Source organism: Aplidium turbinatum, chromosome 2 (genome assembly GCF_918807975.1).
Source record: "Aplidium turbinatum chromosome 2, kaAplTurb1.1, whole genome shotgun sequence".
Classification (NCBI taxonomy): domain Eukaryota; kingdom Metazoa; phylum Chordata; class Ascidiacea; order Aplousobranchia; family Polyclinidae; genus Aplidium; species Aplidium turbinatum.
In genome coordinates this window covers 31,717,649-31,855,085 of record NC_137473.1, presented here as the reverse complement: position 1 = coordinate 31,855,085, position 137,437 = coordinate 31,717,649, and the positions used below count along the sequence as shown (strand labels likewise).

Below are 137,437 nucleotides of genomic sequence, written 5' to 3'. Positions count from 1 at the left end.
AAAGCATCATTCTTACTATCGTGACGTCACACGCGTGCCAACCCCCCCTCCCCTGGCTACGCCACTGGCTGCATCAACCAGTAACCTAATATAAATAATTATAAACCTGTACCGGACACCGATTTTCTAAGTGTACAAACCTGTAGCCTATCACATATTTGAAGCTGGATTACAAACAATTAGCTTTCGTCTATGTCACTTTTAATGTATAGGCTACAGTTACGAAAGAACGTTCAAGTTTAGTTCAGTTGTTTTTATTTCTGACCATCACAGCAAAAAACAATACACGTCAACATAGCAAAGGTCGAGAAAAAGGTCAAAGCGACAAAACGCGAACGTTAAAACGTGCTTGAGACCGAAATGAGTTATTAAGTTGAAAGAAATTTGGCACGGTCGCACTCGCAGCACCTTCAGAAAAATTTAGGATAGAAAGGAAAATAAAAATAAAATGTTACAAAAAATAAAAACAGCCAATAATTTTATAGCTTGAGGTGATATTTTCAAGAATTGTATAAATAAACATTTGCTGTGAAGATCGGCTATGGTGCGTTATCAAGAGTGCTGATGGTCGTGAGTGGAACACATCTTAATGCGTTTAGATCATAGCAAAGAAGAGCAAGGCAGGCAAAGAAAACCCCACAAAGAAATCCTACCACGGGCAAAGCCATTTGAAGCGCAACGCACCAGGCCTTGCGCGACTCACAAAACAGTTGCAACTTGTCGACACGACACAATGACAAAAACAAACAAATAAAATTTTGGGTAAAAAATATTATGTTAGTTTTAGGTAAAAAGTATTATTGCTTAGTAGTACAGCACGGCCACATATTAACCTAATTCTTTTTTTGCCGGTGACGTTTATAACAGCCCATAGGCGATAAGAAAACAGCAGTGGCTCCACATAATTGGCAAGCTATAGGCCTAAGCCTAATGTATCTACTTTTCTCTTAATGCAGTCACATTCTAGAACAGGTTGCAAAGGTTCAATCATTTGACGAAAATTAAGCAAGTACTAGAAATAATCGAACAGGTCTACTCTTCAAAACCTTAACACAAATGAAAAAAATGATATCTACGCCAAATTATACAGGCTCTTTAAAACCATCTCCCCCCCCCCAAAAAAAAACATGTCTTATCTTTGTTTATACAGGGTGATCAAGCCAAGTGTAGACAAATATTTGTTGAAATAACAGTACATGCAAGCAGGAAAAAAAAATGCACATATAAAGAAAAATACAAAGAAAAGTATAAATAAACAAAGTGTACTCTTATTTTTCAATATGTCCTCCCTTTGCCTTCACCAAACGCCTTAGTCCGTTGTGCACTTGACTGCATGAGGCACGTATGGTGTCTGATGATATTTTTTCCCAACAAGTGCGCAATTTTTCCTTTGATTTCTAAGTTTTAGCCTATGATTCCGTGGGATATCTTCTTTATTCTTTGCATAAATACGGTCATTTTGATGATTATGCACAGCCTGGACAGTGAATAACTTCGTCTTTTCAAAGAACTGGTGGCTGCGTGCCATCACCAAGTTTGTCCAAAAGAACCCTTCCTCTCTCCAATCTTTTGGTTTTTACAGCTTGTGAGAGTAACTGAACTTTGGTTTTCTTGTATGGTGATAGTTGCAGATCATGTTTTAGGACATTTTGCATGGTTCCATAACTCACTCCAGCCTCTGATGCCAGTTTTCGAATGCTTCTCTGAGGATTTCTTCTCATTTTTTCCCTGGTGTTTTGGATTAATTTTGGAGTTCTTATACTGCGTTTTGGGGTGCTTCGTACCTTGGGAAGAGTCGAGCATGTCTCTTTCAAGTGTTTTAGAGCCTTATAAACCACACACCTGCTAACACGAGCCTTCAAACTTTTGCATATTTCACTGGGGGTCTTCCCTGCTATGAACAATTCTTGAATAGTTGCATTTATTGTGCTCATTACAAACATAAAAGTAGAACTCGGTTAATCCGGATTCGATTTGACCGGCGATTCCATCCGGATTAGGCGAAGATCCGGATTAACCGATGACGGTTTTTATGAAGCCTGACGTTACCTAGATAGAAGGGTATCGGTAAAAATCACCGAAATTGCACGCATTAGTGTGGTCGTCTGTCAATTCCGAGACGCGCGATCACCATATTAGCGATAGAATTCTTTTGAAATGCTGTAGCCTATGCATGTAAAACGGTTGTATTTGTAGACTCTGCGTCTAACGCAAGAACACACTGGCAAAAGTTACATTTTCAGACATGCGTGTCGGAATAATCTGTAGTCACTCAAAACTTTTGAAAACAGTTACGGAAAACGAGTTTCTTTGGAAAACTTACAAAAAATCAAACAAAGTCTTCTATTGGAAAAACAACACCGACATACCGCCGAAAATTCCACCGACATCTTTTCAAGTTACAGTACGAGTTTGGGCATTTGCGCACGAATTTTGCGTTAGGAGGGATTACTGTTCATGAAAAGAAGAAATCCGCAATAATTTATTGCGTCACATTAACGGAACAATAGATAAGAAATTTCTCGCAATAAGCCACGTTACGTTTTAGCATAAAATGGCAAAACTGTCTGGAAAATCCGGATAAAGCGATAGAGAAAGCGCAACTTTTGTCCGGAATAGGCGAAGATCCGGATTAAATAATCCGGATAATCTGAAGCTGTTTCTTAAGAAAAAGATTACAAATCATTTGTACTTCCAATTTCATCCGGATTAGGCGAAGATCCGGATTAACCGAATCCGGATTAACCGAGTTCTACTGTAATTCTAAAATTTTTATCCTGAAATGAAAACGGTTTATTTAGTCAATATTTATTATAGCTATATGCCTACACAAAGGAAATGTCAATTTTCCATTTCAGTAAGGTATATTTTGAACAATCAAAATCTGTCTTCACTTGGCTTGATCACCCTGTAAATCCTCTAAATAAGGTACCGGTACTAAGAACCCCAACAGGGCTCCAGGTCAACAAAATTGTGTGGATTGTGGTCAATAAGATTGACTACAACTACAATCCAATGAATTGGATAACTTACAATAAATTGTGTGGCATATATAGGTTACAATATTACACAACGGGTTCTTGTCAGGGCTGAATGAGTTAAAAAGAGTTTGTTGCTTGAAGAGAGAAGTTGACATAGGAATAAAAGAGAGAAATATTTTACTTAAAAATGAAGTCCATTCTACGAGATTTTGAAGTTGCAAAATGGTTAATTATTTTCTCATTGAAGTCTTTTGTCTCCGTAATCATTCTGTTTTCAATTGAAACCATTGCAAGGGCAGCCAATCTTTGTGTAGTCATGGTACTACGCAAGAATGTTTTGATTCGTTTTAATGTAGAAAAACAACGCTCGGCTTCAGCTGTTGTCATCGGAATTGTGATCAAGATTTTAATTAGTTTTGTAAGTTCTGGAAAAGTAGCCAATAAGTTATTATCTATCAAAAGTGCAAACAATCCTACCAAATTATCTGTCTTGCATAAATCTTCCCTAATATACAGAACTTGTAACTCTGCTTTTAATATAGGTTTGTCCAGCATGGGATACGCCTCTACACATTTTTGCAAAGAACTTTCAGGAAACTGTAGCTGTGTGCGTTATTTAGTCTCAACAGCTTACTCGCTTCCAAATGCCCTGTAAACTGGAATCTTTCAGAGCATTGCATCAAAATAACATCACACACTTCTTTAGCTTCATTAACTCTGCTGACAAGTCTTCTTTTATTTGGGTTAGAAATTGTTAAAGGCATGGGTCCATCTCTGACCTTTTGTATAACTGAATAGAATGCCTGTAGAGAACTATGTGCACTTACAGAATCAATTGACTGTGATTGAAACTGTGAGGACAATATTTCAACATGAGGCATTACTTTTGAGAAAAAGTCTAACCAAAACAAAAATTCGTCATCATTTAACATTCTTCTTATTCCAGCAGCTGCATGGCCAGTACTATTAGAATGAGACATCTCCAAATTACTGCAACATTCAAGGAGTGCTTCCTTTGACTCATACACTGCATTCACGGTTCTACTTTTGAAATTCCATCGTGTGTTCGATGGCCTAGGGATTCTTCGATTGCTTACTTCTTCTAAAGCTGTCATTCTTTGTGGTGAATTTGAAAAATATGCTGGTATTCCTGATAAACTGTTAAAAAAAACTCTGACACTACTGTTTTGTGATGTTGCTTTCTGCAACATTAAATTCAACTGATGAGCATAACAGTGAATGAAGTGGGCATTTGGATATTTTTCTTTAATTTTTACCTGGACACCATTGCGTATACCACTTAGAGCAGCTGCTCCATCATATGTTTGGGCTATCAGTTTGTATTTATCATTGCCAATTAATTCATTTATCTCCTTCAAAAGCACTGAAGAAAGTGACTCAGCAGTCAAACTAACTGGATTAAAAAATCCCCAGAACCTTTCTACAGGCACACCATTCTTCTTGTATCTTAACACAATCACCATTTGTGACTTGTCAAAAACATCAGTGGTTTCATCACACATTATTGCTAAGTAGTCTGAATTACAGATTTCATTTTTAATTATTACCTTGCATATGGACAAAATTGACTCCAAAATATCATTCTGAATTGACTTTGATGTGCCTTTGAAGACAGTTGAAGAGTTAAAATGAGCCTCAAAGCTTGAATCAAATTGACATGCAAAATGAATTAAGCCTCGAAATACACCAGGGTTTTTAGATGATGTGGATGTTTCATCATGTCCTCTTAGAGGAAGTTCAAATTTTCCACAGAATTTTAACACAGTCAATAATTTTTGATAGCACCAACCTATTTTTAGACACTTGCTCATTGTGCTTAGCAACTGCTAGCTTGTAGCCTGAATCAATTTCACACAATATGTTCACTTTTCCTAACATAGACAAGTCGACCATATTGTTCATATGCGTAGCTGAAGACTTGTGTATATTAATTTTTCTAGGAAGTTTCTTCAAATTTGTTATTCCATTCTTGGTCCAGACAGCCTCACCACCAAACAGGATGCACGGAAAGCAATACAATGCATTTTCATCACTACAACCACATATCCATTTATACTGATCATAAACCTTGGCATCAAATTTTCTTACATAAACTTTTCCTCTACTTTTACCCTCTTGCGTAATTGATAAAATTGGTGTTGGTCTTCCTCTGGTTTTAACATCAGTTTTCTCTTGTAGTGTAAGTTGAAAAAATTTCAGTTGTTTCAAACTGGTTACTGAATTAGCCATGATTTTAAAAACTCCTGAGTACACCTAAAAAATTGTTTCCCAACCCCAAGTAAACTTAAATGAGGTAAGAATGTTACCATAGAGTAGGGATACATTGAACAAACATTGAAAATTTTAACTTGGTTACCAGGGATGTTTTTGTTTGTCGTATCCAGGCTTACACCCGGTGGTTGAAGATTTAGATTAAGTGGATGGGAAGGCAAGGAAGCCAATCTTCGTGTCCACCTTCAGGCATGCCTTTAAGTGTCCTGCCACAGACACAGCTGCATGCTCTTGAGCGGTGTCGAACCGGCGCCCTCTCGATTGCCGTTCTAGTGTTCTCACCACTCGGCTATGCAGCCGACGTTACCAGGGATAAGAATAGGCTACAATCAGCAATCAACTTTGTAAAACTCTTACACTTTAAATAGAACTAAACTACATCATGTGTATAGAACTCAATACAATAATGTGAGTATGCAACTTTGTGCTAATTTAAAGCTAAGTAGACTAGAACTTCACACATCTAATTATTAAAAAAAAAGTTTTTCAGTGGTGTCCTTTTACTAGGCTATACTATATAACCCCTTTAGCTCTACATACGATGCCTTAAAATGGCTACAGTTAACATCTAAATCATGCCTACCGATAAGTCTTATTTGAAAATATCACAGCCTAATAATTCTTTTCAAAAAATAAGGCAGTGGCTATTTGACCGGCTCCGGTCTTTGAATCTGAAACACTATTTGACCGGTCATGACGTCACTAGATAAGCACTTTTTTCTTTCAAAGCAAAAGACGATAAGCGCCTTAAGTTTTAAATTCAACACGTATTTTTCAACTGAATCCGTGGCGCATACGTAACGTCTCGGGCTGCATTTCTAGAGGGAATGAGTTCGATTCTATCTGGAAGCGTTCTTTTTTTTTTTTTTTTAACTAAATTTTTGAAAGTGGAAAGTTGTCTTGAAGGGTTGGTTGAGATGATGATTTGAAACTTGACTGATTGTTGTGCGACAATGAGACTGGATTTAATTTTTAACTTCGGACTTCAGCGAAACGTAGTCTTACAGCCTATTAGAAGGTGTGATTTTTTCAGAGAATTTGTGCTAAGAAATGAAAGGAACTTGTTAAAAATAAAGACTAGAAAAAACTTTTTTAATTCGTTTTGAAACTTTTTTATTCACTTGTTGATTCATTCATATCAGTTTGTATCTTTTTGTAGGGTTTTCTTGTGGGGTTTTCTTTGCCTGCCTTGCTCTTCTTTGCAATGAGCTAAACGCATCAAGACGTGTTCCCCTTATGACCATCAGCACTCTTGATAACGCACCATGGCCGATCTTCATAGCAACTGTCCATACAAATCTTAAATATATCAGCTAAAGCTATGTGGGCTAATAAAGCTATAGCCTAAATATATGTTGTTTTCGTAACATTTTCTTTTTTTTATTTTCCCTTTATATCTTAAATTTTTCTGAAGGTGTTGCGACCGTGCCAAATTTCTTTCAACTCAATAACTTACTTCGGTCTCAAGCACGTTTTAACGTTCGCGTTTTGTCGCTTCTACCTTTTTCTCGACCTTTGCTATGCTGACGTGTATTGTTTTGATATGATGGTCAGAAATAAAAACAACTGAACTGAACTAAAAAAAAAAAAAAAGAACGCCTCCGGATAGTATCGAACTCATTCCTCTAGAATGGCAGCCCGAGACGTTACGTATGCGCCACGGACTCAGTTGAAGAAAACGTGTTGAATTTAAAACTTAACGCGCTTATTGTCTTTTGCTTTGAAAGAAAAAAGTGCTTATGTAGTGACGTCATGACCGGTCAAATAGTGTTTCAGATTCAAAGACCGGAGCCGGTCAAATAGCCACTGCCAAAAAATAATTACAGTAATTGGCTTTACTTCTCATCAAAACCAGTCTGTCTCAGTGACTTCTCAAAACACAGATCAAGTAAAGTAACCAACGATCCATTTACCTAATCACCGATAGCTTCCACACGCTTACCCTAAAGATTTACGAAAACCAAAGTTGGAATCCCTGACGAGGGTCTGTTCTATTTGCAGTCCCCACTGCGCTCGTTCAGTGATGCTAGAAAACTTTTTTCTGAAAAACCTACGTCATTAAAAAAGAACAAGCGACACCGGACCATAGACATCTTATTATAACTAGACCGCGCATCGTCACTTCTCTCGTTTACGATTTTTGAAGAAAGCAGGTTCAGACGTCAGCCATTATTAGTGTAGGGGAGACTGGGGTTTGTTGGAACATGGGGTTTGTTAGAACATTGCTTTTTTTTGCACCCCGAAAATATTTTACAGGAATTTTTTTTTATTTTACGACTGGAAACACTGAAATGCTGCTGCTGTGATTTTCTTTGGCCAAACCTTCCAGGAGTTCTCACTGGAAAAGTGTTTGTTTGTTTTTGATGTCTAAAAGTAAATTTGGGTACCGCCTAAAAAGTTTGCCTACCTGAAGGAAAAAGGAAGATAATAAAAAAAAGTTTTTGTTTGTGTTACCTACAAAGGTAGAGCTGTTGCAAAGTACAAAAAAAGTTTGCTTAATTGTGACCAGATTTGCAAATTTATCTTATTTATTTCAGTTTAGCTTATGGGGTTTGTTAGAACATCTCTCATGGGGTTAGTTAGAACATGTTCTAATAACCTCAATTAAGTGAAATTTGTGTTTGTGCATAACTTGTCTTTTTCAATGACCAATGATTTTAATAATACATATCTAACAACTTATTTATTACAATATTATACTTTTTAGTTGTCAACAATTATAGAAAATTTCTTTCTTAAATTGATAATCAGTATGCGTACTTATAAGCGAAAAACACAATGTGCTACAATGCCAAGAGATGTTATGGAAAGGGCGATGATGGAAGCATTAATCCAAAAAAGACTATGTCGAACTGTTGCAAAACAGTATATGATATTCCTCGTGTGACATTAAGGAGGTATTGCTTAAAGCATCGACTGAAATTACCATCTGCAAATAGTAATCCGGATGAAGTAAATTTACCTCATTATGGATGTTTCAATAACAGAAATGTTTTTACTGCTGTTCAAGAAGCTGAGTTAATGAATTATATTTTGAAAGCATCAGCTTTATATTATGGCTTGTGAACTAAAGAAGTTAAAAAGCTGGCATATGATTATGCCAAGGAGCTTGGCCTGAAGTTTCCAGGCTCTTGGGAGCAAGGCAAGTCAGCTGGATGTGACTGGTTGCAAGGATTTATGAAGAGGCATCCAAATCTATTGTTGCAAACACCAGAAAGTACATCATTTAAGCCGTGCAACCAGCTTTAATGTACAAAATGTGACAACATTTTTTAATAACCTCTCCTCTGTAATAGACAGGGATTCTTTCACACCTTACAAAATATGGAACCTGGATGAAACAGGTTGCACTACTGTGCAAAAGCCCTGTAAGGTTGTGGCTCCATCTGGTGTAAAACAAGTAGGCGCTATTGTTTCTGCAGAATGAGGAAAGCTTGTCACATTGTGTTGTGCAATAAGTGCAATTGGAAATTCAATTCCACCTATGTTTATCTTTCCAAGAGTAAACTATCTGACATTCAAGAAGGAGAATTTGTTCTTGTCAAAATCAACACTTCGAAGCGTTTACAGCACTTTGTTGGGAAAATTATTGATGTTTTTGATGATAGTGATGTGACTATTCGATTCTTACGATGCTGTGGGCAATCCAAAATGCTTGATGAATGTCCTGCATTTGTTCCAAAAATAGTGACAATTCTGATTTCACTCATCACCTTTGTGACATTGTCTTTAAGTTACCGAAACCTTCCAATCTAAAAGGCACTAAGCGTCGCCAAGAAAAATTTGTGTTTTCTGTGGAATTAGCTAGATATAATCTCCAATAAATTTGTTAAATTCAGTGTTGTTTGTGGTTGTGTACTAATGCTTGTGATATCATTTTCTTAGACCATCATCATAAACAAGCAATATTTTTTTTTTTATTTCAAACAGTTTGGACTAAAAAAAATTGTTTGTTTGCAAAAGCCATGGTAATCCATCATTTTACATGGTAATCCACTATTCTACCTTAAGTGAAAACATAATAAACCTTTCCACGTTTTTTATTCAAAATACAATAATATACTGCTTTTTGTGAAATATTTGTAAAGAAAAAGCAATGTTCCAACAAACCCTGTGTGATGTTCCAACAAACCCCAGCACCGGGGTTTGTTGGAACATTTGACTGCTGTTGGTAAAATTAAATTTATGAGAAATGTTTTAATGTGTGGTGAATTTTTCTTTATTACAGTGTTAGACAACAGGTTAATCAAGGTTATTGAGAAAATTTTCCTTTGAATTGCAAAGGGTTCTTTTGTTACGTGGACTTTTCTAGAAAATGTTCCAACAAACCCCAGTCTCCCCTACCTATTCCGCGCGTTTGCCAATGCTTTTGTAGGGACCCGTAATGAATTTTCATTGTTTTGAATTCAATTCAATTTATTTTTCCTTGTCAGAATGCAAAACAAATGATATTGTGAAAAAGAAATACAGGAACAAAACCAACAAAAGGAAAAGGTGGCAAAACTATTATGGTTTAAGACGTGCATGAACGGATTTAATATTGCGGTATATGAATCGATAAATATACAGTAGTTAAGCACGGCCACCAAACCTGATACTTTAAAACAAGTAGAAGTAGATGAATTAATTAGTTAAGAATCAGTCGCCTCCTCGTTCCTGAAACAACTGGAGCGCCAATTCTTAAAGCAATGAGAACACGACTGAACACAACTTAACTTTCTACAAAATGTAATTCTCCTATAATATTTGCGTTTCTTAAAAAACTCAGTTGTTGTGAACAAATAATTGACAAAACAAATAGTTTTCTATGCAACAACACAACCGCAGCTTTTACCAGGATTCTGTTCAATAGAGATTGATGGCTTTCGATTTTCTCCGTTGTAGCAAAACGTTGCATTATGACGTAAATTCGTGTGATTTCATCAACAATAACTTTTAAAGAAATAGCTTCAGTTTCAAGTTGCTGTGAAATAACAACTAATAAATATCTCCGCAATTCACCTAGTATGACGAAATCTTTATATGATTTCACCTTTGCTGTTCTACAATCGCAAACATATTGTTAGAATTTGTTAATTTATGCTGCCAAAATGTGCGCAAAGATAACGTTATGTGCAAGGTGCCGCTTTGAACTGAGTTCACACACTTTACCTGTTCAACCCAGCTTCTTATCATTTAAAGATAGAAGTGGACTTTTTAAACCTTCTTTCAGTGTTGTATATATTTGTGAAGAAACTGAATTATGCATTAAACGGTTACTAACTACCACAGCTGGGAGATTACCTCTTCATCCAGGCATTGTGGAAGCTATTGCGGTAGCTGTGCTTGGAAATATAAACCATTCCAAGATATTTACTAATCTCACGGATCTTGTGTTTGAATGCACCGTTACCGATAATCACATTTTTACGCTAGTCAAAACTGTGTCCAAATGTTATTTAAAAATTAGGTTTTACCACATTGGTAAGGAAACCTGCAAGCAAATACAAGGCAAATTGGTTCGTAAAACGCTTAACAAAACAGTACTTTTCAAACACCAATAAACTACTTCCTTTCGACATCACATCAGTATTGGTGAATATTTAATTTGTTTTGATTTTGTTGAGCTATAGGCCTACGTTATAGCCGCTATAATATAGCGTATCATTTGCTTAGGTTTGATGTAATACACTGTTTGTTGCTGTTTTTACAATAGGCTAATCATCAGCTCAGCTGTAACGCCAAATTGAATACGGTAAGAGTTCTGCTGAACTGCTGGAAATGATGCATTCAGTGTATCGTATACGTGCTCTCGCATCGCAGTGTTTTTGCTTTATATTATAGACTGTATGTATAATTCTGTGCAATTTAACACATGCTTTTATTCATTTCATAGATGAATAAAACCTCTATTACACCAAAGTTCTAAATTATAGTTAACAAGTTAGTTTTCTGCAGAAGCGCAACCAGCTCAGAAATGTTATCGTTAACAGCGCAGCTTTCACGCGAGTTTGAGACACTAACAATGGCCGCCGCCTTTTTTCAATTTCTTCAATCGAAATACGAGAAGCGCAGTCTAGTTATAATAAGATGTCTGTGCACCGGACCTGCAGAATTTGCAGGACCAGAGTTGCCAATTAATTTTTTTATTACAAAAAAAAATAATTTAAGAATTTTTTAATTCTTCAAGCAAAATAAATTAAAAAAACATGGCAAAACAACTATATGTATTATAATTCACATATGCATAAAAATGTTGGGGGGGCTGCAGTCCCGCAGTCCCTTATGACGAGCCGCCACTAGCTTTAGGCATATTTCGTTTATGGATTATCGTTATCGCTTAACTGAAAAATGAGTTATCGCGCCCAACACTGCGTCTGTCCTGTATACAAAGAACAATGGCACGGAAGGGCATCATGCTATGTTATAACGATGTAGGCTAATCTGCTGTAATACAGAATTTTGCGTCGTGAATATTATTTTGAGGCAGAAATGAAAGATTATAATTAGGCTAAAAGCGAATAGCTGAAATTATTATATCGTATTGCAAAATATGCAGTAGCTTAGGCTGCATGACCTTAAAAGGGCACCATTGCCCCCCTGCTCCTCCATCTACAAAAAAATTGAGGGCAAGCGGGGCATCCTCCCCCCTTGCCCCGCGCTTCCGGCGCCCCTGTATCGGCGCCAATTGTAGTTTTACGATAAACAGAGATTATTTACGATAAACAGAAGCCCTTTAATTGTCAGACGTAATGAAAGCCTTCGTATCCCTTTCGTTGGGTGTTTAGGGTGTTCAGCTTCACACCCTCACAACCGGCAGCGGATGTCGAAGCAGAGTACTCAGACTTACAAACGGCGTCCCCAGGGTTCAGTCCTGGTTCCTCTTCTGTTCAACATATAAACCCACGACTTGTCCGCCACCATCTCCAGGAAATATTCTAACTCCAGAAGAACCTCAGTCAAGACATGCAAATACAATCAGCATAGCCTACCTCCAGAAATGGAAGCTACAGCTCAGCAAGGCAAAAACAGTGTCGGCGGCCTTCCAACTTAACAACCGGGAGGCACAGCGTGAGATAAACATCAACATTGACGGGGAACGCCTGCCCTACTGTGCCGAACCTACTTATCTCGGCATAGCCCCGGACACGAATTTTTTTTCCACGAACTTTTTGTCTCATTTGCATATTTCTGTAAGTGTAGCCATTACTGGTTACCGCGCGGCGCGCGTAACTGTTTTTACCGATTTTCGCCCTCGCAGCAGCCGATTTTTGCCCTCCAGGTCCAAATCTAAACATTGAACGTGAAAAAAAACGTAGCCTGGAGACACACCTATAGTCTATAGTCAAGTTTAAAAAAGTTGAGAAAAGAAATTGATTCTGATGGTCACTAGCCTGAAAGTAAGATTTTCCGAATTGATTAAGAATTAACCCTAACCCATTAACCCTAACCTTACTTTTTCTGAAAAGCTTTTGTGCACTGCAAAATTATTGTAAAGAAAAAAACTGACTTCGATGGGCGTCGAACCGATGTTCTCACGAATACCAAGCAAAAGACGAGACCACTGAACCAAACGAGCCAACGAAAAATGTCGTATTCACACGATATAAATACAAACTCTATGCAAAGTAAAAAAAAGCTCGTGGGAAAAAATTTCGCGCCCCGGACAGGTTACTCACGTACCGCCGACACGTGGAGTCACTGCGCAAAAGCGTTTGGCGGGTTCCGGCTGGGGAGCTGGTGCCAAAACTCTTCGTACAGCTACCATAGCTCATGTTTATACTACCGCTGAGTCCTGCGCAGCAGTCTGGTGTCGTAGTTCTCACACACACCATATTAATGCCGTCATCAATGATGCGTTGCGTACTGTGACTGGATGCCTGCGTCCCACCCCGACGGACTGCCTGCCCATCCTGGCAAGAAACCAACCTGTTGAGCTACGTCGAAAAGAAGCCACGATTTCTCTCACTCGCCGCGCCCTAGACCCCGACCATCCCTTCCATGCAACATTCAAGCGACCACCACCTATAAAGAAGCGGCTGATATCAAAACGCCCCTTTGCGCCTGCTAAGATACTAAGATGCTTGCCCCTGCTAAGATACCAAAAAGATAATATGAAACCAAGGAACTTTCAGAAATAATTAATTAAACTACCATTCAATGTTTTATAGGCAGAGAAAACTTTTTCTCGAACCGTAGAAAATTTCATTATCAGATCACCGCTTCAATGCGTGATGGAAATCTACAGATAAATCTGCATCAGGCATTGCAGAGTGCAAAAAACAGTGTTGCAGAACGCGTTTTCGAATATTAAATTCTCATCAGTGCAACTACGTTTATGAACGCAATAACAACGTCTATTAATTTTCAGTGCTTATCTAAGTACTGTAAATTAGTATACTTCGGTAGATGTTCATTGTGATGGCTTTTTTGCTTAGAACATTAAGTTTGTTTTAACAAAAAAAAACCTTAAGCGAGTAATGTCGGTCTGGAATTGCATGCGGGAAGTGATTTTCTGATGTCTCTGGATTTATTAATATTCAATTGAACACTGAGAAGATGTCCTTATAATGTTTGTAATGTATTGTATTGAGTTTAAATTTAACCGTTGTTATTGCGTTCACAAACGTAGTTGCACTGATGAGAATTTAATATTCGAAAACGCGTTCTGCAACACTGTTTTTTGCACTCTGCAAAGCCTGATGCAGATTTATCTGTAGATTTCCATCACGCATTGAAGCGGTGATCTGATAATGAAATTTTCTACGGTTCGAGAAAAAGTTTTCTCTGCCTATAAAACATTGAATGGTAGTTTAATTAATTATACTAAAAACATGACACTAACAAACTTCCTTGACCAACAAATCGTAAAAAATATCAACAGGCTACTAAGTTACACGCTTGCAAACTTTCGTTGACATCGGCGAATCTGGCACTCATTTAATTGCGAAAATAAAAACGGCAACACCGCTGTGACGTCACCGTAAGCGGGAAAGATACATTCCTTCTCTGTGGTGACTTGGTAAAGTATAGTACGGCTACTTCAAAACGTGAATGTGTGGGGCTCTGTTGGTCTAAAGCATGTGCAGATTAAGAATTACCGAAATGAAAAAGTGAATTTATTATTACTATCAGGTTTCGATCAAATAGGTTGAGTTTATTTTTATCAAACAGCTTCTCAATTCAATTGAAATTGCAGTTTCATAAGGCTACAATTTTGATACTTTTTTATTGATCCTAATCTGGCTATAGCCATTTACAGTGTAACAACAGTATCTCACAAACAGTACCTTTAATTTATGGTTGAGGCAATGCCTACAAATTGCTGTTTATGTGTCAGTGACAAAGACCGTGTTCTTTCTTTTCACGCTTTCCCACAAAACAAAGTGTTGAGAAGAAAATGGTCAAAGTTTTCTTCAAGTGTTCAAAAGTGGGATGGGCCATATAAAACTAGTTGTGTATGTTCTCTTCACTTCACTGAAGATGATTTTGTTATGGTGGTGCGTTTGCCACAACTAGCACTCTAGGTGGTGCGTTTGCCACAAATGGGAGTCTATGCCCCAATTGCCCCAGCCCAATGAATGTGTATGTTGCCATGAAGTGCCACAGACGAATAAACTTTTAAAGAAAGACGCATCTAGTTGTGTTACAAATTTGACCGATTTTGAGGCACACTTACATCCTGCAGTTCTGAGGACTTTTTTTTGAGAAGCAGGAAGAACTGGAGAAAAAACAATAAACCGAAAGGAGAAAACGGAGACCTATCCAAAAAGAGTAAGGATGCTACATTAGGCTAAAAATACCCTAAGCGCTAAAGAATGCACACTAAAAGAAGTGATTTTATTTCCTTGCAGGTAGTGTCGGTTAGTTGCCTACATGCATGTGTTGGGAGTGGATACCATACTACAAGCAGTGCTGTATTCGAGGGTATACGGTGGTATACGCAGTATACTCTCTGCTTTTTCGAACAATTAATAGTACAGTAGGCCTATATCCTCTGGTTTTCCAAAGAGAGTGCCTATGCTATCCTTACTGATTCCTAATGTACCGGTATGATGTTCTGCAAGAATTATCCATATTATCCATTGAACTTCAGTATCGAAGTACAACTTTACCTAGAGCCGAACTTTTAATAAAAAGGACAATACGAATTATTGAGAGTTTCAAGGAAAATCCGGGAGAAAAAAAAAGTTAGCTTTAGCAGCGTAGGATAATTCATGTTATGGTAGAATAAAGATTAGTATTTTGCAAGTTGTGTATTATTTATCATTTTGGCAAATCTGACAGTATACCCCGTGCTTTTTTTACGAATACAGCACTGACTACAAGGTGATGCTCTCGGAAGCAACAATCGGATTGTGCTGCCGTCATGCATTGTTCGGGGAATCCGAAACAATTATCCAGATCCAGATTGCCGTTACACCGGATTTCAATGGCCAACTGAAGGCACATTATGAGAGAGAGAGAACTTTTATTTATTTTTAAATAGTGATGATGAATTAAATATGAATGATTATTCGTACGATTTCTTAATTTTTCACTTCAAGTATATTTTAGGTTTTGTAGGAACGTATTCAGTACAGTTTTATTAAACTGCAAAAACAATAAATCTTTGAAAAAAGCAACCGCTTGTACCAACTCCGACCAAGCTGTGATCCACCAATTACATCTTGGAAACGTTTGTTTCATCTGTCGCTAACGATGCCCACTTAGGATGACGTAATACCACCAAAGTCGTCCCAGAGCAGTGAAATATGGAGTTTCGCCTGTGGTGGCGCTGCGGAGCAGGCGTTTGATATAAATTACGCCCTAACCAGTCGAGCTACGTGGTTAAGATTAAAAAGTTCGCTAAGTATAATTCTGCGCTAGGAAATGCTTTAAAAAGTTACTATACTTGGATCCAACCTGTCAGGGGCACTTTAAGAACGCAGAAGAACTTGGGTTAAGTGCGGAACACTGGACAAACCACATGCGGATCACCGAGTGGCAAAACCACACCTCCACGCTCAGTGGTGCCGAAGTTAGTTGAGGATTGGGGAGATAAATCAACATTTTAGCAAATTTTAGACGGTTTTGAACATTGGGGGGATGCATATTTTTATGCACAATTTTAGTGGTAGCCTACCGGTATTAAGTTTATTAAACAATCACCGGACCTCGGTAAATAAGCTGCCATAACAGCATAATATACAGATAAGAAATCATGGAAATAAAAGTTCTACCAGTGCTCTTGTGAATGACTGCTGCAAGATTAAGAAACGAGCAAAGAAAAATTGGTACCTCCAGCGGGATTCGAACCAATGACCTTCCAATGAATAGGCTACTTAGTTTTTCCAAAAAAAAAACAGAAGTTATACTATTCTTTTTGTGCTCTTCTTCACTAGAATCACTACACTTAGTGCATTATAGGACAAATTCACTATAGTTAGGAGCAGTGGCGGCTCGTGCCATGGGGCTGCTGCCCCACCTGAAAGAAAGAGAAGAGGGAAAAGAGTTTTTCCTCTGTGTTTGTCCGACCCGGTTACTTTTTTCACTTAAGAATTGCGGATCGAAAATTAAAATAAGTTTCGTTTGGCAACACCGACTTTGGGCAAACTTCTTTGCAGCCCAAGATTTTGAATTCCAAGCTCTCTGATTGGCTAAAAATTATCCTTGCTTCCACTTTTTTTGGTATTTTACAGCAATTTTTGAATCTGTTGGGGCTGCATGAAAAACAGCCCCACCTAACCGAATAACTTTACAGACTTTTTAAAGTTAGTTTGTAGAAGTAGCCTATTAGCTGTAGAGTTAGGGTATTCAACAGGTTATAGGAAGTGCTAGTCCAGCCTACGGCATCTCAAAATCACTTGAACCTTGTATGCAACGGCTATAGGCTAGTCAAGACTAAGCTCAATAGGCCTAGACCTATTAGTAAAGTTTGTCTCCAAAGCAATAGCCTAGCTACTGCTAGTTTTTTTTTTAATTACAGCTTAGGAATACCGGTACATCAACTTTTCAACAAAGTTTGAATGCATTTTTTCAAAATTTGGGGTAAAAACGTGCTCAGAAGGCACCAAATTTAATGTGATTTTTCATTTTTTTCTGGGGGGAGAACCCCCGAGAGATCGTTGGCCTTCAGCGACGGGCTTCGCCCCCGGACTATTTATTGCAGCCCCACTGCTCACAAACAGCACCAGCCGCCACTGGTCAGGAGACTGAAAACAATCGAAGCTACAGAAGAACATCTGCAAATTTATGACGAAAAAAATAACTTTCAAACACATCACAAGAACTTGTTACAACCGAATATATTGCGCCTTACGGTAGTACGCATTGAAAACTCATTAGCAATGCCATTTATGCTGATGTCATTAAGAATATTTTGGTGAATGTTGCAAACAATGCTAGCATTCAACCTTTCCTGTCCCAAAGTATTTCTCGGCCAGGTTTTCAATCTACGAAGATTGGAAAACGACCTCCCACAAGCAGCAGAGCTTAACGGGCAAACTAAGAGGATCTTAATCAGCTGGAGTATTTGAGAAGAGGTTTTTCCGGCTCAAACAATGCCTGGTAAGCTCTTTTAGCATCGCAGGCTACAGAGATTTTGCTCCTGTTGCCTTTCTGAATGAATCAATTTGATAACTCATCGATTGTCTATTCAGCTCTGGATAATTTTTGACCATTTCAGGAACTAAGCCGGTCTTGAAAATTCGTGCAAGTTCTTTATACTTTGCCGGATCGGAATTCAGGCTACTTTCAAACCGTTTGGTCGGTTCAGAGATAACTCTGTCCATGACTCTGGATGGAGGGGGGCAAGGGGGGGCAAAGATGCCCTTCCGTGCCGTTGTTCTTTGTATACCGGTATGTAGCCTAGTTCTTGTATCATTACTCGATAATGAGCTATTGTGTGGGTCACAAATATAATTTATTGAAATTCTACCACTCCTTTGCTTCTTCAAAGACGGTTTTGTCACAACCATGTTTGATGTTTACCACCAGCTGTGAAAATCAAACGCCAATGATTCCAGGCACCTCTGAGGACCGTTTTGCATTGCATAGGAACAGTCCAAAGGTTGGGCCGGATGGCCGGGTATTGTTGATGGCTGATTTATGAGAAAAGAAAATTGATTGAGTGATTGGTTTATTTTGTTGTGCTATATCATAACAGCAAAATCATTGAATGATGCGGTACTACGACAGTTTATCGAACGACAGTTTATCGAACGACAGTTTATCGAAACGACAGTTTATCGAACGACAATTAATCGAACGACAGTTTATCGAACGACAGTTTATCGAACGACAGTTTATCGAACGACAGTTTATCGAAACGACAGTTTATCGAACGACAATTAATCGAACGACAGTTTATCGAAACGACAGTTTATCGAAACGACAATTTATCGAACGACAGTTTATCGAACGACAATTTATCGAACGACAGTTAATCGAAAACCTAACACCTAACCTAAAACCTAACCCCTAACCACTAACCCCTAACCACTAACCCCTAACCACTAACCCCTAACCACTAACCCCTAACCACTAACCCCTAACCACTAACCCCTAACCACTAACCCCTAACCACTAACCCCTAACCACTAACCCCTAACCACTAACCCCTAACCACTAACCCCTAACCACTAACCCCTAACCACTAACCCCTAACCACTAACCCATAACCACTAACCACTAACCTTAACCCCTAACCCTAACTCTCACCCCTAAACCCTAACGCTAACCCCTAGCCCAGAGCCCCTAACCCCTAATCATTATCCCCTAGCCCCTAACCTCTAACTCCTAGCTCCTAACCCCTAACCATTAACCCCTAGACCCTAACCCTTAACCCCTAAGTATTCCATTGCATATGTGCTTCGTCGTTCGATAAACTGTCGTTTCGATAAACAGTCGTTCGATGAACTGTCGTTTCGATAAACAGTCGTTTCGATGAACTGTCGTTTCAATGAATTGTCGTTCGATGAACTGTCTTTCGATAAACTGTCGTTCGATGAACTGTCGTTCGATAAATTGTCTTTCGATAAATTGTCGCGTCACGAAATGATGCAGCACGCTTCGAACACAGAAGCAAAGAAAATAACAAATGTAGCCTACACTGCATCGTTGAAGTAGGTAAATCACAACGGGAAGCTGCGAAGTGACCATGACGGTCTTCGAGTTAAGCAGCCACCCTCAGCCAAGTCGATGATAAACATTTAGTAAACATTAGTTAGTCTTGGTTTTAGTTAGAAAAAAGATCTGAGTGATAGAGAATTGTAGGAAAGTTAAGGAATGGTAGCCTATAAACGTTTTAGCATAGCAAAGAGTGTGAGAACCTGGAAGTAAAATTTTTTAGAAGGAAAAGAGTAAGTAACGCCGTTATGACATAGGGTCAAATTAGGAAAGGTGAATGCTGAACGCAGTTTTAGCGCCATGAGGAGAGTAAAAATGTGGCTTCGTACCACAATGACAGACAACAGTTTAAACAACCGAATGTTTGCGACTATTCACAAACAGGTGATGGACACCATTGACTTAGAAGCTGTTGCAAATGAGCTCATTCGAGCAACCGACGCGCGTAAAATGTAGTTTGGATTGGTTTGATCAGGGGTTTGATATTTGTCTATATACAATACACATACAGTATACAAATTATCCTGTGGACACATTTTATACTTTGCAGTAGATTGTGACGCTATGAACGTGAAATTTATCTTTCGTTTTTTCTTGTTCAAGCTATTTCAATATATTTATTCATTTATCTTCATCTGTCTCACATTTCGATTATATGGCTAATAGGGGAAAAACGATTAACGAACTGCCCAGCATTATCTCTATATCTTATCTTCAAACTTTAAAAAAGTGCCCTTTTTTTCATAATCTTGCCCCCCCCCCAGTCAAAAATCGTTCCGGCGCCCCTGATCGAGCCTCCACCCAATCTTTCAGGGACTCTTCTTTGCCGTGGTAGGCTACTTGCAAAGGCGCGATAAAGTTAGCAGCAAATTTTTATGGAAATGAAACTGCATTTCAAACTCCAAATCACGATACTTCTCTAGAGTAATTTTCAGGGTCTGGAACAGCTCTTCACAAGAGTCAATGTCAAGCTTTTCTCCTTGCAACGTGATACTAAATTGCTCCACGGCCTAAGTGCCAAAAGCTTCGAAATCAGCACAAGTCCCAAATATGTTTTTGCAGTTTTTTCATTACTGCAGTGCCATGGCCAGTAACCTGGTCCAACTCGTCCTTAATATAGACCTACCATACGTCCCGGTTTGGCCGGGACAGTCCCGGTTGAAACGTCTGTCCCGGTGTCCCGTCTCGGTTAGCAAAATGTCCCGGAATTTTACTTTAGTGAAATTTTCAAAATTAACTGCAACCTGATGCAAAATTATGAAATAATTCCGTCCCAAAAGGCATAACTTTGCTTTAACTCGAGGCTTATTTTAATATCTTAATTTTTTTAGCTTAGGCTATTAGGTTGAATAAAATATCGCGCATAGCTTGAGAAATCCTTTAGTTAGGGAATAATGAGTGATGTTCATTGCGTCATTATTCTATTGACTTCAATGAAGCCAATGGTTTCTGAATGCATCCCCCTATAAATGTTTGATTTGTGAGTTACGGTTAGTGTTATTTCTTTGTTCTCAGTGTTTGTTCTTTTTTTTTTCTTTTGAATGTCTGATTTGTGACTTAGTGTTGCTTAAATTAACATGTATTTTCCTTTAAATAAAGTAATAAAAAATTTTATTCAATTTAAGTAGAATACTTTATTATGCAATATTAAAGCTTATAAATATAAACATGGAATAAAAATTTGCCAAGCTCAGGCCTTCGGCCTTTCGTTCAGTTATTTCATTCATAGTTTTGAGTTTGTCCCGGATTATGCCCAAGAAATTATGGTAAGTCTACCTTAATACCTTTAATGAAAGTCCTTCATTGTCTAGCATCAAATCCAAGACAATTTAGAACTATGATCAAACATCAATAAAAGAAAAACAACAGCAATTCGAGATGCTTGCAAACAACTAAATCGAAGTAGGCTAAGTTACAACTTCATAGCAAGTAATTTTTTATAAATTACTGGGGGGATGCAGCCAAAATATTGGAGGGGATATATCCTCCCCATCCCCCCCTACTTCGGCACCACTGTTCACGCTCCGTGACTTCATATCCGACGCCGATCCCCGTCAACTGGAGATGTCCCACGCAAGGCTTGCGTGGGTCAGGCTTAACCGCCTGCAAACTGGTGTCAGCCGCTTTTGCTCGGACATGCACAGTTTGCACACGCGGCCTTGCTCCCCATCAGAATGCGAGTGTGCGCACCACAGAACAGACCGCAGACCATGTCATTCATCACTGCCTAACCCACCGGCCTCCACACGGTGCGCATGGACTAAGGGTCCTGGACGACGAGACCGCTGACTGGCTGATGACTTCCTGCCTTCCAATCTAGCCTGGAAGGACCTTCTCAGTGCTCATACGCTGACGACTGGGTGTTAATTTACTTTCTATCAGAAATGTTTGGCTCTTTTCTGTTCTACTTCTACCTGCAATTTTTGCTTGGTTGAAACGCTGTTCTTGTAACTTCTGATTGGTTCGGTGTTTCAATGCTTTTAAGTTTTACTGAAGTTTTTTTGTTTAAGCTACGGCCAAGGATCTCTAAAGAGATCAGAGATCCCTGGCTACGGCACCTACTAAAGAGAAAAATATTTTGTGGCACCCTGTGGCAGACCATATATCATCTAGCAGCAGGTCGTTGGAGCAAATGTTTAGCCCACTGGTTGGTTGTTTTTGAATCTTTATCCTGGGACTGGACAAAGCCTTCATAGGTTACTCCTCGTAGTTTAGTTTCGCATGCTTGTAGAGGCTTTTGGCGCAGGGCCGTTTACCGAGGTTGGCAGAGTGAAGTTTTGAGATTGTTGAAATGTTGTTGCCGGGAAATGATTCCATCCGCTATGGCATTCATAGTTTCACTGATTAACTTTCAACTCAAATGCAATGTGAAGAAAACTAGGCAAGTTTGTCTGTTTTTCATATAAAAGTAACTTGAATAAAGCATAACAGCCAGTTCCTTATCGTTAATTTCCCGTTTTTACAAAAATTCTGCTAATTCTACTAATTGCTAAAGAAGTTATTTAAACAAAATAAAATACGTGGTATTTGATACTAACAGTTTACGTGCGACTAAGTGTAAGCAAATCTTATGTATAAATGATCAACCAATTGAGAGATCGAGTAGCCTACAAAATATTAGTTTCCTGGGCCTGATTCTAAATGAAAGTCTTTCATGGAATGGATCAAAAGAAATTTTTATATAATTACTAAGGTTACACCCTGTCTTAATTTGTCAAATTTGATCTGATCATACCATTATTTAATTGAAAGCAACCTGAGGTATTGCATTACGACTTGGAAATATGGCAAAGAAGGACTTGTCCAAAAACTTCAAAAAATCTGTGACAAATTTCATCGTATTTTCCGTTCCAACAATGATAGTTGTAGCAAGACCCGGATATCAATTGAGAAATTGTTCAAACTGGAAATTGGTCTTTCCATGTTTAAATTTCACAACAATTTACTACTTCTCCAACCTTTTTAAATATGTCAAAAAAGTGCACAGCTTGCCTACACGAAATCATGATAATGATTCTCTAAACATTCCATATTTCTCAAAAACGCTTACTCAGAATTCAATAGAATTCACAGGTGCACAAACATACAACGAATTTCCTTCTTCAATTAGAAAGATTGATATAAAGTCATTTTTTGTCCACAAACTAAACAACATTTAAGGAAAACCGATACGCAATAGAAAGACCACGTAGAAAGGTTGTTTTGCAATCTTGTGAAGACTTCAGTTGAAATCTGAAATAATTCAAAAACAATGAGGCTTACCTAACAATAATGTCGACTGCTTTTATGCTCCATAACCAACACGACACCGTCACTAAAAGGGATGGGAACTTTACCAACAACATCAGGACATCATCATCTTATCTACCAGCTCATCCATTCTACCAGCTCATCCATTCCACCACCCACCAAGACAAGAAACAATACCTTAAACTGGACCTCGAACCTCAATCGTCGTAGGCTACTGTGTGAGGTGCAGTCTGACCATACAAAGAGCTCAACACTTTGCTCTCCTGAGCCACATCAAAACGGGCTTTTGCTTGGGGATGGATTTCTTTTATGTCCAGTTTTCTTTCTCCATCCTATTATTATAGGATGGAGAAAGAAAAGCCAAAATAAGGGGAGCAGCTGACTCGAAGACTATATGTCACTTCGCTGCTTCCTGTCGTCTGTTGTATCTCATTTGTGATCGCAGTGTACTGTATGTTATCGCAATGGGCGCAAATAAAAGCATGATTATTATTATAATAATAACAATATTTATATAGCGCCACATCCACAGTCAAACTATGCTCCTGGGCGCTGTACATGACAATGGTGATAATTAATACGGTACTTTCAGTCATAATGTTCATTGAAATAGAACGTTTTCAAGCGAGCTTTGAATTCATTTAAATTTTCAGCTTCTTTCACACAAATAGGCAAACAATTCCAGCAACTGGCAGCAACAACTGGGAAGGTACGATTTCCATATTGTGTCTTACATGAAGGGTTGCACAAGAGCAATTGATGCTCAGTGCCGGATTAACCAAGTGCGAGGCCTGTAGCAGATTGATTTGATGCACAGATAATACCGGTGAAGTAATTGAATATTTTATAGATTTGATCTACATTCTACAAAAACAAAAATAACAAAAGTCTAATGTAATGTTTGATTTGCAAGGAGAAATATAAAACTTCAACAATATCATTCAAAGGTCTTTTCGACGCATTTTGATTTCTGCAAATTTGGCAATTATTTCAGATGAGTTCAGTGACTTTAGAATGTCATTTTCAATATTCAAAAGAGTTACATAGTGTAGCCGCTCTTGCCCCATCGTGTTTCGCAGATAGTTTTTAATCAACTTCAATTTTAAAAATGATCTTTCTCCAGTACAATTAGTTACCATCATACATTGATAAATGCGCAACAAATTGTCAATGTTAGGAAATGTGGTGTCAATACTGTTTTCTTCAAAGTGAAATAGTTGAGTTCTGGAGAGGAGCAATCAATAGCAATGTGCTTTATGAATTCTGAAAACTGAGGTAGTTCATCTTTCAATCCGTCTTCCAAATCCTGGGAATATGCTTCTAAAGGTCTGTCAGCACTTTCTGGGATTTGCGCAGGTGTTGGGTCATGTAGATTTTGCAAAAAACTAAACCGTGTGTTCAATTGGGTGTATGTCTTGCGACGTTGCTCCAGCGCAGATTGTAGGCTGTCCAATACTGCAAGGAAACCTTCCACCCGGAATCTGTCTTTAGGTGATTGATTATTATCCATTGCATCCAGGGGGGTCTAGGTGGTACTTTTGGACCCAGGCCCGGAATATTTAGGGGGCCCAGATTTAAAAGATTCCCCGCGACTTCAAACATTATCAAGATCTTAATATATTCAGATCTAAAGGAATTGCCATCAGAGGTTAAAACAGCCACTTCAGTCGTCAGATGGTAAAGTACCGGGCCCCCTTCCGGGTATAGTGATTTCCCTAACCACGATTTTTTTTTCAAAAACACGAAATATTTTTCACCCACTCCTTAATTCTGAATATATATATATTTTGATGGTAATCACTTCTAGCTACGTGCAAATCATAGCCGTAGGAGATGGGTGGGCAGGGGGCGGTTGCTCCCCCGCTGAAAAAAAATGTCGCAAATTTGGGCAAAAATGTCCAGTTATTTGGGCAAATCAATCTTATCACAATGTTTCGACGCCTCACCAGTTTATACTTTACATAATTGTTGAAATTTATGAGATACATTAATATTTTCCAATGAATGTAAATCACGATACAATTTAGTAATTTTCACAAACGTTCTATTTCAATGAACATTATGACTGAAAGTACCGTATTAATTATCACCATTGTCATGTACAGCGCCCAGGAGCATAGTTTGACTGTGGATGTGGCGCTATATAAATATTGTTATTATTATAATAATAATCATGCTTTTATTTGCGCCCATTGCGATAACATACAGTACACTCAGGAAGAATGTAAATCACCTACTTTGAAAACTGTTGCCTGTGGTATTGCAATCTGGGCAGAATACGTTTCGATTCGACAACTGCAAAATAGAACTGTAAAAAGCACAGTTGAAACAGAGGTAAGCTTATTACTGATATTCACTAACATGTAGGGCTGTAGAGTGTAGGCTGCATTTCTTCATGGGAAAGATTTAAAAGCCTACTGGGTACTGGTAACTTTACGAGGTTTTTTCTCCATATCATACTAATGTAGTTGATTATAAAAATTAAAAATCATTTGGGCAAAAATATCTAGTTATTTGGACAAATCAATTTTTCCATAAATTTTCAACATTCTACCAGTTTAGTAACTTTATAGTGTTGCATTTTGTACAAAAAACATTTTGCTTTGAATGTAAAACAGAGTATCGACAACTTTAAAAACTTTTATATTTGGTATTAAAATTTGGTCAGAATAAGTTTCGATTCAGTATTTGCAGAAAAAAATGAAAAATAATGCTTCGACAAGCTGAGATAAGCTTATTACAGATATTCATTAGAATATCACACTAGCCTACATTCCTTCATTGGTAGAATTTTGAAACCTTGCTGGGTTCTGGTGAACTTATGAAGTTTTTATTTTTTCTCTATATCCCACTAATGTAGTTGTTTGTAAAAATATTTGGGCAAAAATATCCAATTATTGGATAAGTCAATTTTACCATGAGTTATGCTATGCTCGCAAAACTTGACTTAAATACTACAAAGATATCTTATCATTTTTAGATATGGTCAAACAAAATAAGCATTTGTTATAAACTTTAATGATCAACAGTTGTTGTGAGGCTACATATACACCACTTTTGTGAGCATTGATCCCGGCCACTAACTGTAGTTATGTAGGGCCTACAAAGTGAAAAAGTATAGGCTATTAAATGAAAACAACTTGTGAATTTTCCTGGATTTAATTTCATGTTTTTGTGAGCTTTGGTTTAACTGTTTTCTATATTGAATTTTTTTGTATAAACTGCTGTTTGTCTTTGCCAGTCCCAGGGTTGATATGCTCAGCTATTTACTATCTATGACACAGTATTAGAGCAACAACAATCAAACATAAATACACATGTTATGTTGTTTTGTCATCCAATTCATGCAGTTAATATATCAGGCAATGTAAACAGTGCTATTTTTGTGTCATGTTTTGGTAATGTGGTCTGTATTTTGTGGCAACGATTGAGTTTGAAATTATCTGGGAGTCATTTTTCTTCAGTGCTTGTAATTTGAGTAGGCCTAGCTGCTTCATTGTGAAGTAAGATTATCTTTGTAATGATCTTCTGAAAAAACATTGACTATGATTTTATTGTAATATAACATCAATATTTTTGGTATCAAAAGTAGTTTTGTTCAAAGGTGGAAGTTTGATGCACATAGCATGGTAAACTGTCCAATTCTTTTCAGGCTGTAGGATTTGAAGCAGCATGGATTAAGTAATGTTACTGGTTTGATAAGTAAGCGGATTGTCATTTTAATATTTTTCAATGCAAATTTACAAATATTGAGTCTTTGGACTATCTTTGAATTGAAAAGATTGAGCTACTTTTGGTCAGGCCTTTTATTGAAGTTGGGCTGGAGATTTTCATATAATCTTTTGACATGAATATTCAGCAATTATTGTTATCCAGTTATTGGTGAAGTCTCAGTTCAAATTTTTTTGAATCCAGTTAGGCTTAATATACTGTATATTTTTTGTGATACACAAGAATGTTTTAATTTGATGGTTTATTTAGCCTAATTGGGACACAGACAGGTCTATGAACGTAGATTAAAGTAAGTTCAGCCTTGTGTTTGCTGTTGTATAGACATGTTTTTTTTTTGCTTGTATTTCGTACACGGCCAAGTTGATGACTGTCAGAGATTGTGAATAATTTTGTATTTTTGAAAATATATACGCAGACAAAATTTGGGAAAATTATGTTCGCCCCCCCAAAATGTTTTACTCTCCTACGGCTACTCTACTTTACAAAGAATTAATTTCAGTCGAAAACTCCAACAATTTTAAACATATCGACGAAGATCGTGATTGAGAGCAAGGATTTTGCGGTTTATGGAGAAATCCCTAATGCGTAATTGCACAGTTGGGGAAATTCGTGGATACAACAAATCTTTGAGAATATATAAATGATATTCCTCTTAATTTTCTACATTGAACGGCATGTGTCATCCTCATTTTAACAGCACATCAATAAACGTTTGTACACAACCTTTATATTCATAACATTGTCGATAAAGGGGGCCCGAAAATAAATGGGTACCGGGCCCGAGAAATCCTGTCAACGGCCCTGATTGCATCTGGAACTAAATGGCCGCTGCTTACATCCTTATCGTGCCTTCGATTTCGGACAATTCTTCTTGTGCTTGTTGGTCGGTAATCCGGCACTTGAGTCAGCTTCTGCGCCTCTGACTCAAACTTAGCGAATTGTTCTCTGAAAGTCTGTAGAGATCCTGCCAAAGAGGCACACAAAGCTGAAGCAATGTTGAGATTTTGCTGGTTTGCTTGAAGAGAGGCTTGAGTTGCCTGGAAGCAATCGAGTAAGCTATTCCAAAAAACCACTAAGATTCCAGTTTCGAGCAACTCCATTTTCTCGAGCAGTCCATTTACCTGCTATCGACATTCTGCCTTTTGCTTTTGGTCATTCGCAAGTTTCTCCAGTGCCTCCTTTATGAAAGGAAACCGTTCTTTAATAACCTTAATGGCATCAGCTCTTGCGGACCATCGTGTTGCAGAGAGCCTCTTTAGCACTCCACTCTAACTAACCTTGAAATCGCACACAAGAAACGAAATTGAAATTAAAGAAATTAAATTCTTCCCTGTGACAACACAATGCGCGAAGTTGCCATTCTCTCGAATGTTCCCTCAAACAACTAGGACTAGCATCGTGGGCTAGTGGCATTCGAACAGGCAGTTGCCTCCAGTGGAAATTACTGTTTTTTTTTAAGTTTAGAATAATTCGGAAGGGACAAGACGTTGGGACTAGTAATTTAATCCTACAATTATAATGTTGTTCTTTGCCATTCCAGTTTGCAAGCCAAAAATTAATTGCCATGTTCGACATTTTTTTGCAAAAAAAAAGTTTTGCTTGCCAAGCGCGGGGCCTTGTGAAGCGCGGGGCCCGTAGCAGCTGCTACATCTGCTACTATAGTTAATCCGGCGCTGTTGATGCTGAGAACGCAAAGTTCTGGCAGGTTTATAATGAACAAGCAAACTGTCCAGATAGTTCGAAGCAAAACCATGGAAAACTTTATAAATTAATAGACATATTGTGAAGCGAATACGATACAATACTGGAACCCAACAGTGGCGTATATTCAGGGTGTTCAAAGTGTGCACTGAACACCCCAAGAAATCCAGAAAAAAAAGAAAATTTCCATCGGTTGTCGATGTTCTTTACTTTCATGATATTCTAACATCTTGCTGCATGCTGATTGCTTTCTTTTCAATTGCAAAACTCGTCCCCTTCTAATTTTAATACTCCAACGTTTGAGGTCATTGCCTTTAATTTTTTTCGATCATTACCTTTAAGCTGGGTGTGCACTGACAGCTTGGCGAGTGCTATTTAAAATAAACAATTAAGAAAAATGACGTCACAAGGCAGCGAAAACAGCAATGGTTTTAGGTCAGCCAGGCTGTGCACTCGCTGATCTGCACACCTTGGCGCGTCATTGGGGGAATCCCAAGCAATAGCAAGTTTTAGCTTGTTGGATTAGAGTTTGAGGTGATCAGAGTCGGAAACAAGATAAGATAAAATGTTTTTTATGCACCAAGTGCCAGTAAATTAGGACTAGCTTGTCTGAATCTGCAACAAAGCTTATGGCAACAGCCAATATCATTGATGCACCATTCTAAAACAACACATCTAATCGTTTTGTAATTAGAGTGTTGGTATGTTACTGGTATTGTACCTTATTGCTGAAACACCTTTATTATGTAGCAGGTGCCAGCTGACTCAAAGTCGCTTTCTGTGTCTCCTGGTTTGTCTCACATTAATTATTGCCTATGTTCGTTTCGTCTTGGGTGTGCCACCGGTACGGTATATAATATATATATTAAAATGTGAAGCCAATGAACAAAATGATACCGGTACTGATAATAAAAAAATTGGCTAGTGGCTAAAGCTTGTTTATTATCGAGTTGCTTTGCTATTGTTTTTTGTTTTAACTTTCAGCTGTTTGTTTTTAATTCGCTTGTAGGCTACATTTCTCAAGATGTTGCGACCGTGCCTAATGCTTGCATGAGTACCGGTAAATCATTTCCATCTCGAGCACGCTTTAACTTTCGCGTTTTTTCAGACTCCTGCTGTGTTATGGCAAGTACCTACGGTAATATTGTTCGTTTTGATGGTCGGAAATAAAAACTGAACTGAAGTATGTGACTTTAGAAATGCAACTTAATGTTTGATATTATTAAGTCTTTCATTCAATAGGCGCTGTCAAATAAATATCTCTTTTGTATTCTTCTCCATTCCGACAACATTATTTTTGTCAGTTCTGTTCATGTTCAGAATTTGTGCTGAAAATGCTCTCAGAACGCACCAAATTCAATGTTAATTTTAAATATTTTCTGGGGGAGGCCCCCCAGACTCCCCGCTGTTGCTTTGCCGTCACTGAACACCCTGTCAAAGTGGTCACGGTACGCCACTGGAACCCAATGCAGGGATTTTAGTATAGGAGTGATATGCTCACGTTTACGTGTTAAAGTAATTAGTCGAGCAGCAGCATTCTGAACTCTTTGAAGACGCAAAATAGTACAATGTGGAATGTTATTTAACAATGAATTTGAATAATCAAGCCTGGATGTCACAAGTGCATGAGTTAAAGTTTTACAAGCATCAACATTAATAAACTGTCTGATGGAACCAATATTTCTAAGATGAAAAAAGCAAGATTTAACAGTGGAACTGACAAAGTTTTCTAAACACAAATGTTGATTTAATATTACACCAAGCAATTTAATTGAGTTAGAAGAAGAAAGATTGATATTACTCAGGATAAGGGTCATGTCATTAAACTTTGAAATAGCCTACACCGTTTCGGAGAAAATACAATAAACTCACATTTTTCTTGATTCAGTTTCAACATATTATAAGACATCCAATTTGAGATATCAACCATACATTTTTGGAATTTTGACTTAATACAACACAATGAATCTTCATCAGTAACACGCAAATACAATTGTATATCATCAGCATATGAGTGGTATGAAAGCCCATGCCGCTTTATGATGTCAAACAGAGGTTTTATGTAGAGGCAAAACAGGACAGGGCCAAGAACAGAATCCTGAGCAACTCCAGAAGAAAGAAATGTTGCAGAAGACATTGAGTTTTCAATTGCTACAGATTGAGTTCGATCATAAAGATAAGAAGAGAACCAGTCAAGTGACATTCCTGTAATGCCAAAATCTGATTTGAGACGATTTAGAAGAATTTTGTGATCAATGATATCAAAAGCAGCTGAAAGATCAAGAGAAAGTAGAACAACGCTGTGATTACAGTCAAGTACGGTAGCAATATCATTATAGATTTTTAGTAAAGCTGTTTCTGTGGAGTGATGTTGACGATAAGCAGATTGATTGATATCAAATAAATTTTGCACGTTTAAGAAATCATTTAACTGTCTGCCAACTACTTTTTCCAATATTTTTGACACAAACGATAGATTGGACACAGGGCGATAGTTCTTGAACTCTTCTTTGTCTAGACTAGGCTTTTTTAAGTGTGGACGAACAATGGCGTGTTTAAGTTTTGGGGGAACAAGACCACTTGTCAAGGATTTGTTTACGATGGAGGTCAGAATAGACGGAAAAGATGATGAATGCATTTTGAGGAGCCATGAGGGTACTGGATCTAGTTTACAAGATGCAGATGATAATGCTTAAGAATTTCAGTCTTGTCTGTTTCAAGAAAACTAGAAAATGAAAAATCAATGTGAATATGGTTACAAGGATCTGCTGACTGAGTTCCTCCAGTTATTTGGTCAAGACATGGAAGAGTATTCCTAATTAAACTAATTTTGTTTGAAAAGTATTGGTTCAATGATTCAGCAATTTCTTGAGCAGACTTTCCAATTGGATGAACACTTCTGTTATCTTTGCCCATCAATGTTTTAGAAAATTTGAAGAATTGTTTTGGAGTTTTGCTTTCACTGATTTGCTTAAGATAGTAAGTTTTCTTGGCCTTAAGTACTAACATGTTCACATATTTGCATTGTTTTTTGTAAATATCTCGATGAATAGATAATTTAGTTTTTCTCCATTTGTGTTCAATCTTTTTTCGAATTTGTTTTTCTTTCTTGAGTTCCATAGTAAACCAGAGAGAATTTGTTCTGAGTGTGAGCAATTGGGAGCAGATGAGAGCATGATCATTAGAAATAGATTTAAGAGTTGAATTATACAATTTTACAAGTTCTTCACAAGAACAGTTCAATTTTAAAGATTGAAAAGCAAGACAGACATCACAAGCAAAATCTTTATCAATAATGTTCTTCCATTTGCGAAATTTTACTTGCTTCTTGGGACGAGGTGGTTTGTATAGATTTGTTTTTAATATTAATGCAAAATGGTCAGAAGAGAAAATACCCTGAACATTGGTCAGACATGGATCAATGACTAGTGGTTTATCCACAACAATGTTTGTATGACATCGCACTAACATGAAGTCTAGTGTGTGACCTTTTGCATGACTTGGATCATTGATCAATTGTTTCAAACCAAATGTAGATGAAATATTGTTAAATTGCACAACATCCACTGAACCAATATTATCAAGATGCAAATTTATATCTCCAGTAACAATAATATCATTATTACATAAAAACAATTGTTCCAAATAGTTAAACCACTCATTAAAAAATATGCTTGTTTTAAATCCATTCTTTATGGAGGGAGGAGGTCGATAAATTACACAAATTAATACTGGAATATTACCATGCTTTGAAATACATTCCATATGTTCAAACTGAGAAAACTGATAGCTAGCAAAAATTTTACTCTTGTCAAGTTTGGCAGAGACATTGTACAAGAAACCTACACCACCACCACGCTTTCCTTGAGATCTGGGAACATGCAAAATGTCATAACCTTTAGCAGTGATGTTACTTAACACATGACCATCAATTGAACTTCCTAACCAAGTTTCAGTCAGGGCACACACATCAATTTTGGAGTCAACAATAAAGTCAGTTAAGGAAAGTGATTTATTATTGATTGATCTTATATTTAAACATCCAATAATTAAGAGGGAGTGAAATTTACTAGAAGTGGGAAAACGTTGGACTGGAATTAGATTAGTTAAGTTCAAGTTACTTTGTTTTCGATGAAAAGTTATAGGCCTACCAGATGACTTTGTACATACAACTGAAATTGGTCTTCTGAAACACTTTCCTGCTTTCTTTCCTCTCCTGGTTGGCTTAATCCTGTTGATTTTCAATTTTAATAACTCATTCCAAGCTGTTTTCTCTAAACTGTACTTTCCACTTGATAGATTTTTTACTTGTAACAAACTGCATCCTGAATAAGTGTACTGCTGCTTTCTTGATTTTAATTTTCCAAGCTCAAGGTCTGCTGCAGCCATAAGATAGCGCAAAAACAGAAACCAAAAGTTAAGTCCAAGAAATCCATAGGATTTTTCAGAGCAGCTTCATAAACTTTAACATTTTAAACCACACTACATTTAAACCACACTTATTCAAATAGATTCTACCTAGAGCATGCCTATTTCCTTATTCAAATAGATGAGCAGTCTTCATAATAATTATCATTATTATGAAGACTGCTCATCCACATCAATATTGGAACTAGCAAATGCAATCCACAACACTTTTCATTAGGCTGTCATTTATTAGGCTACTAGGCCTACATGTGTGCTTCTCTTACTTTTTACTTTATTTTTTGCTGTTTGTTTTTTGGGCTTTGTGGCCGTGCTAAACTACAGACATATAGCCTACTAGGGGAAAGTAGGGCAAAATGGGATACTTAAGCCTAAACAGTCATAAAATTCTAGAGACTTAAGAAAAACGAACAATTTTTGTTTTAGCAGAAAGGTCGGGCATCATGCTATACAAATCAAACAAAAAAATATCAAAAATGATAATGCTCATTTAAGTATCAAATAAATTCCAGAGGTGCCTTTTTTCCCATTTTGCCCCATGGGCGGGGTAAAATGGGATGAGAAAAGTGAATCAGAAATTTCCACAGCAACAATGCATTGACAGTCTAGAAACAAGTTTATCGTTGATGATTAAACAATAAACATGCAAAATAGCAGAAATAACATTTGAACCACAATTATGATCAGTTTGTTCGTTTTCGATATTGTCATTTCCATTCTTATTCAATGCATAAATCACAAGTGTAAACAATAAGACTATTATCATTCTGAACTCCTGCACAAGAACAATGTGCCCATTGCTCACATGAACAACAAAAAAATCCACCCTTCATCAGACGTCGAATAGCTGTGCAGCTTTCTTGTATCCACATTCTTTATTCACAATGCACTCTATAGCGGCTTTCATTGTGCCTTCATCCCAATTTTGCCGCGTTGTTTTTCGAATATAAGTTCTTACCATTTTACTTTTGTACCAAAAACATTTGCTAGGATATTCCGGAATGATTATAAGCTATAATTTATGATCTATTAATAAACAAATAGTTTAATTCTGCTATGTCCTGTAGCATATAGCTTCCAAAAGTAGGCTAACAAAAACGAAGAAACCCATTTCACATGTAGTTTCATGCAATGATGCAACTATCCCATTATGCCCCATTGCACTACATAGAAAAAAACTGGCTGTGAAACACTTGCAGTGAAAGGAAATTCAAATATTTTCCTTCGTATGCTATCACTACTTCCTAAAGTATTATGAGAAAAAGCAACAACTGCAGCAAATAATTATTTAGTATAAAAAAATCACGGGAACATTTAGCCGTTTTTTTTAACGAATTACCTGTTTTTTCAATTCTGCTGCACAAAACACCTCTGTACACTAAAATTACAGAATTGAACTAAAAACTGATTCAATTCGAAGATGGCTACTTCCTACCAAAATTTCCGCTATGTTGCGTAAGTAGTTTTTTTTTAAAACGAGAACCTCGTTTTGCCCTACCACCTCATTTTGCCCTACTTTCCCCTACATGATTTACTATAGACCTATCCATCGCCTAGCAACGTTCAGCCAATCAGAGCAAAGGAGAGCAAGCTTTCTGAGCTGGCCAGCGATGTAGCATTAATTTTCAGGGCCGGATTTAGATGATGGGGAGCCCGGGGCACTTTTAGATCAGGGGGCCCCCGTGCAAAAAAATTTTTCGCGCCTACGACGCGAAAAACCACCTCTACGCCTACAGTAGCATTAATCCAGCACTGTACAGCATTTTGCAGAAACTTTAAAGGCTGAAAGGAAAAAAATAACACAAAATCCCACTTTTTCCACGTAGGGGCCCTTCAAAAATCAGGGGGCACGGGGCACCTGCACCCTCTGCCCTCCCCCCTAAATTCGGGCCTGTTGGTTTTATGCAGTTTCCGTCACATTTATGCTGTGATTTTTTAGAAGTATAATTTTCTTCTACGGTAGCCTACTTGCAGGTTTGACAGCAAATACCTATTTGAGATGTCTTAAAAAACTTAAAATCGGAAACCTGCTGCAAATAGTGCTTTCTAAGACACGATTTAAATGGATTGTTAGAGTCATGCAGTGTTATCTATGGTTTGAATAGTTGATCATATTTTTATAGAAGAATAGTGAAGGATAGTGTTCTGTGCTGCAACTGCTACGTTGTTTGTTTGATTTGTTACAATTTACTGGAGTGAAAAATTAAATTTATAGGCCAAATCTTTTAAATCAGCGTTTCTTAACCGGGGGTGCTACAGGGGCGGCTCGCTAGTGTGTGCTGCGGTGCTGCAGCACTCCCACAAAAGTTTTCACGAAAAGTTTCTCAAATATCTTAGCGTTTCTTCTGTCCAAAATGTAGTTTATGTTTTCTGTTCACAGAATTACTGACTGTGTAAATTATATTTGGCAACTTTGCGTGCTGTGAAATATTTTGCGCAAGGTTATAATAAAACAAACGCTCGATCGTGACGTCAACGAGCCGCGTGTTTTCTTGAGTTGCCTGTGCAAACGAATAGCAAACGCTTGTGCTGCGTTACTGACAGCACAATTCAGGGTTGCCAGGTTGGCATTTTTTATGTTGTTTGGCATGAAAAAATCCTGTTTGGCATTTTTTCAAAATTTGGCAGTTTTTTGCCGGAAAAATTTTGTTTGGCATTTTTTAATTTGGCCTTTTAAACGTTGTTCACGTGACTAACCACTTGTTTGGTTTTAAGCTTTGCAGCCGTTGTTTATGACTGACCAGTCAGGCCTGCCGCCTGTTACTGTAATGAATATTAATATTTTACTAATACTAACATTGTTTTATCATGTGAGTTACATTACCCTGTCGTGCTCAGATGCTGTGACAGCACAATAGCTTGAACGTGTTATTTACATTTGTTTGTTGATCGTCCCCTTCAAAATATTACCTTCAAATTATTTGCGAAAACTCTTATATATTTGCGAAACTTTTAATAAGCCAGTTTTATCTTAAACTTTTATCACAGTTTAGAGCTAAAAACACGCTCAGAATGCACCTAATCAAATGTGATTTTTCAAAATTTTCTGGGGGAGGCCCCCCAGACCCCCCGCTGTTGTATTCGCCTTTGGCGAACACGCAGCACCCCCGTTTCTAGAACTCACCAGCCGCCACTGGGTGCTGAAACCGACTGTAGGGGGTGCTAAATGCATGCACTTATAATATCAAAAAATGCCATTTTACTTTTCTGCATTTTTTCGTCTTTCTGCCAGTAGCATCAGTTGTCATATCAATGATTGCTGTTTCGAAATAGCCTACAGGATTTGCTGTTATTGTAGTCATCTCCCAGTCAAGTACGCAAATTGATCCTGAGTAGTTTGTGCCAACTTACCTGGTGGTTGCTTTGTTGATTGATTGATTGAATCTTTATCCTCGGACTGGGAAAACTTCTTGCAGAGCTTAATCCTGGCAGTTTCGCATACTTGTAGAGGCTTTGAATCACTGACGCAGGCCCGGTCACCAAGATTGACAGAGTGAAGTTTCCGATTGTTGAAGTCTTGTTGCTGGTGAATTATTCCATCCATTAGATGCCGCTGAATGGAGAGCAGTCCTTAACGTGCGTTGCTCAAACGCACACCCCGAGAGTCGAACCAGCGCCGCTGTTGATCTTGAAGTTTCTTCGTTCCAGAAGTGACGCGCTAACCAATTGAGCTATCGGGGCGTGTCACTTGTTGTATATATTGTTGCTCACCTCTCGCTTCTAGAAACCACTATGGCAAAATACGTTCCCACAAATCACTCATATCCAGAGTGGATAATAGCAACCCTTCTTGGCAGACATGAGTGATGATAATAGACGAAAGGAAGAGCTGATTGACATGCAGGTGAATCAGAGTTGTCGGACAAAATTTCGTCCTTCCGCTTGCTGATTGCTGGTGTGATCAGTTGACAGCATATCCTGCATCGGCACGAGCAGCATTGGAATTATCGTTCCATTTCCGACCACCTACCTGTGTGAAAAGGTGTTCTCCACCATGCTCCAAATCAAAACAATTGGCCGGTACCGCCTTCAACATGGGTTGCTCCACAATGTGAGAGTGGCTTTGACCAACACGAAGCCTCGAATAGAGAAATTGGTCACACATAAACAACAACAGAAATCACATTGATACATGTGTAACTAGTTAGTCTACCTAGCTGGGTAGCGTAAGTAACGTATGCTTAAGTTTGTTCATGTTCCTTCACTATTCTCCGGTTTTCCTATTTCTTTTATCACCAATGACGACAGTAGTTTTAAAGAATAAACAAAATGATCAATTTGTACATCGCTTTCCTTTCAATAGTGCAGGCCGAAATTTGACATGCTTTTTGATCACTGGCGGTATATTTTGTATTTTTTTGTCGCCTAACAAACTGTGCTGTTGTTTTAAGAGAGTTGATTCACTTACATATGGTTATATTAGCCTAAATTTCTTTTGGTGAATAAAAGTCAAATACCAAATCCTGAATCAACTTCGATAAAACGACTGCACGGTTTGTTAAACAACAAGAGACTTCATTACAAAATATATCGCCAGTGATCTGAAGGCATGTCAAAATTTCGCCCTTTACTGAACTTTTGGTCGGCACTGTAGTAGTCGTATGTCAACGATAGTTAGGGGGTGCTAGACTGTTCAGTGTTCAGGCCTGTTTACAGGGGTGCTAGAGTCAGAAAAGGTTGAGAAACGCTGTTTTAAATGAAACCCATTTCTTAACTTGCAAAGAGTCAAAAGTGGCTGATTTTCCAAAGACAATTTCAAACAATTTTCTTTGCATTCTTGAATTTAATAGCACTTGTGGCATTTTGCGTCAAAAATCAAACAGGGTTTGAAATTGCACGTGACTTAAACCAGTACAATATGCAAACAATTCATTAACCGTATCTGTTACTGCTTCCTTTCGGCGGCAAGAGTTACTGGCCGAGACCATCAGGTCTACGTCCTCTTATTGCTTTCTCCGTCGGCTTATATCAAACAACACCAGGAAAAAGTAGGAAAAACCATAGGGTCTACGCCAGTAACAGGTACGGTTAACAGGAGAATTTAAAATGGAACTTACACTTAAAAAATGACCCTTTTGCTATTGTAGCAAAAGAAGATATTGCGATTCATCTTGCATTTTTAGAGCACAAAGTTCTTCTTTCAAAGCTTGATTTTCAGTTACAGTACCAGCTTACATGATTCTACAATGAATAGCATAGCCTGTAAACTATGGTTGTTTATATTTAATGGTTGCATAAGATAAAAGTGAACTGAAACATAACCTTATACCGTAATACCAATAGCCTAGTACCGTAAGCTACCAGTAATTAATTCATACAAATCAAGAAATAAACCATAGCTTAACCCATTGCAAAATGACTAATTAAAATGTCATGGATAATTATGACCTAACGTAGGCTACTATTGTTTTGTGCTTCTGAAATACTTTTTGCTTTTTTTGTACGTGGTCACTGGTCATCTTGTTCACTGCATCATTGTCATGAGATATAGGCTATCTGGCAGAACTCTTTTTCGGCTCTTTCGAGTTGTTTGTACTTTCATTCCATCAGCTGGAATTGGGTCTGCATGACTGTCAGAAGGTTTTCTGTAGCGGACGTCGAGTGGTCTGAACATCCGCTCATACCTACAGTAGCTGTAGCTGCTACAGCAACATCCCGGGTACTAGCTACTAGCGTGTAGCCTATAGTGAGGATGATCTTAAGAACAATACCTTGCTCCTTTTTGCGAGCATAAGTTCATTGCAAAGAAATGAATGAACTTCCACGTCGGAACGTTGTAGCCAAATAATGCCTTGAATTCAAACAGAACGAATTAAACTAATTCAGAACATAAAAAACTACACTACAACCATAATTAAACTAACACCGTGACTTCCAAGAAAGGAATCCGTGGCAAACTGACTGAGAAAATAAGGCACCACACAACTGGCCGACAGAAACCATACTGAAAACTGAAACACTGACAAACTGACTGTGTTTCACGCTGAACGATTGATTTAGGCTAAAGGAGGCTTATAGCTTTAAGCAATCCAGCATGTGTCAAATGCACAACGCTACAACAACGTAAAACTACGTATGTAAATCAAACCCTGATAAGTAGTGCAAATTCCGAGGAAACGCCCTAATTTTCAGCCAGCCTTTCAAATTCCTACCAAGCACAAATTTCACAACGGCAATTAGACTAAAGCAAACACGAAAAAAGCCGCAGGCGCTACATTTTCCATCCACAAAATGCTAAAATTGGTAACACTTCATGTATTGATTGTATTTTAATACAGGGATGTGCAACCTTTATTACAGGAGGGCCAGATATAAATAACTGGTTGAAACCGCTGGCCGCACGTTTATTTAACATATGATTTCTAGTAGTTGCAGGCACAAAAAGTAATTATTTTGTTATTCATGTTATTCTTATGGCATTATTAGGGGTCATCTCCTTGCAGAAATAATAAGTTAAGATGCATAAATTTCTGAAGAAAACTGCTATTCAAATTTATTGTCACACCGTCTTTAAACGAGTTCAGTGAGAAATTTGCAGCTGGCTTCTTTTTCCGACAGCTTTTTCCAAATCTACTTTAATGAAAGTGCTCACAATTCGAAGTCCATTTTCCAAGTGTTTGTCTGTCAGAACCGATCGATAGGGAGATTTCATGACGCCCATTTTAGAAAAAAAAATTGTTCGCACAAATACGTTGAGCCAAAAAGAGACATTTTTGAAGCAATGGATTTTTTCAAATGTGGAAAGTCATCTTGGTTGAGATGTTTTCGGTGAAAATCGCCAAGATTCATTTCTGAATACTTTGCTTTCAAATCCGTTTTCTATTGAAGATCAATCAGTTCAAGTTGGATATCAGATGGTGCTTTGTCAATGTCTGTGTCGAAGAGAATATATCAAACAAATATTCATGAGATTTAAAGTTCTTGAAACGAGCCAAAAATTCATACAACAATTTTTCAAATTTAGTTTTCTTCTCAGGATGCATTCCATAGTCTCTCAAAGTTGGAAAGTGGAAGGTTTCCTATCTGTATGTGAGCTTTCCAAAGTCGTAATTTGTTCATAAAGACTTTTATGTGACCATACATTTTTACGTTCCAAATAATTAAACACAATGGATTAGCGGTGGCCGGTGGGAGATTTCTAAAATGGCTAACAGAAGGTGCGAAATCTATAATAATCCACTCCACAATAATCATTGTTACCAGACTAAACTAAATTATAAACACGTTTCGCGGGCCGCAGACAATTCAAAATTGGCACATCTTTGCGGGCCGCACAATTTTTCTTCCCGGGCCGCATTTGGCCCGCGGGCCGCACGCTGCACACCCCTGTTTTAATACATTGCAAAACCACTACCACAAATAAACATTAAAATCAGTCTAGTACCCTCCAGCAGACCTAATAGATTGTTTAGGCAATTGATGCAGCTTTGTAAGACAGTTTCTGTTTTGATAAGATCGCAAACAATTTCAGATTCTAGAATCTAGATAGTAAGCCTTGTTACGGCCAATCTCTATACAAATCAAACGTCATATAAAACCGTTCAGGTCTACTGAATCTTACGTCATGGAATTTTTCCTAAAAATGAGCCAAAATTGCACCATCGTTCGTAAGACTTGTGTCAAACCTGTTTAAACATGAAACATGGCATCACCACCTTTGAACACCTGTTTGAATTGCGTGACAATGTCTTTCACTATTACGTCACAGTACTGCGTACGTGAGTTTGAGATATTGATATCTATTCTGGTCATTCGTGAAATGGTTGCTTGAGAGTTAGTCGCACATTTAACTATTTTGCTTAGTGCTTGTCAGCTGGACGAAAATTTCCGTCTTTTATCCAAGTAATCTGTTCTGTAGTGACAAGTTTTAGTGGTGTACGGCGTTGCATCCCATTTTCGACAGCCAGGTGGCTAATTTTACAAAAATACAAATTTGAATATACGTTTCAAAGGAGTGTTTCTTTTTCGGTCATTACATGCAGACCGGGGATATAGTGAGCTTGATATAGTGATATAGTGATACTCACTATGTCCCCGATGCAGACAAACGGATTCGGGAATCTTATGTTACAATTTTCCCACGAAGAGATTATGGTTTACCGCTGTAACCATAAAAAATAAAAGACGTGACTTGTTAGCTGGTAGGCCAAGAAGCACTAGAAGCACATAAAGAATAAAAGACGTTACTCTGTCTAGTGTTTGGTGCAGAAGCAAAAGAAATTTAAAAACATTTCTTCTCAGTTGATACTGAAGAACTTCAAGCTAAAAATTAAAGGCGTTTCTTTGTCGGTTCTGAAGAAAAAACTACATTGACATTCATTGGCAAGAAAGAAGATTAAAGACAATCCATCTGTGCTTGAAGATTCAAGTCGAAGAATCCAAGCAAGTTTTGTGGAACTTTAGGACTTCATATACCCGTACAACTACGGTATTGTGCATTTAAATTCTTTTTGTATTTTTACGGTCTTTGCAGTTAAGTTTTTTATAACTTAATATTTTGTGTGTTTGTGTAACGTAATTTTTTTTTTAATTGTTAAATTAGCCTCAACATTTAATATGTCTACACTCGGTGGCGACAGGGACTCGGCCGCCGTCGACTCGACTGAGTTTAAGCCTGATGATGTTCTTTGCGGTCGGGCAAGCCATTCTGGGGAGGGACCCAGTAACGATGAGGCTAAGTCAGTTCGAGAGGCCCGGCATCTTAGAAGGGATATTTTGACTCAAATTGGGAAACTTTCTGTAGCCCTAGGTTCTTTGAGTGATAAGCAGGAACTGTTAATTTTTAGATCTAAGTTCTCTACTTTGGAAGAGGATTTACGGCATTTCCATGCTCTTTTGACTAAAATTTTTAACTCTGCAATCTTGGCAGAACTTCGTGATAGGGTAGATCCCGAATTTAACTCGTTAAAAAATAACTTCGAACAAAAAGAAAGTGAGTTCTCAGATATGTTGGATGCTGACATACATCCTGAGGATAGTGCCTCAAATGTAAGCACTAGGATGTCTAGGAGTTCGTCTCGGATAGTGGCACAAATTAACCTACAGCTAAGACGAGAGGAGCTCCAGATACAAGCTGAGGCCGAAGCGAGAGCTGCTGAGGCTGCCATACGAGCTGAGGCTGCCATGAGAGCTGAGGCCGAAGCGAGAGCTGCTGAGGCTGCCATACGAGCTGAGGCTGCCGCGAGAGCTGAGGCCATACGAGCTGAGGCTGCCGCGAGAATGAGGCCGCCGCGAGAGCTGAGGCCATACGAACTGAGGCTGCCGCAAAAGCTGAAGCGAGAGCTGCTGAGTTCGCACTCAAAGACGCACAGTTGAGGGCTGAACAACGCAAAGAAGTAATTTTAGCTGAATATCGTTCAGAGTTGGGCTCCCGGCGTAGCTCTAAGAAGGGGTCTTCTAGGCATTCCAGAAGTGAACATCAATCTCGGTTAAATTTAGATAACCTTTTCCAGACACCTGTTCAATCCGTAAGTGGCCCAGTCCAATCCACACGGTTTCCAGCTGTTTCAGGAGGTCTCGGGGCCGCGGCTAAGGGTCTTCCGAAGGCTGTAGAGCCAAGGCATGCGAATTACAACAGAACTCCTCCCCCAGAGCGTACAGGTCACGGGGCCGCCATTAGCAGTAATGCTTTGCCCCCTTCACATTTTTCTGCGCCGCTAGGTTTTAATCGCCCAGCTACACGTAATTTGGGTGGTTGTGAGAGGCGTGTCGCGTCTCCTGATTTTAACGTTTGTGAGGATCTTGATCGTGCTGTGCATGTGACTGAGCCCCCTCAGCCCCTTAAGGGATATAGCTTGTCTTCTCCCGCTAAATCGAGTTCTCAACAGCAGGATTGCTTTTTTGAATACCAAAATAGTAGGACGTTTTTCGATAAGGCGGCCTTGATTGGTTACGATAGTAATAATATGCCATTTATCTTCTTTAAAAATCGTGTTACGGCCTTAATGGCAGCTTCACCCTTTAAAGGAACTCGTTTGACTTTATTACAAGCAGCTTGTGTTAGGACAGCTGCGCAAACGATTGCTAATTTGGTTTCCGACACTCCTGGCTTGTCAGAGAAAGACAGGATAGAAATGTCGTTAGCTCGCTTGTCCCAGCGTTTTGGGGTTCGTGGAGGTCTTTTCGCCGAACCGGAAATTAGAAAGTATCGCTATGGTAGCAAATTGACTTCGATCTTTTCCAGTGATTTGAAAGAGTTTAAAGATGAATTGTCGCAGTGTCTGCTTTACGCGCAAGCTTATGGTCAGCGTGACAAATTGGAAGGACGTTTTGTTTTGGATTTAGCTAAGCGACTCCCGTTTGACGCTAAGCAGCGTTATCTTGACTTTTTAGGTGATCAGTATGGTGGCACTGATGAGCCTACTTTTCAGAGTTTGTTCGATTTTGTAGTTCGTGAGGAAACGCGCAAGTCGACTGATTTTAGCATTATGCTAATGGGCGATTCTGGTGAGTCGCAGCATTTTAAAAAGTTTGGCAAAGGAAAATTGCCTTCTTGTCCGGTTAGGCAGACGTCGGTAAAACCCCATCATAATGTGATTTCAGGGAGTTCGCAGTACTCGACTGCTGTTGGCGCACCGCGCGGTGGTGTGGCCAGACGTAGTGACATACCGGCATGTTTTTGTTGTTCGTCACGTGGTCAAGTTGACTATCATTTTTTGCCTAATTGTAAAGAATTTTTGCGCTTGACACCTAAAGATCGGAGAGATGTCATTGTGAAAGCTGGCAAATGCTTGAATTGTTTGCGCCAGCATATGGTTAGGGATTGCGTTCATGCAAACAACTGTCGTAAGTGTGGCCCTAACAACGATAGGAAACACTATTTTCTTCTGCGTGATTTTTATGTGACGTCACGTGATTCTCTGGATTCGATTGGCAAAGATGATGCTGGTGCCAGAGTTCCTGTGCGTAATGTTAAGATTGGAAATGTTAAAGCAGCCTTTAATCGCGTTACTGCTGCTCGTGTTTTGAATCCAATGACTGGCAAATCGAAGTTGGTGTATTGTCAGCATGATCCTGGTTCGCAGTTGACGTTTGTTTCGAGTGATTTGGCGTGTGAACTTGGCCTTAAACCGTATGATAAAGCGTCGTTTAAAATGGATACCCTGGCTGGTCAGAAACCTACTTGTGCTAACCTTGTTAAACTCAACATCCAGTCGTTAGAGACAGATGAACTGTTTTGTGATATAACTTCGGTGGTTAACCCAGCTTGGGCTGACGATGTTAAAACTTTACCGCATAAACAGGATTTATGTGGTTTCCGTCATTTTCATGACGTGAAGATGTTTCATTTGAATGATTGTAGTACTGTAGATGTACTGATTGGCAACGACAACGCTTATTTGATGTGGGCCAAAGAAGAGCGTGTTGGTGAAAATCGTAGTGAACCGCATGCTTTGCTCACTCCTCTCGGTTGGTTGGCTTGTGGGGGTAAGTCACCCTTAGTTGAAAGCGTTGCTAAAGTGTGCAGAGTGCAGACGTCTTCAGAGTCGGATGTCATCTCTGGCTTTCAGCGTAAAATTGAGTCTCGTGATATGGAAATAGCAGACCTGAATAAAGTCATTCAGGATTTGACTTTGCAAAATGAAACCTGTGAATTGTCTCGCAATGATATTTTGGCTAGAGAACTTGTCGAACCGAATATTGAGTTGAAAGATGGTCGATTTGAGATACCTGTACCGTTGAAGGAAGATATTGGTCTACCTAACAATTTTGTGTTGGCGTCAGATAGAGCTGCTGCTTTAAGGAAGAAGGCTTTAAAACAACCTGAACTTTGTGATTTCCTTACTGACACCATGAAGGATCTTAAATCTAATGGCTATATTGAGCGTGCTGGTGAAGCAGAAAATGTAAATGGATTTGAATGGTATTTACCATACTTTGTGACGTCACAATTAAAAAAGCGTATTGTTTACGATGGCAAGTCTGAATTTCGAGGAACTTGTGTTAATGATGTAATGTTTTCGGGTCCTGATTTGTTAAACCTTCTGGTAGATGTCTTGGCTACATTTCGGCTTAGTGGATTTGGTTTCGTGGCCGATATGACCAAGTACTTTTTTCACATTTTGGACTCTTCAATACGTAAGCCCAATTTTATTGAACTGCTTACGTACACAGGCAGTGCCGTTCGGATCGTGAACGAACGCCCTTTGGTACCTTTGAGTGACGACCCTAGGGATTTTACTGTCATCACCCCTGCCTCACTTTTGACCCCATACTTACACCCATACTGTGCTGTTGGGCAACCACATGATCGTGACCAACTAAGAAGGGATTATCGGTTCAATTTGTCACTTTCCCAGCAGTTTTGGAGTAAATGGATCGATTTTTACTTGCCAGGTCTTCAGGGCCGGAAAAAATGGCTAAAAATGGCCGAGAATTTGGAGCCTGGTCAACTTGTAGTGGTGGGTTCTCTCCAAGACATTGGTAAACGTGGGAAGTATCAACTTGGGAGGGTGCATGAGGTAGTTCCACAAATTAGGAAAGGGAAGCCTGTGGTTCGTAGAGCCAAAGTTGCCGTCTGCAACTATGATGAGAGTACGGGGAAAGTGAAAGTAGACTACGTGTTGAGGGATATTTCGTGCCTCGCCCCCGTAAAAAACACCTAAGTGTTAGGGTTTGAGCCTGGTTTTGTCTGCGGTGGCCGATACTTGTCTGAGCCCAGAACAGTCGGTTATTATCGCAACCATTGTACATAGCGTCATTTTAGCGTGTACCTATGGTACCAATTTCATGTATCGTCGTGTTTATTCTTATTGTTGTTCATTCTTTGCATGCCCTTTGTATTTGCGTATTAACTTAAACGTGAGTGATTCAAACAATTTGTGTATCGTGTGTTTTATTCATTGGCTCACGATTGTCCTTAAATTCCTTTTTAGTTATGCCATGTTAGACTGTCATAACTAGGGGCCGCTATGTTACGGCCAATCTCTATACAAATCAAACGTCATATAAAACCGTTCAGGTCTACTGAATCTTACGTCATGGAATTTTTCCTAAAAATGAGCCAAAATTGCACCATCGTTCGTAAGACTTGTGTCAAACCTGTTTAAACATGAAACATGGCATCACCACTTTTGAACACTTGTTTGAATTGCGTGACAATGTCTTTCACTATTACGTCACAGTACTGCGTACGTGAGTTTGAGATATTGATATCTATTCTGGTCATTCGTGAAATGGTTGCTTGAGAGTTAGTCGCACATTTAACTGTTTTGCTTAGTGCTTGTCAGCTGGACGAAAATTTCCGTCTTTTATCCAAGTAATCTGTTCTGTAGTGACAAGTTTTAGTGGTGTACGGCGTTGCATCCCATTTTCGACAGCCAGGTGGCTAATTTTACAGAAATACAAATTTGAATGGACGTTTCAAAGGAGTGTTTTTTTTTCGGTCATTACATGCAGACAAACGGATTCGGGAATCTTATGTTACAATTTTCCCACGAAGAGATTATGGTTTACCGCTGTGACCAAGCCTATAGTTACCACTTACCTTTGAACAAACGTATGAATAATGATTAATTCTTGACACGTTTAGCTCTGCATGAGGCCGACCACATGCTTTGATCCAACGTAAACAATCTTCCGATCTTGATATTTTGGCATTTCTCTGGATATCTGACGTCAGAATTGCAAGTGCCATAACTACATCGTTTATTTAACATCACGAAAACAGCCTAAACGTGACCGAAACTGCACAAAACCAATGTGACAAATTGGATAGCTAAGAAAGCTTGCTCTCCTTCGCTCTGATTGGCTGAACGTTGCTAGGCGATGGATCGGTCTCTCCACTTTTTCCTGTTCATTAACGTGCTAGTAGGCTTATATCGACTATTGTAGCTAGTTTGCTAGTAGTATATTTTTCGTCCCGGACGCGTTAATGACGAAAAATAAAATGAATAAATGAATGAAAGTAATCCAACCACACTCACAGGAGTTCAATTTTTTTTTTATCATGAAGCACTAAAGCAGTGCTTCTTAAACTTTTTTAGTTTTGTTCACCCCTAGCAACTATCTCCAGATTTCATTCACCCTTGTCTCATGGTATGATAAAACTATCTCGTCTATATATAACAGCACAAAACGACTTAGGTTGTTTCGATTTTTGTTAAGATCGACTCAAGCTAAGTTTTGCCATTGCAATCTACAATTTCTCGAGTCCAAAGATATAAAGCTACAAAACACAGTCACCAAATTTGTTTACTTATACACTCAATGCAAAACAACTTCACTATCACAATAAGCAAATAAAACAACAGTTCAGTAGTCGATTTACTGCAGAAAATTGTGTAGGCTACTAGTGACTAGGATGCTCCTGAACTTTCGCAAGTAGTTTTTCAAATCGCGGATGAATCAGTCCTTCTAATGCCACTCTCATCCATGAGTTCACACATTTCAGTGCATTTCTCTTTTTAGTTTTCAGTTAATTTTTTGAAATTTATAAAAGAATCAAACAATAAAAAATATTGAAATTTATAAAAAACAATTAGTTTTGATTAAAAATTGAAAAACTTAGAATGGATTTTGCTTTTGGAAATTCTCACCTGTTCACTGAGCAGGTGGAACACCCTGAATATTCGCCCTGCTCGCAAGCTATCATTCATTTCTAACGGTTCACCCTTATTCACCCCTTTTGGTTGGTTCACCCCTGCAAAAATTTTATTCACCCTGGGGTGAACCATTCACCTGTTTAAGAAACACTGCACTGAAGCATAAAACAGTTGTATGCATGATCGACGATTCGCAGTAATGCCCAACACATCGTTCATATCAAAACAAACTATATTTTTTTCACTTTTGCGGAAGTGATACTTTAAACTGTTATAGGAAAAATTAGATTAAAAAAATTCAAGGTAAAATTTAACAAAGTGTATGTACCACAGTTCGATTATCTCTATTCTGATGAAAAGCTCCAGAAGAGAGTCAGATGAAAGCCAGTGCTGCTTTAACCTTAAGCTTATGAACAAAGACTGTTTGAACTAGACCTTCTCTCGCTGGAAAAGCGGAGATTAATTTTTGATTTGACAGAAGTTTTTAAATTAGTACACAATGTTTCGGTATCACCATCTTCCAAATATTTCCTTTTTAACTCTAATTCAACCAGAGGTCATAATTTTAAATTGCATAAACAGTTTGCTCAACTGAATTGCCGTAAATTTTCCTTTGCCAATAGAGTAGTCGACACTTGCAATAATTTACCATATGCTGTAGTCAATAGTATGTCTATTGCGATATTTAAGCGACGTGTCGAAAACTATTTATGATTGTGTCGTATCTTTTCTGTTCCTTGTGATTTTTGTTTTCTCTTCAAAAATTTCTTATTTTAATTTATTTATGTTTTCTTATCAATTGTTATTTGCGAGTATGTTAATGTTTTTCTTTGTAGTACCATGTGTACTGGACCAGAATACAATACAATATACAACCAATAGCATACCTTCTCCTCGCCATAAGTTTGTAATATGTATTATTGTATACGTATTCGCGTAGTGCATGAAATTAGTTCAAATTATCAAAAACGTTAATGCTTTTTAAAACTCAGTGTCTGCCAGATTAAGTTTACGGATTAAGTTTACGGAACGTAAAACTTTATATCGACAGATGTGTGGCAACTCTGATACTTTCCTGCAATCCGCAGGGAAATTGAAGCTTTTCCTTTGAGGTTCATTAACTTTATTCCAACACGATCTCTATAATAACACGCCAAGACACGCGCGCTTCCAGAGTTCCAGTCGACAGCTGGAGGTGGATGGTTCGAGCGAGGTTTTTAGCTGTCACGCAAAGTTTTTGATTTTTGCGAATGCGTTGTTATTCAGAGAGCTAAATATGCTTAATAACAAACGTGCTCAGTGGTGACAGCCCTGAAACGATGTTCGAAAGAGCGCCGGTGTAACGGTCCAAGAGTTACTGCGGTCTGAAAGTTATCGTAATTTCTGGACCGCGTATACACGGTCTGAAAGCTACTGCCAGTCCAGAAGTTACTAAAACAGGGTTGTCAGATTTGATGCTTTCAGCAGATTTGTATAAATGATTTTAACATTGGAAACATGTTGAACTTGAAGACTTATCCCCCATTGCATCTTAACAACATGGTTTACAGCAGAAACATGATTGGAAATGAAGCGAAAATAAGATGAAAGTTAAAAGATGAGTTTTGTACCAGAATTTGTTAATGTATTGGAATGAAATTTTAATTTGTAACCTAACAATTTACGTAGGCTATCATTTTAACCTGATTTGTTTGTACTGTATTATCACTTGAAGTTGTGTCCGTGCCTTACGTGCGTTGGCAAATAAATGTGCATGGGTAGGTGATTGAGTAGATGACCACTAATTAGCCTATAGTCCTTTTCTGTCATCCTGATTGTGCTACCGAACCCTAATCCTTTTAAAATGTTTGCGGAAACTGAGATCAGCAACTTCGGCTTTTTTTAATTTTTTCTCTTGATCTTTTCAAGGTATGAACTGGCAGTATGAATTGTTATGATTGTGTCGTATCTTTTCTGTTCCTTGTGATTTTTGTTTTCTCTTCAAAAATTTCTTATTTTAATTTATTTATGTTTTCTTATCAATTGTTATTTGCGAGCACGGCGGCGGCTTTGTCATTTTATGACAAGACGAATCGCAGACCAGAAGGCTTACTCCCAACGAATTGCAGACGAAATACTGTTCTAGCGATCACGATGCCCCGGTCTTCAATGATTCGACGCTCTACCTCGACACCTTGGTCACGACCGACCCGAGCGGCCTCTTCGCAGCTTCGCTGAAAGAAAGACGATCGCCCGCTTCAGACCGGGCGCGAACAAATCATCGCTTGTCAGCAGGGCTGCGATTTTTTCTTGTCGAACAACCAAAAATTCTGCGTTTGTTTGTCGAATAGTGGTATGACGTCACAATAGTCAGGTTATAAGTGTTTGGCCGCGAATTACTGAATTACTGCGTGATAGAGAATTTTTCCTTTGGCATCTCTTTAGTCTCGCTTAGTACGTTAATGGTTATGCACATACCTGCATTAGACCTCCCCAATCCCCGGACTTTCTTTTGTTTTTTTCTATATTGTGACTTTTCTGCATGGGTTTTCAATGCTGATTTCAAAAATATGCATAACATTTTTTTTCGATTAACGTCTTGGAAGTTATTCGCCGTTGCTTAGCAACAACTTTTCATAAAAAGTACAAAAATTCCCTTTGAAACCCCTTAGGCTCCTTGCTCGGAAAGAGCTCTGATCAAGTGCAAGATGGTCACGGTCTGTCACAATTTCAATAGCATATCTCACCCAGCATAATGTAGTCTATGTATCTAAATCATGTGGCAAAAAATGGATTAAGTCAGCTGAACTTTACGATGTTTGTTTTGTTGTTGTTTGTCGTATCCAGGCTTACACCCGGTGGATGAAGATTTAGATTGAGTGAACGGGAAGGCAAGGAAGCCAATCTTCGTGACCACCTTCAGGCAACTTTACGATAACCTTCTGTAATGTATTTCAGGTTTCACTATTGATCAGTTAGCATTTTCTACTTGTATCTTGTATGATTATAAACGTATTGTACACACTTCTGTCTAATATTCCGTGTGTATTCATTTATCCATCATGGAGCTGAGGAAGAGTAAAATGAACAATGGTGGTTTGCTTGGTAATTTGCAGCCTTTAAAACGATTTAAGGAAGGACAATTTGGACCAACTACTGGAGATGTTCTTCAGAAATACATATATCATCTTCAATTAAATCCTCGTAACCACCAGAGTGGGAAGCTCGCAGCTTGGAACACAGCAGTATGTCTAGCAAAAGTATGGCAGCCTGCTTGCATTCCACTGATGACAAAACAAAATATCCAAAACAAAATTATTTGTTTGGTTGAGGATGAGGAATACAAGAAATACAAAAATGCCAAAAAGGAATCTGCTGCCTTAACCCTCTGTCTACCGAAAAAAAAATATAATGTTGGGGTCCATTGGACCTCAAACTCCAAAGGACTTGTTTTGGACAAAAAAAATCAGTTCCGATGATGAAATTAAAACTCAATGGGAAAGGACGTAACAGACTACAAAGATCATAACTTATAAACACTGTAGAAAAACGAAAAATACTCGAAATTTAACAAACAAGTCATACAGTAGCCCATGCACAAACCAAAATTGTTACGGAATTGGTCTATTCTTGAGCAATGGTGAAACTACTGAGATAATTAGCTAAAATTTTGTGAGTTTATATATTATCGCATTCATGATCAAATAATTTTCGAATGTTCTTGGCAAACGTTGAGTTTGCAAATAGTACAGAATTGTTTGCATGTTTGGTGTTTGTGTCTTTCGCAAAGATAGCATCTAGCCTTCTTTGATTTTGGCGCCTGATCTTCAACAGCTGTTTCTTTTATTTTGTTGCGAATTTAAATGTCTTGTTGATATTGAAGTCGAAGCTGGTAATCCAGCAAGCTCTTTTCCTAGTTGGATCTAAAAGTTTATTCTCTTTCATGCATGCATGCTTCAGTGTTGTGCTGCTATTTTGGCCTTGCAATTCATGCCATACCACAAAAGCATTGACAGCAGTGACATCGATCATATTGTAAAATAGAGCTATCAGCAATCTTCTCGTCATTCTTTTAGAAGTGTATTTCCTAACCATTGTGTCAATAGTGTCGACTCCCCTTTTAGTGCTGTTGTAATTCACGATTACTTCGAATGCAGCAGGCTTGGGGTCCATTGGACCCCACGGTACAAGATGCTATTATTGTTTTCTATGCTACTAACGTTTGTTTGAGATAAATAATTATTATATTGTCTTAAAGATCAAGCAAAGCTGTGAAAAGTCAAGGTATATCAATATCGCATCTGCTATATCTACTGAGCAATCGCAGAGGGAAATTTGTTTTGGGGTCCATTGGACCCCACGGTAAACAGAGGGTTAATTAAATTTCGAGAAACACTGACAACACGATTTATGATATCTGCTAAGAATGCCGAAAATCTTATTAACAAAAACAAAACATTGCTACCAGAAGATAAGGCAGAAGATATGCAGTTTCTTAAATTACTTGAAACAAACCAACCAGCATCTTTTGGACCCCTTGATAGAAAGAGGTTGAAACGCTTCACAAATTATGCATTGAAGAATCGAATAAAGTTATGATGTATGTTTGTTCCCAGTATGTTTAACAGCCTAATGATTTTTAAAGTAACATACCTATTAATTTTTGATAGGGATCCCTCTGTCAGCATGTAGTATCAGTTTTTTTTATCCAGTCATCTCTATTAAGTTTTAAAACAAAATTAGTACTTATAGTTTTGTTATGAGTAGTGGTAGCAGCAGTATGTATGAATTCTTCATCAGTATTAAATTCTGTCTCTGCTGATGACGAGGAGAGTAAATTAAGTTCTGAGGTAGATGGCTGAGAATCTGCATTTATCTCTAAAAAGAGTCTTGTTTATGCATCTGTATCAAAAATTAATAGGTATGTTACTTTAAAATTCATTAGGCTGTTAAGCATACTGGGAACAAACATACATCATGCTTTATTCGATTCTTCAATGCATAATTCTTGAAGTGTTTCAACCTCTTTCTATCAAGGGGTCCAAAAGATGCTGGTTGGTTTGTTTCAAGTAATTTAAGAAACTGAATATCTTCTGCCTTATCTTCTGATAGCAATATTTTGTTTTTGTTAATAAGATTTTCGGCATTCTTAGCAGATATCATAAATTGGGGTCCACGTCTTTTAGGCGCAGACAGTTAGGCGCCGGTCAAATAGACGCGCACACTGTGGCGTCTGTATATTTAGGTGCGGAGCACTGTGGCGCCCGTTTATTTAGGTGCTATTCCCAGTAAAGTCTGCAGATTGTATCAGCTTGGCAGGTAGGGCAATGCTTTTCACACAAAATGTTATATTGAACAGAAAAATATGTTGTTTTGTTAATGCGCATGGTGGATATGAGGTGCGAGACAACGCTCTACTACTCTTGATTTTAGCTCATCTCCACAGGACATTTGCTATTCATCCTGAACACAGGTTGCAGCCAGATGGACCTTTACTTAATCTGTTATCTTTCGCAATTACTTCTACTCGGATGGATTGGTCGTGTTGCGAGTACGTATGAGACAACGCTCTACTACATGAATACACTTCTATAGGGCATGTGAACCTTGGTTACAAGTTGCAAGCATAATGGTGCGACTTTGCTCGTTATTAAACCTAGTCAGGGTTTTGACAGAAAACTAAGTTACTCTTCACTCAAGCCTACCACCCACTTGAATATAGGCTACGGTATATTTTTTACTGATGTTTAGTGTAGTTATTATTTGACTTAACTAAAAGTAAACTCAGTAGTGTTCGGAAACTTGAATATAATTTATTGATAAAACTTTCGCCGACGCAAACCTGGACTAACAACAAATAATTGCGGAACACGCGCATTAAAATACAATATATTTTTCTGTTCAATATAACATTTTGTGGGAAAAGCATTGCCGGCATAAGCAGCTTTACTCACGGAAGCCATGACATATTTTTTTGTTCAATATAACATTTTGTGTGAAAAGCATTGCCCTACCTGCCAAGCTGATACAATCTGCAGAATTTACTAGGAATAGCACCTAAATAAACGGCCGCCACAGTGCTCCACACCTAAATATCCAGACGCCACAGTGTGCGCGTCCATTTAACCGGCGCCTAACTGTCTGCGCCTAAAAGACTTGCTCCCATAAATCGTGTTGTCAGTGTTTCTTGAAATTTAATTAAGGCAGCAGATTCCTTTTTGGCATGTTTGTATTTCTTGTATTCATCAACCAAACGAATAATTTTGTTTTGGATATTTTGTTTTGTCATCAGTGGAATGCAAGCAGGCTGCCATACTTTTGCTAGACATACTGCTGTATCCCAAGCTGCGAGCTTCCCATTCTGGTGGTTACGAGGATTTAATTGAAGATGATATATGTATTTCTGAAGAACATCTCCAGTAGTTGGTCCAAATTGTCCTTACTTAAAATGTTTTAAAGGCTGCAAATTACCAAGCAAACCACCATTGTTCATTTTACTCTTCCTCAGCTCCATGATGGATAAATGAATACACACGGAATATTAGATGGAAGTGTATACAATTGGTCACAGCTGACCAACAATACGTTTATAATCATACAAGATACAAGTAGAAAATGCTAACTGATCAATAGTGAAACCTGAAATGCATTACAGAAGGTTATCGTAAAGTTCAGCTGACTTAATCCATTTTTTGCCACATGATTTAGATACATAGACTACATTATGCTGGGTGAGATATGCTATTGAAATTGTGGCGGACCGTGACCATCTTGCACTTGATCAGAGCTCTTTCCAAGCAATGAAGCGTGTATTCTAACATCAAGTGCAATGGGTACCCAGATGTTAGCTACATTGAGATGATCGGTTCCTCGTTATACTGTATGACTCCAGGCATTTAACGTTTGTGGTGTCTAAGGAACACATCTCATTGCAGGAATGAAGCGACTGCGACAAAATCATTCATGCATGACTGTTCGTATCAATTTTTTAATAACTTTTTTTCTGTTGCTCTGAGATACTTTTTGATATATTTTTTGAACTCCTTACCCCCAAAAACCCCTTGACAGCAACTTTCACCATTTTTCTAGTATCATTTGGCAATAAATTAACAAAAATCAGTCATGCGTGACTGTGTAATCTGGGTACTTAAACGGTCATAACTCTGGTACCGATTGTCCAATTTTAATAATATTTTTTTAACTTCTTCAGCTGAAGAAGTGCTTTCAGATATTCTTGATATCAGCATACTAGGTTAAAAGTAAAGGGGTTTTAAAGGGGATTTTTGTAATTTTTATGAAAAGTTGTTGCTAAGTAACGGCGAATAGCTTCCAAGACGTTGATCAAAAAAATTTTTTCTGCATATTTTTGAAATTAGCATTGAAAACCCATGCAGAAAAGTCACAATATAGAAAAAAACAAAAGAAAGTCCGGGGATTGGGGAGGTCTAACCCGCATGCAAACACAGTTAGGAGCGAAACATGCAAGTTACCAAGAAACACAGCGAAGATAAAGCAAAAATGAACTGTAGATAAAAGAAAACGGAACAATACCACGATAATACAAAACAACGGCGTAATGCTACAGGCCTACAACATTTAAGGTGTGCTGAGATGGCAAACAAGCCTCTTCGTACAACATTGCAACAAACTACATGCAATCACGTAAAGTAACACAAGAACGAATTAATTAATAACATTGAAAAGGAAAGAATATTAGTAACAACACAAACATTAATGCCAGGGCATGCTTGCTGCTAGATCTTGATTTTGCTGCCTCTGTATGACTTTAGACAGGAGATCTCCGGTACTTTTTTTTGAAGATAGAAATGCCAACCATTTGGGAACAGGCAGTCAAGTGCTTTTCGCAACAATGGTTTCGCCAGTGAAATCGGTGGACCGCACATGCCAACCAATAGTTCATCTTGAATAGCTTTGTCAGACAGCGGCCTTAATCGCGAGTCGTGCAGTGCGTAGCTGGAGCAGAAAGACTTGACGATACATTCGTTGCAATAGCGCACCAGGTACTTCAAGCAGAAGTGCATGAGCTCACTTAAATCCTGGAAAAAATTTCCTTTGTGAGGACGTTGTACCACAAACTTTCAATTGAAGGAAACGGCTCTTCTGATGCTAGGTGCTGATGAAGCGTGTGTTACAGCGAAATGAGGCGTTCCTGGTTAACATCCGCACCCGCGGACTCTAGAAGATGGCAAAAACCAAAGAGTTCATCACTTGTAGGTGTTGAAGAGCGTGCTGCTGTTGCAAGCTTTAAGTTATATAACGGAAAGGAAATCTTAAATTTGTTTTCGTCATCATGCACTGGTTACATAAATCCATCATTGTTAAATCTTTCAAAGGATGGCATCTCGCCTGGTGCGAGACAAATTTCCTGCAGATGTCCAGACTTCTCAGCCAGCAAACTTCTTTATACATGTTATGCATTGTGATTCAACGTCTGCAGACGTTGAATCAATGTAAAAACGACGGGTTTTGCTAGCTGGGTTGTGTGCTTTTGCAAATGTGCAAAATCGCCCATTACGTAATCACAAAAACTCTTTTAGTGGAAGGAAGTCGAGTTGCAACCGTGTTTATCTGTCTACTATTCTTTATTCACATTGCAAAACATTTCTGCAATCTTGAAACAACAAGTGCATAAGTCAGACATAAATACAAACTTGCAAACACGTTGACAACTAAAAGTAGCTTACTTCGGTTATTTTATCTATAAAAGAAACCCGTTTTATCGAATAACACAAAACGTGTGTGGCGCAAAATGTTTGATGGCAGGCGTTAGAACTTCGATCAAAGCATTTTTCCGCAGTGTTCAAAATGTTCTGGAAGAGAACTCCTTTCTATAAAAATAGCGTTTTTTTTCATATCTGTATTTCTCAACATCTGGTCGAAAACTAGGTTGTTTTCTACATGTGAAAAACTTTCATAGCAAGTATCCAACAGTATTTTTACCAGAGTAATATTGTTAATTGGCTCAAACGGCGAAATACAAACTGGCATAGACGTTGACAACTCAACGTAGCCTAGGTTATTTCATCTATAAAAGAAACCCGTTGTGTCGAATAGCACGAAACGTGTGTTGCAAAATGTTTGATGCCAGGCGTTGGAACTTCGATCAAAGCATTCTCAGTGTTCAAAATGGCGGCGCTGACGCCTTGGGAGTTTCTCGTTTGAAGCGTTGCTTTAAGACCTTGCTTTGAAGTACCTGGCGCAAGAAAGTTTACGTAAATCAGCACTTTTATGATTGCATCACGTGATGCCCCCCCTCTCGATTGTTCCTCGACCTGACGACGTTTAGTCCTCTCTCAGTTTTTTTTCCTTTTTATTTTCCTTTTCTCGTTTTTTTTTTTCCGTAAGGCACGGCGTTTGTCGAATAATGATGGCGCGTGACGAGTGACCTGGTCACCAAAAAAGGCAAAAATCGCAGCCCTGCTTGTCAGGAAGGATTCTGACTTAGAGGCGTTCACTTGTAAGCCCGCGGACGGTAGCTTCGTGACTTCTGATCGCAGTTTCCGCAAACATTTTTCCGTAGTTTACGCTAACTGCAGTTTCCGCTAACCCTAACTCTAAGTCTATAACCATAGAGTAATCTTTGCTCTAACCCTAACCCTCACTGATCGCAGTTTTCGCAAACATTTTTCCGCAGTTTCCGCTAACCTTTCCCTAACTCTAACCATGGAGTAATCTAATTCTATGCTCTAACCCTAACCCTCACTGATCGCAGTTTCCGCAAACATTTTTCCGCAGTTTCGAAGTTTCCGTTAACTGCAGTTTCCTGTAACCTTTACCCTAACCATAGAGTAATCTATGCTCTAACCTTAACCCGCGCTGATCGCAGTTTCCGCAAATATTTTTCCGCAGTTTCCGCTAACCCTTTTCAGCGAGTTCGGCTTTGTGCTATTAAACTGCAATCAGCGACTTCGGCTTTTTTCAATTTTTTCTCTCGATTTTTTCAGGGTACGAACTGTTCAGGGTACGAACTAGGTTGCACTCGTAACTTTTGGACTGCTTCTGCGGCATTGCAGTCTGGAAGTTCCTGTCAGTCCAATAGTTACCAGGGGTACCCGGCGTTTTCGCAATCGTCAGAAAAGCGAATTTTTTTTTTAACTAAGTGCAATGAATTCATTGCTCTCAAACTAATGCAAGCTTTTCAATTAACATTTTTAACATTTTTTAAAACAAAATTAAATAAAATTTAAATGAAATATTTGGCAACCATGGTAACTTTTGGCCTGCAGTAACTCTTGAACTGCTACAACGGTTTCTGCTCAAGAGCATGCGGCTGTATCTTTGGCAAGGCATGCCTGAAAGTGGTCACAAAGATTGGCTTTTTTGTTTTCTCATCCACCTAATCTAAATCTTCAATCACTGGGCGTAAGCCTGGATACGCCAAAGAAAAAAGTCGGTATTCATTACGCCTAAGCGTATATATCTGGTCAGGCATCTTTAAAGTCGCAAACCTTGTACAGTTGAACTGATAGGCTGAGATTTTCTCAGCATAGGTACCGGTAAGCTAGGTTATATTGGTGATTGTAAAAGGCTCCTATTGTGGCAGCATAGAGGTTTTTCAGCACGCATAGAATAGATAGGCTAGGCTGCAGTTATGATTGTAAAAAAGGCTGCTATTGGCCTGGGGTAAATAGAATATTTTATAGACTAATAGTAATACGGCTAAGGTTATGCTTGAGACCTTACTTTTAAAGAAAAACCTCGTTGTTATCAATTCAACTGTACGAGGTTTGCGACATTTAAAGACATTCATAGTGACACTAATTTTCATCATTAATGTACTTTGGGATGTTTGGAATAAAATTTTATGAAGCTGACAATCAATTACTAATCGAAGTGTTAGTCTTGTAAACTTATGTTTTCTTTTTTAGTTGAAAGCTATTTGGTTAAAGTGTTGAATAGGTTCATAGCTCAAATTATACTTTTTCTTCATAATCAATTTATTTTTTTAGGTGTTTTTGATAATGGCTGTTTCAACTAATTCAAAAGCTCAGGGTGCAACAGTGTCAAATGCCGTATTCCTAAATAATGCCTTTGTTTCTTCTGTACAAACACAGCCAGCTAATGGAATGGTTCAAACAGTGTTAGCATCAGAAAGCACTTCTATAGACGTTAAACCTCAACTTCAGCAAGTGAGATTAGTCCAAGCTGTTGCTGGTAACAATGGCAATAGTTTGGGTGGGCAACATCAGATTGTACGTATCATCAAGCAAACCAGCGATGGGGTAAAGTATTTTTGAGTTTGCTATTGGTGTGGCATTGTTTTTACCTTTAAAGTTAAGTTTGCAGATGTCATTTGTATTATTTGTTCCTGTTTTTTTTTTTATAATAAAGTTCAGTTTATTTTTTCTGCTGGTGAACAGGGCTGTGATTTTTGCCTTTTTCAATGACGAGGTCACTCGACACGCGCCATCACTATTCGACAAACGCCGTGTCTTCCAAAAAAAAGAAAATAAAACAGTTCGAGGAACAATCCGAGGGGGGGGCATCACGTGATGCAATCATAAAAGTGCTGACTTACGTAAACTTTCTTGCGCCAGGTACTTCAAAGCAAGGTCTAAAAGCGACGCTTCACATGAGAAAATCCCAAGGCGTCAGCGCCGCCATTATCATCTCGACGCCTTTTGGAAGCTGGTTTTAAAAATTCACGAATAGATGTTTGACTTTGCTTCATGTTTAACTTTTCAATAATGAAATGACAACATCGAAATAACTTTTCAAATTTATACCCAACAACAAGTTTGTGAGGAACGATTTGTAAAAAGCGATTGTTTCAGTACGTCCTTAGTTTGTATCGATTATTTTATTGTTCATGATGTCATACGGTATTCATATTCCCTTACGCTGACCCGAAACTGAAGTTTGATTGTGACGTAACGAAAGTGAGACCATTCGGAAAAAAGATCAAACGTGGCTTATTCTCACCAGGAATTGCCATCGTGTTGCAGTTGCCGTAGCAACAACAGTGCAGTGAGTACCGCCTTTTTTTCAAAGCAGCGTTGTTGCGGAATTGGTTTGTTCTATCGGATACCTAGCGAGAGACATAGCGTAAAACAAGAAGTTACGCTGCAGTTGGTTGGATAATTCAGCGTTGAACAAAAACGAAAATAATTGTAACAAACACAAGTTTCATAAGTGTCATGAAAACAGGGTGGGCGAAACATATTTTGCCCACCCTCGTTTCACGGCAGGGTGGGTGCCGCCCACCCGGCCCACCCTGTTTCGACGCCTATGCCTCCATGTGACATTTTTCCATGTGTGGTACCTTAACACCAAAAATGGCACTACTACCAACCTTGCCAAAGTGCTTAATTGGCGTAAGTCAAGAGCGTCCATAACTGCAGACAGTGCACACCGTTTCGACCTTCCGGTCTCCTCAATACAGTAGGTACACTGGAATGGCCATGGAGATATCTCAATGTGACATTTTCCCAATTCCCATTTGTGGTACCTAAACACCAAAAATGGTACTACTGCCAACCTTGCCAAATATACCGGTAACCTCAACTATTTCTTTCCTTTATCACTTTTCTCATTGTAAACAAAACACTTTGCCAATTTTGATGTAATCCTCTTCTGTTATCTTGCCTTCCATTCAAAACTAAAGAGCCCAAACTCTAGAGCAGCGGTCTGCAATCTGCGGCTCTTTTATCTCTGCGCTCTGGCTCACGCGGATGCGCTATGCAATGAAGTTCAGGAGCAGAAATCACATTAACTGCATGAAATTAATCATTAAAAGGATATTTGTATGATGATATCTGACCATGAACCGATTAGTTGTGTTTCCCAGTCATCTTAAAAGTTGACAACTGTTGGAATGGTAACTACAAATCAGTTATACAGGGTGCGGCCGAATAACTCGAACAAAAGGCTTTCCTGTAAGCGTTAGGTTTTTGCTGTAAGCAATCAGTTAGATGGTGCGGCTCCGAGCAGGTTTTAGTTTAATGGAGACGAGACCAAATGGCTCTTTCAATGCTAAAGGTTGCCGACCCGTGCTCTAGAGATACTAAACTCATGGTCAGAAAGTGTTTTAAAAACTGCATTGTTTTTCATTTCGATGCTATTAAATACAAGCAATTACTCGTGATTAACTTAATGTGAAGCTTAGGGGCACCAGGGGTTGCTTGCACTCAATTCCGCTCGAGATAAAAGTAGTTTAGTTTGTGAACTGTTTTTTTTTGTGGAATGTTCGCCAAACATGAGTCTCAGTTTTATTATTTTTTCAATTGTGTACAATTTCTTTTCAGAATCCGGCTGCCAATGGATTGAATTTAAAAGCTTGTTATGCAAGCCCAATAAAAGGTCAGTATATTTTTCTTGCATTTTTTATCGTAAACAAATAAATGTTGTATAATTATACTGCATGAAATAAAACCCACCTCTACAACAGTACACACTACACAGGTAAGACTTTTGCAAAGAATGCATTGTTGGCCATTGGTTTTAAAAGTATCAAGAACTGGCTTTTTTCCCCTTTAGATCAATTATATATAAACAAAGCTCAGTGCTTATGGTATTTGATTGCTGTAAGTCTTAAAATTGTATTTGATTGCTGTAAGTTCAATAAAAATCTTTCTGTTGCAAACTTTTTAAAGTAATCAGCTTTTTTAAATTTCTACAGCAGTCACTTGGTGCCTGACTTTGTAAACAAGATACGGCAGCGCTGGTTCATCTTGTGGGGTGTATGCTTGAGTAACACATCTCAAGGACCGCTCTTCAATTAGTTGTGTTTACTGGATGGAATAATTCTCAGATAACAACACTTCGAGAACAAGTGGAAACTTTGCTGTGTCAAGCTTAATGGTTCAAAGCCTACTTGGTTACAAGAGTAGGTGCTCACTGCCTTTCTACAATCCCTCCTCTGTCTGCTTCAACCATACTTGCAATTGTTTCTTGTTGTTTTTTGATTTATTGAGTTAGCGAGTTGGGATAAAAACCTGATTTTGTATAAACTTATAATGGCATTAACAACGATAACTTAAATCCGAAATCCGTGGTACACATTGGCATTTCTCTAGCTTGCTATTTCGATAATGAAATGAAACTCAACACAAAGGCAAAATTGTGACCAGAAACAACGGCTCCCGGCACGCAGCAAAAAGCGACAATCAGTTGTGAAATTTCTTTGCAGCCAGGCAAGCCCATCACGCAGAACACAAAAAACAACGCAAATTCAATGTCAACAAATTTCATCACAATTTCAATTCTAAACAAGAGGGCAATTGACCTGCCGGAACATTGCGGCCCCTAATTATGGCACATAATTACAAACAAAAGTTGAAGTAGAAGGGTCGATTCCCGAAATGCATTACACAGAAAGTATGTACGGTACATCAAAGCTACACAGAAACGGTGACTATCCTTTATAGCAGTGCAAGGCACTGGGATACCCTGGCCACAATGGCCTGGCGAATACTTACACAATTAACCATTAATATCTACGGTACGTTAGTTTCATGAGACACACACAGTAGCAAACAAATCAAAGGCACTACACAGTAACTAACTAGCTACTTATGATGACGCAAATCACTGAGATCGCTGGCGATTACTTACACGATTAGTATTTACATCATTTTCATGAAACACGCAATAGCAAACAAATCAAATGCATTACACATTAACTAACTAGCTACTTATAATGAGGCCGATCACTGAGAGCGCTGTAGAGCATACGTTACTAGTACATGTTGTTGAGTTACGCATATTGGGGCCCTGCGGATGACACATAGAAATACGCAGGTTAAAAACAGATTTGCGTGGTAGGCTACATATCTACAATACACTACAAATTTAAATGAAAGGCAAGGGTGGTACAGATGCCTCCACGACACCCGCTAACAGACCAGGGCGGGGCCGGGTCCAGAACGCAGTCAAGCATTCCCCACAGGAGCAACGCACGATATATCCCTTAGGACCAGGTCCACTTTGACCTCACCCGATGCCTCATTCACCACTGAGACTGACGCACCTGACAATCGGTTTTCCTTTCATAATTTGGGGGATGATCTCATGGACTCTCCCCAGACGGTACCTCCCTCTCTTAGTTATATCTTCTGGAGAACCAACCACCACTAATTGGCCAGGCTGTAGGTTTTCCACCAAACTGGCCCACTTTTTTCTACCCTGCAGGGAAGGTAAATAGAAAGAGATCCATTTCTCCCAGAAACTATGAGATAGAGCCAGGTTATACCTATAGTCTCTCCGTAACTCATCTTGGTCATGAGGATTTCCTACTGATGAAAACGGGCTCAAGAATGGGTTAAGGAATGCGGCTGGGGTGATAACAGTAGAATCCTTAGGGTCATCACAGACAGGGACTAAAGGTCTTTCGTTGACTATTCTTGTGGCACTACCCGTAAATGTAAGAAGTTCAACAAAGTTGGGTTTCCGTGATGAGTTCCCAATAACGTGGGAAAAGGCAATTTTGAATTGCTTGACCATTGCTTCCCAGGCCCCTCCCGGGGCATACGGAGGAATGAACTCCCAGTTAATTCCCTTTTTTCGCAAAGAAGTTTGAATTTCAGAAGACTCCAAAATTTTTGGTAGTCTTTTAGCTGCCGCTTGAAATGTGGTCCCGTTATCTGAGTACATGTTACGTATAGATCCACGCAAGTCTACAAATCTGGTAAATGCTAAAACAAATTCACTGTAAGATAGTGACGTCACAAGTTCCACATGGATTGCTCTACTCGCAAGGCAGGTAAATAACAATCCTCATGCTTTCTTTTGGCTTCTTCCTTCCACAAACGTCATTGGACCAAAATAATCTACGCCACTGTTGAAGAAGGGTTTGTTATAGGCCGTGGTTTGTGGTAATGGTAGATCCGACATAAGCTGCCTGATAGGCTTTGCTTTCTCTAAGGCACATGAAGCGCAGTCATGCAAATAATGTTTCACCGAGGAATTACCATTTGCAATCCCAAAACGTTGACGAGTAGATAACAGTGTCTGTTGCACACCACAGTAATAGCTATCACAATGAGCGTCAAGGACAACTAGCCGTGTCAATGCGTGCCTCGAAGGCAAAATAAGAGGATGCTTCTCATCGACCGTTATTTCGGGAGACTTACTCAAACTTTCAATACGAAGTCTCCCTCGTGTGTCCACACAAGGACGATACTTTTTTAGAGAGCGCAACTCCTTCAGACACTGTTTATCAGCGCCAGCTTCGCTCGAAGCAAGACGTTTTGTTACCACATCGATCGACTTTGGCAGACCGTCACAACTTAACAAATCTCTATACACTACTTTATGTACGTAGGAAACAACCCTATTTAAAGCGTCCTCTAGATAAGATGCATTTAACTTTGGTTTTACATACCCGATACCCATGTTTCTTGCATTTGGATACAATGAACTCCGTGAAAGCTACAAGATAGGCGGCTCTCTTTTTCAACACGTACAAAGTAGGTGCGGTTTTGATCATCTTGCTAATGAAGCCAGTTGCATTTTCTTTCACCGTCATCTCCGGCGACAGTTCCATTTTACGAATAGCAGCATCTGCTCCATTCACCGTTGGGACCTCGCCTTCCTGCATGAGAAAAGATGGACCGCTCAACCACATCTCTCTGGAACCTGTTTTGGTGATGGCGTTCGGTCTGGTTCCAATGTCTGCCGAGTTATGTGTCGGACAGTAATGCCATTCGTTCACCTCTGACAAGAGTAAAATACGATTTAACCTACGAGTAACAAACTTGCATAATCGTAAATCAGGGTTTCTGATCCACTGAAGGACAGTATTCGAGTCACACCAGAAATGTTTTCTAAGATCAGGCAGGTGGAGTGCATTAGCTGCCTGGTTTAACAGCTCCGTAGTATTAAGCGCGGCTACAAGCTCCTTTCTGGCAATCGGCCATGCACTTTGATGCTTGAGGACAACCCTACTTTTGCCAAAAATGAAGGATACACAAGGGACTCCGTTACACAGCCTACGTATATACACAACGGACTCCGTTACACAGCCTACGTATATACACAACGGAGGAAAAGGAGTGATTGGAGGCATCACTGAATCCATGTAACTGACATACGATATCAACGTCTGCACAACACGGCTCGGTGTTTACAAAATACCATCTAGGTATGGAATATTCTTTTAGCAAATCTAATGAATGAAGCCACGATTTCCATTCTTTTATGTAGCTTTGTGGCACTTCGGTGTCCCAATCAAGACCTTCGATAGCTAAACGCTGCAGAATTAGCCTAGCTTTTAGAAAGAATGGAGCACCGAACCCTAGTGAATCGAAATTTTGGCCAAGTTGGCTTAACATTGAGCGACGTGTGTAGTGTGTACTTCTCTAAAAGTCGGAGAAAGCACTTAATGAAGAATGAATCTGACTCGGTTTGCCACACACAACCTAGAGTTTTTGCTACTGGTAAGTCTGTGTCGTCTTTTTTGTGGTCGACATCGCAAAAGGAAGAAGCTAACATTTCCTTTTTGAAGTTCGACAAAACATCCAACGCCCCTTTGTTGGCACTCCATTTCACCAAACTAAAGCCTTGGCTATCGAACAAGTCAATGGCTTCTTTAGCAATCTCACTGACCTCATCAAGGCTATTTCCAGAGAATATCATATCGTCCATATACATATTTTTTCGAATGGTACTCAGGGTCAGGTCACTGGCTCCAGTGGGGTTTTGTTCAATCATTTTTTGAATGGCTAAGCAGGCGACGTATGGACTGCTTTTAATTCCCCAAGGGTGTACGCAAAATCTAAACGGAATTACTTTGCCCTTTTCGATATCATTATTCTCAAACCATAGCAAACTGAACAAGTTGCGTTGTTCCATTGGCAATTGAATCTGGAAGAAGCCCTTGGTTAAGTCTGCCACTAGGCCAAACTTTCCCAATCTAAAGCGAGCCAGAACTTGTGTTAAAGGGTTTAATATGTCTGGGCCCGACAAAATTACATCATTAACACACCTACCCTTAAACTCAGATTTGCCGTCATATACCACTCGCTTTTTTGCTTGGGATGTCACAAAATATGGTAAGTACCACACACATGTCAATGAGTCGTCGTCTTTTACCGGCTCAATGTACTCACTGGACTGCATTTCAGTCATCGTGTCTACTAAGAATAATCGAACATCAGATTGCTTTAAAGCCTTTTGTCGTAAGCTCAGAACACGGTCAAGAGCCAAAGAGTGGTTATCCGGTAATTCAAAGTCGGGTTTTAACGGTACGGGCATTTCAAATCTCCCATCTTCAACTTTCATTTGCGTCTCAACAAATTTTTGTGCTATGACATCATTGCGGGACAGTTCTATCGTTTCATCTGTTAGGGTTAAATCCTTTATTACATGTTTTAAACGATCTAATTTGAATCTGATGTGCATCAAAACTGTCAAGACTAAGTGACTCTTCAGCGACGTTACCATTAATGGCAACACGACCTCCTTTAGAATCACCAGAGATCATAGAACCTCGACCTCCACTAGCCAGCCAGCCCAGTTGGGTTAAAATAGCATGGGGCTCTTCTGAGTCATGCCAACACGTTCTTCTATTACTCGCAGTAAGCATGGCCATTCCCGATTAGAATATCGACCAACATTTTGTTAGGTAACGAAATCAATTCAACATTATTGAAATGTGAAAACCTATTTAAGTCTTGATGCTGCCTGGGTTTTTTTTTTCGGTCATTTATCGGTCATTGACCGATTTTTTAGCAAAATGTCCGAAAAAAATATAGTCAATTCGGTCAAAATGTCCGAAAAATATGTAGTCAATTCGGGTGTTGCAAGGTTGAGTTTCGCTGATGAACGTTGAAGAAAGTTTTCTCAGATAAAACACGACAACGTTTCTCAGCGAAACTTAATGTTGTAGCTCATAGGCGCCTAACTATTTTTTTGGCCGTGGGGGCGAAAGCGTGTTTCATCAGCAGCAACGTAAATTCAGCAAAATGTCACGCAGATGGATGACATAATTATGTCGTCACACTAGGATTGCTTTTATTGCCACACTCGGAGTTATCGCTACGTTCGACCTACCGGTACCGTTAATTATTATAAACAAAACTCGACCACTTCGGTTAAGCAAACACATGCCATGCGTCTGCGTAAACTAGCTGTTGGTGGACTGCGACTCTTTAAGCTAAGCACAACATAAAGTTTAGCAACGAATTAGATTTATTACCATGAAATAAGAGACGAAAAGGTTTACTAAAAAGTAAAAGGTATACTGTAAATGGAATGACAATGTCTTGAAAATGAAATGCAAGTACTAACTTGATTATACACTTGAAAATGTACCTGTTGAAAGTAAAATCATTCACGTTTACATCAATTCAACAGCACGTCACCTTGAATAAATTTAGAAGTTGCTGACATCCGTAAACAGCTCTTGAAAAATAGTTACGGAGAGACGTTTGATTATAGCTCCCTTTTCACTACAATATCGTAACTTATGACTGACCTGCTTTCAACTTTATGGTTGACCTGTTTTCGTGTTGCAGATGAAACAAAAGATGCGCATATTCCTGCCTTTGATCAGGTTTCTATGGCAACGGTTGTGTGTGCGTTTGCAGTTTGCGCGAGTCCGCATGTGCGCAATGCGGTTTGTACCAGCCCTTGTTGCGTTGGTTGGTGTTTACGTCGTGCCGAGACTTCAAGTTCATTTTCACAGCGAGCGGTTCACTGCCGCGACAATTCACTGCAGAGGTTTCGACTTTCGAAAGCAACATCGAGTCTGTTTGCAAGCGCGTAAAGCTAAACGCACGCTCTGTCTACGTAGCAAATTATGTTGTTTTTGGGTGCATTCAACATCTGATGACATTGAATCGACACAAAATGGTAGATTTTTGCTATGTCGCAGGCAGCAAAATCAGTCATTTTTACATTGATTCAACGTCTGCAGACGTTAAATCAATGTAAAAATGACAGATTTTGTCTGGTGTGGAATTGTAGCATCCTACTCGTTCTAGTGATTATTTATCGCGAAGCTGTTGCGGTTTGCATTCAAAAAATGTTGTCCTGCTGCCGATCGCTAGTTCATCTATTGTTTTATGTATCAATACAGCATAAAAAGTTGGCGCCTATGTTGTAGTTAGTCAGGAAGTGCAAATTTTGGTTTGTATCAGCTACTTGAAAGGAAATATTTTCCTCAGAAAAAATGACCGAAATAAATAAAAAATGACAGAATTTTTTCAAGTCATTTCAGACAAATGACCGAAAAGTGTCAGCGAAAAAAAAAACCCAGGATGCTGCGGCAATGTTTCGACATGGTCACTCCAAGGTGCATTTACCACTGCTTCCACATCACCATACAGTTCGTCAGTAACTAAGAATTGGATATTAAATTTAACCAGATCAGAGTGTATTTCTTGTTCGCCTGCTAGAGTGTCCATGCGGAAAGAGACATTATCCGCGGCTTTTAGATACAATTCTTTAACCAATCGACTTGAAACAAATGTGAGCTGAGAGCCTGGGTCGTGTTGACAGTAAACCAGAGTGGTCTCTCCATTAGGTGGGTTTATGACCCGCGCAGCCGTGACACAGTTAAACACTGCCCTCTTATGAGCGATGCTTACACTACGGTTAGTGACGGCAGGTGCCGTTCTAAGACCATTCCCATTGCCCGATGTTCCTTGAGGATTCACATAGGCGTCGTGCAGTAGATAATAGTGCTTAAATCGGAAATGTTCGTCGCAGCGCCTACAATTACATGATTGGGTGCAGTTTTTTGCTTTGTGTCCTAGACGTAGGCAGTTTAGACAACGACCAGTCAAGGCGATGACATCCCGGCGTCAAGTTTAGGAACTCCGGACAATTGGGTAGTCTGTGGCGCTCTTGCTTATTCCTACTCTCACAATAGATACAAAGTATGTCCTTCCTCGTACCCTCAAAAGAGCGGCTACCAAACGTTTCTTCTCGGCTCCCAGAACTAGAGCCAGACCCGCGACTGCTACCTTGGGTGACATTTCTGACAGGCTGTGCTGAGGTTTGTCGAATACGCATAATGTGATTATCGCTCGCCGACCGTTTTGTATCTTTTCTAACAACGACTTCCTCCATTAAGCGTATGGCGAAGTCCGTAGAGCGACACGTCTCTTCGCAATTTACGAAATCCATTAGGCTTTGGAAGCTTGGTTCCTCGGTGCTACCATATTGCTCTTTCAGATAGTACAAAAAGTCTTTCTTCGCATATCCAGGTAATCGACCTGCCAAGTCTAGTACAAAACGTCCTTCTAGCTGATGACGCTGGTTATACGCTCTAGCGAAGAGGGTACACTGAGCCAGCTCGTCTTTGAATTCCTTTATTGAGGATGATGACATCCCAGATAATTTATTGCCATGCCGTATCCGCCGAATCTCCGGCTCCGCGAGAAATCCGCCTCTAACGCCAAAGCGCTGCGACAAGCGATCCAGCGACATATCGATCCTTTCCTTTTCACTCCAACCAGAAGTATCCGATGCTAAGTTTGAATTGGTTTGCGCGGCGCTACGTACGCAGGCTGCCTGTAGCAAAGTCAGCTGATTTCCCTCAAATGGGCAACTCTCCATTAGTGATTCGATACGGTTTATAAAAAATATAAATGGCATGTTGTTGCCGTCATAGTTGATCAATGCGGCCCTGTCATAGAAAGTGCGACAATTATGATATTTATAGAAACAGTTTTGTTGATCCTCAGCACCTCTGTTTGCGTTAAGCCCTAGCGGGGGTGTCATAACATGTCTAGTAGGGTGTTTCATTTTTTCACCATTTTTGAAATTCAAAATGCCTGGGGTCCCATCTGGTGGTATTTGGGAAAAAAAGTTTACACCCCAAATTTTTTTCAATTATGACGTCATATTGAGGTGGTCCACGAGGTTTGAAATTTTTGGGCCTCAAAATCTCGAAATTTGGCCGTATCTCCGGAACCACTCATCATAGATCGACAAAATTAGTATCAAAATGCGCAGAAGGGTCGGTTTCCTATACTCGATGTAGAGAATATTAAGGTCTATCTGCTTCAGAAAAAAAGTTACTTAAAAAAATCTGATTTTCGGTCTATTTTCTCTTGATGAACAGAGATCAGGTGATCAAGATAAAAGTTTTTCTGTATTTTTCCACTCTTGGAAGCTGTTATTGCGTAATAATAGTTGGTGTTAATGTTTCAGTACTGGGCTTGTCTAGTCTTGCTATCTGGTTAAGCAAAGCCCCATCTTGCATTGCTCCGGGACCCTTCTTGGCGCCGACCACAAAAGACATGACATGGGAAAGATATATTTCGTTGATGTGGAACATGCATTCAATGGTATGAATATCATGACCAATTTCATCATTAAAATAATTGACCAGTCGAGTATTCTCCGGAATTTTTTTCCTGTGTTGAGAGCAGTCGTATCAGCCATGACTGAATATACTTGGGATAGGTGAACTCTGCAAGCCTCCTGGATGACGGTGCCAAAAATCAGTTCTGCAGTAACCGACACACTTTTGGGAAAAATTTTAACAGCAAGCACACTTTCGTGCTTCATCCCATTATCATCAACAAGTTGACCCAAGAAGACGCATCGATCTATTTTATCGACAACGCGCCCATCATAACATAACTGAACGGCAGAAGCTGAGTTGAGAAGGTTCTCACTTTCCATCAGAGATTTTTCTCTCGTTTTTTGTCGTTGGCGGTATACTGTCGAAGGTGATGCAGCAGCAGCTACTTGATCTTTTCCAAGAACCGACCTCATAAGGTCTGACTGCTGGCGTACCGAAGTCATCCTACGATCAGCAAGTACACAACTTCTATCATTTATTGAAAAATAATGTACTTTCTTGTACACTTTTCTCCAAACAGTTGGTTTCAGAGGCTCGTATTCCTTATCATCTTCCCAATTCATTTCCCCATCAGAGTCGCTTTCGCTACTTTGTAGACATCTAACTACTTCATTTCTTTTTCTCTGTTTCAAACATAGCAGTGCCGATGCTTTGGCAGATTGTATGCCAGAAGTTCTAGGTTTCTCTGTTTGCTGAGCATTGGAAGACCAGCTTTGTTCCATATGCCAACTACATCTTTCAGCAGTTCATCTTTCAAATCTTGGAAACTGGACATATTCTTCAAAAACTTAGGATTCGTTTCGACTACTTTCTTCCTCAAGTAAAAATAGTGACTGACTATATCTGAATTAAGGAGAAGCACATTTCTCTCCAATTCCATGAAGTTTTGCATCGACCTACTAATACCTGACCTTAATGCCATAATGACACTTAATCTAAAGCAGGTGAGCAGCATACCTCTTCCTCAACGGTTACATTAATATTATAATAGTAATACCTTCAAATTACCATTTCATCTTTTGCAAAACCAACAAGGACTATTATAACGCAATAGCAGCTTCCAAGAATGGAAAAATGCAGAAAAACTTCTTATCTTGATCACCTGATCTCTGTTCATCAAGAGAAAATAGACCGAAAATCAGATTTTTTGAAATAAGTTTTTTTGTGAACCACATAGACCTTAATATCCTCTACATCAGGTATAGGAAACCAATCCTTCTGCGCATTTTGATACTAATTTTGTCGATCTATGATGTGTGGTTCCGGAGATACGGCCAAATTTCGAGATTTTGAGGCCCAAATTTTTCAAACCTCGTGGACCACCTCAATATGACGTCATAATTGAAAAAAATTTGGGGTGTAAACTTTTTTCCCCAGATACCACCAGATGGGACCCCAGGCATTTTGAATTTCAAATATGGTGAAAAAATGAAACACCCTAATGTCTAGTTTCACGGCCATCATCTTTAACTAGTGGTAAATTACATCTCTCACTTTAAGATCTTTCCTTACAGTTAAGGGGCATGTTTGTGACGGTTTTACAACCTTCTCTGTATAAAAATCACGCTGATAATCATAATGAGGTTCTCTTTCAGCGGCCCCATGGATCCCCCCGGGCGGTTTTGCCAAAAAATTATCTTTAGTCCACGTTCTAGACTTGTTTGTGAGGGCGTTGCCTGGAAAGAGCTTTCTTAGGGGAGTTTATCTATGTGGCGGTTCCATTAAATTCTCTTGTTTAGCCTTGCTCTGTTTAGGTTGGGCATCTATGCTAGCGGCCCCATGAGTGTCATGGGATCTCCCAGGCGGATTGACAATGTCAGCGTCTCACCTCTGGACCTTTTCTATCGCTGTAGGGATGTAGTCGGTGACTCCGAGACTACTGGCCGTAGGCCGTCGTTGCCCGCGCTCCGACCCTTGGTCCGATCCACATTGTGAAAACAACTCAAGCTTACTTTGCCTTGCTCTCAGTTCGGCTGCCTTGATCTGCATTTCAATTTCGGCTCTGGCTTCGGCTTCCTCTGCTTTGGCTTTGTTCACCCGCATCTGTTTTTCCCACCGCAACTTCTCCATTTCGAGCCGGAATTCAATCTCTTCTTCTTTTGAACGGCACGAGCGACTACTCGAGGCACTGGTGGTTGATTTTCCTTTTATTGTACCTAATTTTGTATCTACCTTGGAGATTTGCTTCTGTTTTACGTCTCAATTCCTCAATCTCTGACCTGACCTGTTCTGTAGCTTCAGATATCATAGTGCTATCCTTTAGTTTATTTGCAAGTTCTAACAGTTCTCCAAAGTTGCCCTCTAACTCCGCCATATCAACCAAGGCCCGCTCTAGCGACGCTTCATCCTGTACCATGGGGATACCTCTCCTAAATTCTCCAACTCCCTGCAGCACCTCTCTTTTTTTATGTCTGACGTCCCTGAGCACAGCTTCTGCACTGGAATCAGCATGGGTACGGCTGCCATGAACCCCCTGAGGATACAGGTCTGCCCAACGCCCGGGTGTTCCGCTGCACCACCCCCAGACGCAGCGCCCCTGTCCCACTGCCAACGGGAAACGCACGAGACACCGGATGGCCACCGTCACCTTCCATTTGTCAAGTTTAAGAAATTACACTACTGTATACTATAGCCTACACACAGTAATAGCGACACACGTAACGTAATGGACAGCGTAACCAACATTAATTAGGGACTTACCGCTCGCTGAGTTACGGTGACACAAGCCTCTTGACAAACAATACAGTATTTTAAACAAATTATCATACCTACACAATTAGGCTACAGTAGAGTTCCAGTTTACAGCACAATCAAAGTTTATTAAAGCCCTTTCGTTGCAGGCAAGTGCTGACCACCCCTTCTGAAGTCTTCCTTGATTGAAGTTTAAATTTGTTAGTCTTTAAGTTAGTTCTTGTTCTTTTAATTCTGTCAATTTTCGTTATTTAGATACTTTATAACTTCTTTACTTCAGTAGTCGAAAGGTAAACAGGTTTTTATTTTTGGTTACAAGAGTAGGTGCTCACTGCCTTCCTACAATCCCTCCTCTGTCTGCCTCAACCATACTTGCAATTGTTTCTTGTTGTTTTTTGATTTATTGAGTTAGCGAGTTGGGATAAAAACCTGATTTTGTATAAACTTATAATGGCATTAACAACAATAACTTAAATCCGAAATCCGTGGTACACATTGGCATTTCTCTGGCTTGCTATTTCGATAATGAAATGAAACTCAACACAAAGGCAAAATTGTGACCAGAAACAACGGCTCCCGGCACGCAGCAAAAAGCGACAATCAGTTGTGAAATCTCTTTGCAGCCAGGCAAGTCACATCACGCAGAACACAAAAAACAACGCAAATTCAATGTCAACAAATTTCATCACAATTTTCAATTCTAAACAAGAGGGCAATTGACCCGCCGGAACACTACTCTACAAGTACATACGTGAAACTGAGGATTAAACTGCCAAAGAGAAGAGGCTTTTACAGTATGAGAATGGACAGATATTTAAAATTAATCAATCGTTCTTAATGCAAAGCTTTAACTACAAGTTGATATTTGATTGATGCAGTAGAGATGACTTTCTTTCCAGTCCCTTACTCCCTTTATGATTTTGCATAAAATAACCCATTGTTTATCAAACAGTGGAATGGCCCGTTTCCGCTAGTTCGATTCGGCTATTTCCCTATTCGGCTACAGTCCGATTCGGCTAGTTCCCTATTCGGCTACAGTTTTGAATTGTATTTTGTATTTTATTCCACAATATCGTTTTTTTTGCATTCCGACAAAGAAAAATAAGTTGAAATGAAATTTAGCGCAAAATGTTTGAACTATTAAATTGAAATGTTTGCTCGCATAAAATCGACATGTATCCTACGTCACCGTCTGTATGCAAACTTAGAATATATTAGAATCCTCAACTATTACAAAATTCCAAATCCAACGACGCCTTCTGTTTATTTAGAGAATGTTGTATTTTATTCCACAATATCGTTTCTTTTATAGTTGAAATTATCGAAGCTTTAGATGGGTGGGGTTTAGACTTAACCACTAACCAGGGGCAACAAAAATGGTTATTGCAAGTGGTGTTTCAAAGATAAAACACTTCGCGAAAGAGATTTAGATCATTTAAACGGACTTAAAGAGTGCCGAAAGCGAAAAATAGCCTACGTTGCTCTTGCCCACAAAACAGCAGCTGAATGCACGGCTTTCTCATACGGTATGGAAATTTCAAAGTAGATGATAAAGTAACTTACGCTGCTGGAATAGTCACGTAACTATTCACTGCAATATTAAGTAAACCAGCTAAATTAGACGCGCTATTTTTAACGAGGTCTTCCAGCTGTGAGATCAATTATGATTCAACAGAACGCATTGTTTTGTTCGCAATGTGTGAGAATTAAATTGAAAACCGATAAAAGAAAAGGTGTTTAATGGTCTTGGTTGCAGATATTACTTGCATTAACAGCTTCTCTTACCGCTATTTTCACCTAGCTAACCTGACATCATTGTTTTATGCGACCGGTTAGGTTTGACATTGACTTCAACGATCATGGAATGTTACGTACCGGTAATAAGAACGATTATATCCTACACGCAAAAATAAAAAAATCGATTTCTTAAAACAGCTTTTTCTGTTTTGTCTCGTGAGCTTTGCATATTGCTCAACAAGTGCATAAAGTTTACAATTGACAAGAAATTATTAAATTTGAAAGTTAAGTTTGAATCACTGGAAATAAACGTATTCAAAACTTTTACTTTCGACGCCGTTTCAAACTCCGTAATCTATGTCGGCAATGATTTTGCGGCAGTAAAAATGCGTTCAATTTGAAAACTGCCAAGCTGGAGACAATAGCTTGTCCTGTGTATAGGTTGAACCTGTCTTTTTGAGGTGAAATTCACTTGCGAACATCTTGACTTATACTCGAGTATATATGGTATTCGATAAAAGACTGTAAAGACTTTCGATAAAAAACATAAGAGAAAACACTTCGCCGTTGTTAACGCTTTGAGGAAGGTAAGTAATTAGCAAAACGTTAATAAAACCGATAGCGGGTTTCCACTCTGCTTGAAATCATGATTTTTTACGTTTTATTTCGATAACTTCACTGTCTTGATCGTTGTTATTCACTCGCACGAAAAGGAAAGGAATCGGCTTGTTTTCCAACTGTTCTAATTATGAGCTTACAATATCAAAATTTTTAGGACTAGGCGTACTGCATGCGTAAATCTAATTGTTTCAAGCAGCGGTTTTAATAAATTCGCTTTGCCACCTAGGTGTTAATATAAACAAGACACTAAGCTTAATCAAAGACTACTTTAATTGAGTAAAATAGCGTTATGGTTATGACGTCATCACCTTTCTCGCCCCCTAAAGTTTTTTGAAAAGTTGGCGCCTATGATTGTGGAATAAAATACAAAATACAATTCAAAACTGTAGCCGAATAGGGAACTAGCCGAATCAGACTAGCCGAATCGGACTAGCCGAATCAGACTGTAGCCGAATAGGGAAATAGCCGAATCGGACTAGCCGAATAGTAGCAGACCCATCAAATAGTGCCTCACGACACCCTGTTTGGGCATCACACAAAGATTGGGTTTCTTAACTAAAAAATTCACATGAAAATCTTTTTTTTTACAAGAAATTATTTTTAATGGTTGCAACTATTTTATTAAATGTTGATAAAATTTACAGATAAACATAAGTTAGCAGATAGATTATTTATTTTTAGTCCTGTGTGTCCATATATAGCTTAGCCTATAACATAATTTGTCAATTATTATAAGTGCGTCAGGAGTTCAGCAACTTCTTTAATGGTTCTCACCCGAAAAAGTTTCAGAACCACTGTAATGACCAGTATACTCAATCATCTATTTAGCACTACAGACAAAGTGAAATCAATACAAACAAATCAACACTGTTTGCTGTTTTTTTCACTGACAAGAAGTGACAACATTTGTTTACTTCACAAATGTACATACCAACGACCTGTTTTAGCCTGATACAAAAGGTTCGCTCTGGTAGTAGCGGTTTGCACTAGCTTCGGAACACAGTTCCCCAGTCGTGTGCTCTGACAAATAAAAGCGAAACTCAATCTATAACATTTCTTTAATTTTACAAGGTATTTTTCAGAAATTGAAATTCTTCACTTTTTCAAGTATATACTACTTTAATAATTATGATGATAATTACAGGAGGTGCAACCACACCAGTTAACTTTTCTGTAAGTGCTTCAGCAAAAGTTTTCCATCCAAGAACAAAACTTAGAGTTGGTGACACAATCACAATTCCAAAGACCCGTTTAATGAATGATAAAGTTGCATCAGATCTATCTTCAGAACGACACATGCTACCGGTATACATTTCGTATATGTAAAAGTATCAAATCTTATGTTTCACTATGCAATATCTATACTAAAATTAACCTTCTTTAAAATTTCCGAATGTCCATGTATTGATTTTGTTATTGTCGATTTTGTTGATTACAACTTATTGAAACATTAATACTGCTGCAACACTGTGCAACCTAAAATGTCAAAAACATTTTCTTTTGAATTGTTTTTGTGAAATTTGCCTCAGATTGTTGTAGCTATAAAAGTGGAGTTTTATTATTAATGTATCGTGTCTATAAATTGTAATGTTTTTATAATTTCCTGCTATCAAAGTACTGTAGAATAAATTGTTTATATCATATAACATTCATTTTTGCTGCATATAACAATTTTAAATTAAGCATACAATAATAGCAAGCATAATTATGATAAGTTGTAGTAGCATAAGTTATTGTTATCAGTTACTGACGTTTTAAAGTGTAGTAAGTCTTGGTGTATTAATGATTAATTATGCAGTTTAACAATTATTTACATTTTTTTGGCTGCAAAAACTAAAATGAACAAATCTCATTAAAGCAAGTCGCATAACTTTATAATCTGTCATGTTTCAAAGCCAAGTTTCATGCAAGTTTAGAAAGTGCATGTGTTTGCTACACACAGTGAATGGTATCAATAGGTCTATAAAACTCTAGACGTACTGTAGTAAAGGAAATGCTCCAGAGTCCACTTTTAGTGTTTTACCTTTTGTTTTCTACAATAAAGGGCAACTTGAGTACATATCAAATAGCTCCCTTTTTTTCAGACGGGCTTGAATAATTTCAGGAATACTGATAATATCCCTGATGGTATTTTTAGTCCATTCCGTCATGGTCTTGTCATGTTTGAATTTCGTCAGTTTGAAGTTTTGTTGTCAGTTTAGAGCAGAGGTGATAAACCTGCGGCCCGCAAAACAATTTGACAATTGCTCATGCATTAAAGACAAAAGACATCTCAAAGCTGTTTTATGCCTTCACTGATACACCTTTTCTTTGCTATTTTCTTGCCCTAAATACTTTGCCTAAAAAAGTCGTTACAGGTCGAGGCTGTCAGATGAAAATCTTAGTATGCAGTTCTATTCGACCCAATATTGAACGCGTCGCTTAGTCAAGCAAAAAACTTTCCAAAAATCTCATTAATCAAAAAAATTCAATGCTTCAATGTTATTTTTTAATATTTTATGTTTCAGTGCTGCAATTGCTGCATTAGATAGCTTCAGCTGTATGATTCGCATGGGCTTTTGTTTGTTGTTTGAAAAAGAAATTTCATTAACTGATTTGTTGTTTCGGTGCATAATGGTCGAAACATTTAGTCAACTTGAGCAAAAAGGATAGAGCCTAAAAAAGAAGGAATTATATTCATATGAAAGCAAACGCTTCGAAAATTAAACTGTCTTCCTTATCGGTGCAAGTACTGTTGCTCTATCCTTTTTGCTCAAGTTGATTTGTTTTTATTTTTTACTGTTGTATGTTTCGATTCTGCATAAGATAGTTTCAACTGTGTGGGTTTTATTACTTTCATCTGCCGTTTGTTACTTTTCATGAATAATATCTTGAGTCGCTTCTAAAAGATTTCATAATGTAGGTTACGATTAAAAAGTTGTGTGGCCCGATAACTCATGTGTAATTGACAAAGTGGCCCGCGACCGCAAAAAGGTTCGTCACCCCTGGTTTATAGTTTACCCATTGTTCACTTTGCTCAAGCAAAGTTATTTTTTAACTTTTAAAAAAGTATACAAGAAAAATTCCAAATGTACTTTATAACTACAAATCAAGGCCTTGGAAGCTTCTCCTTCCAAAGTTATTGGCATTACGTGATCTTGAATATTTGGGTGCATTAATTCCATTCACTATTGAAGTTCAACTGCTGCATATTTGGTTTATTAATATCACTAAGTTATGTAAAAAAACTTTTGTTATGAAATTCTACATACGGTACTTGATGGTCCACAAATGTAAGAAAAGCTATTTAAAAGCAGGAGCGAGTAACGAAATTTAAACTTTACCATACCTAATAAAGGATCAGCAAAAATAACTGCAAACTGCATTACTCACTTAGTGTGAGATATTTTTTTTAAATTGAGCTTCTTTCCACCACTTGAGTATTTTCAAAGTTTTTTTTATGTATATATAGTTTGATTTTATCGATAATATAATCTGTGGGAAACTTGATTCACTGCTCAGAACAGTGATGATTTTCACTTCTCTTGTTTCATCTACAACTCCACATCTTGCTGATGTTTTGTTTCTATATTTTCTTTATTTTTGCTATATGTATGTTTAGTATATACAATACATTCCAAGCCTTCAAGCAGCCGGCGGCCATGGCCGCTAAGTAGTGCTTGAATGACCGCCTGTGCTACCTCCTCCGTCGGCCAAGTTTGGCCGCCGGTTTCTTCTAGCCAATTATTTAATTTCGCAATAGAATGATCGTGGATTAAATGTCGAAAATATGTAGTATCAAAGAGTGACGCAGAATTAGGTCAGCGCATCATAGTCACTACTGTTGTATTGAATATATCCAGCTGCGATCACCAGCGCTGTAAGCCTTGTTTGCAATTCCCGATGTTTATTTTAACGAAGTGTTAATCCGAAGTGCTAATTTACATCGGCAGGCAGTATTGTCGTTTTCAATGTTGTCGGACATTGAATCGTTGTTAAAAAGGAGAACTAGGTTAGTTGACATCCGTGGGTAAAACACCTGTCTTCATAGTTGAGAACGCTGTGAGTTAGTGACTTCACACCCTCAATGGTGACATCATATCGGAATAAATGGCCAGGTTTTATGAAAGGCGGTATGCAGTTGAAACAATTTACTGAGCTGCGAGCAGTTAAAACAATTTAGGGTCGTTAGATGGTCCCGCAATACCAGATTACAATCCCGATAAAGCATTTAATGCGTGGTACAACGATTCTATTGCAGGACGTCGCCCAGATTTCAACAACGCTAAGTGATCATTTTAACGTTGTTGCAAGTTTAATGCTATTTACTTGTGCTATCGTTATTGTATTTTGGCCTCCAAGCACGCAGATTTGGCCGCCGAGAAGGAGCTCTCGGTAGGCCACGATGGCTGCCGGAAAAAAACACGAGTTTTAAGGCCTGCATTCCTTGGTTGCGTTGATTATATCTTCAACCCTTTTTTGTTGCATCTTCTTCCAAAAACACGAGAAATAACCAATTCTCGCACCGCTATTGTCTTGCGGTATAAGGATCGTGACATTCAGACCACGGCACTGGGGTTACTTTGGGAATGGGGACGTCCAAAAAGAGCAGGTGAAAGATGAAGGCTTGCAAACCTGTGAGTGACAAAACGTGAATTTGGACAACGTCATGACTAGGGAAATTAAAAAAGCGTTTTTTGGATTGTTTTTTATTCGATTTCCCATCGCTTCATACGTTTTTCTAAGTAACAACTGTTTTTAACAAAATTTGAGGTAGGAAAGTGATGGTAGAGAAGTTGGATGACCATTGGTGTAGCTAGCAAAACATTGTAAGGAGGAGGGAAGTGAGTATTATACTATTATTGCACATGTTAGTGAGATGATGGATGGTTCAATGGTAGGCTTTAGTTTGTCTATACATTCCTTTCACTCAAAATACAACACAGTAGCCTACTTATCTAATGTTAATATTAGATTTCAGGCGTACTTGTTGGTTGTTAGAGTTTTATGTAATTTCAGGTAAACTTGAGATTGCTGTTCTGTTTATTTGCATCATAGCGAATCCTGGCAGTCTATGTATCGGGTGGAGGGGATATTCCCCCTTGACTATTCCCTTGTGTGTGACCCCGATATTTTTGGTTGAAACTATTCTGGAATAGTCACAATTTTTCAATGGCATTGATCAGTTGAATTTCCGAAGACAGGTAGAATGATGCAATGTAGGTTATATGTAACCTATGTCCATCAGCCAGTTTGCGATGGATTGTTTTTGATGAAACCGAAATACTAGAAGCTACGGAATGTCACAAATGCTTGAAACGTGGCAGGATTACTTCTGCTTAACCAGTGACTCAATTTATGAATTGAGTTATTTTATTGTTTCATGATGTCGAAATCACATAAAACTCCGATTGAATGTACTGTACCATGAGGTTTTCGTTAATGTTCAACTGCTTTCTAACAGAATTTGCGCAGGTTCCTGTTTCGAGAAGCCATTTATCAAACTCTTGAACGTAGTTTTTTGCTCGATGATGAAAGTTCTCTTTTCTCACACAAATAATACTCAAGTGCTGAATACATTTTCTTGTTTTGAAAAAAAAAATGCAGGGGTTTAGAGGATGCAATCAATGAATCAGTTGATTGTGTAGTTTTGCAAAGACCAACTCTGTTTAAATAAAACGAATACGTACATTATGCTGCTTAGAAACTAAGCTCACTGTTCAGGAAACTTTTGGAAACGTTAGTTTTCACCTCCAATGCTAAAAAGTTGTTTGTGATTTGAGCAATAGTTTTTGATACTTTTACTAAACTTCGAGCTTAACTCCTGCATTTTGAGATATACTGTAGTGTATACATTCCTTTTGTTCAGACTGACCATGGTTTTTCCAACCATTTTACTTGTGAGGTTTTATCATTTGTAAAACATCTACTGTGTTCAATCAAATTTCTTATAAATTCTTGTAATTTCTTAAAATAAACTTATAAATGAAGACGCATCACTCATCGACGGTGTGCCTGATCGAGCTGAATGCACGTTGTACCACTTGCCAATGTTATCATGTTGTATGCGAAAGGTGTTATATCGTTGACACTTCTTTTATCTCACATTGTGTCACTTTAGTTCATCCTTTCAGAAATACCCTTTAGTTACCTGCCAAATTTCAAGCGGCACTCGTTTATATACGGTTATTGTATCTTCCAGGTACTTTCAGCACCTACAAAGTTTGTTCATATGGATTCCATTGCTAGTCAAACTTCAAATTATGATAACCGAGTCATTGCCTCAGGCAACGTCATATCTCCTGCGCACATAACAACCGTTCATCCAAATACTCCTTTCACTCAGCAAGTATCCTCTCCAGGGGGTCCTTCTACTCTTTCTCCATCGTGGATCCACAGGTGACCACAGTCTAGTAAAGTATTTTTATCACAACTTTTGTGTTGATCATTCCCCGCTCAACTCAGAAATTAAACTGATTTGGCAGCTCTATCGGTTTTGCACATTAAATTAGTTGACATAGTAAATTCCATCAAACTTGCTCTATTAGATATTTGGCACATTTCGGTTTTTGATTCACCTATTTGCACAATTACTTCTGAAACCAGTGCTGTTTTTGTTTGATATGTATATATTCATTTTTTTTCTTAAATTATTCATTCAAATTATTGTTTCGTATTTTTATGGAGAGCCATTGTTTAGTTTAATGTTTATTTAAAAAAATAAAATTAAACTATTTAACATCGATCCATCGTCAACTTATTTTCTTGTGGTGCAGTGAACCAGTTCTTTTTTATAACAATATTTTGTCAGGTTGATTTATCATTGACGAAATCTGTTTTTTCGACATTCGAAAGCTGTTAGAATATCAGTTCTCTCGTAATGAGTTCCTTTATTTTATCAGTCCACTCCCTCACAAGCGACCTCCCGTGTTTGCGGATGCTACGCAAGGCCCAGAGACGTGAGTAGATAAATAGTGACACTTATTGGAAGGTCCCTCCAAGTGTCCTGTCACCTATAGGCGATTTGTAATGTAATGGATTTTACGGATACCCAGGTTCTTGTTGATGTATAGTTCATGTTTTAGAAAAAATCTCTTAAATTTTTAACATTTAGGAAATCACCATTCATTAACAAAACTTTCGTTAAAAGAGAATTGGTGAACGCACGAAGTTAACTTGAAGAGTTTGTGCATCACCACTTATTAACTTCTTGCGTGGCTGACTGGCTGTTGCTTTCGTGCCTGAAGGCCCTGCATCCATGTGTGTTTTAATGAGAGCAACCAAAAGACTGGACTATTAATCGTGTTTGCTTGTCACGTGCAAAAATTATTTGTCACTGCGAGTTCTTTTTCCGTGATTCACCTTTCCGCCAACTTGTGATTGCAGAAAACGGAGGCGCACCCCAACCACAGAGAAAGGAAGCAAAGGTTTGAGACACTTCGCCATGCTCGTGTGCGAGAAGGTGAAGCAAAAAGTAACGACAACGTACAATGAGGTAGCAGACGAATTGGTTCAAGAATACAGCAGTACACAGCGGCACTTGGCAGAGCAACAGGTGGTTTACGTTATTTATGAATGAAAAACCTTTAGTTTTTATCTTTTACATCAAGAACCAAGATTGTTAATTCTCCATTTACTTAACGTAAATTTTTGTAAAATTTCAGAAAATTTTGTGAAACGGCCACATATTGAAGATTTATGTGTTATTTAGCGCATGACAACTGTGATCAACTAGCTTGACATTTATTTTTTCTCAATTTGACCATTACGATAATTGATTCTAAAGTGGCCCAAGTCAAAACAGTGGTTTTGAGATGATCCAGTTTGGAGATTCATGCTGTGGTGGACGTTGTGGCTGAAGGTTTGCAATCTTTATTAATCTTCATTAGGGCATACAACCTTTATTAAAACAAAGATTGCAAACCTTTAGTGGCAATGTTTGTGTGGCATGGGTCTTTGAACTTCATGATCTCAAATCCACTTTTTTAACTTGGGCCACTTTAGAATCAGCTGTCCCAATTGTTTGCTGCACTTACATTAGAGATGGTGTGTAATCAACAACGCATCCCTTTCGACCTGCATTCCAACATACTGCACACTGCAGTACAGTCATATACCAAAGACATTCATTTACCTGATATTTTAAGATGGTTAACTTATCCGCCTGGTCTTTTGAGCCTTGTCAATGCCTATCATAACTAATATATCCGGTAACATGACTATTCTTGTGTTTTGTTGGTGTGTAATTTTATAATTATTCGAATACTCACATGTGCAAAAACACTCCGTTTTGGCACCAAATTAAGAAGACTGCATAATGCATATTCGACAACAAGCTTTAACTTTGGGCGAAGTTTTTTTCTGTTGTCATAATTATTTAGAGTTTAGTTGTTTTTGCTATTTCAATTAAACGCTTAGAGTTGTTATTGACAAGAGCATGCCTAAAATGTAGTTGGTTTGTTTATTATATGTCTTACTCTCACACTGTTGGTTCCAGCAACCTAGTGTGACGCACTGTAGCGGGCAGTTATCTTTGATCCGGTAAAAATGTGTCTCTACTTCTGCTTTTCATATCTCAATCAGTAATTTTAGCCATTAAAGTACCCAGTAAATTGCTTCAAAAGAAATATTTTTTTTTTCAATTTTTGCATAAAAAGCTTAACATTTTTACCTCATGTCTGTTCATACTAAACCGAAGTTGATTCGACAGAGCGTTGCTTCTTTGATTTTCACCATTTAATATATCGGCTGTGTGACCGAAGTGAGAGCGGTAGTAAAACGTTCGAACGTCTGTTTGACACCTATCGAGAACACGCGCCTGTGTTTTTGGCAAGGCACATAATGACACTTCTGAAAGTGAACTCGAAGACTTGTTTCTTGTCTTTCCGTTCACAATCTGAATCTTCACTAACGGCCATGAATGTGGATACGACAACACAAATCATTCAATGTTGGTGTTGACTTTATGCCATCATGAATCTTACAAGATTCATGATGTGGCACTGTTAGCAACAGTGCCACATTTCACAGGATAGCTGGTACGCTTCTGCAGCAAAACCATATGCTTGCGTTGTAGCAACGCGACAAAGGCTTAAAATGCCATTAGATACTTGAAAAATCGACCAATCTCAACCGCACTTCACAGCCTGGTGCGAATGTTTTCAAAAACGTAAAAATACCGATTTTGGTTGTTCTCGTGTAACCTCTTTCCACTTTGGAAATGTGTTGACTGATGTGGAGACTGGAATCTAATTGTGCCGTGTCTGAAGCACTTTTGTCTCTGGTCTTTGATCAAACTTGTTGTGAAAGGCCCGGCCAAGTCTGAGGAGTGGTAGTTTTTACTCGATTTTGATGCAAACACTACATTCTGTCGGAGGTATGGCATGGGCTCTGCCAACGAAATTGTATTGTGAGTAGAACGTTTTCGCATATCAAACTTCCGCAAACCCGAGTTGATTTTTGTCATCTGAAGCGAGACGTGTGTGGGAAAAGTAATCCATTGAATTGTCGCAGACCCATTCATCACTGCTGTGAATTAGAACCAAATGAGCACAAAAGATATAACCCTAAGTATAAAAGCACACGATAAATTGGCCCCTCGTTTCAGTAGCGGAGCTATAGAAAAGTCTAGGCCCTCTAGGGCCACCTTAGTTTTAACGAAGCAAAGATTCTAAGATAAATCGAACAATGTGAAAATTAAGGTAAGCAAATAGTTTGGTCAGACAAATTTTAATTATTCTTTTTCACCACCACCAAAGGATTTTAACAAACTAGTTATTTGTGAAGGTTTGTATAGTGTTGTGTACTGTGTAGTCCTTCAGTGAAAATTGGAAAGTTTGTTAGAGATGCGCCCACCTTCCCCAATAGTAACGAGGCAAACTTGACTTCACTTTTCTATTAACAATTTGATTAGGTGATTGCTAACTAGTTGAGTGACCTATGTGTTGACTTTGGAAGCTTGGGTTATGCTCTGGGCTACCGCCGTGGGACACACGAAGAAGACTTTAAAATGTTACATTATTTCGGTTTTTGAAAGGTATTCAAATCCTTTGTCCTCTTAAATCCACTGCTGAGAACATGCGTGCCTGCCTACTGCCGCCGGTTAGTGTAATGAAACGGAAATAAGCGAGCAAGAACATTTAAAAACAAAACAGAAAACTAACATGTTTTTTTGTTTGGAATGCACTGTTTTGTTTGGTACTGACCCCTGGGTCCGCTACTGCCTTTTTTATAAATTATTTCAAAGTTGTATGTCGGTTGAAAACTAACTATAATAATATGAAACTTAAAAGTCCTGATGTAGCTAAAGAGTGGAATATTTGGTTTTAAAAGCATTGTCACAAAACTTTAAACAGTATTCCTTGCAATAGTCATTCTTAGAAAGTGTGCAGCTGGGTCTTAAGTCACAATCTAATCTACTTTGTGTAGTTTTGCTATCGAAAATTCAGCCCTGGGTGAAAATTTTGCTGCGTTTCAGGACTACGTAGGCGGTCTTTTCACGCATTTCATTTCACTGTGTAATCGAATCGGTCAAATTTTCGGCAATTCAATTTCATGTTGCATAAAAGTAATGTATAATATGTCTGGCTTCGAATTTCATTTTTCTTTACCCCAATATGCGAAAACTGATACATGCCCAATATAGGATAATGGTAAACTTGGGTTTGAGAAAATGTTTAAACATTTTTTACTAACTTTTTATCGTTGCGCTATAGGTGCAGAACTACATGGACTTTTTGTTTTTAATGCCGATTATATTAACGTTCTTTCATTTTCAAACTTTCTCACCTTGAAAAATTGTTTTAGTTTTGCAGCCGTGCTAGCTACAGACATTCACTTTGCTGCCCAAACAACTGTTTACTGGCGTTTTTAATTGTACACGTTGCAAGCTTTTGTGATGTTGGTATATCACCTGTTGTTGCTGGTATTTTTGTTTGGTTCTCATTCGTTTACTGCAGGGGTTCTTAACCGGGGGTAAATTTACCCCCTGGGGGTAAGTTTCACCTACCGAGGGGGTAAATTTACTGAATCATAAATTAAAGCAAACTTCATTTTTTCAGTTATTAAAATACTGGTAGTGTTGCATTCGATTTTGATTCAAATTTATGCTTAATGTAAGTTTTCGTCTTTTTTATTTATCTCAACGCAAGTAGACTACCAGTTTCAGCAGTGTATGTGTGCTACATTTTTACTGTACACACTACAAGTACACAACCTATATAATTAGGACTTCGACCACAAAGTGGATTGCAACTTCCTTTACTGTATTTGCATTTCTTCGCATGGTTGACTGGACACGATGACATCACAAGAGGCCACTAAAACGGTGGGGGTAAATTTTACTTTTTTTATTTGGCAAGGGGTAAACGAGACGAAAAAGGTTAAGAACCAGGGTTGATCTCTAAGTGGTCAAAACTGGTTTTGACCACTAAGCGGTTTAAACCTCTGGTTTTAACCGGTCAAAACTAGGTTTTTAAACCGGTCAAAACCCAGAAAAATATTTTTATGTAGTGAATGGTCGACTACCTGGGCTATGGGCTATTTAGGAAATATTAAGCAGTTGTGAGTTGTGACCATTTTGATATGCAGGCCTTGAAATAGTTGGCGGCCATGGCCGCCTGAACTTTCATTAACGGCCGCCAATGCCGACCTGTCAGTTCTACATAAATTAGATAGGCATAAGGCATCACAACTTGTTCCTTTTCCCATAATCCTTTCTTGGCTTGACGTGTACTTTGCTTCAAAGAACGAATCATAAACTATATATCCTGTCTTTAATTTTTAAGGCATCTTAGAATATGCATTCGCATTGTTTTATTTTAACTGGATGAAATTTGATGGCAAATGTTTTTCATAAAAAAAAAATTTGTTGGAATTAATTCTTGTACTTCAGTTGGCTGTGCAAATTGTTCATCGTTCTACCAAGCATTTTTTGGTTCATCAGAAACTTATTTTTAGAATTTGAATTTTCTCAATAATTAAAATAACCAACTGATTGAAATATCAAAACTAAACAGAGAAATTGAATGTTTTTTGTTCCAAATCCAGCATTTAGGTTATTGTTGATCAAAGCAAAATATAGTTGAACATCATTACCAAACATGGAGGATTGGAGGGTAATATTTTTAATTCAATTGAAAAGCAACTTGATTCATACACTAAAGGGGTTTTGACCAGCAATAGGTAGTCAAAACTGCCCGGTTTAAACCAGGTTTTAACCGGGCGGTTTAAACCGCCCCAGTTTAAACCGATCAACCCTGTTAAGAACCCCTGGTTTACTGTGTCTGCAAACTTTACGGCTAAATCTTCAGAACATGACACGAAGATAAAGCGAAGTGTTGTTTTATGTTTGACTGTGCTTGTGCAGCATCATGTGCTGTGAGGTGATTGACACCAAAGTGCCTGTCTTCTTAACACAAGCAATATCAACCGAAAAAGAACATAAGCGTTTTCTAATAGTGTCATTGCTATGGTGTCATCTTGCTGGCAAATATCATATAAATAAAACAAGTTAGAAACATATGAATGAACGCCAAGTCTCATCTAACACTAGCGAAAGACTAAAGAAGGTCATCTGTATCGATAGCCGGTGTAACGGTCTAGGAGTTACGGGTCTGCTACTATTCGGTGAGTCCGATTCGGTGAGAGCCTTTTTCGGAGAGTTCTATATTTGGTGATTTTTTGAATTTAAAAAAAAAATTATCGGGTACCGTAGCCTAATTATCATTGCCGCTTTTACATCGTTTTAACGTCGCTAAACGTTGAAATAAGACCGTAACCCCTAAGCCCTACCCCTAACCCTAAAACGGCAATGATAATTAGGCTACGGTACCCAATAATTAAAAAAAAATCACCCAATAGGGAACTCTCCGAAAAAGGCTCTCACCGAATAGGGAATTCACCAAATCGGACTCACCGAAACGGGCCATTCCGAGGCATTACTGCGGTCTGAAAGTTACTGCCAGTCCAGAAGTTACTAAAACAGGGTTGCCAGATTTGACGCTTGAAGCAGATTTGTATAAATGATTTTAACATTAGAAACATGTTGAAGACTTATCCACCATTGCATCTTAACAACATCGTTTACCGCAGAAACGTAATTGGAAATGAAGCGAAAATAAGATGAAAGTTAAAAGATGAGTTTGTCTCTTATCTGTGTTGGCTCTTTTCTTTCCACAAAGATAAGAGTTAAACTGACTGGTAAAGCGGTGGTCGAATATCTTTGTGGCAGAATTAGTGGTGCGATACTGACGAGCCCAGCCTCATGGGCGAAACACGGTGTCTATCGCTGTCAATTCTTGCTACAAATCGGCTGCCGAGAAACATATTGTTGATTGGATGGTCTGAATGGCTAGCGTGGAAGCTACACCGTTATGGTTAGCGAATCGCAACTGCTCGCTGTACTAGTGAGTGCTCAGCCTTGTGCTGATAGCCGGGAAGAACGCCCCTTTCTTCACAACTAGTGGTAGAGTTGCCATTTTTGGTGTTTGACAGTTTATAATGCCCATCATATGCGTTGTATCATGACCTGGCAGAGTATCTTCGTTAAAATCGAAGTTATCTGCTATCCACTGACAGAAAGAACCGGGATGACTTGTAGAGTCCATTGCCTCATCCGTATTATCACCATTCGCTTGGCTAACAGCAGCTGATCGTTGAAGCGCTATTACTTGACCATAACTTGCACAAAGACCAAGGGATGATAGTGTAGTGAAACCATCTACAATTCCTCTATTAAGAAGTTTATTACGCTAAAATGCAACTAGGTTGTTCTGACGACATAAACTGCAAACTGAATTGAGACTGAAAATAAACACCAGTAAAAACGACAAAGGAACTTAAGGCAACGTAACAAAGCAATCAGCAACAAAGCAATCAGCAACAACGTAAATTACAATGCAACTTAAAGCAATAACACGTCATTCACCCCTTCCATAGATTATCAATAGGGATCAACAAAAATTAAAGGCGCTAATACATTAAATACATTTAATTAATTTACAAATCTGTTTGGCGGTCGCCTTGAACGAGATGAGCGCCGGGGCATGGGGCGCTCGCTGGAATCAGTCGGTATATGAGTTTCCGATGACGGGGCAGGAGCATCTTCATTGACAGACTCATTATTAGTTGTTATTTGTTCGGGAATTTCCACAGATGGATTGTTTATCCCTTCGTTTGGACTCCCGGGATCCGGCAAACTAAGAGTCGACTCGTCAAGGCCACCACGAGCAGTTGGAGCGATGTCACGAATTGACACTGTGGTTTCGCGTCCGTTCGCGAAACGAACGTGCGCGTAGTTCGGAGTTGCATGAGTCATTTCCACTTCTTCGACAAGCGGTTCATACTTGCTAGCACGAACGTGTCGTCTCAATAAAACCTTTTGAGGACATTTAACCCAAGTAGGTATGGAAAGACCTAGACTTGAACGACGCTGAAAATTAAAAAATCGCTCGTGTGGCGTCACGTTTGTTGCAGTACATAATAAAGAGCGCATAGAATGTAAAACATCAGGTAGAACACACTCCCATTTAGAAATAGGAAGATCTCGAGTTTTCAAAGCAAGTTTTACAGAAGTCCAAATTACGTCGTTGTATCTTTCGCATTGGCCATTAGCCCGTGGATTGTATATAGAGGTTCTGCTGGTAGGAATACGCAAACTGTACATGTAAGACACAAAATCCTTAGACATAAACGATGCACCTCTATCCGAATGCACATAACCACATTTACCAAACATTGCAAAAAGACTAGACATGCACGAGATTACAGTTTCAGTGTCTACTTTACTACAAGGAAAGGCGAAAGGAAATCGAGAGTACTCATCTACTACAGTCAGAATGTATTTGTTATTCGTAGCAGAAGGTAAAGGTCCTTTGAAATCGATGCTTAAGCGCTCCATAGGTTGCGTAGCTTTTATCAATGGAATTTCAATTGGCTTGTAGAACTTAGGTTTCAACTCAGCACAAATTTCACAAGCGGATGTCATTTTACGGATGTCATCAATAGAATAAGGCAAATTCTTTGTTTTAACATAATGATGCATGCGAGTTACTCCAGGGTGGCATAAGGCCGCATGAATTTCATACAACGAATTGTCCATCATAGTTGCACAATACACTCTAGATAAAGTGTCGGGAGCAGTATTATACTTCCCTGCTCGATAAACAATTTCATAATCGTACTGTGATAGTTCCAGTCGCCATCTCAAAATTTTTGCGTTTTTTACCTTGCCATGGTTGTTGCTGTTGTACATGAATGCCACCGATTTTTGATCTGTGACAAGTTTGAATCGGCGTCCCGCTAGAAAATGACTCCATTTTCGAATGGCTTCGATAATTGCCGTCGCTTCTTTCTCTATGCTTGAGTGAACTTTTTCACTTTTGTTGAGTGTCCTGGAAAAAAAAGCAACGGGTCGCCCGTTCTGATTTAAAGTGGCTGAAATGGCAATGTCAGATGCGTCAGTTTCTACTGTAAATGAAATTTCTTCATCTATCACCCCAAGCGTAACTTGAGCCAATTCAGCTTTCAACGTCGCGAAAGAGTTTAGGGCTGCATCATTCAGAGGAAAGGTAGTGTTTCGAATTAGAGGCTGAATCTTGTCAGAATAACGCGAAATCCATTGCGCATAATACGCAAATAAACCGACAATCCTCTGCTGTTGTTTACTACTTTTTGGAGGCGGGATTTTTAGTAAAGATTCCACTCTTTCGGGGTTAGGACTTAAAGTACCTTTAGAGATTCTATATCCAAGCAAGTCGATTGTATCTGCCGAATAAGTACTTTTTGCTTCATTGAAAGTTAGATTGCATTCTCGAGCTACTGCAAGAAATTTTGATAAATTTTGATCGTGCTCTTCTTGGGTTTTCCCGCAAATGGTAATATTGTCAAGATAAGCGTACGTACCTTTGCACTCGTAGTCTTTGATAATGTTGTCCATTATCCGTTGAAAACCAGGTACTGCATTCGTTAGACCAAACGGCGTTCTCTTCCATTGCCACAAGCTTCCATCGGCTTCGAAAGCAGTGTAATTTCGATCTTGCAGAGGAACTTCTACCTGGTGGTACGCACTTTTTAAATCTAGCGTTGTATAGATGCTGTTCCTAGCAACATTGTTCACTACGTCTGACATAAGAGGTAAAGGATACGCGTCCAAACAAGTGAATTTGTTTATGGTTTGGCTAAAATCGATGACCATACGCTTTTTGTGATTTTCTTGAGTGACCACAAGAGGTTGTGCTCGCCATGGCGAACGACTCGGCTCAATTAAACCTTCCTTATAAAGTCGTTGCACCTCTGAAGAGATAAAACTTCTATCGGCTTGAGAATACTTTCTAGGCTTTGTAGCAATCGGATGGCACTCCTTCCTTAAGTGTTTGAAAAGCTGTATTGAAGTAGACGTTTTAATAGCTTCTAATGCTCCGATCTGTAACGTTGGCATAGGCCCTCCAAATTGAATGTTCACGCTTTTGTGCTGTTTCATAAAAGTTTGTCCGATAATTAGGTCGGTGAGCAAATTTTTCAAAACAGTGACTCCTACATTATCATACTCTTGTCCAAAAAGCGCGACTTTTACGTTACAGATTCCTAAACTTTGCGATGAACATCCTTTCACGGCTAAACCAATGCGGCATTCACTTTCTTCAAGATTTAGATTTAGACGCTTTCTTAAACGGTCGCTCATGTGACAAAGGGTAGAGCCAGTGTCGATGAGAGCATTGGCTTGAACTCCGTTAACTGTAACAGGGACGTTGACCTTTGCGTGGGTGTCGAAAGATTCGGTTGTCATATTCATAATGACATCTCGTGGAGTAGAAGCAGATGAATAAATAGGTTTTCGATTTACCCTGGAAAGACGACAAACTTTTGAGAAATGACCTTTTTTAGAACATTTGAAACAAATAACTTCACGAGCAGGGCAATATCTTGAATCTTCTACTATGTCGCCTATTTCCGCAATAGTTACACTTTTCAACCAACGCGGCGCTAACATCTGAGCTTTCTTCCTTATCTGAAGAATCTTCAATTTTAAAGGTAGGACGTGTTTCAAAAGCTGTTGCGCCACAATCAAGTGAAGACGGAGTCTGGCTCGCAGTCATTTCGACACGATTGCAAAACGTTTGGGCATCATCTAAGGATCGAGCTTTATCAAAAGTTTGTTGTAGCGAAGCATTTTTGTCCTCTAGCAAGCGTTGTTTAATGTGATTTGACGAAATCCCAGCGATAAACGAGTCACGTATAGCTTCCTCTTTATGCGCAACTGCCGATACGGCCCGAAAGTCACAGGAGAGGCTCAATCGCTTTAAGGTCTGCATGTACTCGTCTAGTGATTCATCTGGCTTCTGCTTCCTAGTTTTTAAAACAAATCGAGAAAACATGGGGTTAGAAACCTTTTCAAAAAGGCGCTTCAGTTGTTCGATAGCTTCATCATAATTTGTTGTCTCACACACCAGTTCATATATTGAAGCGTCTATGTGATTTATAAGCAAATTCAACTTGTCTTCAGCTGAAACTTCTCCGAGCTTTTCTAGATAAATTGTAAAAGACTTGTACCAATGCACCCATTGTCGTTTAGCGTCTTTACTTTGCGGGTCCGCAGCTAAGAGTCTAGGGCGCAAGTCTTTTAGATCCATACTTTATTAGCGTAATAAAATGTAGTGAAACCATCTACAATTCCTCTATTAAGAAGTTTATTACGCTAAAATGCAACTAGGTTGTTCTGACGACATAAACTGCAAACTGAATTGAGACTGAAAATAAACACCAGTAAAAACGACAAAGGAACTTAAGGCAACGTAACAAAGCAATCAGCAACAAAGCAATCAGCAACAACGTAAATTACAATGCAACTTAAAGCAATAACACGTCAGATAGTACAGTACATCCAAGAGAATACGCGATCTTGTGACCTGATGTATAAAAATGCCAATTGACAATAAAAGAGGGGAAATGTAAAATAGCCTGCTTGCTGACTGCAGAAATACATGGGACACAACGATTTGTAGAAGCTTCTTCTAATTCACTCCGCGATCGAGGCATTACTTCAGACATCAAGACTTTAAACGACTCCGGTATTTCGGAAGCAAGGTACTCCAGATTAATATCTTCAGGAACAGGATAAGATGTTTGAGCTTTATCAATTTTTTGAATTTCTTTATAGCACTTCCATCTTGCTGTATTAGTTTTTTAAACTCTTTATCTTCTTCGAAACGTGATTCTTCATAACAATCATTTAAAATGTTATCGACATGTTTCTTTAGCGTTACCACGTTAGGTTTGCCTTTCACCTCAGTGATGCTCAGTTGCTCATCAAAGTGCTCCAGCAAACGTAGTTTTAGATGTTTGCAACTGTAAGTTTGAACATCGCTAGATAAAAATGTCGACATATGATCGCGTAGCTCTTGCAATGTATATTGCCTACCTACTCGATTAATTTCATTCATCCACAAACAGAGTTTTTTGAATACTTCTTCCTTCAACGAATCTGAGTTGCGGGAGTTGAGCTTCCACTGCTTTCACCAACCTGATCAGATTTTATAGTATATCTCCTGCACAAAGTATCCTACATTTTATTTGAATTGAAATGTCATCTATTCTCTTTTCACATTCCGCTATTAATGTATCCTGTAGGTGTAGCAAACTTCTCTTTTGTTTTTTGTCAACAATTTCCACATTTCCTATCGAGGAAAATTACTTTGGATTCTGTTTGAGTTTTTCAAGATCTATTTCTTCACCGCAAATCAAACAATGGGTTTTATAGTAGTACGTAGTTCTTCTTAATCGCGAAGCTGTAGAGTGCGGTTTGTGCGCATCTGCTTGGTTTTGACTTGAGCGAAAGCTTTCCGATTCGTATAATTTCTGTAGCAAATATTATGGACTGCAATTTCTCGTTGGTCTCAAATATTCTTATTTATTTGATCACGATACTTAACAGACCACTGGGTTAGTGTTGATACTGCTTTTGAACCTAGCGTTCTGCCATTTTTTCCACAGGGCACAGACAATCGCTTTCTGACAAATTTCGCAGATTTTACTTAGCCTACATTGCTTTCCATATTGGCTTAAAAGCTCAACGTTTTAAAGTACTTGCTTGCACGCGTATTAAAAGTTAGAACTGAAGAATTGGTCATGTACTGTCCCATAGCTCCGGCCACGTGTCAATATGAAATCAAGTCGACAACCTGCTGAGAAAATTGCTCCATTTTACCTAAACTTGCTAAAATTGCTCCATTTTACGATCGAAGTAAGAATGGCTACCAATGTAACGACCTATTTCTTCAGATAACCGCTTTTGTGTTGCTTTGGCAATGATGTAATCGATTTAATGACTTGGCTGGTCTGATGTTATAGACTTTTATAGTTGTTATGCAACTCCTTAATTATGCAAGAACATTTGTTCGGGGTATTTTCTGAAATCTTTTCTTTGTAAAAGTTCAAGGTATAAATCATTACCAAATTTTATGTGCCCGTAATTTTCATGTTAGTCAGATACGTTGTAACAGACGAAATTACATTTTCCGAAATCATTCTTAGTTAATTAGCATTTTGCAGAATTTTACAACCACTGCACTATCACTGCAGCCTAGTTTCTATTACATGAGGCACTCAACAAACAAAATATGTTATTTTGCATCGATTCTACGTCGCCAGACGTTGAATCAACGTAAAATAGCAAATTCTGCTGAAGGGTAATTCTAGACACTATGTTAATCATCCTTGTTTCACTTGAAATTCGCAAATTAGCACGACGGAAAATACTTATGTTTTTTTTTCGCTAGACGGCGCGCCGTTCAAGAATTGCTCCCCTCAAACGGCCTTTCCTTATGTCCGAATTTTGCCGAATTTTAGATTTGGGGTCTCAAACAGGTAACCCATCTTTTTATGAAGAAAAATGGTTGTTATCAAAGATGTCCGGGTCCGGCTATTTTTATGTCAATTCTTACTCGCCTTTATTAACTAAGTTTAATGAATTCATTGCTGTCAAACTAATGCAAGATATTCAGTTAACATTACAAAATACTTATAATTATTAATCTGATTTTTTGAGAGGTTAAAAATTTAATTATTTTTTATAACAAACTTAAATAAAATTTAAATGAAATATTTGGCAACCCTTGTAACTTTTGGCCCGCAGTAACTCTTGGACTGCTACACCGGAATTTGACATCCACACGAAAAGTAGTTGAATGATTTTTCTTCTATTTACTGAGAGACATGGAGGACTACAAGCCGTTTTCCCGCCCTTTGACATATCATTGTTCGAAAGCACTCCACTTTGCGCAAACGTTTAATTTAATCAATGAAATCCTCAGGCGAGGCTTTATCTTATTTTAAACTTCACACAATTGTTATTTTATATAGCGTGTGCTATTGTTTCGTTTGCTGTTTTGTCAGTTTCTTCAGTTTGTTTGATGTCGTAAGCTTCTTTGCCGTTGTACGTCAATACGGTAACACAAATTAATGTTAAATTACGTCCAAATATCGGCATCATCTCCGATTTGTAGAAGTTTTTTCTGTGACTTTAAGTAGTATTGGTATTACGGGCGTGAGCTTAAGTTTTAACTGCTTCAGCTAAACGATTTCACTCTTGTTCAACTCACCAAAGTACAAAACTTATGCACGGACGCTACATCAAAGTGACGCGTCTTTGTTGCAAAGGATGGATTAGAACAGGGGTGGCAAATTTCTCATCGAATGAGATCGACTAGAAAATTTCTTATTTACTAGCGATTGACCGGTCGGTGATGAAGTCACTGAGCAACTTTTTTCTTGTGATACCATAAGCTGTGTGGAAAAACAGTGTGTTTTTTTTTTCTTACTGCGTATTGTTACACAGGTGTGAGTGCCCCTTAACCGTCTTCTTCTGGGCGTAGGGGTTTTCTGCTCAACCATGCACCAATGGGGAATGGCCACTTGTGAGTGTGGTGCTGAGGAACAGACCGCAGACCATATCATCAACAAGTGTACAATATGCAAGCTACCTAACGGAGTGGAAGGTGTGCGCGTCTTAGATGATGATGCCAAAGACTGGCTGCTTTCTAATAGCCTCCCAGTGTAGTTCGGGTCTTGGGAAACATCGTGAATCTGTAGTGGTGAAAGGATAGACCCTCGAAGCCCTCAGAGGCTCACACGACGACAACGACGACGATTATTCTCTTTTTAAAATGTTTAGTTCCTCATTTTGTTTTCTCACTTTCGTAAACCACATTCTTTTTTTCTTTACAGCTTATGCTTCTTTTTCTTTGTTAAATCTATGGTCATGCCTCAACGTTTGGCCAAGGCACCTGTTTTGGTCTACTTTGATTTTTGCACTGAGATGTTCAATTGTTCATGTTTGTACCTGTTACAGCACAATTTGCGTCAATGAACGTGTATGACTGACAGGTATTCTGTTTTCATACTTACAAAAGCCCTGATTGAATTTTGTCTGAGCTGATCGACAATATTTCTCACTTTTATTGAAAACTGGCTTTTAACGTCGGCTGACATTGAATCAACGTAAAAATTACGTTTGCTAACTGGGATCAACTAACTTGTTTATGTAACAGGCACTTAGCGTAGACTTGACTCTTCACTAGTACTCACATCACATCACTTACATTTTCATCGAATTTGCATTCTTGTATTGTTTTGTTTTTGTTTTAGATGATTGTTTGATGATTGAGATGATTGCATGATTGCATTTCTGTTACTTAACTGCTCCTTCAGTAGGACAGAGACCAACAATGATGCCATGCAACAACAAATCATGTTACTTTTCGTACAGTACGTGAATGCTGCTTTGTTTTGCCCAGCCAACAAATCAGTCCGTTTTTACATTGATTCAACGTCTGTAGAAGTTGAATCAATGTGAAGCAGTAGCTGTTACTGTTAGCTTAGTTGGTGTCAAATAACTCCCAAGAAGTGTTTACAAAAGAAAATTGACATATGGTTACGCTGCCCATCTTGATACACGTTAATTTATGAAATATTTCTGTCATTGCTCAGACAACAAAATCCATCGTTTTTACATTGATTCAACGTCCGCTGGGATGCGTTAGGATAGTTTTAAAGTCAGTTGGACATGAATCAACCTTATGAAGATGCAAAATCTCCCTTGTTCTCACACCCAATCAAACTTCCGACCGCTTTGAAAGCTTTTACCGCAGATGTCCAAGAGTGTTATATCATTTGTTGACCGTAGTACTCTTTCAAGAGCTTCTGCTCTTCCAAACAAGCCAATCCTTTGACATTAATTCAAAGTCTGCAGATATTGAATCAATGTAAGAAAACAACTTTGATTTGCCGACTCCAATAGCACTAACCGGCTTACGTCCACTAGAAATACCATTATCGTATCGTCATAAAGAAAAAGGGGAAGGCAGTCGGGTTCATTGAATGAATGACCTGGACTTTGAGTGACTTGTTGAAATGACCTTTCAAATGTCCGTGTATTTGTTCCACCGTTCTTGTTTATGATTGTGTGTTGCAACGTTGGCTCTCCTGTTGATTCGGCGCCAGTATTGGTATATAATCTTATTTGTTTACTTTTAACCGGATAACATTCAGCTGTTTATCGAAGGTCGGACAAATATTTGTAGTTCAGTCAAGCCAGATTTGATTCGCTCTGCCTTGGCTACTCAGTGACCCACCGTTTCTATGTAAGAATATAACTTATTTTGCTTAACTGCAACTTTTGTCTAATTTTACCACAACACAGTAACATAATTCACGTCAGTCACAGTTTGAATGTGCAATGACTTTCGCAATCACATCCACATGCATTCTAATTAGTGATTTGAATGAATGTGACTAATGATGATTTTGATAAAAAAAATTCAGATTACGTTTGTCGGAGCTTTTATTAAAATCAAGAATCCTCTCTAAGCTGACCTTAACAGTATTAAAGCATAACATAGCGCGACATTTGTAATAACAAACTAACAACCATGCTCATAGGCACTGTACAGTGTAGCCTACTGTACATCTTATGGCAGAGGTTATCAAACCAGGACACGCGTACCGCTAGGGGTACGCATGGACAGTTCATTTTACTGACATTGTGACGATTTTATGCAACAACGATTCACCGAAACTGTTGCTTATATTTATGTGACGAGCGAGAAAATAGTTTAAGCTTACGGTACCGTACCAAGTGCAGCGTTTAGACATCTACAAATGCTGTAGTTGGAAGGCTATCATGAGAAGAAAACTATTAAATCTTTCCCTTACTTATTAAATCTACAAGAAGTTGAAATTTATTGCATTTTTATAAAAATCTTCAGATTCCTGATGAGGGCTTCGCTTAAGGTCGAAAACGTTCGACTGTTAAAACTATTTGTAAAATATATTGTTATAATGCTCAATCCTGTTGTATTGTTGTGTCTTGTCTGTCTTTGGTACAAGAAAGCAAACTTTCCCCCGAAACTATATTAAATCTTTTCCCCTTAACTGCAACGTTTTGTTTTGGCACTACTTTCTCCCTTTGGCAGTCGTCATTGTCTGTTTTTGTTTTCGTCTGAAAAAAATTATATTCTGTCGGCACGAAATCTTGGACAGCATGAGCGAAAGTTTTACATCATTGGAAAGAAAATGTAGGCATTAATATTAGTGAGACTGTAGAATCACTTGGTTTCGTTGCATATATTCAGTTAGGAACGCGTTTTTTTGATTAAGGCTATCTTGATTATTGTCTGATTCGGGATCCTTCTGGGGTTGCTCCCAGATCTCTTCCAGACGGCTTGCAAGATGAATTTGAAGAGGTGAGAACGAAAAGTACTAAGTCACACTTGAAAAAAATAATTTCAGAGCTCTATAAGCACTTACGTATACCATGAACCTTAAATACCCTGCCAAAATATCTACATCAGATGAAATGCCTTTGGGGACTTACGTACCAAATTTAGGTACAGATATCTCAGCAATGTGTTTAGTATTTATGGTAGGCTACAGATGCTTGAAGTTGAAGTGCTCTGAATGTATTTTATTCAAATGTGGCTTTTGTACTTTTCATTCTCATCTCTTTATTTTTGGAACTTCAAAATGATTCAACAGTCAAAGATACGTATGAAGTCTCTTACATGCAAAATTTTTTGACCTTTATGGCAAATTGAAAAAAACGAAGTTGGTCGGTTTAACAAGATCTCACCGCATTTTCAAGTGGACAAATAGATGTAAACGCATTGGACGCTTTTCTGGTGGAAAATAAGCTAAATTGTCACATCGTGGTGCAACCGAAAATATCTCACTCATCACGATAGATCGCTTCTATCAGTATTTCATTCCAGATAGCTTTACCAATCAGAGTTACTATCTGTCAGCTGTCACAAGTTATTTTTTCAGATGGTATCACCTTGAAACAACAGATAGCACCTCTTAGATTTACTAAAACTGTGTTAAGGTTTTGTTTGGACGGATAACATGTTTTATTATAAAATCGTGCCTTTGAGAGTGTCCAATCAGATGACTCAGTTAAGTCATTTTTGACAAATTATATTTGAGTGCCTTGGATAGATCAAAAACACTGTCCTTTGATGTACACTTTAGTTGCCATGGGTCAACTTGGGTTATAATGTTAGTGTTGGCATATGCTGTTTGTCTTTCGAAAGATGTCAATCAAAACATAAAAAAATCTTCATCTAGATCAGGGTTACTCAACTAATGTTAACAAAGGTCTAGTTTGACAAGATGAATATTTTTAGCGGTCCAGCAAATAAGTTATTTCACGCGCTACCACGGAAGTTAAACTATCAGTACCAGTACAGACTACAGAACCATTGTTTTAGGTAAAATGTATTTTTGACTTTCGACATTTTTGACTTTTGATTTTTGACAAAGTATTGGAGTCTGGGAGAAGCCTCCAGCTATTAAGATAATCACAGAGACAGTTGCTTCTTCCCAGTAGAAATCTGTTTAATGAGGGCCAGAAACGTGGCAATGGCGTTATTCTTTGAGAAGCCCGAGGTCCATCATCAACACCCAGAATGTCCGGATTCGGACCGCGATCCGCTAGTTGAGTAGCCCTGATCTAGATTGAACAGTTTATTCAATGTCTCCAAAGCAATTTTAGCTCAATAAATTATGTCTACTTATAATTTATGTACTACGTTGTGCAATAACAAGTTGCACGAAATTTCATGAAACGATTGTATTTTTTTTAAATCCTTTAAACTCTATTTTTTTTCACATATGCGAGTATCGAACGCCAGGTTTAGAAAATGAAGAAACAAGATTCTCGCTGATGCAGTGGCTTATCTGCTTCCGCATGATACAACAGTAAACAAAAGAAAGTGATTTTCAACTTTCCCATGTGCCTCTCGCAGTAGTTGTGGATTGTGCCATTACACACTACCTTGAAAGTTGGTTCACCGTTTCGAACGAGAAGTAGCCTTAGTTGAAAGTCTTCTTAAAAATGAACTTGTTTTTTATGTTTAGTGCATTTTGGCCGCTACATAGTCAAGTGGCGTTGATTAATTGAAACACGAGCAGTTCAACTGGACGAGATCGTGTCATGCTCATAGCAAGTTTGTGAAACATACTGCTACTGCTCTATTGCAGATCATGCTTCCTAAGTTTGCAATCGCTATTGCTCTATTCATTGTGAAGTTTCCTCCACAAAGACGCATTTCCTGCCTGATTTTATAAATGAGCTTGCAGCAGTTTCCAGTTATGTTTCAGCAAATGACAAATAAGCCCAAAAATGTCATTCACCTCATAGTGGCGAACTTACAAAGAACACAATCGATGAAAATTCTCTTGTTTCAGCTTTACGACCAAAAGAACATTCGGAGGCGGGTATACGATGCACTCAACGTTCTTATGGCGATGGATATAATCTACAAAGATAAAAAGGATATCCACTGGGTCGGCTTACCTACAAACTCAGCACAGGAGGTCCAGACGTTACAGGTGATTTCAAAATTGTATGTTTTATCCTTGTAACTAACAGTGTGCGAGATCATTGGCGAGACGCTGTAACAAAGTTAATTTTTCAACGTACGGTGTTGTACGTTTTTACTTTGCTTTGTGTCACGGCTTGGCGTTGCGTTTTTTAGAATGAAAAGAAAAGCAGAGAGCAACGCATTCAACAAAAAACTCTTCGACTTCAAGAACTGATACTTCAGGTAAGCAAATCGTATAAATATCTTTGCATTCTTCTGCAATGATTATTTTTTTTAAATGATCTATTTAAAGATTTATTGTGAAGAAAAAAGGTCTAGTGATAGTCTTACTAATGCCAGCCTCGTCTGAAGCTTCATCCTGGTTGTTTTCTCACACTTTCATTGGAAGGTCATGTTGTATCTTCATTGCTATATTTTGCAGCAAATCGCATTTAAAAACCTTGTGGAAAGAAACAAACGAACGGAACAAGCGCAAGGATCTCCAGTCGAAAATTCCACCATTCAACTTCCTTTTATAATTGTCAATACAAGTAAAAAGACAGTTATTGACTGTAGCATTTCCAATGACAAGTAAGTTACCTAACCATTCATTGGTTTTGACTGGCATTTTTTCAACATTTTAGTATTAATATTTAAAAACAATGTCATATCATGATGTGCAGATGTGGTTTAGGTTTTATACATAATTGTTACATGCGTTCTAAGCAAAACTTTAGCTCAGCTGGAGTGTGAACCATGCATTGTCGTCTGGACTGATCCTACAATTGATAAAAAAAAGTTATGCAACAAAATGAATTAGTTACATCATCATTTCCCTCAGACAATTGGTTTTGTTTATTGTTTAACTTGATTAAAGTTCCCCATACGGTCGTGGAACTCTATCCCTACGTATTTCTGGTGATCCAGCAGCCATAAAAAAAAAAAACATTGATTCAACTGGTTCGGACGGCCATTCCCATCAGCTAAAACAGCGTTATTTTTCAATTATATTTCTGAAAGTTAATGTTAATGTGACAGTGATGAAAATCACAGCCAGTCACTGCTCATGCGAGCAAGCAAAAATTCGTCTACAGACGTTGAATCAATGTATAAAAGAATGCATTTGATGCATTTTGCTGGCTAGGGGTTTACCAGTTCTCAGTAAAATGAAGCACAGAGCAGCTGTGATTGAAATTTGATCTTGGCTTGTCTCTAGTCGTTCAAGCAAGATCTCGATGTCATACTGCCTCTGATAACTCCAAATCCCGGATCTGGATGTAACTAGATCTAACCGATTCGATGCGACAATTTTCGTTTGCAGTGTCAGCAATGCTGCAGAAACTTTGTGATGATCACGGGCCATGCTCAGCAATGAGACGTTTCTTGGTTTACAATATTGGTTATAAATGACAGGCAGATCAAACATAACTTACCTTTGAAAGTTTTGTGTCATGGGGCAGAGGTAATTGAATGGGGGCACTTGCTCTGTATTTGATGTAATCCAACTTTTCGAAATACAAGCATGAGTCAGATTTTTTGTTCATTTTAACAAAACGAGGTAGTTTGCCCTCCTTCAGTTTCCAGTCAGCAAATCGACATTTTTACATTGATTCTCCATTTTACATTGATTACAGCGTTTAATCAAAATTCAGAAGACCCACTTGCTGACTAGGTTATGTCTTTCCATATTCACCCCGCTTCCTAGTCATTGCTCTGGAGATGACTGATATGGAATAAATAGATCACATGTTATAAGCACGAAGGCTGACATGGGAAACAGAAATCGTTTTTTTCTTTTTATATTGAACGACGACGATGTAATCAGGAAAGTGCGTCGATGTCACATTTCCACTTGATTTTTCTGCTCATGTTTGATCGGTAACAATTTTGAGAACCTGTTTTTTTTGCATCCATCAGTTCTCCTGTGTGTGCTTAACTATCTTCTGTGGCTTTCTTGTTGCTACAACGTTGTATCAACGTTAATCTCCAACTAGTCTAATATGTAGCAACTTGTGTTTGCATCACAGGCATGAATATATGTTTAATTTTGACGACACCTTTGAAATCCACGACGACATAGAAGTGTTAAAGAGAATGGGAATGGCCTATGGCTTGGAAGCAGGAAGATGTTCAAAGGAGAAACTTGAAACTGCACAAAGTTTGCTCCCCCCAGTTCTTAAACCATACCTCGAACGTAAGTGTGAAGTTGCGCTCCAATCATGCTTGCAATGCATGTGTTTTTATGCTTTATAATTGGTTTTGAAAGGTTTTTGATCACTGAAAGCAGAAGTAGTCCATGGTCTGACTAATCCATCGCTATAGTGCATCAGCCGATTGACGCACCAGACAAAAAATAAATAAAACACTTTTTGTATAGTTTTGCTTCTTTGAATATTTTGAAGACCTCGTGGCTTTGGTTATTATTTAGGCGGTCGTAATTGCCTCTATGAACTCAGTTCAAAGAAAACCCATGAAAGTTTACCGATGTTTTACTCAATGTTAACTTATAGTGTGGTCTTATAACATTATGTGTTTTTATATAGCGCTGCAATGCTGCATCCATTGCAGGTTTGCGTTGCTCACAGCGCTTTGCAAAGCAGAAATGGCAGCACAGCCGTATAAAGACGCAGCCGAGTACATTGTTACCCTGAATCGAATCTTTTTCCGAGTGCCAAGCAGGAATAAGATTCTGTAGCCTATTGCCTTCGAAAAGTTTTTGGTATGACCTGACAAGGTATCGAACCCATGCCTGCCAATTCAGAGACACTCGTAAGCTACCAATCTAGTTGCTTACGTCATCCTTAAGAATTTTCATTTCAAGTCCCCTAGTCTAGTTTTCCCGTTTCAAGTTACACTTAGCGTGCGTTCTTCTTCCTTGTTTTATGTTAGTAACTCTGGAAGTCTTATTGCCAGCTACATGATCCTGTCGTGGCATGACTAAACTCCGATAGCCAATTGGGATTTAGTTATTACTTTTCCCGTGCCCGACATTCTTGGTAACGCCTAGAACATCACACAACTAAGGCGAAAGAGCCATGTCCATTGAGTCCTGTCTTTGTCATGAGTTACCAAGGGGGGTGGGGGGGACTTATATACCAGTCCCAGGTATGCACTTATATATCAGTCCCAGGTATACAAGTCCCCCCCCCACCCCCTTTGGTAACTCATGACAAAGACAGGACTCAAGCTGCGTGGCCCTTTCGCCTTAGTTGTGTGATGTTCTATTCGTTACCGACATTCTTGATGGTAATTTGCAGTGTTTTCAAAATTCGTTTTCTGTAAAACCATCAAGTCTGTTGCACGATTTAGTTATACAGTACTGCTTTTCTTCATTTACTTATGATATGTTAGATATATAAGTTTCCTGAGGAACTTTAGCTTCTTGGTACACCTATATAATTGGATAGGTTCTCCTATGATCTTGGCCTGGCATTGTTTTTAATGATTTAATAAGTTTAGGAACTAGAACTTGTTTATTTTTTCCTCTCCACTTGATCTATTACACCTTCCTTGTTCATAAGGTTGTCGATTTCCTGGATTATTTATAAACTGAATAAAAGAGAAAATGTCTGACCCAATGCAGGTTGGAAGGTAACTGTTTGAGAAGACATCTCAGTTTTTTTAAATATTGGTCTTTTTTACCAATAGTTGGGATCCTAAGTGGTGCTATCACTCTGGACCAAACTGGGCCTGGGAGTAATTTAAATTAAGGAGCGGCTCCAATTTCTCCTAAACTCCAAGATTCCCAAATTAGAGCCTTTACACTAGATGCAGTTTACCGTCTTACCCAGGAAAACTTCACTTTATAGTTTGACTTTACGCAAACCTTTTCTTTCCAAATTCAAATGTCATTGAATTCCAGAATTTTCATTCATCATAATCCATCGTCGGTTTGTTCCCCACTAGTGGGGGTGGCCGATTGTTTCCGTGCAGCAATTGTTTTAATCCCTTTTCTCCATTTCACCCTGTCCCTTGCATCTTCCTCCTTCAGTCCGACAACCATGCTGTTGTGTATTTGCAGTTACGTTACATTTACGTAATGTAGTTAATCGTCACTTACGTTCTTCAGAATCACGTTCATGCTTTTGGGGCCACCTTCCAATTGTTTTCCATTTTCTTTGATTACACTTTATCCAACGTTTTTAGTGCACTTCTTGTTGCGTTACTGGTTTAAGTACTAGTTCAGTGGCCTTCGCCTCTGGTGCTGATAGATCTGAGATCGATTCCAGGTCGTGTCAAACAGAAGACTTTAAAAACCGTACCGATTGTTTTCTTTCTTGCATAGCGCTGTGAGAATAAGTGGGGTAAAAATGTGATGACATCGTAAATGTGTTATAAAGATATAAAAATGGGTCCTGTCGCTTAATGACCTTAGCGGTTGTAGAGCGATAATAGATAAGCCATACCATATTTGTCATCACTTCTCGGATTATAATAGAGTGGTAGCTTCAAGAGTGACTCTGACTATACATGAGGCAAAAACACAACACATGCCCTTCTCACCTATCACTTGTAGAGTATTTTAGTTCATCTTGCATTGAAAACTGTGACTTTAAACATTACACGCGATGTTGTAAGTAGAGGGCATGTCAACTAAGGTGCCTATTGTTTTACTTTTTCTGTGTTAACAATAACCTTGTTATTTCAATTGTGTCTATTTGACCGCAGAAATGGCAGGTTATCCGACCAACTCTACCCTTGTTGGCAGTCGCCCGACCATGGAGCAAACCTGGCAAGATATCTCCAGAACAGTACCAACCGTTAGGTAATGCGGCTCTTTGACCGAAATTAAAATATCATTTTTGTGGCAACATTCTACAGTTTTTGCTTTTTTAGCAGCGGAAAGGACACATGGCCTCTTGTCTGCACCACGCCTCCTGTATCGGACCCGTATCGGTCCGGTGTGAGGTGGATTTTTAAAGTGTGATGTTACAAGGAAATATAAAATACCCAGTTTTTGAATCTGTTGTCCATACTAGTTTTCTACGACGTCAGCATTTCCATTGTGTTCTTTATGAAAAGCAGATATTTTCACTGTAGCCTACCATTTTTTTGTCGCAAAAGCGATAGCATTGTGAATGAAGAAAATTAATTGTAATTATATTCGCATGAAAGAATTTGCTAGAAACGTATCTTGCAACGTAGAAGTTCTAATACACATATCTGAAACGAATTCGTGAATTAATATAGGTTGTTTGTATTTACCCTATTTGACGCTCTAAAATTTTAATTCTACTGACATCAATAGTTAGTAATAATTAATTTGGTATTTACATCTAGTCAGGTAGGATTTTCTTATATATTTATTGAAGAAACCCATTTTAAGTGATCGCCAGATCATAAGAAAGTATAAACAGATTTCAACATATCAATTGAGAATCTGTATTTTTGTATTTAGCGAAAGTAACAGCAAAAGTTCTCAAGCCAACTTAAACAACTCCACGCTGAAGGAGGAGCCTGCGATGTTGGATCTCAATTCCTGCTTCCCTCCTCTTGGACAAGTCTTTGATGCTGAAGACCAAGAAGTTGCCATGGTAACACACGGGAGCCAAATGAGCGGGAATCCCAACCAAATTGGTAAAAGACTAACTTACTCCCGATCTTCCTCCTCCGGGTTTCACAGCGGGATTATGACTTTAACTCCCATGAGCAGCACCGCTGGAAGCGAATCCCGAGGTTCTTCACCGGATTTTCACCAAACCTGAGTATTTGCATCAAGATATGAACTTTTTGCTTTCAGCAATAAAAAGGAAACCGCCTTGAGTTTGTACCATCCTCAGAAGATGCAATCATTCATGAGCTTTCTTTTGTGAACAAGTTTCTACATCTACACGACTGGCATCAATGACCTTCAAGGCTTGTCCATCCACCAGCAGGAGGTAATTCAAAGGGGAGAAAGCTAAACCTGATCTCAATCCTCATATGTTTTGCATAAAAATAACCAATGTGAATCACATTGTTGGTTGCCCTTCGACCTATCTCTAGTAGTAGTGCGTTCCTTTCTTGTGACTGACTTTTTGCACTGGTCTAATATTATGAAGCAATGTTCAAGCAATGCATGAACTCAAAAGATGTTTTTATAATATCCCAGACACGTTTTGTTTATTTTTAACAAGATTCCCAAGTTGTGCTTCGTGTTGTCTCTTCATTCTCTAAACTGCTTTCAGGTTTGTATTCTAGGGAACTATTGTAACTATGTATGTTTTTAATTGATTAATTTGAAGTTTTAGCTTATGGGCCTCAACAAACAGTTTTTAATTCAACAGCTTTTGCTTCTTCAAAACTCTCTATGTTGCGAACAATTTTTTTTCTCGTTTTATATTCAGTTTGTTCCAGATTAAACCAGTTACTATTTAAATATTTCTTCTGCTATTGTTTGTAAAAGAAAATCCATCAAACTGGCTGTTGAGAAGACGTACATTCCCCATACAGCAAAATCCGTCCATGACGGATTGCGATGATAGTTTCTGTTTGGGTCGATTGCAATGACAGTTGTTTATCGAAAAATTGTTGCTCGTTCACATACCCGCGGTGGTTCTATCGTAGGCAATGTACCGTCTTTTTGGCTTGATGGTAAACATGTTTCTGCTTATACTATATCCCAAAATAGTTTTTGGTGGGGTAACATTGTCATTCCATGTGAACTTGAAGCTTTCTATCCTTGCAGGTGCGTTGTGGTATTAGCGTGCTTTTGTTTAAAAACAACCATTCATTTATTAGTAAGCTGCCGTTTTTACAACCTTACTAGATGTTGAACGATGTAAACATTAAAAATAGTAACTTTTGTTGGCTGGCCGGCTTAGTCAGTTGACCTGTTAAATTGAAACTCTTCGCATTAGCCCACAACTGAATTCATCGGAAAGCATGGAGAGTAAGCTGTAAGAGTAGTATAAACGAAGCTTTGTTTTGCTTCAAAAATGTTTACTTAATAATGTACGATCACAAATGAATGAATTTAAATTGACAAAAATGAATTATCTTAAAATAAATCCATAATTTCTAGTGCTTAAAATAGAACTTTTCAGACATCAATCAAAGCGAAACCATGGATGTTGTAAAATTTTTGTTTTCGTATCTTCAAAGTAATCGATGCTTTTACTGAATTGTGTCCGATATGTGAACAGTGTTTCGTGATTGTTTTTAGGTTTTATATCTGCCTCATTAATTCTTGCATTTGAAGAAAACGTTTTGATTTTTTTTTTAAATAATAAAGAAATTTAAGTAATATTTATTAGTTCCGGCATTGGCACGCAGATACAACTCAGTAGACTTCTTCTTACCGTCTTTTCACTGTTGAAATTTTGTAAACATTATTGATGTTGTATTTCATTTGCATAGGTTCCCGATAAACTTTTATCTTTGTGTAATGCAATGGCTTTGGTTTCAAACGTTTGCGCCTTCATAGAATTTTTTAAACCAGTAAATATTGACAGCTACTTACATGCATGTGCTCGAACCAGATCGCAAAGTGTCCAGCTTTGTTCAACTCTGTGCGACAATGATATTACGTAACGGTGTGTCCAAAGGTGTAACTGACGGGGGTACAGACCTGTCCGAAGCTAAACATGGAAATTGCCTTTTGTTATGTTTCACAAGTTTGAACATCTGTGAACAAATTTCTATTTACGCCGCTGGTAGTACGTTGTGACAAGATCACGTGTTCACTTCATTGTTGGATCATTGCGCCGCCTGTTTGATTTAGAGTTTTTGATCGATTCTAGACCGATAGATGAACTGACCCTACATTCTTTTACTCAACAGTTTACCACCTTATTCACCGAGACTGTTTAAAGTTATCTTAAGTGGCACGAAGTTCGTTTTACTGCAATTCCCCATCCGTTTTTTATTGTTTAGGTTTTAGATATTCTGTGTTTTAAAAGTTGTTTGAATCCTCGTACAATTTTGCTGCATTGTTGGTGGTGGGTATGGAACCTGCCTCAGAACTCGATGCGTGCCTATTATGATGGTTGCTATCATTGTGTCTGCGGCTAGTGTGTTTGTGTGCCTTCAAAGACCGACAATCAGTTGTTTTTATATTCAACGTTTGTAGATGTTAAATTAATCTAAAATGAACTGATTTGCATGCTGGGTTCACTAATTCAACTCACTATCCCCCAGGTATTTTTAGAAGTACCGGATGCGAAGGCGCATGCTCTGAGTAGAGTGTTTTGAAATAGTGTTGCTAAATTATTTTACGGCGAATTGTTATGTTTTTGGTCAGCTCAGAAGCTGCGACCTGCCAACACCCACGACCTGCCAACTACGGTCTCCGCAAAATATGCTTATGCGGACGACCTGGCAATTCTCCACTCCGCAAAGTCGTGGGAAAATCTGGAAGACACCTTGAGCAAGGACATGAAAACTCTCTCAGCCTATCTCCAGAACTGGCGACTGAAACTCAGCGAAACCAAAACTGTGGCAGCAGCTTTCCACCTCCATAATCGGGAAGCTGATCGTGAACTACACGTCCAGAACAATGGAAAATCTCTGTCCTTCTGCCCCGAACCAAGATATCTTTGGGTGACTCTGGACAGATCGCTCACATACCGCCACAATTTGGTGTCACTGCGCAAGAAACTCACATCCCGCGCTGCGCTACTCAAGCGCCTGGCAGGCTCTAGCTGGGGGGCGAGGGCTGGCACTTTGCGTATAGCAGCCTTAGCCCTTGTCTACTCTTCAGCAGAGTACTGTGCACCTGTTTGGTGCCGCAGTGCTCACTGCCATAACATCGACACTGCCATAAACAGCGCCCTGCGCACAGTGACCGGATGCCTGCGTCCCACACCATTGGACAATCTCCCCATTCTCGCTGGCATCCAACCCGCTGAGCTTCGTCGCGAAGAAGCCACTCTGTCCCTCGGTCGACGGGCACTGGAGCCTAACCACCTTCTCCACTACAAGATCTCTGCTCTCCCAAACGAGCACCCCCGTCGACTAAAATCAAGACACCCATTCGTGCCAGCCGCCCAACTTCTTATCAACGAAGCTGATGTACAAGACATCTCTGCGGCTGCTTGGACGGACCATAAATGGAGTTCTAAATGGAAGTCAACCGCCACCAGACTCTATTCGTTCATCCCCGACGCCGACACACGCCCCATCGGTCTAACACTACCAAGACAGGCATGGGTGCGCTTCAATCGTCTCCGTACGGGCGTCGGGCTTTTCCGCTCAACCATGCACCAATGGGCATTGGCCTCTTCCTCCTCCTGTGAATGTGGTGCCGAGGAACAGACCGCAGACCACATCATCAATGACTGCTCCATCTTCAAGCCACTTAACGGAGTGGAAAGTCTGCGTGTCATGGATGATGAAACCAAAGACTGGCTGCTCTCTAGTAGCCTTCCAGTGTAGTCCAGGAACATCGTGAATCTGGGGTGGTAAAAGGATAGACCCTCAGCCCCAGACGCTCACACGACGACGACGACGAGCTCAGAAGCAAACCGTTGCTTTCCGTTTACATCTATTCCAAAATTTGTCAAATCCAACAAATTTAGTATAGTTACGTAACAGTGTTTAAAAAGTAGTGCTGTTCAAAGCAAGTAGGCTGCAGCCTGAAAATACAGCTTTGTTTGTTTGTTTGTTTATCTTTATCCTGCATTGCGGGAAAGCGGACTTGAGCGCTATGCATCGGTGTACGCCTTCCGACATACACCTGACCCACGCTGCAGCCGACGGCAATGTCTGTTTCCGGTTGTCTACTTATGACTTAAATTTGGTACTACCCATTACTCGAAATCGATCACTAGGTAGAGGCAATTATCGTTAAGTTTTTTGCCCAGAGAAACAACAGCAAGTGCGGGTGGCTGGAGTCGAACATGCAGGCTCTCGCAAACACTCTCGCAAAACAATCAATTCAGCAACAAGTAGCTTTCAAATTTTTGAATTAGTGATTTTTTATTTTATCTCAAGTTGTAATTTCTGCAGGCCAAGTTGTAGTAAAAAGTTAATAACATCAAAAGCTATTTTTGTTGTACTCAGGCTTACAACTTGTTGATGAGTTAATGAAAGATTGCATTGGATTTTTAACTGAAAAGCTTTGTTCATTCTTGAGCTGGCCAAGAATAACATTTTAACTAAAACATCTGGCAACACTTTTGCATAACGCACCCGACTCTGAACAAGCCCCTTCGCATCCCGAAGTTCTATAAATCCCTGCTATCGCCTTTAAAGTTTGTCAAATTTGTGACGTGAATTGAACATTACCTCATATGAAACCACGGCGTGATTCTTTTCTGTGTGTTGGAATTGTTTTGCAGAATGAGAACTAATTGAAATTAAAAACGACTTCGCGCAAAATGAGTAGTTCTACAAGGGGCTGAGCACGCGGTAGACCACGCCATCTATGGTACAGTTTATCGAGACACACAGTGGGAGGACAGCATCTATTGGACGACATAATTTACAGACAACACTCCAACATTGGGAAACTTCACTGTCAAACGCGGTGCCCTGGCCTCCGTCAGTGGTTCAACGCCTTTACAAATTACAAGTACATGTATACGAAACTGCCAGGATTAACCTCTCAAAGAAGCTTTCTTAGTCCGACGATAAAGATTCCCACAGATTGAAAAACATTTGATTTTGGCTTGTTTAGAAGAAATCGCAATTCAACAAATCTAAGCCTACTCCTCAATTAAACTCGTAGTTCAAGAGTTGGCTGGTCATTTAAAGTCAGTTGGTTGGTCATTTAAATTCAGTTGGTTGGTTTGGTCCTGTCTGTTGTGGTATCTAGATCGCTATGGTGCTATTTTATTCATATTGTGTGTAATTGTACCGTACTATTTTCGCAATAAACGAATAAAAGTTTTTTTTCTCGCGCTCACAAAACTTGAAGGTTGGAAGTGAGTAAATAAAACCTAAGTCCTCCACCTGTAAACTGGAATCTACTTTATTCTGACGATAGTCTTTACGGGAGTCACACGAAAAGTAGCCTACTTTAAGCCATGAACCACAATTCAAAATGAATGATGGACAGCTGAACGTCTTCCAGGGCGTCATGAAGACCAAGCTTCAATTTCTTATAGCTGGGGCGCGAAATTTTTTTTGTCTCATTTACATATTTTGGTAAAAGTTTGTAATAAAACCGTGTGAATGCAGCATTTTCTCGTTGGTTCAGTAATTTCATCCTCTGCCTAGTGATCGTGAGAACGAGGGTTCGACGCCCGTCGAAGTCAAACTTTTTTTTTCTTTAAATTAATTTTTGCGGTGCACTAGAGCTTTTCAAAAAAAGTAGGGTTAGGGAAAACTTATATTTTATTATCATTGCAGAATTTCATTGGCAAATACAGTAGAACTCGGTTAATCCGGATTCGATTTGACCGGCGATTCCATCCGGATTAGGCGACGATCCGGATTAACCGATGACGGTTCTATCAAGCCTGACTCATTTGTACTTCCAGGTTCATCCGGATTAGGCGAAGATCCGGATTAACCGAGTTCTACTGTAGTTATTTCGCAATCTGAATCAACCAATCTCTCAAAACACTTTCGGAAAATCTTACTTTTAGAGTGACTAGAATCAATGAGACAGAAATCTCGTGGGAAAAAAATTTTTGCAGCCGAGGCGACTAGTATTAACACGCTACAAGCTGTCGGTCACATGATGCTAGTGATGTATTTTGTATAGCCTGCATGGTGGGCTAGCGCACCAACTGAGATAAAAAAGAACACCGGCATAGATGAAAGGTATTACCGGTGTAGCAGTCCAAGAGTTAGGTAGCCACTTTAACAAGTCGAAATTCTGCCACTGAAATTGACTAGAATGAAACCACCAACCAATCATAAACTACGGTTTAAGTGACGTAAAAAATGGCGAAAAGAAGATCATAGAAAGCAAATTAAGTGATGGATTTTTTGTCAGCTGGTTGGCTTAGGGGATATGGTTAGGGCTAGAAAGTAGTCATTTCATTGACGCGTGTTCGATTCTCACCACTGCTATTGCTCTTTTTCTTCTGTAATTACCAAATAAAGTTCAAAACAAGCATTAACTCTCTGGATGAGTGCATGGTGGGTAGCCACAGTTGGACGGTAGCCTCTTATAACACGTTCTGATTGGTTGGCGGTTGCATTGTAGTCAATTTCAGTGGCAGAGTTTCGACTTGTTAAAGTGGCTACCCAAGAGTTACTGCAGGCCAAAGGTTGCCAAATATTTTATTTAATTTTGTTTTGAAAAATAATTAAATTTTAACCTCTCAAAAGGTCAGATTAATAATTATAAGTATTTTGTAAAATTAACTGAAAAGCTTGCATTAGTTTGAGAGCAATGAATTCATTACACTTAGTTGAAATAATTTTCGCTTTTCTATCAATTGCGAAATCGCCGGGCACCCCTGGTAACTTTTGGACTGACAGGAACTTCCAGACTGCAACGCCGCAGAAGCAGTCCAAAAGTTACTGCTATTGTAAGTGGGTGTGCTTTTTCGAAATTCGTTTGGGAAAACTTGTAAATGGAAGGAAAATTATTAAACTTCACTTGGTCAGTAGAATAACCCCCCCGGAAATCGTTTGCAGCCCAACTGCTCACAAACAGCACCAGCCGCCACTGATCCCAAGGATAAATATTCTCACCACGAAACCATTATTCTTGACTTAAAGTTTCGTGCCACGTGTTTTCGATGGGAGTCCAACCGAAATTCATTGGAATCTCAAAGTGTTCAACACTTTCGTAAAAGTTAAAGCCTTCCCCGCGTGTGAGATTGTGATAGCCTACTCACTGAAGATTGATGGCGTTTTGACTACCGGTTGGCCTACATGCAGGGCCGGATTTAGCTGATGGGGGGCCCGGGGCACTTTTAAATCGGGGGGCCCGGGGCAACTGCCCCCTCTGCCCCCCCCCCTAAATCCGGGCCTGCCTACATGTAGCCTAAGTTACTCTATATTTCTTCAAAACGGTAGGCTAGTTATGAAAAACCAGACCAAAAATAGGCTCAGTGCTTCATTTACTAGAAAACTTTGGTTTTAATTTTCATGAAATACATTAAATATAGTCATTAGTCAAAGACTATGTTCGTCAACTACAACTCAAGACCAGCGGCAAACAAGTCAGCCTTCAAATGCAAACTTTGCACGATATATTAAGGCCTGTAGCTTATTAAATGCCACCGATTCACGTATAGCGACGATTCAAATTTTGAAATGTTTGGAGCGATGATCAATTAAATTAATTGCTTCAACAGCTGGGACCATCTTATAGGGGACTGGGACCATCTTATAGGGGACTGGGACCATCTTATAGGGGACATCTTACAGGAGACGAAACTCTTATAGGGGCTGGGACCATCTTATAGGATGAAGATGGTCCCAGCTTATAGACATCAGCTGGGACCATCTTCAACAGATGGGACCAATCAGGATGACAGCAAAAGACTATAGGCTAAGTGGTCATCTAGTCAATCACCTACCCATGCAAATTTATTTGCCAACGCACGTAAGGCACGGACACAACTTCAAATGGTATAATACATACAAATCAGGTTAAAATGATAGCCTACGTAAATTGTTAGGATACAAATTAAAATTTCATTCCAATACAGCAACAATTTCTAGTACAAAACTCATCTTTTAACTTTCATCTTATTTTCGCTTCATTCCCAATTACGTTTCTGCTGTAAACCATGTTGTTAAGATGCAATGGTGGATAAGTCTTCAAGTTCAACATGTTTCCAATGTTGAAATCATTTATACAAATCTGCTGCAAGCGTCAAATCTGACAACCCTGTTTTAGTAACTTCTGGACTGGCAGTAACTTTCAGACCGCGTATACGCGGTCCAGAAGTTACTGTAACTTTCAGACCGCAGTAACTCCTGGACCGTTACACCGTATGCATTAAACACTCGAGTTGTCTTGCACAGAACATACGGGCGAAGAGTTTGCAAAATTCTTTTAAGTTAGCACGATTTAGTTTATAAGGACAATCACAAAACTTGCTAACTAGAATGGAAATAATGAGACACCATCGCCACCGGTACGACCTTCGTTCTGCAATTCTAATGTCAGTACCGTATGTAGCAATCTTGCAACAGTTTTTCAAAAGATAACCTACCCTAATTTCAACGGTTATAGGCAAATTGTTTGTAAAGCAATTGTAGCAGGAAAGGTGCAAACTCAGTTCATCATGGCAACTGGAAAGTTGTTAAATAGCCTCCGAAATTAGCGCGCTGGTAGGCCAAGTTTGGTCGCCGGCTTCCACAAGTTAACATTTCTACACCCTGTTGGTATTGGACACTTTTTTGCTCCACTCGCGTTTGAACGTAGAACTTTTTTTCTTCATTCTCACAAACAAGGCAAAGTCTTCGGGAGCATTGATTGATTGCATTTAAATAACTTACAACTGCAAATACGTTTTAGACTTAGAGTCTTGGTTGGTTGGTTTTGAATCTTTATCCTCGGACTGACAAAGCCTTGGTTGGTTAGTCCTGGTAGTTTCGCATACTTGTAGAGGCTCTTGGCGCAGGGCCGGTTACCAAGTTTGGCAGAGTGAAGTTTTCCAGTTGTTGAAGTGTTGTTATAGGGAAATGATTCCATTCATCGGGTGCCTCTAAATGGAGACCAGTCCTAAAGTGCGTTGCTCATGCGCACACCCCGAAAGTCGAACCAGCGCCGAGTGATCTTCAGACGGGCGCGTAACCACTGAGCTAACGGGGCTGTTTTGTTTGCGTTGTTTTTACGTGAGTGAACGCAAGAAACATGATATTGATTAACGCATTTTTAAAAACACGAATTAGGCTATTTATTTGGCTGCCGGACGCGGGAATTTGGCCTGCGTAAAAATAAAGGAGCTTAGAGGCCTGGTAGCCTACATTATCACCCGATTCCATCGTTGAGTGCCAAGCAGGAATAAATAAGATTCTGTGCCAATTTTGAAGTCTTTGTTATGACTCGACACGTAGAGTGGTTCAAAAAAACACAAATTTCTCAGAATCTTCCTCCACAAGGCTTAAAATGTGCCATTTGCCCATAGAAGTGCCCTTGCAAAAAATTAGACTGATTGGAGGTCGTTTGAAGGTCAATCAGATTTTCACTTTTTTTACCACATAATGCATAAAACACTTTATTTTTCAATATCCTTGTGTTCAAAGATATTCAAAGGCAAAACTTGTAATGCACAGTGCAAAGTGGATGGCAAAGGCCATCTACTCCCTAAAGATAGTTTTGTTCTGGGACCAGTTCAAACTTACCATTAAAGAGATCACTGGTTTATCTCAGTTTTGTCTCTTGTTTATGCACGGTAGCCTACTGGCACGAGGCTCCATTAGCTACAAGAGCTCCCAACAACGACTTGAAACAGTAGCGTAGCCAGGAATTTTGAAAGGGGGGGGGGGTTTGACGACCCAGCGGCGGGGGGTCTGGGGGGCTCCCCCAGAAAATTTTGAAAAATTACTTTGAATTTACTGCATTCTGAGAGCATTTTCAACAAAAAATGTGGGTATGAATATTCCTGTAAAATGGTGCTGTCCGGTGGCACAGCAAAAAGATAAGATCATGTTTTCTTCGGCATTTTTCGGAAATAAAGCTAAGTCTCCATGTTTTCTTGTTGCTAATTCCTGGCTGAGATGTTTGAATGTTTGGTATTGGCAAAATTCGCTCTTTTAATGCAGTTTTGTACAAAAATTAGGCAATTTTTTTTTAGACTGAAAGCATCATTCTCAATATCGTGACGTCACACGTGTGCCAAAGGGGGGGGGGGGTTGTAACCCCCAAAACCCCCCCCTTGTCTACGCCACTGACTTGAAAGTTCTCGACCTCTTTCACCACTACCCAATATGTCATAGCCTATCAAGAAAGCAGCTCTGAAGGCCCTCCATCGTCACTTGTGGTATTTTTCTGAGCATCTTGCGCTGTTTGATAATTGTGGTGATGATAACCAAAACAGCAATGGTGACAAACTTGGCACGACCACCACATCCACAAATTCTGAAGCTGTTGGATGGGACAGGATTCGACCATCAATCTCCAATAGTCATTTATAACAAGTCGGTCACTAAAGCTTTTTGATCTGCTGTGCACAAATGGTAACAAAGAAGCAGTCTGAGCATTCCTTGCCAATTCCCCCATGCCCATACCTCTGGGCATCAGACCCAGCATATCATAAGTTTAAAGCCGGTGTCAGTTCCCTGAAAGTGGTTAACGACACAGCCGAGCGAGGAATTGCACTAATTCAGTCCTATAATTCAGCTCTAACCAAAGATGAGACTCAGAACAGTAGGCTACCTCACTGCAATTGGTAAGCACCCACAGGAAAAGGTTTCCGGTGCCAACCAAAGCAACCCTCAATCTCAACAAAGCCTGAAATGAGACAGTGACGAAAACAGTGGCCGAATGTCACATCTGATTTAACATCACAGTCCTTGAGGCTAACATTGTATTTTAATTCATTTATTATGGTATTGATGGATGTCTTTTTGTGATAATTAAAAAATTGTACCGTATTATGTTTAAACTTATTTAACCCATGAAAATGATTGATGACCAGGGCCTCCAAGAGCCCTGCCGGGCCCCGGCGCAGATGTTGCTGCCGGGCCCCCCAGCGCGACATGTCGCGTGATATCTCACCAATCACAAGCAAAATTTGCGGTGCGCGTTCTTACAAAGGATAAATTAGGTTAAAGTATTAACACTCCATTATTTCACAAACAATGCACTATTGTAAATATAACTTTAAATTCACAGATATACACTAGTTATACACAAAGATAAAAATGCTAAAACACTACATAGTGTAAATATAGCCTCAATAGCGTTGTCAGTTATGGAATTCTGCCCTAATTTGAGGAAAAGTTTATAGCTGTTAAAAACAAAAACTTGTATTTTGGATATTTTTTTAGTCCTGGGCAAAGATCAAAACCCTATAACCTTTCCTAACTCTAACCCTTCCTAACTCTGGCAACACCTGATTGTAACCATGGCAACAAGTGGGTAAAATCAGCCATTTCGAAAATAAAAATTGCAATAGGGGAAGTGCGGGACCGATGGGACACGGGGACCGAAGGGACAGCGCGATATCTTGCCCTCTAGTGAATATTGATTTTGGACACGAAATATGTAAATATGTATCTCAGGTTGCGCACGTGAAAGGAATAGGATCTAGCTCAACTGTGTAAACAATGGCGGCAAAATATTAATTTTAAGACACTAAAATAAATTGTAGCTATAGGATTAAAAAAAATCTGTGGAAAATATCAGAAATAACAATGATTGACAATAAAATTGTTTTAACTCAGTGATATAGGAAGCAAGGTTTGTGATACTAATGGAGTTTCAGATGTCAACAGCATGGACAGCAGAAAAATATTTTCCAAAATTGCTGATTGCGGGACCGATGGGACAAGGGGATTTTAAATAGGCATTTTAATTTGTCTTTCCAAACAATGAGGATGTTGCCTCAAGTTCTCAAAAAGATAAAGAAAAAATAATCCTTGCCACAACCAGTTGATATGACAACACGCCTAAGCGGCATTCTACGTTTCTCAGAGATTGTTTCGTCTGTAGACAATCTATACATGGATATTGCAATTGCTTACGAACATTGACAAAGGAACTTGACTTTTCATGTTGATTTTTCACTTTTAATGTAAATAACCAATTTCAGTTCATAAAATCATTTTTTGTACTTCTTTTGTGCAATTTTGGATATGTCCCATAACACTGTCCCATCGGTCCCATAGGTATGGGACCCATGGGACAACCAACAACATTGATAAAATGTTGTATAACTCAATAACTAATTATAACATTTCAATAATTTTTACATCATAACTTGTAAGTCTGTGGATCTACAAACTATGAAAAAATGGACGACGTAGTTTTTATGTTGGAGTCGCTATTAACAAATAAAAAAATCTGTCCCATGGGTCCCGCACCTACCCTACTATCCGACATGGCTGACATAGCATTGCATAATGCATATGTGTGCTTACAGCTTTACATTAACATACAATAGGGTGAACTGCCCTAATTTGGGCATATTTCGTTACACAGTGCCGTGGATTCTACGGGTAGGGTTGAGTTTACTATTTCAATTGTGCAACAGATCACTTGGCTATGCTGTTCTATAGAAGCAAAACATCCACCTTTTGTAACTGAGGAACAAATGTGCATATTTTTTTTTGGTGCCCACTATGCCCAAATTAGGCATTATTGGTTCTAATTTGGGCATACTACGATAAATGAAGTAAAGCTCAATTTAGCACCTAATATCTTTATTTGGGCACGATGAAAGTGTTTTAAAAAAAGAAAAGGACAGATAAAGGTTATCAAATCTCCTTGATTGTGGCGTTGCATGCAGTAGCGCGAGCCATGGTGAGATACTCTGGTCGCCTCCTGGATAGTTCGTTCTTCCACCTCTGGTAGAACAGTCTCATGAATTTTCTTCCAGGTATCCCACATTTGAAAACGTTCTTTCTTCCGGTTAGTTTAACAAAATATTTCAGCACATTAGCGGCTGCATTTCAGTGAGGGCGAATCCCCAAGTGTCCATATCCATTAGAACGGAGACGAGAACTTTTTCTTCTTCATGAGTATAGGTTGTTGGCCTCCCACCACCACGTTTAGAGCAGTTTTTGTTGTTCAACAACCTATTTGAGTTTGACGGGGTATATTGAAGTCCAATGATGACTTTCTTTGCGAAAGTTTTCCTTCGCGTACAAGTTTCATTGCCTTTGTCAAGTCACTATCAGAGTAGGAGCGGTACTTCCCGCAAAGTTTTCCTTCCTTTCCATCACTCATGGTCTATAACTGCAAGGACGGCTAATGAAATGCACTAAATCAATATTATTGAGAAGTGAGAGATATGTGCCCTACATAATCATGCAAAAATAATCATTGCATCACCAAGGCTGAACCTGTCACACCTGATAAAGTACAAACATGCCCAAATTAGGGTAGTTCACCCTACCGTTTCTGACCTTGAAATCTGCAGAGACTAGGGCAGCAAACTTAGGATGAATGCATTGCTTATTGTTCATGACATTAAGAAATACCAACTTCAATATAAGAAATACCAACTTCATATAAGAAATACCAACTTCAAAATATTAAAATTTTTTTATGCAAAATTGACCTTAACACGCAAATTTAAACATTTTATTGGCCTCCTAAACGCAAAAAAATGAAAATATTGTTGTTCTAAAAAAGGGCATACCCATGAGGGGGCCCATTCAAAATACAAAACTAATATTCATATAAAAAACAATATTTTATGCAAAATCGACCTGAGCACGCAAATTTAAACATTTTGTCGGGCCCCCCTAAACTAAAAAAATTGAAAATTTTGTAATTTTAAAAAAGGGTATAGCCTAGGCTACCCATAAGGGGGCCCCATTCGACATACGGAACTAATATAAAAACAATATTTTATGCAAAATCGTTGAAATCAATCTTTTTATCGCGTGAATTTAGACATTTTGTCGGGCCCCCTTGAACTCACCGGCCCCGGTGCAATGCACCGGTTGTCCCCCCTCTTGTGGGCCCTGGTGATGACTGATGAGACTACTGCCGGTTTCTCGAGTGAACATTTTTCAATAATAATGGTAGTTGCCGATAGTAAGTTATAGTATGGAAATAAGACTTTTGCTTTGTTGGGTGTTAAGTTAATAAATGCTGTTTACATACACACTAAGTTTAATTCTGCATCATATATAAGTCTAGCTCATTCTCTGCTGTGGTTTTCGAGATAATAGGAGGCATTCCTCCCTCTGTAAGTCTTGCACACAATATCGGCCTGTGTGTGATAGGGTTTAACATAGGCAGAATGTGATAAAAAAGTGAAAACCTGATTGACCTTCAAATGATCTCCAATCACTCTAATTTTTTGCAAGGGCACTTCTATTGGGAAATGGCATATTTTAAGCCTTGTGGAGGAAGATTCCAAGAAACTTGTATTTTTTTGAACCACTCTACTCGACAGGGTGTCGAAACCATGCCTACTGATTTCGGGGCGGACGCACGAAGCCACCGAGCCGGTTCATGTTTGTTTCATTCCTCAGTATATTTTTTCCGCGTATTTAGTGAGTTTCAAGAGGGCAGGTATTCAATTAGGAAAGTAAAACTCGATAACAATAACCTGTTAATTCGGGAATACTGCTAAAAACCGTAGCCGATCGTTTAGTCGACAGTCATTTGGTCGACAGGACGTTTGGTCGACAAGACATTTGGTCGACAGGACATTTGGGTTTGGGTTAGGTAACCCTGGGTTAGAGTTAGGTTACCTAAAATGAATCGTTCTGTCGACCAAATGACCAGGTACCGCTAAAAACATCGTAAGGTCTGGGTAATATGACCCAGAAATAAATGCTTCGTGCAGCCACAAAAATGGAAACGATTTTGATACATAGTGCCAACAGCAGGCGTACGTGTTCTATGGGGCATGAGAGACAAATTAGCTGTATCTTAGTCGTAAATTCCATAAATTTATGCGTAATAAAAAGCTGGATAGGTAAATCAAAAATTGTCGATACGTTTAGCCAAAATAGCTCAAGTTGAATTTGCTGTGACACTGCCAAACAAAACCATCTACCATAACATTTTCCTAACAAGCTTTCCAAAGGACAAAGCAAAGAAATAAGGTATTCCTACTTACTGGTTACTCCATATCTTACTTAATAAACAGCTGTATGCAGGGCCGGATTTACCAATAGGCTAGACAGGCTTAAGCTTAGGGCCTCAACGTCCAGGGGCCTCGAAATTCGGTTTCGAAGTTGTAATTCTTTTAAAAACTTGACCAGTTTAAACCCTACCTAAAATATTTATATAGGCTATCAAGCTTTTCAGAGTAAAATTTCTATACCCAATTGGTTTGACAGACTTTCTAAGCGAAATTAGAGATAAGTTTGATCAGCAAGCAAAAGCAACCTTGCCGAATATTAACTACAGAGCTGTCGCTAGAAGACAAAGAAATGCACCTGACGCTTTAAGTGAACTCTCTTCAAAGGAAAGGTTTAAAATAAATTCCTTTATCCCTATGCTCGACGCGCTTGAAGCCAATTTAAGAAGAGCTAATGTGTACAGTGACATTGCAGAAATGTTCCTCTTTCTTGCTAATCTGAAAGCAACTAAGGTAGAAATTGTACGAGGCGTAAAACTTTTAAAAGAAGCGTATCCGTAAGATGTTGACTCGAAACTTGCTGATGAACTTCTATATTTTCATTTGTACGTGAGACAAACACAAAACTAAAGGCTTGCCGGTACAGAAGAGCAATTTATTTCCTTGTCTCATGGAGATCTTTATGAAATTATATGCAAGGAAAAAATTAACACTGCCTTTCCTAACGTGGAAGCAATATTAAGACTGTTTCTAAGCTTAATGGTCAGGTCACTAACCGATAGCTCAATTGGTTAGCTCGTCACTTCTGGAACGAAGTAGCTTCAAGATCAAGCGGCGCTGGCTCGACTCTCGGCGTGTGCGCTTGAGCAACGCACGTTAAAGACTGCTCTCCATTCAGCGGCACCTAGTGAATGGAATAATTCCCCGGCAACAAGACTTCAACAATCAGAAACTTCTCTCTGTTAATCTCGGTGACCGGGCCTGCGTCAGTGATTCAAAGCCTCTACAGTATGCAAAACTGCCAGAATTAAGCTCTGCAAGAAGCTTTCCCAGTCCGAGCATAAAGATTCAACCAATCAAACTGCTCAGGAGAGAGATCTTTCTCAAGGCTCAAAAGCATCAAAAATAAATTGAGATCGACAATGTCTCAAGAAAGGTTGTCCGCACTGAGCATTCTGTGCATTGAGAGTGACAAACTTAAACAGATAAATTTTGATGAACTTTTGCATGATTGTGCTTTGACCAAAGCTAGAAAAAAAATTTGGTAGCCTAGTCTTACTCTATTTGATGGCTGTAACTATTTTTTATGTTCTCGTAAATAAACTTTACAATTATTGTAACGGTTGTTTGATCAAAGAAATTAAAAGCAAAATTGCCTAAACTAGATTTTTATTCTATTAATTAAAAATTTGCACCCATGAATGTGGAAAATGAAAAGAACGAAGAGTTTAATGCACTCATATTTTTAACATTAAGCAATGACATGTGATGTTGTTTAGAGAGAAATTCTGAGCTCAAAAATAGGGAGAGGCCTCACAAGTGGAATAGCCTAGGGCCTCTCATGGTCTAAATCCGGCCCTGGCTGTATGTGAAAGTGAGCTGGGGTTCCACGGCCATAAGTACCGGTAGTACCTTTGAAATGAAATGGAAAAGTTAAAGGTGACATTACATCTTGATTAAAATTATGCGTCAACGTAGTTTCCTTGCTGCCCAGTCCTTCATTCGTGCATGGTGGACAGCCATGCAATTGATGTTTTAATGAGAAAAAATATGTTTGTCCATAAAATGCAGTGGTGAATGACTGTCGAGGAGCCCATCGAGGCATCACAGTCACGTAAACATGGAAGAAAGGTAAAGTTGTCACTGCATTGCTGAATGTAATAACAAGAAGTTGTGAGACGCTGTTTCAAACTTTTTCTGAAGCAAAATTCAATAGAAAAATTTGACGTCAAAACCTGTTATACATAATTTACAATTATTACTTTTTTGCACTATCGTAAACCACAAATTCCTGAAAGTTCAATAGCCATAACAACTTTTCAGACATCCCCATATAATGCAAAAGCATACAAGCATATTATTTACATAATGCAATTTACAATTTAACAAGCCACACCATAAAAAAGGTTGCTGGTCATAAAAAAGGTAACAGTTTGCTTGATTGCAAACTCATTGATTAAAAAACCCGAACGGTCACAGCACAAAACCAAACAACTTCAGGTCACGAACAGAAGATTTCAAGTTTAACAAATCTTAAAGAGATTTTCCATTATTTTTAATGACATCTTAACAAACAACAGCTGCTCTTTTCACGTCGCTGCAATGTCACAAGACGTTAAGACAGTTTGTGTTTTCTGATGCCAGTTTAGTCATGTGCTGTTCTCAGCACAGCAAAATAGCAAACAGTTTTCAATCAAAATAGTAATAAAGAGCGGATAAGATAATTATAACCAGTAAATCGACCTTTTCCCAGCCAACAAAACTTGTCATTTTTACGTTGAAACGTTGTCTAAAGTAAAATGGCAACTTTTGCTGGACAGAATAGTGCTTGGCACATAACAAAATTTGCAGCGATTGCTGACGACAAAAAACGTACGCTTTAAATGTCTGCAATGCAAATACAAAATAATATTTGTACTGAACTCCAGTTGATGTTGGTTGTCTCATACAGCAAAATCCGTCATTTTTACAATGAACGTCTGCAGACATTGAATCAATGCAAAACTGATGGGTTAAGCTATCTGGGATAACATCTCCACAAAAAAGCTCTAAAGCCAGTTTGATAAGATGGCTAACACAAACCAATCAGTGAAAACAGAGTTTTCACTTGACTGTCATGCGTGCACTCCATCGACTACATTACACAGTTTCAGAAATGAATTTCATAGTTTGTAGGTTACGTTTGCGGCCCAATTTAACACTTCTGGTTGTTAAGCTCTCCTTGCACGCACAAACGCGACAGACAGAACATTGTGCATACTTTACGTACCATTTTATAACTATGGGAATTTTATCGATTGTATTTCTGACAACCAACAAATCTTTTAGTTGCAAAACAGAGTCACCAAAAAAAGAAACAATTGTATTTAAGAACTGGGTAAGTGGTTCAGTACATGGCAAAGTCTTTAAATAGTTTTTTTTTTTATTCAGAAACACTTGTGGTTGTATTCACCATTCTGCTTCACCAGTAGCTTTTTGAAAAACCATATCATGACCATTTAGATTCATGATTCCTAATTTCAAGTTGAACTTCCAGCGACATTTTGTTCGATGAATTTTATCATATTGGCAAACAATTACATTGTCAGTGTCAAATAATTCTTCAGGATCTTCATCAGTACCAACATCATCGTCACTGCACAGCGGATCATCATCAATAACTGGTTCTAATTCTTTTCTATCTGTTTCCTCGTCATCATCCTCGTCCTCATCATCATCATCGTCGTCATCATCATCAAACTCATCAGACGATGAATCTACTCTGCCATCGACTTGAGACATAAAACTTTTGGAACTTTTTTTTGTTTTTCTCAAAACAAAAGTCATAGTTTTCTTGGACAATGTCTTGTCACAACCGGGTTTGATTTCAACTTCTTTGGAAGCCTCCATTAAGTTGTTCGGTGCAGTTTTTGAGCAACAAGGAAGTGAACATATATCTGATGCTCCATCACTCTGTATGAGCACTGATGGTTGAGACAAATCACTTGAACTTTCTTGCTCTTGTGTTGCAACAGATGCTTTAGTATTTGGTTGGTGTACAAGTATCTGTTGGCCGGATTGATAAGGTGTATAAAGGTGGGCTTGAGTTGGCCCAGTTAATTGATACTTAGCTGCCATTACATTGGGCAGCGCTATCGTTGCTTGTTGACCGGAAGGTGTTAGCTGAATGCTCTGTGAACCGACTGGCATAATCTTAGGCATACCTGTATGATGAACATAGCTTACTGGGATACCTGGAGCAAGTCTATGCTGAGGTGTAGGATTTTCTATAGCTTTAGATTGTTGCACTTTATGTTCCCAAGTGGTTTTTAGCTCTTGCAACACTTGTTCATCCACACCGTCATCAAGAAATGCCTCACGCACATTGTTGATCACATCATTTATGACACTTTGATAAAGAGTTGCCACTGGATTTGGAGTCCCAGTTGCTCTTCCAGCCATTTTGTTGATTAAACCACTTGAGTCAATACCATTCCACAATAAAACACTTATACGCAAAGCTGCAAGGTTTTAACATAAAAGATCAGTGAGTGCAATCCATTATCTGTAATTTTAGAATATAAAAATCTCCAAAAACATGAATGCATTTTGAGAAGGTTGAGCATGTCATAAAATAAATAGACAAAACAAAGTGAAGTAAAGCAGTCTACTAATAGGAATAGAAACTGGGTTTAAAACAGGGTTGTTGGTATTTTACCCGACCCAAAAAAACCCGGGTGTTTTTTTTAATAAAACCCACTTAAAAAAACCCAGAGCATCATATTTGTCCAGTTTTTATTAGAAAATTAAAAAAATGAACAAAAACACTACAAGGCACTTAAAACAAACTTCAAATTAGGACTTAAGGATGTGAATTTAGGGGTGTTCAATTTCGATTATTTGAATATTCGGAATTCGAAATTCAATTTATTTTCGATTTCCGAATTTCGATTTCGAATATCACAACTATTCACCACACTGCAAAATGTGATTTTATTAAAAGAAACGCTATGAAAATTCGCTAGAAAACACGAAAAAACGCCATGAAAATTTGCAAAAAAAGAACACAAAATAACGTCTACAGCTCCAGGCCCATGTTGGTGTTTAAGAACACAAGCTGATCGACATGGTCACCCGTCAGTCGGGATCTCAGCTTTGTGACGGTCAGGCCAGCTTTTGAAAACGTTGCTCCGCTGGAGCCGAGGTCGCTGGGGTCACAAACACCTTCTCGGCTAGCTTTTTCAGCAGCGGTAGCTCGCCTTCGTTTGCTTTCCACCAGGAAAGCGGATCAGCTTGCCCAAAAGCAAGCTTCTGCTTCATAAAATAGGAAATTTCGTTTGAGATTGAGCTGATTTCATTATCATCACTGTTGTTGGAGTCTTCCGTCTGGACCCTGCCCATGGAGAAGAGTTCCGTCAGAGTGGTCTGGCGTCTTCGCTCATCGCCTGTGTTGGCTCAACGTCGGGGCTATCGGAATCGGAAGAACTGACACCTCCTGTTGGCTGCACGCGCGTGGAAGACAACGACGTTGCGCACGACTTTTCTAAATGCACATGTGCAGGACTGGCCGTTGGACCCGCGAGAGCGTGTGATAGTCACGTGATCGACGATGCGCATGCGTCAAAGTCTTTTTTCGCTTGCAAAATGCGACAAGACAGATTTCGCGCCACTCGCGTTACTTTCAACCGCGTTCAGCCAAAAGGACAGCTATAATTTCGAATATGCCTGATACGAAAACGAATAGGCCACGTAATCGCTCAATTGCTCATCCATTACTATATATAATATATATATAAATGATAAAAAATATTTAAATATGATGGCATAAACGCTCCTTGCCTTCAAATCTAAAGCAAATGATGCAATAATGTGATTTCTACCACGGTAGCATAAACTTGGTATAGAAATCAGTGGATGATGCAACATCCAACTTGATCTTGAAATTAATAGATGATGCAACATTCAAGCAACTACAGCCCTAGTGCATTATTTTATTGAGTTATGCAAGCATGTACTGTGAGTGAAAGGCACTTCATTCGTAAAAAGTAGTTTTGAGGTGAAATAAGCATGAATCTACCTTTTTTTGCATCTTTTTTAAAAAACCCAATAAAACCCAAAAAAATCCGGGTTTTTCTCAACCCTGGTTTAAAACTGCTGAAGTAAAAAAATGACTGGCAATTGTTTGTTTCACTGAATGATGTAAGCAACTTTAACATAACAAAAAGATTCATAAAGTTCCACCTTTAATAATTAATTAAGATTAATAAAGTTCCACGCAATAATCTACATTTGTATGCTTGCGGCTCGTCTTTTTTGTTTTGTGTTTTTTAAATTAGTTTTTTCACTCCTTGCCCATAAATGCCCATCTGTACAATGTATGTACATATCACATCATGTGATCTGTGTAACACCGTGGCGTTTATTTCAGTGATTTTTGAGATTCTCGTGTTTATTGTTAAGCTTATCAGATAAGAAGCACTGTGCAGTATTTAGTTTTTCCTGTTGATAAATTTGCTATTCAACCATTATAATTTGTTTACAGATAAAATTACAGTATATTATTCCTCAAGAGGACATCATGTAACGCAAAAACGTTCAAAATTTGTTTCAATGTAGTTTTTTTGTTTTGTTTTCTGTACATAAACAAAACAAAGTAACTTTAGCGGGTTTAACATGTTTTATTACAAAGAAATGTAAGGAAATTAAAAAATATCAACTCAAACGTTTTCGACCCGTACGTGAGATGTGTATCCTCATCAGAAATTACTTAAATCTGTAATATACATAAAACAAAAATTGTACCTTGTGTGTACGTGTCGAAAACGTTTGAGTTGATTTTTTTAATTATGTTTTATTTTTTTGTAACAAAACATATTAAACATGATAGTGATAATAATCTAAGCTACAGTTTCCCAAAGTGTGTGCACTGTGCAAGTGTGCCGCAAAAGTCTGGTGATTTAAATATTGTTGTCGTAGAGGTAAATGTTAAATTAGTTGATTAGAAGGGAGCATTTGCTCTCGTGCTACAGCAAACTGAGATTTACTGCGTACATCGCTTGATTAAAACACTTCCAACTTATGTCAAGCCCTTAATTTAGACTAATTGTGGACAGTCCTGCAAATGATTATGTTGGTATACCTTGATTAAAATAAAGTTAACTAGTAGCTTCTATCTGTACAGTCAGTTTCATGTAGCAGCTTTGATCAAAAAGTTAGTGAGAAACAATGATAAAAAAGGAAGTGGCTATATCTACAGCGTCGCACATATAGACTACCGTGGCCGTAACATGCAGTTTCTTTTAAATATATGGCGCCCTTGTTGTGCATGTGCACAATCTCATTAACAACTTCACTTTGAAATGTAGGCAAGTAAAACGTGTGTGCGATTGTTAATAATGCAACATGTTGCTCAGTTTTAGTATATAAGGCAAAAAGAAAAAATATTGTTTTAAATAGCATAGCCTACATGTTTTAAAGCAACTGGGTGGTGACTAGATTTGATAAACGTCAAATTATTTTGGACAAAAAAGCAAAGTAAAATTCTCAGAAACTTTAGAATTTGGGGCTAATTCGAAATGAGCAATGAAAAAGTTTGTCTAGAAATAAAATTTCAGTTGGCTTTTTACAATTTACGAGTAATTTTCACACGAAATTTGGACCATAAAGAAATTTTTTTGTTTTCAAATATTTTTTATTTTGAATAGTGCAAGCATTAGTCAACAACAATCTACTAATTTTCTGAGTATCATTGGTAGGCTTATATGCAGACAGAGCTTTTTTTGCGCTTGCTCTGAAAATCTGGCTTTGTTATATTAGGAAAAGAATAAATCTATAAAGTGCCAGTATTCATTGCATTATTTATTGCTAAGCCTTAGAATTCAAAACTTTGCCTCCAGTAAATCAACAAAAAGTATCCTTAACTTAGTACATAATCAAAGTGCTCAATTTTAAATCTGAACTCATTTATCAAAAAAAGCAGTTAATGGGTGGTGACAACAATGTATTTTACAGTATTATACAATTAGCGACCAATGTATAAAGGTGAGATATTTTGTAGCTGTGTACTGCACATAGATCAAGGTCAAGGGTCTCAAACACGCAGCCTGCATACAACCTGTGAGAACATTTTGGTGTGGCACTAGAGCGTTTTGAACTTTCTAATAATTCAAATTCAAATTTACTTTTATTTACTGTCCACATAACAAGATAAAATTTACTCTACAATCTGAAAATGCCCATCAAAGTTTACACAACTTTTCAGCACTACTGTAATTTATTGCGTGTGAGAAACACCTATTGTTACATCACAATTACATTTCCAATTCACTTTTTGTGCTTTTATCACAATAGCAACCTTGGTAGCCTATTTGCGTAGTCAGTTCTTCAAAAATTTCATTTTCTTTGCGCTTTTTGCTCTTCAGGTCCAAGTCATTCCGTCTGCATTTTTTGTTTTCACAGTGTTTTCTATCTCTTTGTTTTGCTACTATTTTTTTTACGATTTTACATTCTTGGTGCTTCCTCATTACTTCTTTTATTGCATTTTCACTGTGTTATTTTGTCTATAGAACGATGATATACCTACTGTTTTATCAGCATCGACAATGCACGAGTACAAATCTTTGACACGGCGAGAAGTGCAAAATAAACATAGCCAATTAGCCAGGTCAGACATTAAAGACCTGGCCTGCCACACCTGTGGTGGTAGGGAGCGGCATAATTTGAAGTGGTGATGCACCTTAGGGGAGATCCACCAGAGTAGGTTGCAGGGACTACACTGGAGAGTTAAGGTACCTGTAGATGGCGGAACAGGCTTAACTTTCCGCAATGCAAAAAGGTATTGCAGCCCTCGGGTTAATTTACAAGTATTCATTTGACCCTGAGCAATTTGAGTTTGAGACCCTTGGCATAGATAATCCCAGTTCTTACATTTAACATTCAAAGTGCAGCAAAATCTGCTATTTTATTGCTGCCAAGAAAATATAAAATGACAGTTCTGATATAACAAGCTGACTTATTAAGACCACGGTTAATTATTATTATTAAGATCTCAGGGACAAAACATCTGGCAACCCTCTCTCTCACAGCTGCTGCTGTGGAGGGTTGTCAAAACAATGTTAATTTAATCATCTCGAGAAGTTCTCACCGCTCAACCAAACAGCTGACAACAATACAATAAGTGTCTTTCTCAAACCATGAACCATTTATTGGTACCTTGACATTGTAAAAAAAAACTTTACAAAAGCTATCAGTATCTTCACCTGGGCTTCCAAGTTGGTTGCTTTTTGTTTGCATTATTGACCTGAAGGCTAACATGTATATACTATGTTTTTCACTAACAAATTTACATTATGAGAACATTTAGGCGAAACTTATGAGAATTGCAATTTGCAAATGCTTTACAACTGTATAAATTCAAAACATAAATTATGCTCTCACTCTCACGATATTTAGCTCATCACATTCTGGTTTCGGAAATGACATAACTGTGTAACCGTTTTGCTTTCATTCCCACCATAGCCTATTACTGATAAAAAGGCACTATATATATTACCGAAAATCCGAAATGGCCTGTTTTGATGAGTCCGATCCTTATTTGGTGATTTTTTCAATTTTTTTTTAAATTATTGGGTACCGTAGCCTAATTATCATTGTCGTTTTAGGGTTAAGAGTTAGAGGTTAGGGGTTAGAGGTTAGGAACTCATCGAATCAGACTCACCGAATAGCAGCAGACCCATATACTACAGGCCTCGAAATTCGTTTTTGTTGACGGCGGACAAACGTGTCCGGTCTGAACAGCTATCTCGGCGGACAAATTAAGTCTCATGGCGGACACACCAGTTTTAGCGTCAATCGTCATGCTTAATCACTTTATCTTGATAATTCTTCGCCATTTGAGAACTATAGCTACGGTTTAGAAGGCTTTTTAAAATTTCAGCGAAGTCACTGACTCGGAAAAGCTTTCATCAGACCAACGAAGTGCGCTTGAAGAGCCAAAGTGCCGTGTAGCTGTTTAATACGCCGCATTTATAACTGATTAACTTCCACCGAACGTGGTTGTGTGGCTTCTTGCGTCACAATGCTCTGGGCACGAGTCGGAAAACTTCTACACTAAAGCTACTATTAAACTTAACTCAACAAATTTTGTTGGATCTTGCTGTAATAGCCTACTCGTATAATTTAATTTTGTAACCAACCTTGCCTTATCAATATTACTCGGAGATCAAATCCAGACATTGTGACGTAAGACTTGAATTAAGTTGCGCGTGACTAGTGTAAAAGTACCGGTAACTCCCATCGGTTCTTAGCGAAGAATTTATCTTTGTTACGTTGATTCAATGTCACCAATCGTTGAAGCAATGTAAAAATCGAAACTTTTCCTGCTTGAATGGAAGCTAAGGGATACAGTATTTCAAGATAGGCTACTGCCATCTTGTTTTTGTCAAAATTTCGTAAACCCATTGAGTGTGTACAGAATAACCAGTAGGCTACCGGTATATTAACATCGTAGGCTAACTTCCATAAAAAGAAAAAGAAATTAACTTGTGGTAATAATTTTATTTAGGTAACTTATAAAAATGTGGTTATCTTTTATTTAGGTTATTTAAGTATGAGTTTAAGTATGAGAATGGTTTGTTTATAAGTTGAATTAAGATGAAGGCTGTCTAAGTACCTGATGAAATTTCTATCTATCTAATTTATCTATCTGACTCCATTATCTAATTTGGCTATCTGACTCCATGAAATAATTTCCACACAATTGTTATTCGAATTATAATTTTAAGTTATCAGAAGGTGTTCGTATAATATTGTAGGTCTATAACACAAATTGAATTTAAACATTACAGAATAGTGAAATTGCAAAACAGTAAAACATTATCGCGAATTATTACATTTTAAGTAAACAAACAATTTAATGTTTTTCTGAGAGCCGAACTGGTCTAACTGAGCTGGTTTGATGTGAGCTAGTTCGATTTGATAAAGCTCTTTGTCTAATTGAGCTGGTTTGATGTGATAGAGCTGGTCTGATTTGATAGAGCTCGTCCGATTTGATAGAGCTGGTCCGATTTGATAGAGCTCTCGTCAAAGGACGAACAAACCATTTTATTGTGTGCGCTCTTTTTTCTATTTTCTTTGGGAGCAGTTGCATGGAAAATTACAGAAACTTTAGTAAAAGGCAGGAAAACTTATACGATAAAATAATGGATCGCTACAGAGGCCCCCCCAAATTTGGGCTAAATTGGAACCATGGGTACCAAGTTTAGCTCAAATTTAAGGAGTTAAAACGTTAACACAATTGTAACAGACATAGTGTGAAATAGGTATGTTTAGTGTTTATGATAATAATGTGGTGTTGTGTTTGTGATATCGTGTCGCGAAGTGATTCTGCGTGGTTCCACCGCCTTCCGCAAAGGAATGTCTGAGTTTGTGCTGTGTTGAAGAGTCCACCTCGTAGAAACATTAATTGTTTTGTAAGCGCCGTTGAAAACCGTATCAGGCATTCATTGTTTGTCTGACTTTTTCTGTTGAAAAGCAGACCATGCCGATTGACTTGATACAATGTCGCCTTTTCTTGCTTTTTGCTTGCTAGAGATCATCGCAGTTGGAGATCATTGACGTAGTCGTAGCATTTAATTGTTGGCATTTGGCTTTCGCATTCGCTGTGAGGCGCTAGAGAGTCGGTTGCAAGTGGCTTTGAAGCACTTTTTTCGTTGCAGGCGGTGAAAAGGGCAGAACACTTGCGTTTTTGATCTTGGTTGTTCATGAATATGATGCAAGATTTCTGAAAAAGGCAAAGCAAATTGATTACAAGTTCAACTTTGAAATATTTAGCGACTTGGTTTATAAGTCGACCTGTACAAAATGTGAAGAAACGATTTGAAAGGCAAACAAAACTAATTAAAACAAAAGAACATAGGCATCGACAGGTCTAAATACCATTCACAAAATCGTAAATGTGCATAAGTTTGAACAGTCGTTCAGCAACTGCAAACAAAACACAGAAATAAAAAAAGATACAGTAGGCTACATGATTCAAAACCATGCGGTTGTTTCATGCAGTAAGGAAAGTAATGTTTCGTGGACATATGCATGCTTGCCCAACATAGGTTAATTAGGTTAGTAACATGCCATGCCAACTGTTAGATGCGCGCATTTGCATGCCACTCGCAGTCATATTCAACCATACACAATAAACAAAAAACGCTTAGCAGACAACCTATAAAGAGAGAAAGGTTGAAATTGACAACCACTGGTTGTCTGGTTCTGCATTGGAAGAAATGCAGACAGTTGCAGAAAAAGACAACGATTTCGTATTAATGCAATATTTGCATTTTTCTTGCGATGAAGCTATATAACCTACAGTGTATAGGCAAGAGCTTTTAAAAAGCAGATTGGCCAGCTGATAGCCTACAAGCGACTTGAAAAAGAATTGCCAATTGGCTGAGATGCTCCTCATTTCCAAAGTAGGCGTAGCCTACTTGAGATGGCTATACTGGAAGACGCTGTACTGTCCTGCAAAGAACTACATAGGATGATTAAACAGTCACATGTATTTAGAACAAACAAAAATAACCTAAATTGCTGCGAGTCTGCAGACTTCAAAATAAACAAATGGACGAATGCTGGAGTGGACAATCCTTAAGACCATTCGTCTCAGCACAACAGCTTGGCGCTGTTAAAAATACACAAACACTACAGTAAAAAGTTACGTAATTACAATACAACGTAAACGAAAGATGTTGCAGCTTTTAATCACATGAGCTGCCCGTCGACTGTTCGCCGGATGACGTCACTGATTGATAAGGTTGTTGTTTAGCTACATTTCTGGGGTTCGAAGGTCCATCACTGTTGTTCACAGCGTGTGACATCATTGGTGGCGATAATAGCACTGTTGACGAAAAAAAACGTTATACAGCAACATAACTTAAACATCGAAAACTGTTCATGCAACGTGAACACTAAGATTTGCAGTCAACCACATGGGTTGGGAAGATTTTCAGCAATATGCTACAAGACGGTTATCCAACGTTGATCAGCCATATTTCGATACAAAATTACAAATGGAAGAAATTATATAGTGTCATTTGGGTCGAGGGAGACTGGCGTCATGAATGGATTGTTTTGCTGAGTAAAAGTTTAAGTGTGATGGATATTGCTGTTTTGTCGATCTCAGCACCAGCACACGTGACAGCGATTTTGCCTTCTCAAGAGACAAAAGAAAATATATGTCCAAATGCCAAGCAAGCTTACACAAAAAGTTCCATTGCAGGGTAAAAAAAAAATTTTGCATACACAGTAGTGCAATGCAAACAAAAAACAGAAACAACGTTTCTTAAATCATGTTAGCTCCTAGTAATATTAAAAAAAATTGGGGCACACGAAAACTACAACCTCTTTGGGTGGCTTCGCATAATTTCCCCTGTCTTTGCGCCACAGAGTTATACAAACTGATGCTTCAGCTGAGAACATAAGGGTGGCAAATTTGTGAAGCAAAGTCTTTACAATGATTTCTCCTATTTGGAGATCTCCTTGTCGGAGTAAAAAGACGCACAAACTCACGGATGGTTGCTTGGAAGCGACACCATAACGCTTTGCAGAGCTGTGCCTGCACGTGTACGTCTGTATAAAAAGTGAGATTGAGGCTCGAACCTGGCAATCTCCCATGCTAGTTGCATGTTTAGGTTAAGGCAAAAATAAAAAATATATATTAAAATGAGCTAAGGATTTAAGTAACATTTGACACTGCGATAAATCTACAAAAAATTACATAATTATGTTTCCCTGCAACGGCAACTTGTTGGCAATTAGTAGGCTTTATCTAAGCAACGTTTAAAAACATTACATTGGCAATTGGCTTTTCGGCATAAAATTAAATAAATTGTCGACATCGGCTGCTGAAAGGAGTAGTCTGCCATTGAACGATTCGCTTTATTGAGCGAACAAGAAAAATCAGTTACGTTTAACAAGCAATAAATTGCCGGCATGGTGCTTTAAAAAAGTAGGCTACAATACGCTACAGAAAAATTGTTAAAAACCGACGCGTGAAATTATAAAAGGTGATGAGTTTAAGTATGAGAATGGTTTGTTTATAAGTTGAATTAAGATGAAGGCTGTCTAAGTACCTGATGAAATTTCTATCTATCTAATTTATCTATCTGACTCCATTATCTAATTTGGCTATCTGACTCCATGAAATAATTTCCACACAATTGTTATTCGAATTATAATTTTAAGTTATCAGAAGGTGTTCGTATAATATTGTAGGTCTATAACACAAATTGAATTTAAACATTACAGAATAGTGAAATTGCAAAACAGTAAAACATTATCGCGAATTATTACATTTTAAGTAAACAAACAATTTAATGTTTTTCTGAGAGCCGAACTGGTCTAACTGAGCTGGTTTGATGTGAGCTAGTCGGATTTGATAAAGCTCTTTGTCTAATTGAGCTGGATTGATGTGATAGAGCTGGTCCGATTTGATAGAGCTCGTCCGATTTGATAGAGCTGGTCCGATTTGATAGAGCTCTCGTCAAAGGACGAACAAACCATTTTATTGTGTGCGCTCTTTTTTCTATTTTCTTTGGGAGCAGTTGCATGGAAAATTACAGAAACTTTAGTAAAAGGCAGGAAAACTTATACGATAAAATAATGGATCGCTACAAACTCATCTACATAATGTCATGTATCAAATTGCATTAATTCAATGTTTGTCAGGTGTAGGGGAAGACCTTGACCTATGAACCGGGTTTACCCATGAGCCACCCCCTTCAAAAAAAATTCTGTTGCACTCTAGCGCCAACTTGTACCATTTCTGAACGTGCAAATGCCTCAGAAGGTTCCATGGAAAGTTCTGGGTTAGAGCTGAAAGGCGTTTTCCAGTTGTTAAGAAAGTTCTGTTTTGAGCCTTCCAGAGTAAAATGTTGGTGCCATTGATTTTTTGTTCTGGTACCTAAGGTTTAGCTCAGTGCAGGAAGCTGTATTTCGGATATGCAATGGTAGGCATTAGTGTTGAATCTTAGTCAGACTGTGGTTAATAACTTGCTCTAATTTTTTAGTTCTGATGCAAAGCATACCAATCAGGCTGGTCTTGACCCATGAACCACCAAGGAGCATGACTCTTGAGCCATGGTTCATGGGTGATGCCATTATGTCATAGTATGTAGGATTGTATAGGTGTATTACGGTATGATGTAAACCTGCTCAAATGGGACAGAAAAAAAAGAGAAATGTTTTTAAAATGCTGTCAGAAGATTCGGAAAGTGAAGCTGAAAACGCAACTGTTCTGGATCTTAATGACAACAGTTCGGATGAAAGTGAGGTGGACAACACGATCAATGATTCGAAAGATGAAACTACGGTTAGCATTGGGGACTTTGTGGTTGTTAAGTTTTGTGAGAAGCGAGACGTGCACTATATTGGAAAGATCACAAAAGAAAAAGATGATGAAGATGATGTAGAGGTGTCCTTTTTGAGAAGGAATCCGAAGGGAAATAGTTTTTTTGAACCTGTTGTTGAAGACATTCACTCTGTGCAAATATGTGATGTCGTATTGTTGCTTTCTCCACCAAATCCTTGTGGCTCCACTAAACGGACACAAGGGATTAAGCATTTCTCTGTAGATTTAACCTGCTACAACATTGAATAGGTTTTGTGTTAAATGCATAAACCTAGGACAATTTCTTTAGCAGCATGTAATGTGTTTTATTAATCAGGATCAACTGAAAAATATCCACCCCTCCATCGAAATCTGTAGATTTTCCGTCCTTCCTAGCAAATCCCCAAATGGGGTGGAGAGGGAAAATAGTCTGCTGAAATCTTTTCCCCACTTATGCTAAGCCGAACTATTTCCCTCCCCCACCCTTATTTTGAGCTATGCTAGGTGGGGCGAAAAAACTACGGATTTCGCTGGGGGGGGGGGGGATTGTTCAGTTGGTCCATTAATAATATCTTTGTAGCCTACTGTACTTTTTGTATGCTTGTGTTTTTTTGCGTCTAAAGTACATTTCATAACAGAAATCAAACAAAGTTGGTTGATTTAATTGCAGTGGTTCATGGGTAATTCGGGGTGGTTTATGGGTCATTACCAGCAGGACCCTTGAGCCACTTTGGAGACTTTCAGGAAAATGTTAATAACTGATACGCTATTAAAGGTATTGATCTGAAACTTGCCCATGATCTGCCCCAATAGTTATGTTAAATGCTTTAAAAATTTAAGCGGTCTATCTTCAGCAAAAAAAAGTTAACGCAAAAAATCTAAAAAGTGGCTCGTAGGTCAAGGTCTTCCCTACTGCCACAAACATGCCTGAGAATGAAGAAGAAAGCGAAACAACGTAGGACTATGCAAAAAACATATGCTGCCAAGTAGGCGCGAATCTAAGAGTTTTTTTCGGGGGGGGCCAGAAAATTTGAAAATCAATTAAAAAAAAAGAAAAAGCTAAACAGATATGAACAATGATACTACGACATATACGATATGCTAGAAAATAGACATTAAAACAACCATTTTCATTAATTGTGATGCCGAGGGACTAATATCAGCTGT

General features: G+C 38.6%; 3 protein-coding genes across 3 annotated transcripts; 1 reads left to right on the top strand and 2 right to left on the bottom strand.

Annotated features, from left to right (window-relative positions):
- The first annotated feature begins 60,789 nt into the window (after positions 1-60,789).
- On the top strand, positions 60,790-106,899 carry LOC145788214 (transcription factor Dp-1-like). Its single transcript, XM_082599912.1, has 11 exons — positions 60,790-60,811; positions 75,961-76,121; positions 80,998-81,194; positions 81,698-81,754; positions 82,182-82,350; positions 100,536-100,679; positions 100,826-100,894; positions 101,094-101,242; positions 102,679-102,845; positions 105,320-105,416; positions 106,050-106,899. The coding sequence occupies exons 2-11, from the start codon at positions 76,071-76,073 to the stop codon at positions 106,354-106,356; spliced, it is 1,407 nt and encodes a 468-aa protein (XP_082456038.1). The 5' UTR covers positions 60,790-60,811; positions 75,961-76,070; the 3' UTR covers positions 106,357-106,899.
- On the bottom strand, positions 62,456-66,041 carry LOC145788505 (uncharacterized). Its single transcript, XM_082600268.1, has 5 exons — positions 65,891-66,041; positions 64,806-65,790; positions 63,834-64,191; positions 63,583-63,718; positions 62,456-63,093 (listed from the first exon to the last, which is right to left on the bottom strand). Exons 1-5 carry the CDS (start codon positions 66,039-66,041, stop codon positions 62,456-62,458), a joined length of 2,268 nt encoding a protein of 755 aa, XP_082456394.1.
- A 15,712-nt stretch (positions 106,900-122,611) lies between the features above and the next one.
- Positions 122,612-126,003, bottom strand: LOC145765364 (transcription initiation factor IIA subunit 1-like). The gene has a single exon (XM_082577173.1). It carries the CDS (start codon positions 125,353-125,355, stop codon positions 124,363-124,365), a length of 993 nt encoding a protein of 330 aa, XP_082433299.1. The 5' UTR covers positions 125,356-126,003; the 3' UTR covers positions 122,612-124,362.
- Positions 126,004-137,437: the final 11,434 nt, after the last annotated feature.

Excerpts from the sequence above, each read along its gene's own strand:
- LOC145788214 (XM_082599912.1), top strand. The coding sequence starts at position 76,071 with ATGAATGATAAAGTTGCATCAGATCTATCTTCAGAACGACACATGCTA. Across the intron at positions 82,351-100,535 it reads GGCACTTGGCAGAGCAACAG|CTTTACGACCAAAAGAACAT; the intron begins GTGGTTTACGTT and ends CTCTTGTTTCAG. Across the intron at positions 100,895-101,093 it reads TTCAAGAACTGATACTTCAG|CAAATCGCATTTAAAAACCT; the intron begins GTAAGCAAATCG and ends TATATTTTGCAG.
- LOC145765364 (XM_082577173.1), bottom strand. The coding sequence starts at position 125,355 with ATGGCTGGAAGAGCAACTGGGACTCCAAATCCAGTGGCAACTCTTTAT.
- LOC145788505 (XM_082600268.1), bottom strand. The coding sequence starts at position 66,041 with ATGGCCATGCTTACTGCGAGTAATAGAAGAACGTGTTGGCATGACTCA. Across the intron at positions 63,719-63,833 it reads GCAAGAAACATGGGTATCGG|TCGATCGATGTGGTAACAAA; the intron begins GTATGTAAAACC and ends GGTCTGCCAAAG. Across the intron at positions 63,094-63,582 it reads ACTTCGTATTGAAAGTTTGA|ATAACGGGACCACATTTCAA; the intron begins GTAAGTCTCCCG and ends ACATGTACTCAG.